Consider the following 144,179-nt stretch of genomic DNA (forward strand, 5'->3'; position numbering starts at 1 on the left):
CATACAGGTTTGGAACAACTTAAGGGTGAGTAAATCTTCCTTTTTGGGTGAACTATCTACCTTTAAAAACAGAGATTTTAGGTATTCTTTTTGTACGGAGCTTCATGTATATCGTGGCCACGAATTACGTATTACTTTGTTTCCTCAGTCTTAGTAAACTATGGCCATACACAGTAACGAATTAATAAGTCAATGGACCTAATTCTTAATTTGTGGTGACGATTTAACTAAAACGAGTGAACAAATTCCTAATTTGTGACCATGATATATATTTTTGTCCGCATGTTATGTGCAAGGCTCCATATTTTTGGGACTTTTTTTCAGAAAGTAAAATGGGTTGCAGATGGCGTTTCATGTCGACTTAAAACTGTTTGTGTTTACTGTGAAGTAATCAACTTCCAAAGAACAATTTTAGCTAATGACACTGAGCAGAGACATGTTTAATTCTTAATACAGATAGCAGTAATTACTAAGCCATCTAAACACAGCCTTTCATGGTCATCAATAATTCAGCCAATCAATTCCAACAGCACTTGCATAGCAGCATCTCGGCAAAAGATTTATACTGGTCTATGAAGCGTGGCTCCCTCTCGCAGTGTCAAATAACCGCTGGATTCTGGCTTAACAACTCTGAGGCGACGCGATAACACTCTCCACGGCACGGCACGTTAGATCTTTTTGTGCAATTCTTTAATGCGAGTCTTAACTTCAACAGTCAGACAGTCTAAAACTAGCCACCGATTCATCTTTAGACCGTTGATATGGGTTTAATGTAACTTTAATGTTATGTATTGACTGCTGGCCGAGGGCCAGACGTCAATTCTTCCTCTGTTGGCTCCAACCCAACCAGGAATATGGGGGTTATTTTCTCCCAAATAGGATCTAAACCATAATAAGGTTTCTGGAACATCTGAAAAATCGAAGTTCTGGGTGAGTGTAATTTTGTAAAGACTGACGCTGTATCAAATAGAAGTCAGCCTTAAGAGGACATCCTTGAAACATCCATAAAACATCCTTTCACAGAATATTCTATGATGAGAGCCACTTTGCATTCAGAATCCTCCTACATGGGCTCTCAGTTCCCCATCTTTTGATTCGTCCTTTGATCAGAGTTGTCAGGTGATACGGCTCGCTGGGCGAACACAATCTGCTCACCTGTCCTTTGCGTGCCCAGCACTCGACCGTCCCGCTGGTGCCGCTGACCATCTTCTAAAAGCCACTAGGATTCGAGGAGCCTTGGGGTTTGAGTGGAATTGGCCTCGACACTCTGCTGCATCACGTTACAGTCCGTGGCAGCAGGACCTGATTGAACTTATTCAAATGCTGGGGTGTCTTTGAAGAGGGTGGACGGGAGGCTTTGTAGGGCGGCCCAGTGGGGCTCCGTGTTGACAGTCTCTCAGGTCTCTAAGAGAGGGAGACCTTGCGGAGCGCCTCGGGCCCTGTTCAGCATCGCTTTTCTTCTTTCTCTGATCACCTCTCCTCTTGTCTCAGCTCTTCCCTTGAAGTCCGTGCGCGCTATGAAAGGGATGAAGGCTCACTTTCTGCCAGATTCACGTCAGTACCAGCATCTTCCTTGCTCTTCAAACTTGGTATCCTTGAGTACTCATGGTAGTTGAGTTGAGAGTGCAGACACCACTTTGCAGAGATGTCAAATTTAGAAAAGACGACTTTAGAAGAAGGGAAGATGTGAGGCAATTTGCAGCGGTTCGGCACAGCGCCACCTAGTGGTCTGGAGAATTGAAAAATTAGTATTTTTACTTGTAACTTACGAAAGGTTTGCTTAAAAACCTTACAACTGGTCTCTTTTGATTCAGTTCAGCATACCAAGTCGAATGATACACAGTTTTTCCATATCGGCCATTTTGAATTTTGTCATAAAACACTGTATTTTACAAACGCATTAGCACATTGTTACTCAGTATGTGTCAGCAGTACCATGCCCTGAACACACTCAAAAAGTCACACTGACCACACAACATCAGTCTGGTAACAGTGTCACCTATTGGTCAAAAGTGCTAAATAATTAAATAATATTAACTCTGTCCCTGCCATTGACAACATTTTCCGTAATTTATGAGACAACGTTTTCCCACCATTGACAGAATTGTCCGGCTTTCCGTGTTTTCATTGTTATATGGTAGGGGGTGCTTTTACGCAACATCTGAAAGAGTACAGAATCTCTGGATCAAAACACAAACAAAAAAAAAGGAGCAGAAACAAGCGATAAAAGAATTGCTTATGCACGTTGTAGTGATTTTCTGTAGCTTTTTGTTCAAAATGTTGAAAACTTTCCCACATTCGAGTGTTGATAAAAAAACAGAGGCTTAGTCTATTTCTTTTTATATATTGCATGTTCAGATATTCATAAAACAAAATATCCTGGGGGCCATGACATTTATCAAAAACGCTGGCTGTGGCTGGTAACTTTTTTTTTTAAATGCTGGCGGAGAAAAGAGTTGTTGTTGTATTTATGATTTTCAGACGTTTTGCTGAAAAATAATCTAAAACCGTCTTTAATGACTCATTATTGCAGTCTGATAACTCATCATTAAGCTTCATTTGTGCTTGGCCCCTTAACAGTTATATTTATGTGTGTTTTTGTTGATTATTTGAGGTAAAAAAAATGGTGCTGGTATAAACTGACTAATATGTAATTTTATGTATTTATGTCATTTTCATTTATATTTTATTATTGTATTTATCAATTATTTAATCCATCCATGATTTTGTTTTAACTCACTTCAGTTGATCCACAATTTCTTTTTATTAGTTCATAAAAAAAAAAAAATACAGTGCAATTTTTTTTTTTAGAGAGCAATTAACAGCATTGACATATTACTGGTGTACATTTTACATTAAGTTCCTTTTTACATTTTAGTACAGCTGCAATTTTGCTTTATTTATTTGTTGTTTGTTAAAAACATAACTATGTAAAAATTGACAAAGAGCACCAAGTGTGCCAGCCAGTTCTGTTATTGATGTGATTGCATCCAAAAAGAACAGGTGTAAGACACCACTGGACGCAGCCATGCACAAACACGGACACTATTGCTATCACACACTCTCACATGTACACAAAAGCTGTGATTACAGTGGAGTTCAAAGATCAGATGCTCTTGGATCGTAATGACACTTGTGAGCTGTAACGGCTCATTAGTCGATGCCTCTGCTATAATGAATGCTTTTCCATCCATTAAACTCATTCGTTGTCCACATGAGAACACAGGGCAGGTGAAAAAGATTAGCAAGTCTTCCCCACTAGATGAAAGCCATTGGCTGGTCCTCCCACTCACACTCGCGGTCTCTTAGCTTTGCTGCCTTGACCCTTAACAGGCTCAAATCACACGATCAATAAATAGCAGACCAGTTGTGCTTGTATCTGGATGTTACAGCAGACTCATCAGAATGTGGCTGTTTTTTTTTTCTTTGTACCATTGATGTTCAGATCGATCCTTTACATTTACACTGAAAAGTAGGCCGCCTATATGATAAAGCTTTTAGCATATCATGTATTTCAATTAAAAAAGATTAGATAGTTGAGTGTTTACACAAGAAATATTTATAATATTAAACATTTGAAAATACAAAATAGTTGTCATGGAAACTGCACACATATTTGTATTTACTCCACGAGTATATAACATGCAACCTACTTTTTTTCAAATTCTGATTTTTTTACATTTAAATAGCAATATTAAAAACATAAGTATATTTTAACAGTAAAACCATTTCAGTTTCACTTGTGAAGGATTTTTTCAGTGATTTTTTCAGCAAGTTACATTGTTGCGCCAGTAGGTGGCGACAAGTAACCATCGCAATGAGGATTCATTTGAATCAATCACTCAACTGATTCGTTCAAAAACATTTTTTTTTTTTAAAAAGTGACTTTTATGAATGAGCCGATGATTCATTTACTCAACTGAATGATTCAAAACACTGTTTAATCCACTGCTGCAATGGTTCGGCTGTGGCTTTGGTTTGAAACTATTTTCATTGACAGAACAAAACAAAATAACTCAACATTCTGTCTAAAAAGTAAGTCTACTTAATCAGCAGTGTAAGAAAGTAGATCATGTTAGTGTTCACTTTTTTACCAAACATCAATTGCAAAAATGTTGTATTGGAATTTGAACTAGACAAGCTTGTATTAGACGTTATACTCAAAACCTCATGGTTAATGAGTTGTGTGACAACTAGCCCCAGTCTCTTTTACAATAGTAATAGCATCGGTTTCATCCTATTGTCCTTTTATACACAGTCTGCTTGGACTCGTTGTGAAATAGCGTTTGAATTCTGATAGCCTTACCCTCAAGTATAAAAGGATTTTATATTATATTATATTTCCAGTGTCAGGCCTCCATAATAAAGCCCAACCACCATCATATACAGAGATCAGATATCTCTCACAGCGACGAGATGTTAGTGGTCATGAAGTTCTGAAGGTTATGTGTACAATTACATCCGCCCACCAGGCGTTAAATGCTCGTTTCTGTAAATGGCATCAAATCCATACACCACCTGCTGTACTTCCCATCATAATCAGTGTTGCTTTTACAACACCTCTCCACTTGTGCATTTTTCTAATAGCCAGACTTAATTACCTGCATAGAGCTTCATATCCTCATTGCAGTAGTTAAACATCCCAGTTATGCTGAATTTCTCGTTAAGTTCGCTTTAGAGTCTTTTAATGCACGGCTAGCAATTCAGAATATCTGGTGCTTTTCTTTCAGCTTTTCTCTTTGAGGATTGCCTTGACTGACAGCAACGGAAACCCTCCTGCTTTTTATTTCTCAAAAAGGGTGGCTGTTTTATGATTTGAGGCTTAGCGTTCCTTTTGAGGGAATTAAGGGCTGGCAGTTACGTGGCATCTCTCTGTACCCATGCAGCTTGAATATTCAAAGTTAATGCCATTGGCCAGCCCGTTTGATCTTTGTTCATCTGCCTTTGAGAAGACGGAGAAGAGACAGGCAGGTCCCATACGGCCCCTGAAGAGAGATGTGTTGGTGTTCTTCCCCTCCCCCCTTCCACAATAATGGCGCAAAAGACAGCACATGTAGAGAATTAATTGAACATTTTCATTATTGGACAGCTCAGGTAATTACAGACAGTGTGAAGAGATGAAACACAGGCAAACACCTCAGTTATGGTTTATCTTTTGGAACAGGTTAGACAAATTACATCCTTCAAGTGTCCATGCACCCAGCAGAGCAATGCAGGTGATGGGGGGTGGGGCTTAGTCACATCATCTCGTTATTGGATGATACACGTGTCCGACAGTGGAGTTCTGTTGGAGAGCGTTTCAAATCGGACATGACCAGAAATATTTTTTTCATTTTATTTAAATTTTATATGTTGTGAAATGTAGTGTCTTTCTATTTTCTTATTGCATGTAATTGTTAGAAATGATTTATCCATGCACATCACATCAAGTGCCCTTGTAATCATTAATCAAAATAACTTCCCCTCTTTGCAACATCTCTTCTCTTCTCTGATGATGTGTTTACCGGTGTAAGGGCGGGACAACCTGTCAATCACATGATATCACAGCAGTATAGCAAACCACAATGATCCAATCAATTCCTGGTTGACTAAATCAAGTCCCGCCATATTAATGTTTTTCTAGTTTGAGAAGCCGTTTCAGTGGATATACATCACAAAAGAGAAGAAAAGACTATCGCAACTTCCGTTTCATGCCGACTTTAAAGGGTTAGTTCACTCAAAAATGAAAATTCCTTCATTAATTACTCACCCTCATGTCGTTCCAAACCCGTAAGACTTTCGTTCATCTTCGGAACACAAATGAAGATCTTTTTGATGAAATCTGAGAGATTTCGGTCCCACCATTGACAGCAACGCAACTACCACTTTGACACTTCTAAAAGTTCATAAAGAGATCCTAAAACTAATCCATATGAATTGAGCGGTTTAGTCCAAATTTTCTGAAGAATCTCAAAAGGACAATGTTATCGAAGCAGGTCTTGATCTTCTCCTCACTTAAAAATAAAATATTTTTTAAGTATTAAAGTAAAAAGTCAAATATTATGCTTTGGAATGAAAATACACTGATGAAGTGCAGATACTTGAAAAATGTATTATCATCTGATACATATGTGAAGCAGTCAATCAGTTCGTTTAGGTTTTCTCCCCAATAGATATAAGTTTTGTGGGAAAACACCTTCCAGTGTTTGTCTTGGCTTTCTGCTTGGGATGCACCAGAAACAATAATATAGAGAAGTTATGCTCCACTATGACCAGAGGTGAACAAAGTACTCAACTTCCCTACTGGAGTGAAAGTACAGAAAGTAGTAAGGACCTATTTTTACTTAAGTAAAAGTACAGAAGTACTCGTTTTTAAAAGTACTTAAAGGAGAACTCCGGCGCAAAATGAACCTTTGGTCTAATTACACATTGTTACCTAGTCAACCGTTATCTGAGATTTGTTTTCATGATTATCGAATGTAAATAGTTTTATCTCTAAAAACAGTTTAGCCTATAAAGCTAGTATAACGCTAGTATATTGGGCATAGTGTAATGACAAATAAAAATCGCTTGTTAATACCACTAACAAGGCTCAAAATAGCCCCACACTAACACGGTAGCATAATGAGGGTCCCTACCTTCAAACCGAAGCATTGAGAACTTTGTCAGTGTCCAGACAGTTTGGGCATAGTGTAATGACAAATAAAAATCGCTTGTTAATACCACTAACAAGGCTCAAAATAGCCCCACACTAACACGGTAGCATAATGAGGGTCCCTACCTTCAAACCGAAGCATTGAGAACTTTGTCAGTGTCCAGACAGTTTAATAAGAAGATATTTTATACATACAGTCAACTAACGTATACAGGCAGAAGCCATCTTTGAAAAACAGTCTCTACCAGTCGATCTACGAACGCCGATCCAAGTGCGCTGGTGAGTTGTGGTGAGCGCGAACAGCAGGCTTGGATCGGCGTTCGTAGATCGTTTAAAATATCTTCTTATTAAACTGTCTGGACACTGACAAAGTTCTCAATGCTTCGGTTTGAAGGTAGGGACCCTCATTATGCTACCGTGCTAGTGTGGGGCTATTTTGAGCCTTGTTAGTGGTATTAACAAGCGATTTTTATTTGTCATTACACTATGCCCAATATACTAGCGTTATACTAGCTTTATAGGCTAAACTGTTTTTAGAGATAAAACTATTTACATTCGATAATCATGAAAACAAATCTCAGATAACGGTTGACTAGGTACCAATGTGTAATTAGACCAAAGGTTCATTTTGCGCCGGAGTTCTCCTTTAAGTATCAAAAGTAAAAAGTAAATGTCAATGCATTGTTTTATTATTGTTGCATTGTTGTATGTAATACTTACAGTAACTTGTGCCTCTGAATCTATGCCTGCCTACCCTCATATCAACATCACATGCATTTATAACACAGTTCCAGTAATGGGATTTAATGTAAAATTGAATAAGTGAACTCAATGATGTCCACAATGGTTCCCTCATATAGTGGCCTATTTAAAGTTTTTTGGCTTTTAATATGAATATGTTAGCCCTACTGTTATCTATAAGCTATTGTGCTCCAAAACAATGACTAAATTCGCATTTAGAAAACAAAACCCAACGTTGAAAATGAAAGGTTTATGTTAGAATCCAATGTCAATCTCCATCGTTGGACAGACGTTGTATTGTTGTTGAAAATGAAAATCGGTTTGACGTCAGAACCCGACGTCCGATTGACGTCTAACCCAACCCGACTTTCTTTTCCAACCAAAATCCAACGTCTGTCCGAAGTCAGATGTTGACGTCAATCCGACATCGGGTTCCCCTGACTGACGTCACTACTTTCTACTCAAGGACCTTGACAGAAATGTAGTGGAGTAAAAAGTACGATATTTGTCTTTCAAATGTAGTGAAGTAAATCTTTTCAAAATGAAAATACACTGAAAAAGTTTCCAGACAAAATAATACTCAAGTAAAGTACAGATACTCAAAAAGTGTACTTAAGTACAGTACTCAAATAAATGTAGTCCTACTTTGTTACTGTCCACCTCTGACTATGACAGCGTGAACTGATTTTTAAGCTTCAAACATGAATATTTGCTTTGGCCCTTGTGCTGTTTTAGGACAAAAACACACACAGGTACATGGTCTTTTATGCATTTTCTGCTTTAGGTTTGTGAAGTTGACTAAGCATGTATTGTAGGCAAACCATTTTTGCTTTTATTTCGACTATAAAGAGGTTACCAGTCTTTGATTGGGCAACAAGCCTCCAAGACTCCCAATTAAAACACCTCTCCCTCCTTAATGTTTGCCTATATTTGCCTGTACCTCATATATATATTAGTAGTTTGAAGTCCTATCATGCAGACGAGTTCTTGAAGAGACTGAGGTCCTGGCTCAAATGGAGTCCATTCGAGAGTCAAATCCTTTGAAAATCTTTTTAAATGCTAAGCAGAGAATCCCTGCCACAAAGGCTCATGGTGAAATGGCAAACTCAAAGTCTTTGCCTAAAGAAAAATATCAAATTGGCATTCCTTTGAAAGCTTGAATAGAGATGTCCAATAATGCAGAGAATTCATTGCTGATCTAACCGGTGAGGATACACACACATCAAAGAGCAGATAGAGCGAGCTTTTATTCGAACTATAGAGGCTGAAATGGAGACAGGCCTTTCATATTAAACACGACGTCTAATGAGACTCCATGTGTAGGTGCCATCAGATTGTGTAGCTTCCAGCGCTCGATTAGGAAAGGAGCCAGAGGGACCTGTATGAAATGAGTATGAAAGTTTTTCTAAAGTAAACACGCTGTTCTCATCCTGTTCAGACATCCCAGATGACCTGCTAATGAGCTGTAATGCATGATAAATGATACAAGGAAGTAATTAATTAAACATCGTGTTATGCATGAGTTTGCTAACATTTATTTTAACTAGTGCATTTTTGGGATAACAGCTCACTTATTGGCATTAAAAAGGACAGTTCACCTAAAAATGAACATTCTGTCATCATTTACTCTCCCTCTGTTCCAAATTGTAAGAGTTTCTTTCTTCTGTTGAACACAAAAGAAGATATTTTGAAGAATGTTAGTAACCAAACGGTTGACGGTAGCCATTGACTTCCATAGTATTTTTTTTCCAACTATGAAAGTCCTATCCAATATTCTTCAAAATATCTTCTAATGTGTTCAGCAGAAGAAAGAAATTCCTATAGGTTTGGAACAACTTGACCGAATTTTAATTTTTGGGTGAACTATCCCTTTATAATGCCATGTTCTGAACTGAAGGTAAAGGTCAGACGCAATGCACAATGTCACGAAAAACGAACAGACAATAAAAGCAAACAAATAATCCACACCTCAGTTTCATGGTTGGTTGGAATCCAGTTTTTAATAATGAAATGAACCATAAAAAGCACATTTAAAACAATTTCTCATTTTAGTTACAAAAATGGGTCACCTAAAAGGCCTTATCATTGAATTCACAGAAGGTTTTGAACAAAAAGAGGCCTAACAGATATGTATTTTTCCCATTAAAAAAAAAAAAAAAATCCCCACCCAAAATATATAAACTTAACTGTATAACCAAGGTATATACAGGGCACACCATACTTGCATCGGTATGGTTTTTTTCAAGAGAGATTGAGGTATACGACCGACCTACAACTGATAAAACAAACAAATAACAAACAAAAATTAAATTAAAGCGAATGGCAAGATTCCTTAAATCGAGCACATGGGTTGCATGTGCTGTTGAATCTTCCTCTTGAGGTGTCCAGTGGGCCGAACTGCGAGCGACTTCGGGATGCTCAATATATACAAAGGACTTACATTACAATTAATAATAGGGAACTGTTTGAATGCTGTCTTTTATTTGCTTAATAATAAGTACACAGTATTCATCCACAAAATATCATTATTTAATTCTTTATTTATTCAGTTCTATAACTTATAAACGTTCGTGAGGGATTTGGAATTTAAGAGCCAGATGTAATTGTGATACACATGCAAGTTTTGAAAGTGGATTCAGAAACATCAACAATGTACAAAATAATAATTACAGTTTTATTAAAATACATCCTCTTTCTCATAGCACCTCTTTTTTTTTCTATTTTGAACAAGCACCATTGTTGTCGTCTTTTTTTTTCTTTTTTAATTTATTTGTTTGCACTGCACCGATAGACTCCGGATGAGAGGTCCTCCCTTTCTCCAACTCGTGGACCTCCCAGGTTCACCGTTTGCCTTGGCTTGACGTTGTCCTTCACCTTTTCGTTCCATAACAGGTTTCATGTCATGTGATCCTTGCCCTACAAGGGCAACAAGTATTTTCCTGGGTAATACATACATAAATGGCAAGACGTGTTCGCTACCCCATTTTTTAAATTCAAAACTAGCATGTGGCAGGAACGGGCTCGATGGTTTGATGACGTCAAGAAAAAAGTCTCGACTCGTGCGCTAACCCGTCCTACCCTGCCAAGTTATTGGTATTTTTTTTTTCTTTGTCTGTGTTTTTTAGCCAAGGAAGCAGACAGGACCAACTTCGAATCCGAATTTCTGGTTGGGATCCCCAAAGTCAGTGAACATCACATCGACGATCGGAACCTGATCGATTTTGGGAGTGTTAATCTCCAGAACTGTCTTTCCGTAGCCCTTCCTCACCTGTGGGACGAGAACAAGGCCATCAGAACTGTGTGTTCGCATGTTTAAACGACTAATTGATTTGTACAGATCTACGACGGAGGTCTTACCGCACAGCCGTCGGACAGGGCCGTGATGAAGGGGTTGTTGTCGTATGACATCTCCTCGTCATTGGAGCCGAGGAAGCGTAGCGCCCTGTCGTAGCTGTCCGTAGTGGCGTCGTGCCAGGCGGCCGACTGGTGGCAGTTGTAGGTCAAGTTTTGCCTGGCGGAGGCTGTCAGTAGTTTGAGGAACGTCATCTGGACCATGTTTATCGGGTTGCCTTCTGCGTCCACGTACGAAAGCTTGAGGGTGAAAGCAAAAATGATAGAAAAGTTTTAAGAATATTTAAGGATTTATTCAGCAGCAACAATTGTATTTTCCCCACCAAATATGTTTTTGTAAAAATGTTTCTATATGTAAGAATTATATTTTTTTTCATTCAGCAATAATCTTTCTTCACAAAAAATAATTAAGTTTCTCTGACCTATTCAAGTACTGTAGGTAGATATTATATTTACTTTATCCCTATTAATGTTTTTACCACAAAATACTTTTTTAAAAAGGTGATTGTATCCATTCCAGTAACATTGTTTCTGTTACTGTAAGCAAACATATAATATAATATAAAATGCAATTTTATTTATAATCAGCTCTCATAAGATTAGGAAAAAATAATGAAATATTATCCATGTGTTTAATGTTACGTTTGGTTTTCAAGCTTAAAATTATGCAAATGAATACCCATGCATCTTCCCCACCATTTTAAATTATATAAAACTAGTAAAAATAGTCACCACATGACATCTTTTTTACGTGTTTAGGTTTGTGATATTACCCTTGTGTTAATGTTTTGATGTATAATAAGTTTTGGTAATAAAATAAATGCAATGCGTACTGGATAGAATATACAATAAACATGGTTCATTGATTAGTGCTTTATATTTTGAATACAAGAATCAAGTACTGTTGTACTTTTACTCCGGTAAAAATACAAGTATTAATTTTCCATTTTACTTGAGTAATATTTTCTTAAGGTTTTTTTTTTATTACTTTTCATCGAGTACTTGATTTGTGTACGTGTTAAGTGATAAAGTGTGTGTAAGTGATAAAGCAAGTCACAGGCACCAATAAATGGATTTAAAACTGGTAAAATTGGAACTCTGAATAATAGAAAAATGATCGCTTCTGACAAAATAGAAAACAGTCGGAACAGACACCAGAAACACAAAGCCGTTTGGTTTCACAGAAGTGCAGCGACTCCTTCATAACTTTCCACTGCATCAAATATGAATGCGTGTATGTATGTGCTCAGTTGTGTTTGTCGTATGAGTGTTTGTGGGTTTGCTCGGCTTGTTGATGGATCCAGGGCTGCGGTGACAGCATCTTTTAAAAGCCGAGCTCTTACTGGGGTCTGCCCAATAGTTGAGTAAAGAAAAAAGATGAGGCAGAGCACTCAGGTTCTCTTAGTTTCGAAGGACAAGATGTTTTTCATAAAGGAGTAGATGAAAGAAGGATGAGAAAGTGCACTTACTATTTTGCCACGCTTAAATTCACTGAACCAGGAGCCGGGAACTTCTTTGGGCCATGAAGATAGTCTCACCTTAAAGACGACACAAAGAAAACGGAAAAAGACTTTTGAATGAAGAGCAAACTTGCTTCAGCAGAAAATAAAATCAAATTAAACCCAGCTATTTTTCATACAGCATCTGTTCCAACAACTGGAATGAAATCTCTCACTGAAATGACTGCTCTGTTTAACACTGCATGAGAAAAGCAGATTATTTTAATATTGAGAATGAGGTTTCCAATCAAATGTGATCTAATATGAATATTGTTCTGATCTTCCGGGTTTAAGTGCACAAATAAACATAGTGATTGTGTTGGAAAGACACTCGAACAGTCTGTTAAAAAAAAAAAAAAGTCCTGAACTCATATTTTACTCCAAAGTCAAAAGACAAAAATTTGTATAAATCCTATTTACACGATCATATAGTCGGTTTACAGTACTTTTGTGCTATTTTTTTGTAAATTATGGACATTTCCCCCCACTGTATTGTCACTGGTGTATATGAAAAAAAAAAATATATATATATATATATTATGATGACGTATATTTAAATTGTAAAGTATTTATATATTGTAGTAGCATCTGTTTTATTGCTTGTTAATATGAATAAAAAAAAAAATATATATATATATATATATAAAATTGTTTCACTATTTTATTTTTTAAATCTAAGGATCATAGATGAAATTGAAAGTGACAAACAAATTTAAAAGTAAAATTTCTGGACTCTTTACAATAAAGAGAATTTGGGGGAAATGTGCTTTATTGTCAATATTGTTGAAATGTGAGAGTAAAAAAAAACTTTAATATAGTCTATTTTGAAGTATAATTAGTCTATTTTTATAGATATTGATATAAAAATAGATAAATAAATAGATTTATAAATATCACACCTCCAATAACCAACAGTCACAATAAGAAAACATCTCTTTGAAGTTACTGCTCGATTCTCACATGGTCTATATGAGAACCCTATTGTATGTGACAGAGGTAAGATGTTGTGATCATATCTGGCTGTTATTGGCTAGCTCTTCCTCAGGGGGTTTCAGAATGCCACTCACTCCATTTGACTTTTTATCAGGGAAGATGCAGGTCTCGCCTCCCGCTGTGAAGTTGCAGTACACTTTAAAGGAGTCCCCGGAGCATCCCTGGTTGGGATCGATGTAGTATTCACCTGAGGGAGGAAAAAAAAACCATCAGACATCATGACAGATACAGTATAAACTTCCAAACTTCCTTTTTTTATTCCTTTCTTCAGCTAAAAAAAAAAAAAAAAAACACTCTTCATGGGCATCAGCAGTGGCGATGCCTTGTGTAAATAAAATAGCAGGCTAACGCGATTGCGGTAAAACCAGCTCTGAAAGGTCAGTGTAAGAGCTGGCATTTTGTAAGCCATGATTTGGGAGGGAGAGGTTAGCTCCCGCTGGAGTCCGCAGAATGCTAAACATCTTCCCAATCAGCCGTCGGCGGCTGCTGTTGTTATTCAAATCCTCCCGAGTGACGGGTTTGGAATTTTAGAAGCACAGCCAATACCTACTGAGTGGCTCGGAAAGCAGCGAACGTTGCGTGTTTTCCAGATTGATCTGTTCAAGACCGTCTCCTCTACCTCCCACCTTGCTCACTTACCATCTGGGAATTCTGGGTGAGCGAGCTGAAGGTCTTTACAGCTTCGTGCGGGGTTGTGTTGCGTGCCCATGGGGTACTTCATGCGCTCGATGTCCTGTTTGAGATTATTCAAAGAGCTGAAGATGTCCTCCATGCCCTCTCCGTAGTCCAGCATGGTGCCGGCTTCGTCCGCTTGCATGTCGATGGAGCGACGGGACTTCTTGGGCATGTGCATAGGCAGAGGCTGGATGATCTCACCAGGAGGACCCTACGGAATGAGGAAAATGAGTGTGTATCCACGAGCCTCTTGCATTTGACAGTATCTAATACAAAATCTCCTTGAAGCATGCAAAAGTTCACTTACAGGAGGACCAGGAGGTCCGGACGTGCCAGTGTCTCCCTTTTGACCAGCGGGACCCTGCAGGAAGATGATTTAAATATCATGAGCGCGTTTTCTGACATTATTAGAACACGCGTATCAAATTGATCGGCGCTAAAGTGGTACTTACAGACGAACCCTTGGATCCCTTTGGCCCTTGTGGACCCTAAAGGAAAATCGAAATGCATTCTGTGAAAACTGACTTATAAAATAGGATTAAAATTGAGCTTGGTAAAAACAGTTTAGAATTAGAATTCTATTTTAGAAAACTGAATACATTATTTTTTTCTAAAATAAAACTAATATCAGTTCAACATACACTACCGTCCAAAAGTTTGGGGTCTGTACGATTTTTTTAGGTTTAAAGAAGTCTCTCCATAGCTGCATTTATTTGATTAAAAACACAGTAAAAACAGTAATATTGTGAAATATGATTACAATTTGAAATAATTGTTTTTTATTGTAATATATTTTAAGATATAATTTATTCCTGTAATGAGAATGCTTAATTGTGTGACCCTGGATCACAAAATCAGTCACAAGTCGCACGGGTATATTTGTGGCAATAGCCAACAATACATTGTATGGGTCAAAATTATCGATTTTTCTTTCATGCCAAAAATCATTAGGATATTAAGTAAAGATCATGTTCCATGAAGATATTTAGTTAATTTCCTACCGTAAATATATAAAACATTTATTTTTGTGAGTGAATGCAGCACAATCACCAACATAAATGGATAACTTTAAAGGCGATTTTCTCAATGTTTCGATTTTTTTGCACCCTCATATTCCAGATTTTCAAATACTTGTATCTCGGCCAAATATTGTCATATCCTAACAAACCATATATTAATGGAAAGCTTATGTATTCAGCTTTCGGATGATTTATACATTTCATATTTCATAAAATTGACCCGTGTGACAGGTTTTGTGGTTCAGGGTCACAATTTTCAGCATCATTACTCCAGTCTTCAGTGTCACATGATCCTTCAGAAATCATTCTAATATGCTGATTTGCTGCTCAAGAAACATTGCTTATTATCAATGTTAAAAACAGTTGTGCTGCGAGATTCTTCAGAGAAACTTCAAAAGAACAGCATTTATTTTTAAAAATAAATCTTTTGTAACATTCTAAATGTCTTTACTGTCACCAATTTAATTTGTCCTTGGTATTATAATTTTATACAAGTTTTTAAAGCGTACTGACGGTAAACTTTTGAACAGTAGCGTATGTCAAAACTATGACACTTAACACTACAGTTAAAATTGGCAAGACCGCTGAGGTGGGGCAGACCAAAATCATAATTTTAAAAGGGGAAAGACATTTGATGTGTTACTTTTAATGCCAAGTTTTTTTTTGTAAGATCTCTCAAAATAGTTCTCTAAAAAAAAACTGTGATGCTTTAAATAGGCAATGTGACACCAATTTTAACCTTGGTGCCATATAGTTTGACCTTGACGATAACACAACACTGAATGCAAGATGCAAGCAATAGAGAAAGACTCACGGGCAATCCAGGAGGACCAGGTGGACCAAGCGGACCAGCAGAACCACTGATACCCTACAGTTTAAAGAGCAGATGGTCAGAAAGCAGAACTTCCTATGATTGATATGTAAAGATGTTGGTCAGCAGATATTCAAACAACTGTGTGAGGTGATGAGTTTGATATTCTCTCGAAGATCTGTCTTTAAAAAATTACAATTCTTTTGTCAGAGAGATGAAAACGACTCTTGCTCATTTATTCCTCTAGTTTGTATTACACACTGATCATTACACTTCATTAGAGTCAAGGACTTTTGAGTTAATTCTGTAGGGAGAAATTCAGCCTCTGTTACTAAACTCAGCAACAGATCGCAAATCTGTCCGGTGGGAAACGTTAGTGAGATGGGGTCGTTTTCGAATTTTTTCCCCCAAACTCACAGAAGGGGAGACTACAATTTCATTAAGCTAAATCGTAATACGTTTAAAGCTGGATTGCTTTAAACCACTGAGCAAGGGCCATAGCAAAGGCCAATGCAAATTCTAATTGATTATTCAATCAACTTTTAAAGGTTTTCTATATATTTGCTGATTGCACTGGATATGTGTTGCATGGTCCTTCAACGAGGCAAAGAAAGACAAACATTTCGCAGTTTAACTGTGAAAAAATGTAATCGCACTGGTGTTTGATGGGAACGTCTGGCGTAATAGAATTACTGCTGGCTCCGAGAACCTTTCATGACAGCTTCATCCATAACACGATTATGATGATGTACACAGATGCAATAAGTGCAGACGTTATTGTTTCAGTCGGTCGGTACTTTAATTTGCAAGCATTACAGGAGGAGAAATCCTAATAGGTGCGCTGCTGGAGGTACCACATTTGTTGTGTGGTGGGGTTAGAAAGGACAAATAAATCATTAGTGACTCACAGAATCACCCTTGCTGCCAGCGGATCCCTGAGGACCAGGCAAACCCCGATCTCCCTTCTCTCCCTGCTCACCGGGGGGTCCGATGAGGCCGATGAGACCGGGGTGACCCTGGAAGAAAAGATGTCACAGGTCAGAACATCAGTTGATATTCGAAATGTACAAAGAATGAATGTTTATATAAGCATAACCAAATCATCAAAGAATATCAATTTACATTATACTAGAGGACCGTTCACACCAAGTACGATAACTATAATGATAATGATAAAAATATAATAATAAAAAATTGTTCTAAATATAAAAGAATAGCAGAGTCCACACCATAACTATAACAGCAGAGAGGAACGATATCGATGGAATCACTTTTAGAACGATTTTTCCCAGCTGATGAACTATAAAAACATTGACAGCCAATCAGAATCCATCCTGCTTTAAAGAACTCGAGCAATTAAAGCAGCAGACGACAAAACTCAATGCGCACTTAAAAATAAACAATGTTATCGTCCGCTGGTGTGGACGCTAATATAATTATTGTTATAGTTATCGTTCTTTGTGTGAATGGGCCTTAAGGTTAATTGAATTAAATAAACTTAAATGTAAAAATAAATCTAAATAAATTACAAAAACTAAAATAACATGAAAAACCTGAAACTAAAGTGCATGAATATTATAGAAATTATTTAAATAAATACATTTTCATATCAAAAATTAAATATATATATATATATATATATATATATATATATAACCCCAAATTGTGACAAAAATAAACTTTTTTATTTTTATTTTTTTTATAAATATGATTAAATGCCCAAGAAAATAATCAGTAAGCACTTCGGAAAGGATTCCTAAATGTCTAAAATCAAAACAAAAACTTCTGTATATTATACTGAAACTTTTCCCCTGGCTTCCTGGAGTGGAGTGACCTAGTCTAGTCTTTATCTTTGACCTTGAGCCTCTTTGAAAGCACATTAATAAAAATGTCAGGAAAAGAAATAGAATGTCACTCACCTTCTCACCCTTAGAGCCGGGGTCTCCTTTCAGGCCAGGGAGACCAGGAGGTCCCTAAATATCAGAGAACCAACAGTGAGAATTCAATTTGCGCACATATACCCACATGTACACGCACACACAGAAAAGAGAGAGAGGATGAATGGTGGACAGAAAGAACGAGCAAAGGGAATGGGGTCTCTCCTCTTACCATTGGTCCTGGAGGGCCGTCTTGTCCAGGAGCACCAGGTAGTCCTTGTTCACCCTGTGAAAATACATCCAATTATAAAAGCCATTATTGCATTGTTTTTTGCTTATGGTCTGCCATTGATTTACTCTGGGCTGGAGAGTGATTAATAGCCCAGATACTAAAAAGTATTAAATAGACGAGAAATATATACAAGAGAAAGATACAGATAGGAGACTTATTATTCTGTGAATTGAGGTGTTTCATATAATTCTATTCCTGTGTGTGTATTTAGGATATTCAGTGGCCATACACAAATAATTGAAATACTTAAAAGTGTATGAATGCCATTGCATTGCTTGGCCGCAGTGCAAAGAAAAGAATCATAGCTACAACACCAACAACTTTAAGTCCACGCAAAAGCACCAAGCATTGGCAGTGGCGAGTAGTAATCTGTTAGAACTACTGGGCAAATGCCAAGTCACATAATTAATATTCATCAGCAAAGCTAGAGAAAGTTTAGAGAAAAGGTCAAGCATCGTTTGTTTGCAGATGCTACCTGGTTTTCAAATTCACAGTACTTTGAGTGTATCCTTAGTGTTCTAAAACGATTTGGGGCCATTGTATTTATGTGTATATATAATGGTGGAATAGGTGATGAGTGACATGGGGACCCACCACAGGACCGGGGATTCCTCGCAGACCTTCAGGACCAGGCTTTCCAGCGGGACCTTGAGGGCCAACTGGTCCAGTTTTACCTGGTGGACCCTCAGATCCTGCCTCACCCTAAAGATAAGGAGGAGAAGAGAGGATTATAGAAATTATAATATAATGCATGAAGTTGGCATGCAATGCTCACTGAAATATCACTGATAAAAAATAAAAAATAAAGTTGTTACTGTATTTTCAATCAAATATAGCCTTGGTAAGCATAAGAGACTTTCAAAAACATATTTTTTTTTAAAAATGTAATAATATAATAGTGCAATGATTAATCACGATTAATCGGCTCCAAAATAAAAGTTTGTGTTTACATAATATATGTGTGTGTGTGTACTGTGTATAAAACAACCTACACACTTCAATCCCACAGTGACAATGTATCCACATGTATTAACAGTGAGTCACTCTGTCAGAGATGTTCTTTCTCCCATGGCTCGCTGTGCTTTAATTATGGCAGTGGAGGCTGCAGTATGTGCCTGGGTTGAATTGATTTGGAATGATACGTTACCTTGGCGCCCTTCTCTCCTTGTCTGCCTTCAGCTCCAGCGGTCCCAGGGGGTCCCTGCGGACAGAGAAGAGGACATTGTATTTGAGCATTTTTCTCTGCTGGGCTATAAAACAAATGGGAAAAAGGTCACAGTGAGACATCATGGTAGCACTTGGGGGAACTTGCTTGATGGCTATTTATAGGCGAATGGATCCACTTGCATTTTTCGAAGGTCTTTTGTGTGAGCATACATTCATTCATATTCGTAAAGGTGACCGGGGCTAGTTGTCAAATTTTTTACTCCAGTGAATATTTCCTTAAAACATTGCCTATTGAATTTTATTTTTATTTTTTGAAAACTGTTATATCAATAATAAAAAAAAAACAATTCATGATGAAACAGCAAAAATGTTCAAGATAATACACACACAAAAAAAAGACATTTCTAATATATAACATATGGCAACTTGCCCCGCCCTGACATTTATGAAAAATATCCTTGCTGTTGCAACAGAGTTCAATGTTTCAGTTAAAATCTACCTTCATTATATTATATTTGAACCTTTGAATGTATGTCAGATTTAGAAAAATATTTGAATGTTAGTTATTTAAGAGGGTTCGAACTAGATGTTTGATACCCACATATAGACAATATAGAGAACCAACTAGAAAATAAATATGCATTTGTGTAATCTAACTTTTGTCTCTAAGATAAAACCTGTGTGACAATCTCCACTGCATAATTTTTCATATGTAAATTTAATGAAGAGCGGGAAGAAATCAACTAATGACAGTTGGAAGCTTCACCAAATTAAATAATTCCCAAGATGCTTAATAGTCTAGGGACAGTCTCACGGGTCCAAGACTGAACAGAGTCCAAGAAATAAACAGAGAGAGAGAATAAGCAAGGGAATCTCCATATTCATTTCCAACTGCGGTCTGCAAACTGCTGAGAAAGCAGAACGTCTCTGTGTTTGATTCAAAATAAGCTCCAGCCAGAATTATTGATGCAGGAGACTTAATTCCACGAGATCAGTCTTCCTGCGACCGTCTTCCTCTCGCAGGATTAAAACACCTTTGCTGATGAAATGGCAGTTTCTCTATCCGCAGTTCGTCAGCCATTGCTATCCGTGTATGCTGATAGGGTGTATAATTTTCCCTGGGAGAGCTCCATCAAGCATATTGGGAAGGCGAGTGGTGTTTTCTCCACATTTTGCATGAATAATGGATGTGTGCGCAGAGATGCCATAAAGCTTTATGGACGAATAATGGGATAGCACAGTGTTGCTTGGGCTGGCTAATAAAATTCAACCAGGACTGCTTCCCTTATAGCAAGACAGTTTGTGGCCTCGAGGGGCTCCAAAAAGGTACTATAGGGGGTCCAGCAGTTGTTTACACCTGGTATCAACATCTGTCCCATGTGATCTGGTCAAAATTGGTACACTAAATAAATACAAGGTCTAAAACATCAGAAACATGTGACCACAGTGAAGAGCCACCTACTAACATGTCAATCAACCATTGCCGATTACACAAAATAGGTTAACTTTAGCTCAAACTAAGGTTAAGCAACTTAAGTTAAGTGTTTCTTTGTCCTTTCCACATTCAAATTTGGTAAGTAAAATGTAAATGTTCAATTATATGACATTTTACATCAATGAAGATCACAAACGATCAACTGGAAGTTCAGTGTGAACGCAACTGATCTAGTGCAAAAGACAAAATTCAATTATATTTCACTTGCTAGTTCAATAGAGTGTCGTGAGAAACCCCTCAATTCCATATAAATTGAAAAAGTGAACTTTTTCCCTCTCTGAAAAATTATGAGTTCTTTTCGTGACCAGAGAAACAACACTATTTTCCGCAAGGCGATGAGGTTTCATTTGGCTGAACAAATTTCTTTTGATGTGGCAGTGGGAGAGGATCTCCAATTCCTGTCCCGAATGTGACAGTTATATTTCCTCTTCCTCTGTAACATCCTTTACACCGCTGTCCCCTCATCACTGTCACTCAAACAGGCCCGGGATCAATATAACGTCTTGACTGATTTTCTTCTTTCATCCTGAGAGAGATGTAGGACTACAGTGGAGGAAATGAGTTCTGGCTCTGCCGCCATTTAAACGCTGTTTTCGATTTCAGACTGATGATTTAGTATGCGCTATTCATCACCCTGTGAAGGACTTTGTTTTTTCTCTTTGCCGTTGAGCGGTATGACCCTGGGTAAAAAACAACTGATCATCCGTGCTGATGAGGACGAGTCTTAAACAAAAATGGTGACTATTTTACACATGTCAGAATCTTCATTTAATTAATAAATAGCAGTTTTAGTATACGTATGTGTTCCATTCTTAGTGAGAAAAATTGTTTGGCCTCCTCCTTGGAACATTTTTTTATAATTAAAAAGGTTTGTTATCCATGCCAGAGATGGTAAAAAAAAAAAAAAAATCAATATGCTAAACTGGCACTGCTTAAAGTATAATAGCGATGAGGACTATACATACTCTTTTGCCAGGAGGTCCTGGTGGGCCAGCTTCTCCAGAAGGACCAGGAGGTCCCTAAAATAGAGTGGAGGAAGAAAATGAATCAAAAACAGAAAACAACTGAACCAGCCTATTTTAGATAATAGACTTTAGGGTTATAACTAAACTTTCTTTCTTTTGCCTTGCCAACCTTAACCAATTTCGTGAAATTAACTGAACACAATTAAGAAACACAAGGGTTTCAAAAGCACACCGACATAGGATGGATACAATTTAGCGAAATTATTCAGCTGTGTGATTATTTGATTTTAAAATGATAAACTTCTAATCAGAAGCTGTGTGTATTTCTGTGAAAGTGTGTTGCTCAAAACAAACCTCCCCTCATTAAACTTTCATAGAACTGTAGCGTATAAATGGGCCTTGCACAAAGACCCTCAAGCCTAGACATTCACATTTGTAAACCTAGAGATTCAGATACATTGAATTTAATGGTAAATTAACCAATTTTCCTGCTCTGGAAAATCCAAATTACTATAATAAATGTTAATAAGGACTCCAGTTTATGGGCTGCCACTGCTCAGACAATTATGTTTGACTTCCGTATACCCAATTACAGTTTATTAATCTATTTGTACTGTATATATACTTATGCAAGAGGAAAACACAGTGCTCTGCAATTTAAATTATTATATTTTGAGTAATTATTGCCTGAATAAAATTACAAAGTATGCATAGAGCAGGAAATTACAAATGCAGTTTATAAAAACTATAGTCAAAGGTATTGCACCTAAATATTATGAATACTCACAGGTTGACCAGACTCTCCATCCTCTCCCTTTTCTCCTGGGCCTCCATCTATTCCCTGATAATGTTATAGACAACATTTTAAAGACAAATAAACTGACAATTGACAAAACATGCAAACACCTTGCAGAATATTTACCCTGCAAATTACAGTTTTAATCCTTTAAATAGATTTTGCTACTTACAGCAACACCTGGCTCACCAGGTGGACCAGGGTCTCCAGGAAAACCAACAGGGCCCTATAGTGAAAACAGGTTTAACACAGTTACATATCAATAACTTAAAACTGAATTCATCCTTAATTTTCTTAACAAGTATTAGGACCTACTAAACTAAATGAATGTCAGTTGTGTCACACTTACAGGGTTACCCTTGGGTCCATCATCTCCAGGGGGTCCTTTGGGACCTGGAGGTCCAGCAGCACCAGAGGGACCAGCTTCACCTTTCTCTCCTCTCTCACCTTTTGGGCCCTGCAGAATAAATAACAAAGATGAAAGGGCTGAATAAAGAGCCCTGAGGCACTCCATGAACAAAAGCACCCTGGGAACAATAAGTGCAGCCACGCTCTACATTCTGATACAGCAATTCAAAAGAGTTAATCAACCATCCATGTCAGTATTGACAGGCTAGAATTTTGACAGGCTGCATTTGTAATACATGTATTCCATTAATAACAAAGTTAACTTTTTAGCTTTATTCAGTTGATCCCCCCCCCACCCCCCTGTGACAAAAAGGTGTCGTTTCTGAACACCAACCAGATTCTGGTGTCAGAAATCCAAGAGGCTGCTTTAACAGTTTAGTTTCAATTGAAGGGATGTTTTGAGTACATTTTCATGATATGACCCCTGTAAAGTTAACTGAGTGATATTTCATTACAAATGTCACTGTATTAAGCTATTCTTTGTATGATGAGAGGAAAGACCTTTATTGGAATCATCCCTGCAATTTAGCGACTCACTTAGTGTGGCCACTTAATTCAAGACAATCAATAAAGCCTGAAAAGCTTACAGGAAGTGATTACCCGCACCATCACACAGATTTCTCCTGAGAACTTAACTTACCCCAGGTCCAGGCTCGCCAGGAGGTCCAGGGTTGCCAGCTTCTCCTTGTTCACCCTGTGAAGGATATCACTAGTTATAAGCTATAGCACCATACCATATGATTGTGCTGTAGAATGTTGAGTTCTATTCAATCAGAATTTCCAGCTGTCAAACTTCCATTCTGGAAACTTCCAAATTCCAATTTCAAAAGTTTCTTTGACAAACACCAGCAAATCGAACTGTACCATTGTCATTTTATCTTCAATGCTTTGAAAAATGGAACACCTTTTGAAGATCAGAGATACCATTTGACTTTTGAATAGAATGAATCAGAAATATTATCTAAATAAAGCTGCATTATGTTTCTTAGCAGTAGCTTACTTAACTAGTCTGGACTGTAGTGGACATAATACTCAACTACTAATGGATGGAACATCATGGTGACCTGTAACATGTTCTAAATTCATCTCCACAGCCAGCCAAAGCATTAAATATTGATGGCCTGTGGGCCTGCCAAATAGCAGTGAAATGGAGGGGTTTTAACAGAACCGCAGTAATGTAGGCATTCATCGTTTTGTTATACTAATGCAGAAAAAAGGATGACACGAATAATAAATTAAGGAAGTCTTCAAAAGAGACTTGAAATAGGTCTTTGGCCCTGATATTTTTGAGAATAAACACTGGAGATAGGAATACTCTTACCTTCTCACCCACGGATCCCATTCCTCCTATTCCACCAGGAGGACCTTGTGGACCCTTCAATAAAAGAAGTCAATTTGTTAAAGAGGCATACGTGAAAACCATTAACACTGAAGCCATTTAGTTAAAGTGGTGTAATTTTATGGATTTGCTGATTGGATAAAATGTTCAATGTTGAGAGATGCTCTTACATCAGCACCAGAAGGGCCTTGAGGACCTCTGGGACCAGGTGGGCCAGGGGGCCCCTGTGGAGAAACAAGAAGAGAGAGACAAATGAGATTTTACTAATAGTTGTCAAAAAAAAAAAAAGGTCAAAGTTGTCAAAAGCAAAATAAAATAAGGCAAAATTAAATTAAAAGCTAAATAACACAAGAATAAACAGAACCCTTAAAGACACTTTTAAAGAAATTGAAAGGCTTTTATGAGCAGAATTTTCTGTCCTGTATTCATATTTAGCTTTTAAACAGAACATTGGGGAGCGACATTTCAAAGGCATTTCGTTCAAAAAAACGACTGTATTTAATAATTGGTTAAAACATCTTACCATAGGACCAACGTCTCCATTTTCTCCTTTTTCACCAGGTGGCCCAGGAAGACCCTTCAAAAATAAATAGATGTTATTGTATTTATGTGCATCTTCAATATATAAATGTATATTATACACTGATGTCAGTGACTTTACAAAAATGTGTAAAGCTGTGAGGCACAAAAAAAAGACCCTCTGAAGAAAAGAGAAAAAGAATCTGGCCCAGACGCAGTTACCAGAGGACAGCAATAATGCTTCATTCAGAATTGGCGGAGAAAGGGAAAAGGGCCATATGGCAAATGGAAGAGGCGGAGTGCGAGAGTGTTTATTGGGTTTCAGTATCTGTCATCTTGAAATCTAAGAGAGCAGCTAATAACCTTTGTCAGATTTTTAGCTCACGTTCAATGCGAACACTATATTATTTGTCACCTTTTCATAGCTGGCAAAATGTCAGGGGTGAAAAACGTAGAGGACTTTCAACACTAAGCACAATATGAAAGCTATTTTACCCAGCACAGAAACTCATCTATGCACATTTGCCAAATATATTTCCCCAGAGCGGCACAGGATTTATTTGAACATTCGGGGGAGAACATGTCCCTCGTCTTACCCATTATTATGCCCTAAAAATGCACCTAGGACTAAGAAACACATTGGAGGAATAAAACAGGGAAACCAAAAAAAAGTTAGATGGCCAACAGCATGCACTTCATTTCATTTGACGCTGCTCTCCGCTTAGGGGCTAAAGCTGAAAAATTCATGCCGTTTTTCAGCTTAATTAATGGCCAATTAAATGTTTTTCCCAGCAGGAAAGGTAAAACATCCATCAGTGAGAGTAACCAGGGAAGCATTTGTGTTTTAAAGAAGTCCAAAATGCTACAACATCAGAGACCTCGGATAAAACACACACGCATTGGCGAATAAACACGCTAGGCATGTGACCCCAGTATCATGCGTGTTTGATCCTTGACATTTACTCCCTAATTGCCTCACCGAGTGGCATCTTCAGGGGCTGCTCATTCAAAGGACTTTTCTTCGTCATCCGTTACATGTCAGGAGCGACGACATCTAAAGTCTAATTTTGTCTGATATTTACTCGCCCAATACCCACGTGACCTGCAGACTTGGCAGACCGACACGCTGATTCTCGTGCTGGTAAGAGATCTCATCAGGGCAGAAGCCCTTAGTCAGAGACCATTAACATAAACACTCATTACAGACTGAAGGGTGTGTGTGCACTGTCCTAATGTCTATTGGACCGGGTCACTAAATGCAATTAATAAAATCTAAATGGAAGTGCATTACGCCCAATTAAAACTCAATTGAATCAAATGGCTCAGAGATTTGGTGGCGTAAGAGGACTACAGGAGCAGTCGATGTTACTCCATTACCGCGATGACTCGCCTTCAGAGGAGTCAGCTAATTGATGGATAGAGGAATGGCAGATCCTTGAGGCTTCAGATCATAATATGATCAAATAGAAAGAGAGAGATGAGATGATTAAAATAAATCTTCTATAAATACAGTGTGTTTACTACACAGACATGACTGCTGAGTTTTATGGTTCACAACAGGGCAACCAAATATATTCATATATGACAGAGATTTTTTTTTTAATTAAAACATTTATATATATATATATATATATAGACAGAATGATTTCGTTGGGACTGATGTTGTGCAAAAAAACCTTTCATAAATATAATTTTTTTTTTAATTCTCTTAATTTCTCCTTTTGTCTTCTCTCTTTAATTATTCCGCTAATTAGCAGAATAAATAAATCAGTTGTAATTATACCACCAGCAAACCAAAATTTGAACTGTTCATGTAATGGAGCCCGCATGTCTGTAGAGAGTGTCTACTTATTCACAAGATCAATTTCTGCAGAAGTGGAATCAAAAAGAAAATCAATTCACATCTCAAACACCTCCCAGTGCATCTACTGCCCAGGGCCACCAGCTAATGTTGTTTGTGCTGCGTTAGTCTGGGTTACCATGGGACTGGCGATTCAGTGCTAAACAAAATAAAAATGTTAGCTTGTAAATGACACTGTGGGACTCACCTGGAGACCGATGGGACCAGGAGGTCCAGGGAAGCCCCGGGATCCTTCATCTCCCTTCTGTCCAAACATACCCTGCTGTCCGCGAGGACCTGGCTCACCATCAGCTCCCTGAAATAAGCATTAGTCAGAATCTCAATGTATTCCTTATTAAAAATGACTGAAATAATAGATAAGGTAATTCTGAATGTGCAGTGAAGACGTACAGCAGGTCCAGGAGCTCCAGTAGTTCCCTGAAGACCAGGTGGACCTGGAGGACCCTAGTGGACAACACAATAAAGAAGGTGATCAGAATAACAGAACTGTACTATGAGATGGGAATCATAAGGAATTGAATGATTCTGGTTCCTCAAAGATTGAATGAATGGCTCTTTTAATCCTTTTGAGGAAATCACTTGTTGGAGTTGGACATGATAGTAAGGACTTGTGGTTCAGTAAATAAGTCAAGAACCGCTTAAACTGATTCAGTGATTGACAATTCAAATGTGTAATTCATGTGTTCAAGACTGATTTATTAAAGGAACTAGTTAATAAGACTTATAAATTTGTAAATCGGACTATACTGTTTGTTTTTTGTTGCATGCAACAACTAGCAACACAAAAGAAGGCCAATTTAATGTTTTTTTTTGTGTGTGTGTGTCGAATCAGTGAAAGAGCACAGATGCTAAAATAATGTCCTTAAAATCATCAGGTAATGGTTTGTAAGTAGAATCATTTCTTCATACAAATCCTACTGTTTGTATAAATAAGGATTTTACGACAGCATTTACTCACATGTTCACCTTTGTCGCCTTTACTTCCCTTCTGTCCTGGTTCACCAACTTCTCCCTGGAAAGTAGTTTAAAATCAGTCACGCAATATCCATTTTGTCTTTTAAAAAACGATATTATGCATAAATCACACTGGTGATTCTAAATGAAAGAAACTCTGTTGAAGTAATGTTGAAGTAAACCGTTTAATGTGTAGTAAAAAATATGACATTGGCTGTGACCTGCATAGAGTTTTAATGTAAATGAAATGACAAATATTGTCTCTGAACTAACAGACATGGCCAGATAAAGCTTTGCTACAACATATTCTTGGCACGTAAGCCATGAAGTTGGTTAGAGGATACTGATGGAGAGACAACGTTTATGGTACCCTGCGCTAATTTGATTATAGGCTGCCTTTGCTGATGATGATGGATTGGCGGCAGGGGAGAGCGACTGAGAGATAGGCATGCGTTTCAGATGCCCGTGCAGTGTGTGTTTGTGATGATGAAGAATGATCGCTGTCCAAAAAGTGAGGGCGAGGAATTCTGGGAAGAGTGGTGAGATACACTAGGGTGATAGGAGAGAAATTATTTTCTGGTTTTCTAGTACAAATATTTAAAAAATATTTAAAACAAGAAAAATTTTACTTGAGAAGAAACTTCTTGATTTAAGTACAAAGCGAGGGCAATTTAGTGAGATTTATGGGATAGTTGGGATAAGAAAAGATATATTGATCTACTGACATACTGAGTTTTTCTGCGGTGTAAGCCTGTTAAAGTAACTTTAGATGCATTGGAACACAACTTTCTTCCATTAAATCTGTGCGCGAGTTAAGATGAAGTGAAATCCGTTACTGTCCTTTTGTGGCGACTGTGAATTGGCTGCAGGAACGGACACATCAATAGAAGCATTGTATTAATGTAATGTGGTAAAGTAATGTTTGGTAATGTAATGCACCTTCTCTCTACTGTCTAAGCGTATTAATGTCAATTAAAACTGCAATTAACCTTGTCACCATCTTCTCCAGGTGGACCCTGAGGTCCTGCTGGACCCGGCAGACCAACTGGACCTTGAACTCCATCCCGACCGGCTGGACCTGAAGGACCTCTCTCTCCCTGAACAAAGACAGATTTTTCAGTTTGTGGCAAATTACATTCTGAATTGAAATCTATTTTTTTTTTCATTTGCTGAAAAGATACATGTGCTACAGTAAGTTAGACGGTATGCGGTCACTGTGCTGTAAGCAACCGTAAACTTTTACTAATAAATGCAATATAAGAAACACATATTGATCATCTTCATATCTAATAAGTGAGATTACCGGTGCACCCTTCTCTCCAGCAGGTCCCGGGGGTCCCTGAGGTCCAGTACGTCCAGACAAGCCAATGGGGCCAGCAGGTCCTGCTGCTCCTCTCTCACCAGGGGAACCCTATAACCATCACGGACAAAACGACTGAACATATTTCACACTGAGATACACCATAGACATATACACACTATTTACAAGTCTGATTTACTGAAGCATATACTACATCAGGGGTTTTTAAAGTGTAGGGCGCACCTCCCCAGGGGGCGAGAGCATGTCCTGGGAGGCTAGGGCTGGGCGATACGACGATGTGAATCGATTGCGGTTTTTCTATATAGCTTTTCTGTATGTAAATTTATCAGCAGCGCAGGACTACCTAAACACGTTAGAGCAGTAAAGAAACATGGATGAATGAGAAGAAAGAGTGGGACGTGCTTGATGATGAGTCATTAAAAGCACAATAAACTGCAAAAAAGCGACTTTCTGTGGCACACTCGACATGCGCGAGTGCTGGATTTAGTTTACTTTTTCGGCTTATTGCGCAGTTTGCCTAAATGATCATTAGATCCATGCATAAGGTCTTAAAGTGACAGCAGCCTCACATAGGCATACCTGCTGCTGTCTATATCGTTAATGTTAATCAAATCATTCATAGCGCTTATATTGTTCACAAAAAAACATAATTCACCCCTCTTATATCTTTCAAAGCTGTGTATACAGTATGTAATTCATACAATGCAGACTATATAGTTAAAATGGGGGTTGGGGGGGTGTGCATTGTCTATGTTGTGTTAGAAGCGAGGCCCACTGTCTTTGACTTTGAAAACCCCTGTACTGAATTAATAGGCTTGTAAAGATCTGCCGTACCTCACTCATTAGTCATGTATAAAGGATTAAAACAGATTCTCCCAAGCGACAACTTCCTTTCAAGGATGTACTTTTAGTGCAGGAAATCCAAATGAGGAGCTTTAGCTTTTGAATGATTATGCTCTAGCCACAAAAACCAAACCATTTCAGACGTTTCAGTGTTATGGTGTTGCTATGCAGTTGCTAAGGCATTATGAGTGTTGTAACATTGCTATGCTGGTGTTAGGGTGTTGCAATGCAATTACTAATGTGTAATGTTGTTATGCTAATGTTGGGGTGTTGCTATGTGGTTGCTAAGGCATTCTGAGTGTTTTAACATTGCTATGCTGGTGTTAGGGTGTTGCTATGCAGTTATTAATGTGCAATGTTCTTATGCTGATGTTAGGGTGTTGCTAATCTGGTTGCTAAGGCATTCTGAGTGTTTTGAACATTGCTATGCTGGTGTTAGGGTGTTGCTATGCAGTTGCTAAGGCATTCTGAGTGTTTTGAACATTGCTATGCAGATGTTAGGCCATTGCTATGCAGTTCTCAGTGTTTTTAACATGTTACCATGTGGATGGAAGGCCATTTTTTTTATGTGGTTGGTAAGGTGTTCTGAGTGTTCTTAATCAAAGTCTATGGGATTTAGCACCCATTTAAAATCTTTAGTCCCACACCATTTCCCAACGATAAATTTGTGGTATCACGTCATGTTCATGGTACAAACCATGTGGGACATTTTATGCACCAAATTGCACCTGATGGTGATCTTTGCCTTTGCCAGCAATGCAAAATAAATCATTGCACAGGGACAGTACAGAGGGTCTTCAAATGGCCTAAACATACTAGAGGATGCGTGAGCGGTCCCGTGCAACGCTTTGCGACTAGCGAGTGCAATAAACTACAGCGTGGAGCGGACGGAATCAAACGATCAGAACAACACAGACAGCTTTGAGGGGAGCTGTTCAAGGACTGTAAAACTTTTGGTTAGGCGCCAAATGTACTCTTACTAGTGGGCGAACATGCCCTTAGACTCCTTATCTCTCTTTCTAAATGTGGTTTAATTTGTAGACCTCTGCATCTTCATACAAATGCAAATGTATCCTTTATCGGACTGACACAGTTGAATTTAAAACTCCTCAATGACTTTTCATCCATCTATTCTAATCTTGCAGTGCACTGTCAAGGCCTGAAAAAGAGCAATTATAGGGTGACAATACTTGTCTATTTTTTTTCCTTAAGAGAAATGAATCGGTGAAGAAAAGAATGTGATTTTAATTCAAAAAGCTTGAGGACATTCAACGTCATGCCCGTCACATAAATTCTAATAAAACAGCTATGGTATAAAATGTCAAGAGGAGGTAATTATGAACTGGTGCTGTGAATTTTATCTCTCAAGACACTGTGGTGGTCACCATCACACCCTCTAGTGTTAACTAATGCCACTGTGTCCGCTTCGGTATCTCTCATTTAGAAAGAGTATGAATCAGCTGCGCACTCTTCTTTGTTTGCGCATGTGTTCGGTAGCGAAGAACACTTTTTAAATCCTTAATGGTGTTTTTGAGCCTTAGATCTTCCTGACCAGTCCCTCAACCCTCTCAGACTCCTAAATATTGAATGCCGCTATTGGGAGAATGAGCTTTTCACGTTGAATGATGGGAAACCATGGAAACAGAGTACTTACAACAGGGCCAGGGGGGCCCTGAGGGCCCTCAGCTCCTTTCAAACCAGGTGGACCCTGCAGAGGGCAAAAGAGAAAGAAGAACAAAATATGGATGAGTAAATAGGCCTAACAAACAGCTTCATATCAAAGTGTCAGCATTGGCTATTTTCCCTTGACAATTATCCAACACATCATCCATTGATGCTCAAAGCCATATATAAACATGTACTGTCTGTTTTAGTGCATCATATCTGAGCAAACAAATCTACCTATAGCTCATAACTGAGATAACACATCTTATACACAATATGATCAACACAAAAAATAACTCATAATGGAGATTTCACGTTGAAAGCTTTTGAGAATCCACACTGAAAGTGCTCATGGTGGTTCTTTTTCAAACTTTGGTTCTTGCAAATGTGTCGTGACCAAAAACGATGTACAAAAACCAGTGGCGTTTGCCTTCTTTATTGACATTAAACCTAGTTCTACACATCTTTCGCGCTAAGTTTGAATCTATGAAAGTGTGAAAGAGATTTGAGAACTATGGCTTAAATGTCGGATTGTTATAACACAAAGCTATCATATGGCTTCAGATAACTTGGAATATAGTGCACAAGTCATATTGAGTTTTCTCTTTTTTTGGAGCTTTATCACTGTATGCTTTTGTTTAGAAAGGAGCAGCGTAAACGGTGACACTTTATTTCGATGGTCCACTATAACTATAATTAGAGTATTAGTAGACTGTCTGCTTAATATCTGCAAACACTTTATTTTGATGGTCTCCCAACTGACATTCACTGACTATAAGTAAGCAACTACATTCAACTTATTCTACTAACCCGAACCCTAACACCTAACCTAACAGTCTACTAATACTCTAATGAGACATTGTAACATGTATGCTCTGTTTTGGTTTAGTTTCATTGTGTTTTAGTTCAGCCTGTGTGACCTAGCTCTCCATCTTTGTGCGTTACTTATACAGCCACCCGCGACAGACATGTAGTTGCAAAGCTACTTTTAGTTTGTAAAATTATTGAAGTGGACAATCGAATTGAGGTGTAACCACATAAACATTTTGAAAACTTCTTATATATCAAACAAAACAAAGAAACACATACAAGATTGGAACAACATGACGGTAAATGATGTTTAAGATAACAAACTTTCTATCTATCATTTTTAGACTAATTATTACTTTCAGCACAGGATCAAAATTAATATTTTTCTGTGATTTTTTGCTCATCGACTTAACTGCTTCAAAAATTACCTGGGACACAGTGGGAGATAAAAAATCCTGAGAGGATACTACTCTAATGAATTCTTATGAAATATTCTGCAATTCCATAAATAAATTCAGAGATATGGTGGTCTCATGAAACTCTCAGATTTCACCAACATAATTTTGAGCTTTTTATTAAAAGGAATAGCTAACCCAAAACTATATACTTACCCTCATGTTTCTACAAACCTATATTTTTTCAAAGAATCTTTACATAGATAGAAAAAGGTACACAAACACACCATAAAAGCACCATAATCATAGTCCATATGACACGTGTCCATACGAATGCTTTATTTCAAGTCTTCTAAAGACCAATGACCTTTGATGTTACTGACATCCAACCTGTGCAATGGACAGTGGACACCATATTTGTTTCAAGAGTCAGCAGTAGATAATGATATAAATTTTAGTTTGTTCCTAAAAAGAGCTAGCATATGATTTCATATAGTGCACATGTTATATGGACCACTTATATGGCATCTTTATGGTCCTTTTTGGAGCTTTTGTAGTTGTATTTTCTGTTCCACAGAAAAACTAACATCACACAGGTTTGGTATGACATGAGCGTGAGTAAATGACGGCAAAATTGTATTTTTGAATGAATTATTTTTTAACAATGAGCGAAAGTAAATGAGGAAGTGAGAAGCACACACATACCCATGTCATTACAGACCAGTGAGTTCTACTGCTTCTAAACTCGTTTTTGTACTTGCACAAACTACAGCGCAAAGTGACAGTGGGTTTTGGTCTCTTCTGAATGTGGGTTTCATTAATCTCAGTTTGAGAGAGAAATCCACAGAACTCGACTGCCTGCTGGTTCTGCTTCCACACGATTGATATTTACTGGCCTCTTTTTCTCTCACAGGACAGTTGTCATCAGGGACACTGAGAAGAGCTCTTGTGTGCGTGTGTGTGTGTGTGTGTGTGTGTGTGTGTCTATGCATATGTAATTGAACTTTTGTTTCTATAAATTACATTTATATAACATTTATTTAAAATACCCTGTATATGTGTATGTTTGAATCACTTGTAGGTGCATCTGTGTGTGTGTGTGTCAGGGTTCATGGAGGTCCCGTCGTGTTTCGTGTGCTTATGTGTTTGAGGGCTTGAGATTGCCTCTCTAAAGGGCAGACACACACAGTGGTCTCAGTAATGACTGTTGCTGTCCTAAGAGGGGGGAAAAAAATCACCACAGTAGAAAATAATCAGGCATCGCATGGAGAACCAGCCTCTGCCACTGACCTTGAGATCAGACATCAACAATGAACAAACAACCTCATCTCCAAAAATCTAATTGGCAACATTTCCAATTAAATCATTCTCTGGCCAGATAATACATATAAACGACAACAACCCAGCCGTTTCAAAAGGTGGTAAATGTGAGCCGCAGCCAAATTAGCATAATGTACCTTTGCATTAAACAATGCAAAGTTAGCCCTTTTAGAGGTTATATGCCCTATTAAAGTCTTGGTGGAGTGTATTGAAGTCCAATTCTGTGGCTGTAATGAGCCAAGGCTGCTGTCTAACTCTCTGTCTACCTCTAAGATTAGGAGGATTTATTGCAGAGATTTATTCGCGACAGGAGCACGATCTTACCGTCACTCCGGGAAGACCTCTTTCTCCCGGGAACCCTCTCAGTCCTGGAGGACCGTCTTTTCCTGGACTGCCCTGAGGACCTGGATCTCCCTGCGGACAGACAGTTGGCAATTGAATATTTTATTGAACTTCAAATATAATGAACAGGAAATTTAAACCAAATGAATTTTCAGCTGATGCTAATGAGCTTTGAACTGATGAAATGATTCTGAATTATTGCTAGCTTCAAATCCACCGTCGCTAGCACTGGCAGGTCGATTCAATTAATATTTCTGACTTCACAGCATGATTAAAACTGAAGTGTGTAAATGTTATATAATGAAACACCGGCCTGTTGAAACAAAGTTTTTACACCACATTTTTTGAGGAAACAGGCTGGAATAGGAATGAGTATTTAAACACCAGAAAACACTTTAACAATTTGAACTTTAAAATATAATGAAAAGAACATTTAAACATGTTGATATGTCTAACTGATGCTGATACAATTTCAACTAAAAGACAATTTCATACACTACTTTTCAAAAGTTTGGGGACGATGGGATATTTCATGTTTTTGAAAGAAGTCTCTTTTGCTCACCATAGGCTGAACTTATTTGACCATAAATACAGAAAAAACTGTAATATTGTGAAATGTTATTACAATTTAAAATAACTGTTGTCTATTTTAATATACAGTAAATTTTACAGTGTAATTTATTCCTATGATGGCAATGCTGAATTCTCTGAATTTCTCAGCATCATAACTCTAAGTCTTCAGTGTCAAATTATACTTCCGAAATCATTAATATGCTGATTTTATGCTAAAAAAAACATTTCTTAATATTATCATTTTTTTAAAACAGTTAAATATTTTTTTGTTTATTTTTGTTTAATCTTTGATGAATAGAAAGTTCAAAAGAACAGCATTTATTTGAAACAGAAATCCTTTGGAACATAAATGTCTTCACTGTCACTGTTGATTAATTAAATGTATAATTGCATAATAAAGTATTAACTTATTTCATCCCAAAACTTTTGTACAGTAGTGTACATTATTAATAGCTCCAAATAAACTTCTGTTAATAAAGCCCTAACGCTGGTAGGTAATATTTCAGCACAATTAATGCAAGCCTGCCTAAAAAAGTAATAACAATAATAAATGTGTCTTAAGGGGCCAACAAATGCAGTAAACTGCAATCATACGTGCCTGCCTGAGGGGATCAAGAGTGAATTTTTTTGAAATTGTAAGAAAGCTTAACAGTTTTAGCCCTTTGAAAGACAATCTGCACTTGACCTCAGTGTCTCTGCATTTTGATTGGACCACTGAAAGTGCCATATGTCTAATAAGAAGAGGAAACAAAAGAGCAAAATCAGGAAAATGACCGAAGGACAGTGAGTCTGACCACTCAGACTTCAGCAGCATACTCTGCCTCTGGGCAGTTCACTCACGTCTGACAGACTGTCTAAAGTGAGCCGATCAAGCTGATTAAAGTGTCTCCGTTCAGGAGTGACAGGAATTGAAACCGAGACAGGAAGGTTGGACACTCAGAGAAGTTCAGTTCAGCTTTGAAAAGCCACATCTACTAACAATTTAGACTCTATTTAGAAAGGGAATTCAACAATTCTCCACAGTACTGATGTTATAGAGCTGGAAAACTTGGATGCACTTGGACAGATTGGGTTTTTGGTCAACAAATTGATGTTCACTGGCTCTTTTTTTTGTCAAAGAAAAAATAATTGTGGGTCATAATCAATCATTTTTAGTTCTGTTTGGCTTTACTTGTTTGCTAGGCACTTTGCTTTTGTTATTAGTTTATGTAGTTTTCCAATAAGAAGGGGCTGAATAATAGCTGAGCTATTGATATTCCAAAACAATCAATTATTTTCTGATGGTCTATATTCTGTTGGCCAGTTCGGCTAAAAGTCATGTAAACATGAAAGTCATTTACCTTTGCACCTTCTTTCCCACCAGCACCTGGGAGACCTTGCTCTCCGGGGGGACCAGGGGGTCCAGGATGTCCTCTCTCACCAATAGGGCCGGTTTCTCCTGTTGGACCCTTTCAGGCCATTACAGATATATTTGAGTGATATTGAAAGGCAAGGTCTTCCTGCTTAGCTCAAATGAAAATACAGTAATTCATGCTGTGAAAACATGAACGCCTACCTGTGGTCCAACAACACCTCCAGGTCCTGGTGGCCCAGTTTTGCCTTGGAAACCCTAGGGGGAAATAATCACAGCAATTACCACCTGAAAAATCAATCAATAAATCAATCAATAAATCAATCTATAGATCTATCTATCAATCAATCTATCTATTTATCCATCCATCGTCGATGGACCATCAAGTACAACTATAATTTATGACAGAATTTGTATCTATCTATCTATCTATCTATCTATCTATCTATCTATCTATCTATCTATCTATCTATCTATCTATCTAGTACAACTATAATTTATGACAGAATTTGTATCTATCTATCTATCTATCTATCTATCTATCTATCTATCTATCTATCTATCTATCTATCTATCTATCCATCCATCCATCCATCCATCCATCCATCCATCCATCCATCCATCCATCCATGGTCGATGGACCATCAAGTACAACTATAATTTATATGACAGAATTTCCTGGGCAAAATATGTAGCTGCAGTACTTCACAAGTTTATTGCTCTGAAATGTCATAAACATCTCCCATTGGGTCATGTAGTCATTAACAAAGCCTCTGGCTGGATCAGAATCTCCATAACTCCTTCAGGTTTACACATAACTCTCATTCAGGAAGAACACTCATTCAGTTCCTAGTTGCGTCTTTGAACATGCTTAGTCGCTTCTCTTCCCAGATGCTCGAGCTCCTGATCAGTGATGTCTGCTATAGGTTATCATTTAGATACTGCTATTTGGGCAGCATATCTATAAACGTGATTGATTGGAAACACTTACAGTTTCTCCCCGCTGACCAGGGTGACCGGGCAGCCCATCCTTTCCAGGTGGCCCCTAAAACACAAAATGTGGTGGTATATACTGTAAATGACACTTTTAAAATTATTAGCATCTAAAACAGCATGGATAATACTGTAACAAAAATAGGTACTTACAGGGGGGCCCTTTGGTCCTGAGAAACCAACGGGACCCTGGGGCCCTTGAGGTCCCTGGAACAGACCATACAAAATAAGTATATTTGATGAAAAGTCTACTCCTTTACTTGGTCTTACTTAATAAAGTAGGACAGATCGTCACATTACAATATCGGCAGCAGAACATGTATCAGAATATCTATATACTGTATAAAAGAGGGTTGTAAGAATCTGATATATAATTGATATAATCTGATAATTTGTTTTATAAACTCAGCAACATTTATAAAAACTCAAATAACAAAGCATCAATCAAATATTATAAGTTGAAACTATGTTGAAAGTACAATAGGTACAGTCAACAGGCTTTTGACATCCTACAGATTCAGACTGAAAACCGGAATAAATAAAGAGGAAAACACTGAAAAAAATAGAGGGAAAAAACGAGAACAGGATTACACAGCAGATATAAACAGTACAACAACATCAGATTTCGAGTGATGTGAGCCTTGGACAACAGCCTTCCAGTGGTCTAATGCTCAAGAGCTCTTCATAAATCTATAATAGCTTCCAGACGAAAACATAGGTCTGGTGGTAAGTCCTCTTATCTGGAGTACACCCACATGCTGAGCTAATCCTCACTGCGCTTCCTGCAAAAGCACCCTCTCGGAGCGCTTCAAGCCGTACACCATCTCACTGTAGATAGATAGAATGATGGGATGACAATGTTTTCTGCTGCAATGCATTCTTGGTGGCACTTACTCTCTCTCCGGGTGGACCAGGTGGACCGTCATTGCCTGCTGTGCCCTGTGGGATAGTGAGAGAGGTAAAGCATAAGGACTGTGCGACGGAAGTGATTGACACAAGCACAGTCTAAAGGAAGTAGTACCTTAGGTCCTGGTTTTCCTGTTGGGCCTCTGGCACCGCGTGAGCCACGGGGACCCTAAAAATTCAGAATAATTAAGACTTGGTGACTTGCATAATTAAATTCAGCATAAATGCTTATTATTGTAATGCAAATTTAAGTGGAAATGGAAGGTGATTGGGTAAGTGCTGAAGCAGTACATACCGTCGGACCTCTTTGCCCTCTTGGACCAGATTTCCCTGCCACCCCCTTTGAAAAGAAAGAAAAATGAGTGTGGTAAAAATTGAGGGTGAATTCAATAGCTACACAAAGCAAATCCAATCGCTGCAGCTGTTGCCGTTCTTTTTTGCCAAGATGAGATGGCAGTGTGTACAGGGGAAAGCAAGCATGGGAAACCTTCCCCTAGGATTTCTGGGAGCCACAGCAATATTTGTTTCAGATGAGGTGTAGTAAAAGCACACAAACATACACAAATACACTGGCATTTTGCTCCCTGCCAACGATCTAAACACTCGGAAAAATAGCAGCTAACTTGACATTTAATTATGAATAATCATAAATGCTTAAAGCACAGTTGTTTTTTCACTGAGAGGTTTCCCATGAACAATATTGGACAAGCCCAAGGTTTGTTTCCAAGTGAGAGCTTTTCCCACTACAACAATAGATGAGAATCTCTCAAAGGAAATTCTTGATTAGTTTTCCCCGGTGGTCACCACCATTTACCCTTTCTATGCCATATATGGGCTTGCAGAGCGTGATGTACTGTACACAGAGTCAGTGTTTTTTTGTCTGTATATGCAATTTCAGTCAGCATGTGTTGATATTTTGTCATAGTTTCCATCTATTTAACTAGTATCAAGCAATGCCACTGAATTGGTACAGGTATTTAGCTCTTGTTAGTGCTTCGGGTTAACATTAAATACTTTAGTATACTGCTTAAGAAATGGTCACAAACATATACAGCATACACTTATCTATTGCTTTGATAAACAAAATGCATCTTAATGTAAGTGGAATTTTACACAGTAAACCACAGGCTCTCTTTAGCACAACAGTGCTACTGAGGTAGCTCAATGCTAACGAGGTAGCTCAATGCTAACACTTTTACTTGCTTTTGTGTTGCTTTTGTGTTGAAAGTGATAGCCAATAAAACAAAACAAAATAAAATGTCATTTAAAAACTTAATTTGCATAGGGGATAAGCTAAGCTAGTAGGCTAGTCGGCCTGTTGTAGCCTATGCTAAGCTGGTAAACTGAGCAGTAGCTTTAAATAAGAAGTGCTAACTAAAAAACCAAAACAACATTTAATTTCATCTACAGCTCTGGTTATCTGGTTATAAGCAAAATATAATTTAAAAGTAATCAATGGTCATATTAATAAAGTTTAGACAACATACCTGTACATCATAAAGTGACTATGTAAGATTTCTAATCAGGCACTGAATAGTTTCAGTCAGTGGAACTTCTCTGGACTCAATTTAATGGGGTGGAAACTAATTTTAATGAAACTACTATGATTTTACTGCATAAAACGTCCGTAAAGGTAAATTTATGGTAAGTGTGAAGGTAAATGCAAAGGCAAATGTAAAGGTAAACATGAACAGAAAAAGTAACTATAGCCTACATGTAAAAGTAAATGTAAAGGAGAAAAAGAGATGACCTTTGACTTAATGGATTCATGTACTTTTGCATACTTTCTGAAAGTGAATAGTTTTCCAGATGCGTGATCATCGTTGAATCAGGTGAACACAATCGTTCCAGCATCTTTTGTTGTCAGGTATTGATTCGTGTCCATGTTTTTGTACAAAGTCATCATACAAATCCTTTCATAAAAGGAATCAATCAGCCTTTTTCATGTTTGTTATAATGCAGTGTGCACTTCACACAAAGCAGGTTGGAAGAATCCATCTCACCCTGGCTCCTTTCTCTCCGTTGGCTCCTGGGAATCCGGGGAAACCGGTCGAACCCTGCAAATCAAAGAAAAAGACTTAAGGGAGGAAGGGAAGGCAGCAAGACCTGCATATTAAATAGGGATGAACTCCAAGAGTCCCGACTCTCCTACTGATTCCGACAGTTAAATGCCATTACAATCTGTTAGCATTAGCATCTTTGGTTTTGCTACTTCCACTGTAGAGTTTTAAATAGCTGTGAGACTGTTTTGTCCCAATTGTTGGCAGGCTTTTTTCTAAGAATAATAATTCAGCGAGCGGTAGACTTGAATGCGTATGATACAGTATGTCCCAAGATAAACAAGGTCGATCTCGATTATCAGTTTCCTTGTTTTGTTTGCACAAGACTTAAGCGCAAGAGAGCTCGGGAAGGGATCGCTTGTCAGTGTGGAAATACAACAGGGTCCACCAAGGATGGAGGATGATATAATCAACCAAAACAACAGATGTTGGACGAAAACAAATGGCCACTCAGTCAGATAAACAACCAAACATAGTTAAGATTAACAGTCACTACTGATGAGTCTTAATCGCTCTCATTCTCACTACCTGTCAGTTTCTTTCTCTCATTCTCAGTGCAGTAAATTAAAAACAGCTTACCCACGTTCCTCAATCCTGGCAGCAGTGTAAGCATTCAAGAAAGAAAATCAATACACTGTTTTACACATTCATTTTAAGGCCAGGCCTCAGATTCATGCCCTGCAGAAATCAGGTTTGATTTACCATAAAAGATATTATGAAACTGTAAAGGTGAGACACTGACGAATAAGCAATGACACTCTATAAAACAATGCCACAACTCTGAAGCGAGTAAGCACTCAGACAGTGATGGCTGGTCTTCAAAAGTGCACTTCATGATAATTTGAGAGTTGGCAGGCTGTTTGAATCCATTCCAGAGATGATGGCATGTCAAAGTGCTTGTAATCACATCACTTGTCTGTCGTTCGTTAATGCTGCTAAATAGAAGCGGATTTACGAGACTGTAAATCCACCGCGTAGTCAGCACCTCTGCTAGGACGGGTTTTTTTCTCCATATTATTCCAGTCAATTCAAGGTAAGCATTAGAGGTGAAATATGTCATTTCTACTCTACTATCGGCACCAAAAGGAACTGCAACAATAATGAATTAGGTTTCCCGAACACTCTGCCATTAGACTGAGAAACAGAACCTCACGACCACTGGTTGAGCCTGTCGAGTAAATCTGACATTCAAACTAACAGAGTGAGGTTTTGATAGAGTAACATAGTTACATTTTATAATATAGTATGTTAAATGGAGTGGCCTGCTGAAAAGTTCAGAAAAAAAACCTGGGAAATTTTTTTACAACAACAAAAAAAAACACTCATTCATGTTAATAAATATTACATAAATGTTAATATTTACAAATTTTTATACTGTTATCTTTTTAAGATGGCAGACGCAGCATTTACTCACCCTCATTTCTTGCCTAGCCCGTATAGGCTTTTGTTCATCTTCGAAACACAAATTAAGGATTTTAATAAAATCTGAGAGATTTCTGTCCCTCCATTGACAGCTAAGCAACTACCACTTCAAAAAGTTCATAAAGAGATCGTAAAACTAATCCGTATGATTTGAGCGATTAAGTCAAAATTTTCTGAAGAGACACGATCGCTTTATATAATGAACGAATTTAATTTAAGCTTTTATTCAGATATAAACATTCATTTACGCACACATCAGGTGTGGTAAACCAAAGCTCAAGCATGTTCGCTTGACGTGAAAGAACCAATGAGATTCATTCTCGTTAGGCAGCACATTTGAGCTTCTACAACAACCAATGAGGTTTGTTCTCACACATCAAGCTAGTACGATTGAGCTTGTTTATGTTTGCTGATCAATGTTTATATATGAATAAAAGCCTAAATTGAATCTGTTCATCATATTAAACAATCTCTTCATGAACTTTTTGAAGCGACAAATTACAGAAATCACTCAGATTTCATTTACAATATCTTTATGTGTGTTTTGAAGAAAAGTTTTGAAGGTTTGGAACGACATGAGGCTTGAGTAATTGACATGAAGTAATATTCCAATGGCATAAGAACATATTTAAAAAAAATTATATTCTCAGAAAACAAGTCATTACCTTAAAGCAGCTTTTGTGCAGTTTTGCTACTCATGTATATTTCGTTTTAGGATGTTTAGATATTTTTGATTGACAAAAATAACTTATTTATAAATGATAAATGACCATTCAATGCACTTACATATTTACCAAGCAATGCAAAATATTGTGAACTGAAGACTCAGTCTTTCCAATTTTACCAACTAGCTGCCTGTAATGACATCAAAGTTATAGAAGGTTTCCAGACCTCCAAGACCACTTAAGGTCTAATTTGAGGCTGGCTTGAACCAGATTGGGTACTGCTGTTACAGCTGATGCTGTTGTTGATGAAAGGCGCTGAGGTCTGACACATGCATCTGTGCTCAGAGTTCTCCTCACTGCCTGCGTGACCAGCATCCCCAACAGCACAGGGAACAATCCTGGCATGAGCTCCTCATTTTAAAAGAGCCTTACTCGGTGCAGCATGCATAATGCATTCACAGGAGGGCATTAGTTCATGCTAATGAGCCAAGTTGTTGTTTAGCTCATAAGTGAAACAATCGTGATGCACGAACAGGTGTCATGTTCAATATGAGTGCATACCTTTGGCCCTTGACGTCCTGGATAGCCAGGCAATCCCGGAACACCAAGTTTTCCCTGGACGAAAACAAGCCAAAGATCATTAGTGCAGGAACATCTTCGGACAAACAAAAATCTAATTTAATATTAATATTCAAAACACAAACTCCGCATCACTTCCTGATTCTCCACGCCTCGCTAATCAACTAATCACAGTAAACCGAAAACAACAAGCAGCGTACCTTTTCTCCAGCAGGTCCCAGGGGTCCAGATTCACCGTTGGGGCCCGAACGACCCTTCGGGCCCTCCGGTCCATCCTCCCCTCTGGGTCCAGCCAATCCAAGTTCACCCTGAAGACACACAGAAAATAACCCAATCAGTGCAGCCCCTTCATAGGGTAAAATTAGCTTGGGCTGGAAGCCAGCAAGGCTAGAGGCTGTTTATTTACCCTGTCGCCTTTGAGACCCATGTCTCCCTTGAAACCCGGGAAACCATCCTCACCCTGAAAAGTAGGATGAGAAGAAAATACATTATGGAAAACATATAGTGATGAAGCAATAGCTTCTGCATATAAATACAACAATCAATTATTTGGAGTTTGACCTCCATCTGCTGACAATAAAGCAGTACTGCAACACTATCAATTACTTTAATTCAGTCTGGAAGGAACAATATTGTGAATATGGAGAAAAGTATGCTAATTGTTATGATTTATGGTGGTGATTTATGATTGACTTCTCATTTTCTGTCACTAAGCTTCATTCTGAATCTTTCACATTCATTTGCACATTACCTGCATTGTCAACTCAACTAATGCTTTATTTATGTGGATATGGACACACTCAGTTTTGTCATGATGGCACTGCAACCCAACCGTCAATTGTGTATCATTGTCAAACATTTGAGACTCCAACCTGATTAGCATTCATTTCAAAATGTGTTGGTGGTTTTTGAAAAGGGGAAAGAAGAGGTTTCTGGATGTACTTAATGGTGATGGAGTGATTTTGTGTCTTGAATAAGTGTTATGACACTCTTTCTGCATGATTAAACAGCACTTATGATGTGATGTTTAAGTGGACAGAATGTGTAGTAGCTATTGAACTCTTTTTATGCAGATTTACTGACCAATATGTCATTGCAGTGATTCTTTATACAAGCTACTGTATAACGTCAAGCTGAGGGCACAGCATGACGCAGACACTTTTCTCCCTATCTTCTTTTAGAGAAGATGTGGATTTATGCATACCTTCTCTCCTTTGCCTCCCTTCAGACCACGAACGCCGTCAGCACCCTATAAGACCGATAGCATGTGATCAAGCAAAGCTCACAAACTCATCGCACACCAATAAATCTCTATCAAACGCAAAAACTGCTTTACCTTCACACCGCGAGGGCCAGGATAGCCGATGGGGCCCTGGGGACCAGGCTGGCCCTGAAAATGACAACATTGAAAAATTATGAAATGTGTGTGGCGAGGAATGAAAATCCGTGGCTGAAGTAACCTTGCAAGAGGTTTATAGCTAAACACACAGATCAAAAACTTTTTAATCTGAAATGGAATTAAACTTTCAAACTTCCTCATTGAGACTGAATGTATTATGTATAAAAAAGGCAGTTAACAAAAAAACATAATCAAAATTTTTTTTTTTGTTCACTTTGCTGTTTTTGCAGTTTTACTGGTCTGATGGCTCTGATCATTAAAAAAAAGATCAATTGTGTTATAAAATTGTGTTAGCTTACCAAAGCTCCTTTCTCTCCAGGTGGACCCTCTTTACCAGGATGTCCCTGTAGAATAAAGACAGATATTTATTATAAAGTGACAGATGAGAGACATAACTGACTGTTTAGTGTCTGACAACAGCTATAGTTCTCAAAGTTTGCTATAAAGATCTAAAGATACATTTTTGAGTCACAAAACACATTTTTCCTGCTATGATGCTCAGTGTTGGGGGTAACGCATTACAAGTAACGCCAGTTAAGTAATCAGATTACTTTTTCAAAAGTAACTAATGCATTACTTTTAAAATTTACAACAAAATATCTGAGTTACTACTGAGTTCTGAATACTTTGTTTTCCCATTTATTGACTGACACCTCTCCTGTCACAATGTTAAGAGAAATTGGAAGTAAGTGCAGAGGTGTTGTGTGCGCTGTGTGAACATGTGAACATTATTGTAATCTAAATGTAATCATGCATTTACTCATCTCGCTTGCACAAAAACAGATTCAGTATTCCTCAAAATGAAACAAAAGTGTTGAACTTTCTTCTTCAGCAATCTAGAATGGCAGCACAGCTGAAAGGTTTGTTTGTGTCTACTGTACAGTACAGACGTGAATGTGCATTTCCTTCAGCCGCAGTCTTATTCATTTCACTTTGTGTGTAAAAGGGTCTTTACATTTGCCAAAAATACAACTTTTTATGTGTTTTATTAAAAAAAAAACAAGCAAGCCTAGCCCAGGTGAGAAATAGTAACACAAATGTAACATAACACATTACTTTCCATAACAAGTAACATAATTTGTTACTTTTTAAGAAAGTAATGCAATATTGTAGCACATCACTTTTAAAGTAACTTTCCCCAACACTGACGATGCTTCTATACTATCAATAATATAGAGCATGTTTAGTATGCGAATTGCGAAATGTGTATAAAGATAAAGAATCAGTTGAGGTCTTTGTTCAATTTTTAAACAACAGTCTAAATCATTATAATGATACCGTGAAATGTATTTCAATCATCACCTCTCAGTAGTTTAGTAGGCATGAATCACTTGGTATATTAGTATCACTGATACTTACAGGAGGTCCGTCTGCGCCAGGCAATCCAGGCAAGCCAGACCTTCCGTGAGGACCCTGCATGACGAGACAGAGAAAAAGACCTTCGATTGGATTAAGAAGGATTTCTAAGACCACAGATGCCCTACAGGAAAAAACATGCACTGAATCGTGATCTTATGAAAAAGGAGGTACGCTCGAAAATGAATGCTACTAAATGCATGTTCCAATGATGTATGATCGACCCTGCACTGAAGCTCCATTTAACATTTGCATTTATTCATTTATCCAAAGCAAAGGAGCACACAAATATAAGGGATAACTAATAAAGAACCAACAATATTATCTAAAGCTTTATATCACCGTGATATGTTGGATAATGTTTCTTTTTGGTCTCATTCTTTTCTCTTGAGAATTATATGCATGAAAACTACAGAACACTTACTTTTTCTCCAGGCGGTCCGATAGGGCCTTGCGGACCTGGAAGACCCTGTACAACAGAAAACAGACAGCAAACGTTAAGCTTTGTTGCCATGACAGCGGGGCGGGAGGAGATAGAGGGATAGGTGTGTGGTAAAGAGGAGTCTTTTCTGATGACTTACACCCAATAATAGACGTATTGTATTGTCCCTGTGTGTGTGTTGGTAGGGTCATTCGTGTTTGCACAGTTGTGCTTGAAGAGTGTGTTTACTATGTGTGTGTTTACAGTGTCTGATTCTGTGTATTTGTGAATGTAAGAGTGTGTGTGTGTGCTGTCCAGGAGTTCACTCCAGGGAAATTTGATCTCCCTGCTCTGATTGGACCGCTGCAGGTGGGGCGTTATGAATGAGACGCTTTCAGCTGCCCACTTCCTCTGGGCCCGGCAGAGGCTTACAGAAATATTTCAGATCATTTCATCGTGCCCTCTGAGATTCAGTGCTTCCGTTCGGAAGTAAGATTGAAAAATTATGGTGGGGATGAGAAATTACCAAAAAAAAAAAAAAAAAGTTTCATGAATTGGGCTGAATAATAATTCAGAACTCAGACCATAATTGAGCAAAATCAAAGCCATGGTACACAGCAAAAAAATATTTTTTTGAAGTTATAAATAAAACAGATTGCTAGAGTGCATTTTCCACTTCCAAATTTCAGGTTTAATTCAGTGTTACTTACCGTTTCTTTGTAATTGGTTAGACACAATATATTTATTTTAATATATAATAATATATATTTTCTGTATACTAATATATATTATTGTTTCACTTTTTTTACTTTACCGTTTTTTTTCTTTTCTTTTAATTTAACACAAAAGACCATACTTTCTTTCCAAAATATTAGAGGGATTGCACCTAAAATATAATTTAGACAAAAAATAAATAAAAAATGTAATCCCCATGACTTTTTCATGACCTTTAAGGTTTTATTAATTTCGGTGACATTTCCAGGACCTTGGGAACAAAATAAAAAAATAAATGGCAATGATCCAAAGTCAACCAAACTGGATCTTGGTCAATTCTCAATACTCAATACTAGTAAAACCTGTGAGGTTGTGTGTCTGAAGTGTGTGTTTGTACTCGCCTGTGTTCCTGGGATTCCCTGCTGTCCAGGAGGGCCCGGCTCTCCCTGGGGTCCCTGTTCAACAGAAAAAGATGCTTTGCATCAACTGCACTGAATATGTCAAATATCCAGCAATGTTTTATATATTTTTATGTGTGTTGTTGACATGTGAGCGTTATTTGCTAATGCAAATATGATGCTAAAACATTAATATGGTGAACACGATGCTGACAAAATGATTATTATTATTATTATTAAAGGTGGCAGGCCATTATACCATGTAAGCTTCAGGCCAGCTAACAAATAGGATGTGTTTTAAGAACATTTTGCTACCATTCCCATTAAGTTATGAAAACATTATTTCTGAAAGTCCTCTGAATGTTACGTTCAAGACCAAATAACTCTGACAAACATTCTATTAATGTTACTGGAAGAATGTTTGCTTATAACTCCCTGTTAGCTGGGAGAATGCTAGTAGGTCTATTACATTATGATTAAACTATTCTCAAATTTGACAGTACGTTCACACAAAGTTTTAAAGTGTGTTTAGTTACTGTACAAGATTAACTGCCATCAGAGTAGCTTCTTTTTCATGGCATATCAGTTTAGTTCTGAAAAAAAGCTCCTGATGGGTCATGACTAGCATTTATCCTGAATTAGCTGTTTTCATTAGTCATAATTTGGTTTCTGAAAAACAGAAGATGTTTCGGATTTGATACGCTAAACGTAGAGCTATTTTGTAACAAAAGGTTTATTCATCCACCAGTGTTGTTACTGTGGCAGAAAGTAATGCGATTTAAACTTCACAGTCTGTTTTAGTCTGTTTCAACAAGGCCACAACACATTCAAAACCCACAGAGATTTACTCAATATTATCAGCATGCTACTCTGATTTTATCTACAAAATGCCAGGTTTACAAGAAGCATGTCTCTTACCATGTTTCCTTTGGGACCGTGTGGACCATCAACACCAGCAATGCCCTGCAGAAATCAATTGTGAAAGATTAGAAGCAAGCAATCCACAAGATTATACATTTAAAAGTTCAATCACTTACAGGCTGTCCAGGAGGTCCAGGGGGGCCTCGAGGGCCGAGCAGACCTCGCGGCCCCTGAGATAAAAAGAGATAAAAAGGTCCTGATTTAAAAGGGCAAGTATTCTGATCTGAATTTTAATAGGAATCATAATAGGCTGTTGGGTGTCTCTGCCCCCTGGTGGCAAACTAGAAATAATACATTTCTTCTTCTTCTTCTAAAAAAAAGGACACACTTACGCTCTCACCAGCAAGTCCTCTTGGTCCAATCTCTCCATCTTCTCCCTGAAAAGGAGGAAGAAGTAAATATGGATGAAAATGAAATGAAAATGGTCGTTTTTGTTCTTCAGGTGATTCAGAAAAGCACTTACTCTTGGTCCGTCTTCTCCGGTAGGTCCATGGGGACCAGGAGGACCATTCTCACCCTGTCATAAAGAGACATCAAACTTTATTACATCTAACTTAATATATAATCTTTTCACCTTTGCTTGCAAGTGATCTAGGGAGCCATTTTGAATCCCTATAATTATTACCTTTGTTGAGATGGGAACAGGATGGAAATCCCCTATAGGGTTTCCTAAGTATAAGGCTCTTTCTACTTCGTCTCAGTACCATATATTTATTATAAAGGTGAAAATAAGCATTTAACACATTTTTGTTTGTTGGTGCTTATTCCTGAATCAGTTTTTATGCACCAAAATAATGATGGATTTTTGAATTATGTATAACATTTTGCTAATATAAATTTAGCGAAATCTAAAAATGCTAATCAATTGCATTATGGTAATAATCCGCAAAATACTTTTGATAAAAAGAAGCTTTATTATATGCCTGTTTAGAAGCAAGTTAGAAAAATTATAGTGGGGATGGATGGGAAATTACCAAAAATGGGAGTTAAACGAATTGGGCAATATAATCATTCAGAATTCAGCGTATGAATTAATGTCTTTAAGCCCATAATTTAGCTCAATCAAAGCCTAAGTAGAGATAATGCAATATGAAGAAACTAACTTGTTTGTGGCATATTGTATAATTTTTTTTGCCTGATTTTATTTTAACACAATATACAAAGTTACCACACTTTCTTTCTAAAATCTTAAAGGAGTTGCACCAAAGAGATAATACAGAAATTAGCAAAAGCTGGGCAATTGTTGTGAACCTCTTCGTCTACTTTTTACAACCTCCTCTACACAACCCTGATCATTAACTCTGATTTTACTGTATTTGTCTATTGTTCTGTGTGTGTTCATACTCACCCTGTGTCCCTTTTCACCAGGTAGACCTGGAAGCCCATCAAAACCTCTGTCACCCTGTGAAGAAGACCAGGTACAACAGTCAAGCAATTTATTTATAAATATATTGTATAACGGCACAATGCTGTCTGTATTAGCATAGTATGGCATATATGTGGGTGAGAATATTTCTTGTACCTTAGATCCGGATTCTCCAGGCATTCCACGGGCCCCATCGGCTCCAGCACGCCCCTGTCACAGAGATCAGAGATGATATACTACTGGGAACCATAATGGATCCCGACCAAAACATTGCTTGTTTAGGAAATGTATATGTGTGTGAAAGAGAAATCTCTCACTCTCTTGCCAGATTTTCCCATTTGCCCTGGTGGGCCTTGGATACCCCTTGGACCCTATGGTGGAAAGATACATGATTATTTAGGTAAGTATTTCTGTAGTTACTGCAGGATGATGGGTGGTGAGCAACGCTGTGTCTTACCTGAGGACCAGGGTCTCCACTCTCTCCCTTCAGTCCAGGAGGACCTGGAAGACCCTGAATGTGTTTGGCATTAGAGAAATGCATTAGACCAAGACTAGAGCAAACCAACACATTTTTAACACAGGTACAGAAAGATTGAAATGCCTGCACTACACACAACCAAACAGCAGGTGGCAGTCTTTCACAGCATAAACAATTCCACATCATTCTGCACTCTCCTAGAGCATAGAAATGAGCCAAGAATAAAAGTACAGAAGTTAAAATAGTAGTTCTGCTGTGTGTTTTTTTTAGCACCGCACCACATGCATCTGAGAAACGGATGATTTTAAAATTGCTGCTATCCCAGACAGACAGTCCAAGTTTTTTTTTCATAGCTAATTTAAAAGATAATTTAAGAGTTTATTCCTAAAATTGTACCCAACCATATAGAATCATTTGGAAACTCAAAGATTCACATTTGTCTGCTTTTCAATTGACACATCTGAGCAACTAGCCATTAAACAGTTCTTTTGATTTTCAAAGTCTCAGTCAATTATGCAGGATAAGTATGACATGACATGACTGTGGTTTTCATGCTTATTTGAGTTTTTTTTGTCATTAGTTTTGTTCTGTCTGAGCAGGATCATTTCTCGCCTGAAGTGGTTAGGCTTGAGTTCTCTGGCCCACCGTGTTTCAACAGGTCAGACAGTTCATTAATCTGGTTACCTGGCCTCTCTACTCATTGAATAAGCAGTAAAAGAAAAGATATTGTAATATTGTGCTAAAATTTTGGAGCCCAAGGACATTGTCCCCCTTGGTGGGATGATCTGAGTTGTAAAAATGATAGGCCTATATCATATTTGCTGAATGAAATCCAATATTTGTATCGCTGTAGCACATCACACTTTCTCAAAAAATGAATTTCATTGCATTTTTGCTTTTGACAACCATTTGTACAGTGAATAATCTTTTATTATACATTGAAAGACATGATTCCTATTTTTCTCCGAGCCAGGATAGAACTATTTGTTCAATTCAAGCCCATTTTCACATACTGTATATGACATTATTTTATGCCTAATCCTGATTTCAAGGTTAGAAATGATGGCCAGTGACTGAAGAAAATGCAAACAGCGACAGAAAATTACATATTTCATGAAAAAAGCTTATTTATAACCTTATGTTTATGTAAAGTTCTTTGCAATTAAGTATTTGAACATATTGTTCCACTTTTTTCAGTATTGTAAGATAAATGATACATTTTGATTAAAATATTGACATTTGACTTCCTTTTTAAAAATCTTTCAATGTTAATAAGTGCATTATAGCTGATACATACATTATATATAAACGGAAAAAATCTTCATTCTTAATTTGTGAAAAACTGAGCATGATGGACAACTTTTATTGATATTTTTCAATTCAGCATACTGATAGTATTTTGGGGAAGATGAATGGGACAGTGATGGTGTCCTGCATATAATTAGTGGTGATGAACTTTGAATCATTACATGAAATTGCATTGCTTCGATTTTCAGTCAGTCAGATGGTCATTCGCAGGCTGATTGGGTGAGACTTTTGCAGAGGTCATGAGGTCATTGAAACTCACCACTGGGCCAGATCTTCCAGTGAGACCCATTGGACCTGATGTACCTCTCATGGCGAGCTGCGGACACAAACCAAAAAATCAAAATCATCAATCACGCGCTGTACGACTGGTGAACATCGACTCTCTGTACCCAGAGTAGGTGGAGCCGTGTGTGCATTTGTCAAGGACAGATCTGAGCGCTCACACTAATCTGCAACACCTGTCAGGGTCGGCCTCCTGCGGGTCGTGAACCTTGCTAGTATTTTTAACTAGTGTCTCGGCATGAGTCAAAGCACCCTGTGCTGCTCCGTTTCACTCTTGTTTTAGCGCAAACAAGGCCGGAGCAAATCCCCTCTCCAGCCTTTGACCTATCGCTCCACCTCTTCCCAACAAACAGTCAAGAGCCCCCCACCTCCCCCCTTAGCAAACAGCTGGCTGAAGCTCCGGGGCCATTTGGCCCTTTAATTCTGCTCGCCTGGCCCTGGTCTCGTACTCACCCTGGCCTGGGACAGAATGGCCTGAGCCTGGGCCTCCTGAGCCGACACCACCGGACCCTTTTCCCCATCTCCGCCAAAACGGAACTGTCAAACACCAGCAGAGTATTAATGATCATTTTCATTTAGAAAAAACATTTCACACCATCATATACTATACTATAAATACTAAGTCAATCAAACACTAAAAGGCAACATAATTAATTTAGGATTAGGTGGTATTTTCAATACTTTTTCAATAAGTATGCTGTCATTATTATCTATAAGATTTTATACTGTAATATATTGTAAATTCTATGTTAATCACATACGAGAAGCTAAATTATGAATATTTAATTAGGATTTAGATGGTTTTAAATATTTTAAAATCTACTACTAACACATAGAAATATAAAATTATGACTAAAATCACAAAAATATTTTCTAAAGTAAAGTATGCAGTCATTATTTTCATATATTGCAATTGCATTTATCATAATAACATTTCATACTATATTATATTATACTGTGCAAACCAACTTAATCAAATATGAAAATAAATATGAATATTTAATAAGGATTTAGATGGAATTTAGCATATCATCATTACATATAACACTTAATTCAATTGTATTCAATTGTCAGTTAAACACGAAAAGCAACATTATGAATTTTTTATTAGGATTAAGATGATTTTCAATACATTTTGAAAACAACAATATGTACTAATGCAGTCATTATTTGCATTTATGTATCATTACGTAACCTACAACTCTCCATACTATACTATAATGTAAGTCATTCAAATATAAAAATCATTATCCATTTCAATTATTTTCAACTTATATATGAAAAAGCAGCTAAATTAATATTTAATTAATATTTAGAGGGGTTTTAATTCCTTTTAAAAACTACTACAAAATCATATATTCTAAATAAGTATGCTATTATTATTTTAATGTATGAATTATTGCTGAATCCATGCATGAAACTTGTGCAGCAGAAGGTGGACAAATTTGCAAAGTTTTTTTTTGTTGGTGGATTTAGGGGTCTTACTGGCAACATCAGCATAGTACCAGGGGGTCCTGGCAAGCCATCCGCTCCAGGAAGACCAGCGCGGCCAGGAGGACCCTGAGGAAGCAGGAAGAGAAGGAGAGAGAGAGAGAGAAGGGATAGATCAGTAACTTGACACTTCTTGACTTGACAACACCCAGGTAAGAGAATGCCAAGAGAGGAATGAGAAAGGGAGGAAGATCAAAGAGCGATAGAGAGAGAGAGACCTCTCACTTCCATTACCCTTAAGTGAAGTTGCCCATTTTAAAGATACTGATTGGTTTCATTTCCAAGCTCATGAGCACAGGGAGAGGCACACTGTGTAACAATTACTTTTGCCTAAACGACACTTCATATTCCCCGTCCAGATGGTTCCATGTTGTCTCCACCACGTCCAATTACATCAAACTAAGAAAGGCTTTTACTTTTGCAACAGGTTTAGCTTGGGCAGATGTTAAATAACACTAATAAAGGATATTAAAAGTCATTTCCACTGCATGGGCTTTAATTTTCCATTGTTTTTCAATGTAAATAGCACTAGACGAACGTCTTTAACCGTTGCGCTCGCAGTGTTTTGCAGAATTTCGCGCATGACACAGCATTCTAAAAACGCGGTGCTCAAGTTAAAAGAAGTTAAACTTTTTTAAAAAACGATTCTCTAGACCTTGCACTTTTTTCCGTTCCACTGACCAGTGTCGGTAAAAGTGATTTCACCGAGTACAATATGTTTCTGGATCAACATCTTTGTTGATCCTGGAACAACATCCCAATCAACCACTCAAATTTGAAGGACAAGTTTATGTAAATTTTAGCCTTAAAACCAGGGTTAAATGCTTCTACATCAGTGTTGTGTCTGTGTCTGATTTTAGGGATAAGTTATGGGTAGGGACAGGGTTAGGACTAAAACTTAGGACTAAAAACAGACAGGAATGTTGTTCCACTATCAACAAAGTATGTTGATCAAGGAACATGTCTTACTTGGCAAAATTCACAGGGTGACCAACCTGCATCTCACGTTTTTAACAGCAAAAACACATTCTGTGTGAACCGGCCCATAGTTTGTTTTTGCATGATGGACAAAATCTGAACAGGAAGTACTCAAGACCTACATAATGTTCATTTCAGTCCCACATTTTATTGATATGCATTTTTGCATTTAGTTGTTTAGAAATATTCTATTTTAATGCTCTTTTCTTTATTTAGGCTACTTGTAAACTACTAACTGTATCTGTCTACAACTGAAGTATACTCTGATGCACGTGAGTCTCATCATTAGCATTCTTGTGTGTGTGTGTGCTGTTCAATAGAGTGTGTTTTTACGTAGATGTGTAATACCCAAAACACAAACCTAACATCTGACTGCCAGACTTTGGAGTTGGTTGGACATTTCTAATGATGATTACCCTCAAACAGTTTAAGACAGAAGATTGTGAGCAAAGGATACCGATTTACCCACTGAGCTACTCGCTCTGATGTACTCACTGTATTCACTATTACTGTCTCGCTCTAATTTGTGTGTCTAAAAAAGAAGCTCAGAGTTTCACATCTGAAACCTAATATGTCAGAGTACCTAATATGGTAAATGTGCCCTTAGGGTCAGGAATCTGCCATGACCCCGTTCAGAATAAATTAGCATTATGTACTGTTTACTGACACAAGGGGTCTTTGCAGTTTACTACAGAAAGACTGTTTTTCTAAGCCTTTCTTACTTAGTCTCCAGTCTAAACCCCTATCAGGATTAAGCTTTTCTCTCTGCGAAGCTGTTCATCACACATTTCATTTAAAATGCTTCTTTGGTCACTTAATCAGTGCCTCAATTCTTGTCAAAGACTAATTCAATTTCTGTAAAACAAAAGCCAAAATACGATAGAAAAGGTTAGAGACCTAAACCTTAACTAAGTCTTGTTAAAATCCTGAAAATAACTGTGATCATAAACATAGCCTGGATTCGGAGACTGGAACAAATTCTTACCCTGTCACCAGAATCTCCGGCCGAACCAGGGGGGCCGTGTAAACCTGGAGGGCCCGGAAGACCCTAAACACAAAAAGAAAAAAGAAATAAACACAGACAGATCTGATCACAATGATAACTCAATTACCAAAGATTTTAGACCATTTGTTGTTCATAAAGCTCGCTAGAACACATCGGTTGAATATTTCATATTGTAACTGATGCAGGTAAAAAAATAAAATAATGCAACTTACAGCAGGTCCAGGTGGTCCAGGAGGTCCCTCAATCAGCATGCCCTATAAATCAGACAACAAAATCAGAATAACAATCAAAAACTGATTGCAACATCAAATTCATAAATTAATATTCATTCACTTTGGCTAATTTCTCGAATTCGATTTTCGTCTCTCAAAACAGTAAGTTCAGATCTCTGAACAATTAGTTTCTTGTTCACATCAGATTTGAATTTCTTATTGATTGAAGTAAATTGCATGTGTTTTGGAAGATGTGAGCAAAAGAGTAAGTACAATTGTCTACAATTTGAAAAATAACTAAATGCACATGGCTTGTTGTTCAAAACTGCTGAGTTGATTCTCATGGATTTTTTTCATTGTGTGAGCCATCACATGCAAAATGATCCATTCAGTTATCAAAATCTGTCAGACATGCATGTATATTCCATAAATATCTGACAAGGAATGCTTGTAATGTCTGCTAAATTGGCAAATGGCCTGCCATTGTAATAGGTATGTAACAGGAATTCCAATCTTGCCAATCAACCAATCAAGTTTGGGATCATATCTATATATGGAGTTTGCCCAGCACAATCACTACCATTTTTGAACATGGAGGAACATCATAACCATAAACAGCAGCAGCTACATCAATACTGTATAAATGCATTTGTATTTTTTTTTTTTTTTTTTTAATATGCCAAAGCGATTGAAAAATGTCCAGAATTGCCCTTTCACTCACTGGCTCAATCACTGCAGGCTCTCCCTTCTCTCCTTTCTGCCCCAGATCAGCACCTCTACCCACCTGCAAACATACAAGAGAGGTTAAATATGGCAGATAGAACCATATAATGATAGAACGATAGAACGATAGAACGATAGATAGATAGATAGATAGATAGATAGATAGATAGATAGATAGATAGATAGATAGATAGATAGATAGATAGATAGATAGATAGATAGATAGATGCAACAAGTAAAGTATTATGGTTAGTGCTAGTGCAGTGTATAAGATAGACTTACTAAAGGAAAGATGCTATATTCATATTTAACAATATTCTCTCTGAGATTAACCAGAAGGGAAGTGTGTAACCAGCAATGTTAAGGGCAGGATCTGATGCCATGAAACCTTTGCTCATGTGGCCTGTAAGATACAGGTACTGGAGTGTTTGACGGAGGGGAAGTATGAGCTTCTTTAGGAGAAGGGTGTGTCTGAGCAGACAGCTGGGTCTGTGGTATGGGGTAATTGTTGTGTCCTGGGGCAATATGGGAGATGAGGTGCTGACAGTCAGGGAGTTTAATCTACAGCAGCTCCATGGGTCTCAGGTATGAGAGTGTGAATGTAAAGTGATCTGTGAATCAATGTGATCTATAATACGAAACTACTACAGACAAGAGGAAAAAGTGCTTCAAAACATGCTAATAACATCCAGTGGACAGAAATTAGTATAACAAACGCACTGGACAGAAAAATGAATGGACCCCATGCAAAATGGTGCAGAACAAAGCCAACAATGCATGCTAGATTCCCACATCCAACACTCCCGATTGCAGGACGACACCCTCATTTTGGGGGAGGGGAATACTTACGTCCGACGTCACTTCTGTTTCATCGATGTCGGTTTCGGCGGCGACCCCTGGCCCAAAACTGTCCTCATAAGTGGACGTAGGGTTCGGAGCCGCATTGCCAAACTCATCATACGCCCCGTACTCATACTGATTTTTGTCAAGCCCAGTCACATCATATTCCTTAAGATCATACTCCTTAAAGTCATACTCGTCCACTCCGACGGGTTCGACGGTGCCGCTGGGCAGCACGGCCTCCGGGACAGCGGTCGCATCCAGACCAGCCTGGGACGTCTCAGTGACATAGTCACCGAAAACTTCCTCTTCCACAGCCTTATTATACCCAAGCAATGCGGCCGGGGCGAGGGGTAGGGAGTTCGAGGGAAGATGGATGTTAGTTTAAGCAGTTAAAGCAAATACTGTATCTAATCTACTACTGTATGCAAAGCAAAAGCAAAATTAATTGCATGAGAGATATTTACTAAGAATATCACATCAATTTTTGGCAGCAACAAGGTCCCAGCTAAAGGAAATATGTTTTAAGAACGTTTTGCTAACTTTAAGTTATACAAACTTTATTTCTGAATGTTCTCTGAACGTTCAAAATGTTTTTAAAATATTTTTTCTTGGTTATGCAAATGTTAATGGAACATTCCATTAAGATCATTTCCAAACATTATGGGATTGTTACTTTTGAATGTTCTCTGAACATTCTTTAACAAGTAGTAACATTTAAAAAATGTTAGACGAACGTCCAACTAAAAGAAGTTCCATGAACGACGAATAAATAATGTTTTTGTGTTACATTATTAATGACCAGATAACTTTAAATGAACATTCTATTAACATCACTGGAAGAACGTTTGCTAAACGTAGCTAAAGTTTGGAGAATATTCCCTGTTAGCTGGGGTTAATTCTTTGTCCCGTTCAATGGAAATATATGGGATTATTTAGATTGCATAAAATGATTTGGATTAATTGATGAGAATTTATGGCATAAAATAATTGTGGATGTGTAAATGACAAATTGCATATAGGTTACAGTAATGGACAGGGATAATCAGTAACGTGCATGTTTAAATTTTGGGAGCATTTTTGTGTGTTATTAGCCGAGAGACAGATGAAGTGTTAATTATATATATAAAAAAACATTATTATATTTACTAATTTAATCACACATACAAGTCTATGACAGACTTTAGGATATTCCTGTCTTTTGTCCACAATAAACATATTGGTAAAATAGAATTATGTTTAAAGGTGAAAAAAGAAGACAGAAATAAATCACGCTGCAGTGTTTATGAATGTTAATTGTGTGATCAAATGCAGGAAAAGATCATATTTAAATGATCTTATCATATCAACTAAAAGTGTCTCTGAAATCTACATTTGATTACAACAGCCAAGAAACACCTGTTTTTATTTGTCCTAAAAATGTACTTGTAAGCACATGGGATAATTTCTTACTGCTTTTTATTTGAGAAAAACACACTCACGTTTATTATAAGATATGCAATATCAAAGATAAACATCTGTATATACGTACATCTAAATGGCTGTGAAAGAGCTCGATTCTGTTAAATATAGTTCTGCTAACTAGTGCCAGAACTATTCAACCACACTACAACAGGGACTAATGCTATGATGTTTTACTTCATCAGAGGTCCACATATTAGCATGTGGACGCTTCAACATCAGCCCTCTTTGGGTCACTTACTGAGGGAACTGTTTTGAATGGGATGTGCCATCTTCTCAATGATATTCAGGGCTAGAAAATCGGCAATCTGTCATTATTTTAGCAATCAGTTCTAAGACAAAAATAGATATCAATGCATTAGATTTAGATTGGATGGTTGATCATTCATACATTGCTGTTTTGTCTTGAATCCAGCCTTAAACATCATTGACATCCACAACAGAAAGCTGAAAACCAACTAAAAGTCAATCCACTGAGAAACATACTTGATATTCTAGACATGTCCAAAGTTTCAGACATGACAGGAAGTGGATTGGCTAAATTTAGAACTTGGCGGTTTTATGGTGAATATCAGCTTTTATGTTATTGGATAAAACAGTTCCCTTGGAGTGACAGTTCCAGAGTCAAAAAACACAAAACAATTGCCATGAATTGTTTTGTCTTTGTCACGTCAATCAAATACTTCCTTATGTGTGTCTGGAATTTTCCTCTCTCTGTCCCACATTTTAGAGACCCTCACCCCTACTGTCAAAGTATATAATCGAATGATTACCTGGTTTGGTCCAGTGGTTGCGACAGGAGACCGAGTTTTGGAAGCATCTACTGTTCCGTAGTCAAGTTCACTGTCTGTATAGTACTCCCCATCTACATTGTTAAGCTATAGCAGTTTCAAAGTGAGAAAAAAAAAGAGGAAGAAGATAAGAAAGGAGGAATTAACACAGTTCAAGCAGTTCCACGAGCGTTACAGGCTGGATCCGCACGGACAGCACCTAAGGAAAAGTAGCGGACGTGCCGGCACGCTCAGACTATCATCAGAGATTTCCCTCACTGAAAGAGAGATCTTGATGGGTTCTGACACGAACTACACTTGTACGGTTACCCCTAGAATGGCTTTTCTTGGTGGCGGTGGGAGGTATCCATCTCTCTTCTTCTTAGGGACTAACTTTTTAGCCTGTTTTTGCTCCTGGTACTTATAGGGTTTGGAAAAAGACTTAGGGGACTTTCTCGTCCTCTTCGTTTTCATGGAGACACTACGTTTCACTCTCTGGAAAAAGGTTATGGTGAAGGGAAGAAGACACAACAGATCAAGGCATCCATATTAGAAGATACATAAGATCCAGTTATTATTCTTCAAATGCGGCTTACTTGGATAGCTTCAAGATAACTTGGTACACTACCATTCAAAAGTTCGGGGTCAGTAAGATTATTATTGTTTTCGAAAGAAAATAATACTTTTATTCAGCAAGGGTGTATTAAATTGACCAAAAGTGGCTTTTACATGCTTTAAAAAATCTATTTCAAATAAATACTGTTTTATTGAACTTTAAATTCATCAAAGAATCCTGAAAAATACAAATGTATCAAAAATGTTTAAAAATGCAAGTGTTTTTAAAATATTTTAAATATTTTTTAATGTAGCTAATGTTACACGTTAAATTGATCAAAAGTGACAGTAGAGTGATATTGTTACAAAACCAATTCTGTGATTTTCATCTTTCTATTTATCACAGAATCCTGAAGAAAATCTATCAGGATTTCCACAAAAATATTGTTTATAAATATTTGTTGAAAATAACTGTTTTCGACATTGATAATAATAAAAAATGTTTCTTGAGCACAAAAAAAAGCATATTTGAATTATTTCTGATGGATCATGTGACACTGAAGACTTCTTTTCCAGCTTTTCCATCACATAAATACATTACAATTTAAAATATATTAAAATAGAAAGGGATTATTTTAAATTATATCAATATTTCACAATATTACTGTTTTTACTGTATGCAGCCTTGGTGAGCATAAGAGACTTCTTTCAAAAACATTAAAGCATCTTACCGACCACAAACTTTTGAACTGTAGTGTAAATCAGGGATATATCAGAAAATTATATATTCATCAGGTTTGAGTAGTCAAAAATGTTGTTTTGATACCATAACTGAGCAGATTTCAGGCTTGCTTCAAAAAACGGTTATTTTTTAAAGCATCCATTTGACTCTTTAAGTTCACAGATCGCTTTATTTTTTTCATTTTATTTGTATGAAACCCAGTAAAGACACACTAGGCATTGAGTTTACAGGTTCCAGTAAAAACATGGACAGACACACATGGGCAAACGTATGTGAACTGCTACAGTAATTTATGGGTCTGGCTATTTAAGCTAACTAACAGGTGCTTAAACTCTTGCATACAGCCATATAATCTCCTTAAACAAACATTTCCAGTAGTACAGGGTGTACCAAAGTGCTCGATGACTTGTCAGCATCACAGGACGCCACCAAGAAACCGCTGTGGAACAACTTGCCTGACCCACACACCGGTCAGCCCACACTTTTGCCCATGTAATGTACTGTACATAGGACAAGGAAAGGGGGTGTGGCCACCTCATGATTGACATAAACACATTTCCTGCATTATTTACCTGCGGCTCAGAATATTCATCTGTCGCTGTGGGGGTCGCTCCCTCATAATAATCATATAAATCACCGTATTCAACAGCAGTTGGGTACTGCACACAGGGAGAGGATGAGAGAGAGGTTAGCAAAGCATACAAAATTCATGTAGAATGTAATCTACCCTTGGGTGCATTACATACTTGATGGTTAGGTATACTGTCTGTATAGCTGGTTTTATACAGTACAGGTGAATTAGAAACAGCAATCCTGATCACAAGTTTATCATGTTACAGCATATTTTCATGTTTGCTAATGCGTCCAATGAAAATAAGCCACGTTAGAGTGCTAAGCCATGATTCAAAACAATCTCAGAATCCTAAAAAGAAAGCAAAACTACTGAGTTTGTGTTACTGGATTGATTAACTGTGTGAGAGTTCAGTATATATGAACATACTGCATTAATTACTTTAATGTATAACATGTGATGTACTTATTCTGATTTACAGGTGGGTGTTTAAAAGCCTATAAAAAGGCCCTGCATGTCCAAAGCAGAGATAACAGCCATATGTTGGTTGTTTTCTTCCGTGAACCCCCTTTTTTTATTCTTTCTCATCTTTATATGAGTGTAAAATCCCATCTGCCTTCTAAAGCAAAGGCAGATTAAAGGCTCAGACCTGTAGAAAGAGTCAACTCTGATTTCCTATTTCTAACACATTTCAAAGTCCTATTAGCTATAAACCTTCCTGTGTCTGGTACAAAGTTTTAAATGTATATCTAGACTTTATAATTGTCATTAAATAAATGTTAAGTGTTACGTTTAGAATATTAAGTTTAATGTTAAAAAAAAAAGTGTTAGATTTGGCTATAATAAAAGGGAATTTCTATATGCATTCATCAATTATGACACATTTTTAATTAATGAATGGATGGTTTAATAAATCTTTTGCTTATGTTTGTGTAGCAGTTTCTCTGTTTCTGCTTCTTCAACACAAATAACGGCTGTTAGAGGAGCAGAAAGGCCAATAAAACCACTCAGTCGGGCTCTCCAGGGCTTCATCCATCAAACATAAGTATATGTTAATTCTCATACAGCATAAGAGCTCATAAAACACTGCGCTGATGATCAGGCCCTCTTCCACGGCTGGTGATCACTCAGCATTGATTGGACCCCATTCAGCCTGGCCCAGTATGATTTATGAGCAGAGCATCTCAGGGTTATTGATTTCTCACATACAGGAAACGACCCTCTCCCTGTTTCAGCAGGATAGGATGGGTTAAAATGACATATGGTGTCTGTGCTTACAGGTGTCATCACAGAGGTCAGACGTGTCAAGGTGAGGCTGACCTTTGACCTGTGATATGTTTTTATAATATATACACTAATGTCCAAAATTTAGTCGGTAATACATTTTAAGAAATTAATACCTTATTTTAGTGAAGACATGTCAAATTGATCAAAAGTGACAGTAAAGTGACAATGTTACAAAAAATGCAATTTAAAAAAAATTCAGAATATTACTGTTTTTACTGGATTTTTTATCAATTTAGGTAGGATTAATATTTTTTGAACGGTAGTGTAAAATATATATCTAAAATGTATTTGATCTATTATCTTTGTGACATGAGAGAAAAATTCCTTCCATAATGATCATTCCTCACTATGCGTTTAAAAAAAGTTTAAATCTAAAAATGATTGTATCTATTTAATAATAATAATAATAATAATAATGTGTCGAAGTATGATTTCAAATAACATTTTTGGTCACTTCCTGTTCTTCAATGTTATTTCATAATTTTGATGACTTCCCTCTAATTCTAACATGTGGAAAACAACGACAAAGTCTAAGTCTGTGCGTCCAATCGTTTGACCGGTAGTGTCAAAAGTATCAACGACGTGTCAGACTTCCAGAAACGTTTGGCCTTCTGGAAGGCTTATGGTCTATACTAACCTCCTCCCCGGGCTCTTGTGCTTGCAGTGTGTCCTTGTGGGGGACGTCACAGTCTGGGCTGTAGTGTTCACAGTAGTCGTAAGCTGCTTTAGGGTCGGACACAATCAGCAGTTGTTGGATATCACCCTGAGGGGACATTTGACAGAAAGATACATGAGATACATGTGCTCATTTACCAAAAATACCTCTATTGTTATACTAAGACATACTTATATATGTAATACTGATGAGGCTCTTGAAATGGTTGGCATTGGCTTCTATGGTTCCTTGAAGAACCTTTAACATTGGTGAAACCTTTCCATTCCATGATACAAGGTTCTTTATAGTGGGAAGCTATAAATGTTCTTTATAAAAGGTATGTTATTCACACTAAGAAAAAATGGTTCTTTTAAAGGGTTAGTTCACCCAAAAATGAAAATTCTGTCAGTAATTACTCACCCTCATGTTGTTCCAACCCCGTAAGACCTTCGTTCATCTTCGGAATACGAATTAAGATATTTTTGATGAAATCTGAGAGCTGGATCACTCCTCCATACTAGTTCATAGGCTTCTTCAGGGATTGAACTTGCCGGCCTCGAAAAGTTATTAAAGACATCGTTAAAATAGTCCAAGTGACTACAGTGGCTCAATCTTAAGTTTATCAAGCGACAAGAATACTTTTTGTGCGCAAAAAAAACACAAAAATAACGACTTTATTTCAACTATTCATTTCCTTCTCTGTGGGCCTCGAGTCAGTTCACTAGTGTAATAGCGTAAGCTTCTGTTGTTGTACGTCACACACATCACGCACATGACCAGCGTCAGCCAATAGTGAGCCTACGTGTGACGTAGCTCTATGGAATCACACTACGTTAACTGACTAGAGGCCCAAAGAGAAGGAAATGAATAGTTGAAATAAAGTCGTTATTTTTGTTTGTTTTTGTGCACAAAAAGTATTCTTGTCGCTTGATAAACTTAAGATTGAGCCACTGTAGTCACTTGGACTATTTTAACGATGTCTTTAATAACTTTTTGAGGCCGGCAAGTTCAATCCCTGAAGAAGCCTATGAACTAGTATGGAGAAGTGATCCAGCTCTCAGATTTCATCAAAAATATCTTAATTCGTGTTCCGAAGATGAACGAAGGTCTCACGGGGTTGGAACAACATGAGGGTGAGTAATTACTGACAGAATTTTCATTTTTGGGTGAACTAACCCTTTAAGAACTGTTCTCTGAAAGGTTCTTTGGGGAACCAAAAATGGTTCTTCTGTGGCATCATTGTAAAAAATCCCACCTTTATTTTTGAAGGTTGTGGTTGGTCAAAACAGAACAAAAATACCACTTTCGGATAGCAGGAAATGCATGGAATGATGGAATGTCAAGGCAACAAAACAAAAAAAATCATCAACCACTTTCACAATGAGGAACGTGGGTCAGATGGTTCAGGAAATTGCTGTTTTATAAGCAGGTAAATAAAACGTGTTTCATCTCGAAACACCTGGTAACAGACACCCAGACAGGAAGTTTCCTCTCATATAAAATGCGGCCTCTAACAATGGTTAGACAACAGTTCATAAAACCTTCTGGTCAATAGCACAGTCTTTCTTCCAAATGAGTGAAATCGGTTTCTTGCCACATTCTGGTCAGAAACAATAGCACACATTCATCCTGCATTATGATTAACAACCTATTGATCAAAAACATCATTTACTGTATGAGGTTTTGATTTAAGTGATTATTTTTTCCATTTTAAGGCCACATGTCTCTTATAGGCTGTAACTGATTTAGATCATTCTGTTCAGCTGCTGGCTTTAGATTGGTTCAGTATGACCTGGGTCTGTTACGAGGAACGTGCATGACTTCTACAGTGAAGTCCACAAGTAGATCTGGGGGATGTGTTCGAACGTGAGGTCTCTTCTTGGCACTGTCACAAAGAGAGAGAGAGAGAGAGAGAGAGAGAGAGAGAGAGACTGTGCGATTTAGCAGCAAGGCAACCACTGGAAAAAAAACCCCAGCAGGCTCGGACTTGTTAGGGGCATGTGTGTCTGTATTTTTATACCGCTCTCTGTAAACTCAACTGTATAAACAGCAAAATGCTCAGGTGTGTCCACAGTAAAAAAAAGAGAGGTGTGCTTGACCTCCTTATTTGAACAAAATACCAGCTCTTAATATTATTATTTAATTAACGACATTTAAGGGAATAGTTTATCCGCACTTATAAATCCACCATCACATGACTTACTTTCTTCAGTAGGATACAAAATGTGAATTTTTGAATAATATCCAATACAATCATTTAAAATAATGAAAGTGAATGAGAAAATGGGCTTTAAAGCTTCAAAATAACAAGTGGTTGAAATGAACAACTTATGAAGTCATCTGGTGGCTTTGTGTGAAGAACAGATTGAAATTTAAAGGCAGGGTAGGTTATTTGTTCCAGATTTTTTTTTTTTTTTTGAGCTGGTTGAAAGTCTCTTGACATCGTAGACAATCACTACGTTAAGTGGTCTAAACGTATTTATATCGTATGTGGAAGGCGTAGGACCATAAAATTTCCGTCCAATCATTGCATTCGGTCCGAATGTCCTACATGCCTGTCAACGTGTGTATTTCCATACCTCCGCGCACCTGCTTGCGCAGACATCACACGTCATCAGTGCGTTTCATGCTAAGCAGAGTTAGACAAACGTCAGTCATTGAACACCGTAACCGAAAGAGCAGCCACCTTTTACAGTTCCTCTGAACCAAAACAACAAGCTTATGCTGCGTTTACACCATAACTATTGTAATTTGGAAGAGATGGAAACCCATGATGTTCTATTCTCGGAGCGGTTCGTGACTCGAATTTAAGCGTTTTAGCAACACTATCAATGCTGAAATGAATCTGCAGCAGTCAGTTGGTACAGGTCAGTGCTATTTAAGTTGTTTACGTTCATTATTATTGTGATGTTATGTGCTTTGAGACATGAGGTATTTTAACGCAGTCTCTCGTGATGCTATTGTTTGCTCCCTGCTGCACAAGTTCATGTTTTGAAGGAGGCGTGGGTTTGGAGAAGCTCTGAAGGGAGAGTAGGATATTACTCTTTCAAAGCTAGCTCGCTATTGCTAGCCTCTCTGAAAATTGCCTATCCTACCTTTAGTTTTACAAGTATTTTTTCAGTGAAAATCTTGAAAACCACCCTAGATCCGAACTCATGATATTTCACGAGAGAAGTAGAAAGTGGACGAATCGTTGTTTTAGTCTATGAATCTTTAATCAATGATTCAGTCAGCAGTCAACATTGCAAAATTATCAGTGGAAAACTAACCTCAGATTGCAATCTGTTCCTCACACAAATCTTCTTGAAATACCACATATGAGTCATTCAGGTTATTTAAGCAGACTTGTATGTCATAAATATCATAATTCATTAAAAAAAACAATCAATATCATTAGTCAAATCACACTACTAAGCTGTAGTCATGTAAATCCAAGCCGTATTTGCATTAATCACCTGTTGGCCCAGTAGCATACAGTACATTTACCAGACCATGAAAGCCAGGATTGGCCCCAAAAGCCAGGCTTGGCATTAGAGCCTGGTGCCAAGATGGAGGGGAAAACACACTGTAAAAAGTGCTACACCCACAAAGTAGGTTTAATATATTTTAAATATTTCTAATCTAGTTTATTTTATTGGTTTTATACAAAAAAAGTATCAAAATACTTCCTCTTTACTTAAAATATATCAGTTTTTATATAACAATATATTTTAAATAAAACCCATGCAATTTATTTGGGTAGTTATTTGTATGTGGTTGTTGTGTACAATAAATGTTATAAAAGTGAGTTGACAATGCACAATTTATTTGAGCAGCTGTCGATGTGACAGGTGTGTTCATCAAACGTAAATATTTTAAATTTTATAAGTTGGCATTATCCCTTTTCCACTGGCGGGGACTCCAGGCAGATGCAATATCTTCCTCGGCACTTCAACTGTTTGGTCGCTGCAGCGGATCTGAATTTCAGGGTCTGATTAACACGGTAAGTTGAGCAAATTTAGCCGAATGACTGGTGATGTAAACTAAAGTCACGCAAAATCGCTTACTCCACTAGGGAGCTGAGGTTAGGTTTGCTAATTGTATAGCTAGCTATCCTGCACAAGCTAAGATGGCTGCACAGTGTGGTCGATCGGCAGACAACAGCAAGTTACGTATGTAATAATTAGTTGCACAAATGCCTCAGTTATATTTTTAGATTGCACAGATTCAATTGCGGGATCATATGCGATCGAAACGGTCGCAATTTCTCGAGCCTTCAGGCAATAGTTGTGCGGGAAAATAAGGGAAAACAGGACTCAGAGAATATGTTATTATACTTTTGCATTACTAAAGCAGATGCACAGATTAGACTGTAGAGATGTATGTTTAGTAGTCTGTCTGATTTTAGAGATTTGATCCACGTTATTTTAATGCTGCATAGTCAATTAATGACAGATTTTTGGTCTAGATTTTTAAACTATTTCTAACCTATTACTTAAAGAAGTTACATTTACAACTGATTTTTTAACCTTATTTCTAACATCTAACATTTTCCTGGTCTTTAGATACCCAAGCACTTTTGTTACCTGGGGTCTTCAAGCTTCACATCCAGGTAAGACAAACTTCAGAATAGATTCAATTACAATTTGATCAGATTATACGTGTTCTGAACGCCTGAACGCCAATAGACGTTCAGGGAACCTCCATACAAGGTTAAAAACTAGTTCAGATGTGGACATATTTTATGTAATTTAATGTCTCATTTAGACAATTTAAACTGTTTCTGGACCAAATAAACACTTTCAGGATGCATTAAATTAAAACTCATGTTTATTTCAACGTAATTTCTAATCGCAAAGCAACTCACAGACAGTGTGTGTTTGTCCAAAAATCATGAAATCATTACTGTCTACTTAGGGCAGGCAGCTTAAGGTCCCTGGTTCGAATCTGATTTCTCTCACGATCCAAATATGTATAAATTATAGATGCTAAGCTGTCTAAAGGTGTCAGTGCGTGTTTGTCCAAAAATCATGAAAAGAAACTTCACTGTCTGTGAATTGCTTTGCAGAATTGCTTTGGAAATTACATTGAAATAAATGTGAGTTTTAATTTAATATATCCTGAGAGTGTTTATTTGGTCTAGAATAAGTATAAATTGTCCAAATGAGAGCTTAAATGATGATGAAAATTGTCCACATTGTCCACATCTGAACTAGTTTTCAACCTTGAATGGAGCTTCCGTGAACGTTCATTACAGAACACCTCAAAAAAAGTCTTAAAAACTTTCATTCTGGCTCCTCAGTGGACGTCTTTTCAATGTACGTCTTTGTGACAAAGACGTTGAAAAGATGTCTTTTGGACATAATTTTGCTTTGTGGGTTTATTAATATTGTGCTGATATGGGGTGATTACGTTTGCTCTCGAAAGATATTTAAACTCTGTAGCTTAATTAACAGTAATGTGATGACCAATCAGGTACAGGCAAGGACAATTGCATTTGTTTTATTGTAATGCATCCTTTGAACCAGAAAAATACAACACTCATGCTATCATGATATTTTAGTACCCACACTCTATGGCATTGTCATGGTAGACTTCACTCTGGCCACATGTTCTAGTCACAGTATCCATCTTGTATTCAACACCTTTAGCAACAAAAGTACAATTTGGACTTTGTGTCTTATCTCTTCTACCTGTCTGCTATATTCATCTCATTTCCTATTTGTCTGACCAAACTCTTGTTTCTTTTTTGTCTCCACCAATAGAGTCGGGCTGAAACAGAGGTGCACGCTGAGCTTGGGAGTTGCCCACTGAAAATGTACATGTGCCATCACCCCGACACGATTGGGATTATCATATAAGGACAGCCCGTGGTCAGAGGTGTGCCAAACCTGTCGAAAGCATGCTGCCTCCTGTTTGAACTTAACCTGTTTGCCTCTCGACCTCTAGTTTCCCTCAAAACTGGTGTATACTTGAGATATATCAGAGGCTTTTTGTAGGATTGGACCCTGTGCGTCCTAAACAATCATCATGTCATTTTTGACATTGCAGTTCCAGTGTGATACAATGTGATGTTATGGCTCACATTTACCTTGATCCAAACATTTCAGATTGGGCAGTTTGGATATTTCACTGTACTGTTCAGAACAGGTTGAAAATACACTTCTACAGTGTTTGTTTTATATTAGAGTGTACATGTGCGGCCACATTTATTTGCTGTTTTGTAGTCACTGTTAAAAGTGACACTGGTTGACATTGAATAAATTGAATATTGTCTTCAATCTATCTTCTCATCTTTTTCTTCTTCAATTGAATTTGTAATTGTTATTGACAATTAAAAAAATTATATTAAAATGTTTATTCACATATGATTAAGTCAATTTTACTAAGAAAATAAAGTTCATAAAACCTAATTAAAATGAGTACAGGTTACTTGTAGCAACCCATAAATAAGTTACCTGTACCAAGAAAAGTAGGTTTATCTAACTGAGTAATACTAGTACTATTAGTTAACTCAACTTGATTTTGTTGCGTTTGTATAAAGTAATTTTAAAGTGTTCAATATACTTAAAAAAGGCTGCAAGTTGAATCAACACAAAACATCCAATGCAGCCACTTGCCTCACTTTTTATAAGTTAGATCTAGGTATTACTTTTTACAGTGCAGGGAGATCAAGCCAACGGCTGAATAAAAGTGACACGCATTACCTCATTTGTCACCCATGCACCTTAACAACTCCCTGGACCCTGCAGAGCTTATTCTGAATAAGATACGCATGAAAGCCTGGTCTAAGACTAGCACTAAATCAGTTCAAACAAACTTAAGCAAACTATAGAAACATCAAGCCCACCCAGTGGTTTCTGTTAAAGTCACCATGAAATCAAAATGGACAATTCTTGTTGTTTTATGAAATATTGCAGTATTTATTATACCACAACCATCCAATCAATTCCCAACTGACACAATCCAGCCCTATATTTTTTCTTGTTCGAGAAACAGTTTCACTAGAATATAGTTCCCAATAGGGAAGAAAAGACAATCGCAACTTCCATTTCATGCCGACTTCAATGCCGGCTTGCAATGTATATGGTAAAAGATGTTTATTAGGTAACTTAAATTTTTGGGGAATTTACAGCAGCTTTCTCTCTATTGTCACAGATACAAAAGTGCAATTCATAGAACGGTGTAACCTAGGGAAAATGTTAAACGAAAATCTATGCAGTAATGTACAACGTCTTTAAAAAACATGAACCAATAGCATCACTCAACAGCTTTTCACTAATGACCCATGAGTCATTCGTAAACATCTCAGCTTTGTACCAAAAAGCTTGGTTGTCTGTAAGGCCCAGTGTGTGAAAAACTATTTAAGATGCAGACCCCCAGCATGAGTATACAGTAAACTGTTCAAATAGCAACGTAGCACAGTAGGAAACCTTTCATTAAGTGCCATAATGCCTCAGCTTTACAACATGAGAGAATTTGGTCAATTTTCCTCAGTCATTTAATTGTGCTTAACTGCTCTAATTACAGAACTAGAGGGAGCCAATGGTGGCGAACACCAAATCGGAAACAAAAGGAGCAGTGAACTTTGATGTATCCAAGCCTAGAGCCGTGAACTCAGCGGCCTGTCAACACACCCAACGCTATTAGCTGCGGTCAACGCTATTTCCTCACCTCACAGACAATAGTAATTAAGAGACCAACCTGGCCGTTTAGGAAAAAGTGTGGATGGGTTTCTGAACTGTCATTCAAAGTGTGTCAATGACCAATGCAACAATTTACTCAGGAAACATCCTTTACTAATAATTTTCATTTTTATATTTTCACTTTGTTTTGTCATATTTAGGCATACACTGTAAAATATATATATATTTTATCATGATTTATCAAATTTTTATTTTGTCAAATCAACTTGGACATCAATTTATGTGGTTCAGATGACATAATATTTTTTTAGTTTCTGTTGATAAAACTAATCTCTATTTTATATAAAAAAATTCAATTAACTTAATTTCAATGACCATATTTTACTTACTTTTTTTACATTCCAAATCCATAAGATTTTCCATTCATCTTAATTTTAGTTTTTTTAGCTTTTTTAATATTTATTTATTTATTTATTATTAAAGGAATAGTTTTCTTTCTTCAATTACTCACTCTCATGCCGTTCCAAATCCATATGATTTTCATTAATCTTCAGAACACAAAAAGATATTTTTTATGAAACCTGAGAGATTTCTGTCCCTCCATTGAAAGTCTATTCAACCAAAAATCTGACACTTTAAAACGTTCATAAAGAGATTGCAATATGAAATTGAGCATTTTAATCCAAGTCTTCTGAAAAGACAAGATCACTTTATATGAAGAACAGATTTAATTTAGGCTTTTGTTCATATATAAACATTGATCAGCTAACTGGAAACTAATAGAAAATGAGAAATTTTACCTTGGCAACTAGCTGAAATGAAGTACGTTTTTTAGCATTTTATTTTATTTCAGTTAACGTTTACTTTATTTAAAGTAACAAAGGTGTTTTTTAATGGTTTTAGTTTTAGTTAACATTAATAACCCTGGTTGTTTAAAGAAAAGTTCTTATTCATTACAAGACAGAAATTAGACATGTGGAACTAAGTGCAGTAAAAAAATGAACTCTATATGTCAACATATATCCGTTTTTGGACCACTATCCTGCAAATATAGTACATTGTACACTCACGTAGAATCAAAAATCAAAGGCTTCTCTACAGGCCCTACAAAGTGTCGATTCATCCAGGGCTAGTAAGGGATGTCGTTCCTACGGGTCTGACCAGGTATTTCCGCCATATTTCCCAAAATACACTTCAGAAGTAGCCATACAGTGGGAACAGTCATGGTGTTCATGCTCTCACACAGAGAACTCTGTGTTTCCAACTATACAAATCCCAGATGACACGCCAAACCTAAATACTGGGCATACCTCTCATAGCTTTTCTATAGCTTTTCTATGCTGCAAGAGGTAAAAAAATTATATATCTGAATATATCTGGAATGAAACTCTCTAAACTCTCATGTGTGGGACTCCATAAACATCAAATACTGAGTATTAAAGGTTGACATATACAAATAATCACACCCATCATATATTTGTGGAACACCCGACAAGCTCTGTCAGCATCACCTTAAAATAGGTTTTTGAAAACAATGCATGAGGAATTAAGGTAACATAAACACGATTCACAAAAGGGCAAAACCTGTAAGGGTCAAGCAACTATATAATGTCACTTCACTAATAAGAAGTCCCAGTTAAAAATACTTCCATTAAAACAATTTTAACAACAATATGGGCTATAAGAAATAATTCCCATCCCCCAGTAAGCAAGTTCTCAGTTACACAGGCAAACACACATCCAAGGCCTAAGCTAGCCCTCCTTCTTAACAAGAAGCAATGGATTTTAATATCACCTGTCAATCGGCCCATTGTACATCATTATTTACAGCTTTAACTCATTCTGACCCTGCATTCCACACTGCCTCAATTGTGACTTTTAAGAGAGCCTAAGAGAACAAACGCACACATAACACTGTGAAACAAGATAGCCTACCTAAAAGACACAAGTTTGCACCATAAACAGTCAAACTTTATATGTGAGGTATCACATGCAGTCATGACTGTGAAAATATTTTAATAACTAGCACTAATTAGCGTTTTACGCTCTAATCGAGGTGATGGCAGGGCTACTGACTTTCCTTTAAACCTGTAACTTGTCATGTCTGCTAATTAATACATAAATATGCCACCCCTACAGAAATCTCTATGGTTTGAATCACACAACAATTGTTTTTTTGTACAGTGTGAAGTAATTTGGCAAAAAAACACTTTTTAATATCGTAAACCATTACACGAATATAATCGGGTTCATCTTTAAAATGCATTGTGCGTTGGTCCAGATACTATAATTTTCCTTAAGGAAATTCACAACATTAGCCATGTTGAATGAAGGCCTCAGCTGAGGTAGTGAGCAGTCCGTGCATGAAGAGGCTCCTCTGGCTTTGAGTAGCTTTAATTACAAGGTGAAAGAAGCCTTCATAACAGGAAGCGAGGGGAAAACCCGACCGCATAAAGGTAAACAGCGACACAAGGCTTGTCTGTGTTATCCTGAGTAAGCCAGTGTCCAGAGGGACAAATATTCACCTTTGCCATTATGGAACTGATCTCTACTGGTCAAATCTGAGTATTGCGTCTTTAATATGTGGAGAAAAAAGGGCTACATTTACTTCCATGGTCTTTAAAACAACTTATTGGACTTTAAAACTGCTTAAGGTGCAATTAAGACTGCATTAGGCTAAAGAGGACAATGCCACAAAGTTACATAAAAATATGCTGACAGGTTGCCATAGAGATGTAAACAAACACTGATCTTTCTCATGGAACTATAACAAGACAAAACAATGAATGGGATGCTAATGCAAATAGCTGTTAGCTTGTGGAAAACACAAAGCATAGGCCTACATAAAATGCCACAAACTTCACTTTTGTGACATTTGCAAAGAAACTCTCCTTTTAACTATACAAGTAGGCAGTTTAACCCTCAGAAACCCCAAAATTGCAAAGCGTTGCCATTCATCTAAAACGAAACACGTTGAGGAAAAATGTTACAGGCCAAATAGTTATTTGCAAATTTCATAACTGAACATTTAGCATGAATGAATTTAGCAAAATGTAAATTTCGTGCTTAACTGGTTGGTGTGATAGAGTTTAAAACCTGAGCTGTTGTTGTATGCAGATGTAACATATTCAGTGAAAAACAGGTATTATTTAATTGATTGTGATGAAATTAAGCTGCAGTGGGTTTTTGCAGGTTAAATATTTTAGATGTGATGTATACATGCATGACGGATACAAGGCTTTGCATTCCACAAGATGGACAAAGGGAAAGGCCAGATTTTACTCTCAATCCAAAACTTTTCAGAAGAACCTTTTTTTATTTACAGGCCAGTTTATTTCTACCCCATGCTAGTTTTATTTGTCATTAAATGGGCTGAACAGAGCATGCAAAACCCCCCGGAGCTAGACTACAAATCCAACTCTGGTTTACTCTCCTTTTCTCAAATGAACAGATGTACATGTAAATTTATACTTGATCAAGCAGCTCACACAGTCAGGCCTTCATATCCGTTCATTATTGCACTGAAAACAGCTTTACCTCAAAAGATTCCTCATCCAGGATCCTGGTGCCAAAAACAGTTATACCATTGGTGTCAATACTGGCACGGTCACTCCTGCCCAAGGGCTTGGTTAGCGTCTTCTTACAGTCGACAACGATGGTCACAGTCTTCTTCTCAACACTGATGCCTACACGATGCCACCTGTGAGGAACAAGAAGAGTAGCAAATGGTTAAAGGCCGCCACACGTGAGACGTGTCTTACTTTAAAACCTTAGACAATTCGCCTCCATTCTTGAGATATAACATTCCTGAGTGGACCACATTCCAGCCTTCAAACTTTGGCCTTGTTTAACACTGGATTACACTCATTAAACCCTAGACCAAATCCCCTCCTGTGAGTTATCCAGCATGACAGACACTGTGAACATTGTAGAAAGTGTTTGTCAGGAAGGTACGGCAGAGAAACTGAACTGTAGAGTCAAAACATTGAGCTGGGGAGGGAAACTGTTGGACGGGCTTGAGGTAAGAAGCCACAGCGAGATTTCAAAGGCGTATCAATAGCACCCTCGAGGGTGATCAATTTCCCATAATCCACTTCATTAGAAAGAAAAACCTTTATTCTGGCTCGTGTCTTTAAAGTACTTGGCAAACTTGAACTAGGACATGCTTTACTGTGGCTAGAAACCAATGCTTTGGATTAAGTACCTGTTAACGGAATAAAAAGAGGCAATTTACATGGTTAAGACTTAGCGATTTATCGAATGATTGATAGATGTGTGACGGTGTAAAACCACAGTATCGTACTTCATGCCTTCAGGTATTAAAAACATCCTGGGAATATTCTAAAACTTTAGTTAATTCCTGGACTTGCCAAATGCAATGATTTAAAGTCACACATTTTTTTACATCAAAAATAACCCATTTTCCCTAAGGACGTACAGAGGTGTAATTAATCTTTCCATGTTCCATATGCATAAATTATGTAAGCAACACATTGTTGCATTATCCGATTATAGTACTGTATGGTAGAGCAACACATTTGACACATTTCTCATAAATGCATTTCAGATTCTTTACTCAAGGTAAAATTTCCATCTTTATGACGTTCTAAAAAGCTATTCTTTTGATGTTTCTAAGAAAGATAAACCACAAAAGCAGATGAAATTTATATTAAAATAGCTAATCTGTTTAGCTGTACAAATTTATTTTGATAAAGTCACTTGCAACTATAATTCTTCCAGCACAAGGGAATTGGAATGACAGAATTAGCCCAATCAAGGTGCATTTAACCCAAAATCCCCATCAGAAACATAAGCGCATTAATCCTTCACAGAAATATTGTTGTTTTTACAGCAAAACACCCCATTGAACTGATACCTACAAGAAAGCCTCTTAAGCTTAATAAGACAAAGCACTTTGTCCATTGAGTTACATTGTTCTGTCAATTAATTTTAGCACTTGGTGTCAAAATAAGACTCAAAGGGTATTTGGACAATAATGAGCATTGCAAAACATTAATAATAATAATAATATCCCAGGATGCATGTTTTCACCTCAAAATTGCGACTTTATTTCTTGTAAATGTGACTTTATATCTTGTAATTGTGACTTTAGTTCTCATAAATGTGAATTTATATCACAATGTGACTTTTTATCGTAATTATGACAGTTCACATGTGACTATACAGTATCTCATAATGTGACTCGTAATTGTGATTATTTGTCACAGCTATGAATATATATCTCACAATGTGAATTTTTCTCTTAATTGTGTTTATTTATTGTGAACTTTAAGGCCAGTTCACACCGCACAAACAGCGTAACCCCTGTCGGCGATGGTCGCTCGGAGTTTCTTTTCACCCGACTGAACATGTTCAATCAGCGTTTGTTGGTGTCTGTTGGGGCAGTGTGAACATGACAGTTATTTTCCACAAAATACTAAATCCTACGGCCAACTTGCGTGATGGTGTTTGTCTGTGCGGTGTGAATTGGCCTTTATATCTCATAACAGTGACTATTTCTCAAAACTGAATTTATCTCAAAATGTGACTTTTTTAATCTTGAAATGATGTCTATTTCTTGCACATTTTATACAGAATCTCACAATGTGACTTTATCTCGTAAATGTGATTATTTGTCCCAACTATGAATTTATATCTCACAGTGTGACTTTTTATCTCAGAACTGTGACTATTTCTCGCAACTGTGACTATATCTCACAATGTAACCTTTTATCTCTTAATTGTGACTTTGTTTCTTGCAACTGCAACTGTGCTTTTTGTCTTAATTTAAACTTCTTACAATTATCTTATCGTTTTACTTTGAGGCAGGAACAAGCTTCCAAAAATGTCTGTTCATGTTGGTAAGAGCTTCCTGATGATGTAACCAAGGAGGTTAATTTCTGAGGTCAAGCTTCAGCCCCAACGGATCCGACTTTCCATCTTTCTAAAATAACAGAACCCTGGAGGTCAGATCACCTGCGGCCCTGTCCGCTTCACTCCATCAATCCAGACTCACAGCGAGATCTCCTCTGGCTTGCCTCGCAGAAGAAATCACACATAACTAACGCCTCAATAGTCACCTGTAATTCTGATTTGTCTGCCTGTCAACCGAAAAGACTCTAAAACGGTCCCAGAAATGTCTTCATATACATATGTAATGGATCAGGACTACAGTGTAAAAGTCTAGGCTGGTAACAAATGACTTCATGCTGGTACAGGCTGATGACTGACCTCTGTCTGACCCTGTCTGGAGTCAGTCTCGGTCTTTCTCTTTGAGGATGGATCTAAACGGGTCTAAAAAAAGCCCCTGTACATTCGGCTTTGTGGTCTGTGACTTACTTTCCATCGGCCAGGTTGAGAGAGCGGAACAGGGGGTAATCCTCCGGGGCAGGCTTGCCTGTCTGATCCTCGTACAGGAAGACAGGTGAGCGGCCCACCTCGACGCCTAGTTGTTGGACGCCTTTCTCGTTGTAGATGGACAAAAGGAAGGACTGGATCCCAGCTTTGGGCTTGATGGTGGTTAGGATGGAAAAGTCTTCAGGGAACACTCCATCTAGAAAACAGCACAAACAGGAAACAAGTTCACTGAAGAGTTCATTGAGTTTTTAAGGTCCATCCAAACAGCTAATTGCTTCATTGAATCTGCAAGCATTATGGAGGAGTGCCAATTAAAAATAAAATAAATGAATCAATTGATTAAATAATTTCAAATGAATTTGGCTAAATTATACTGAAGACAGATTGGCTAGCGATTAAAAGTTGCATGTGTTTTTATTTTATTTTATTGTGACATTTAATTAACATTTTAAATATAAAAAAAGACATTTACTAAAATGTCTATATATTTTAAAGGGATTTATTATTTAACTGTTTTGAATTAAATCTGTCTATTTATTTGTCGACTTGACAGGTGATTTATTTATTTACACATATATATATATATATATATTAGTTACATTTAAATTGATTAATTAGATTTTTATCCTCCATAAAGCATGTTCTGCTTTCATGGTGCAGTTTTATTCATGCTTTAATTATTTTATAATGTTATATTAGTGGATTTTAATTGTTTAACGAAAAAGCCCATAAATGAGAAAAGCATTGGAATCAGATTTGACATTTTAAACACTTTATATCAGTTGTAATCCTTTATATCTAGCTTAAAAGGGGAAATGCAAGAGACTTGATAATAAACATATGGCATTAGGATGAAGAAATAATAACAAGTAATAAACATGCATCTGTTTTCCACCATATAAAGAAACATCTGCAAAATGATGATCACATTCCAATTACATAATGCATCTCAAACTTATCGTATAAATTCAGAGGATTTGGAATGTATTACTGAATGCAAGTTGTGTGGGGTACTTTCATGGGACTTTTTTGGGTGGGATTGCCTGGTTAAAAGAGCAGCTTGGACATTCTGCAAATAATCTTCTTTTTTGTTTTGTTTCATGGAAGAAAGAAAGACGTGTAAAGACAATGTCATTTTTGGGAGAACTATCTCTTTAAACGTTTATGTTCATTTCTTATGCAACTAAGCAGACGAGACGAGCCATGCTGTGGTCAAGAGATTTTAGCCAAGTTCTCCTGCCGCTTAACAATACAAGTGTCTGAGTGAAACATGGCCCTGCACAATCAGAGATGGCATCTCATGTCAAAAGCCTTGGCAACCGCAACAAAGGGCACATTTAAACGCAGCTAAACGTAGGCAGGATATGGAGACATGTTCATGGGGTTCGGCTTACCTGGGAAAAGCTGCTTGGTTGGGGCACTGATCTGGGCATTCTTGCCTATTTTGTAGGCCGTGTCTGGCTGTGATGCTCTTCTGTTTGTGCAAAATCCTAAAGTTTTCTGTACTCCTTCTGGGACAGTGGGAAATTCTAATACTTTAAGGACATCCACAGGTTCTGCTGCATGGGGTTGAGAAGATACACAAAAAAAAGATTAATAAATAAATGAATAAAGAAGGAGAATGCATTAGAAATATTCATAGTTAAGCAGATAAACGTTTTTATAATACTTTTTTGTGCCCCTATTATGCTTTTTAAAATATTACCTTTCATGCTTGTGAATGTAAAAGGTCTGCAAATTTTAAAGATCAAAGTCCACGACAAATAATGTTATTGTCTCCTAAAAGAAAGAATAGATTCTGAACTGCCGAAACGAGTCGTTCGAATTTCCAGACTCACTTTCTGTTATATACATAACAATGTAACAAATTTGCATAATGCCACATAATGGTCTTCATTGGCTGCCAGCGAACGACGTCTTTGACCCGCCCTCAAACACTGTGGTTGTAGCTGAGGCCTGGAATATGTCGGTTCGTGTTGTCGACATGTCAAAAAGATGGAAAAATACAGAAAAACCAACACCATCGTTACTGTTTGTATCACTGTGTATAAAAGCGCTGAGGAAGCCTCTGGATCGGAAATTCAAATATGCTAATGGCCGTTTTGTTTCCAACACACACTGTAAGCGGTAGACCAATCACAACAGACTGGGCCAGAGGGGTTTAGAGAGACTGAATCTTCGAACGAACTGTTTTTCAGACTCTTTGAAAAATGAAGTGCAGTGCAGTGATGTGCAATGTATATTAGGAGAACATTTTTAGGCCTTTGATACATGCAAATCTATTGTAGGAAACCTCCAAAATAAAATTAGCAACTAAAAATTAGAAATGTGTTTTTAACTTAAACTTCAACAGACTTTAGGATAATCTACATATATATTTATTTATACAATTTTATTCCATTTTTAAAATATGTATACTGTTATTATTATAAATATCAAGTGCAAATCTAGGATCAAATCATATAAAACAGCTACTGTATTTTAATACTTTTGTATCTATAATATTTACTGTATAATTGGTTAGTCATATTACAGATTATATACAGCACGTGTGTGGTTTAATGAAAGCTGTCAAATTAACTAAACTAACCTAATGGTGACCAGAGTGACTGCATCAAAATGATTTTTACAAAATCCTCTACAAAATAGAGGACAATGTCTGAAATTCGGTCTTTTTTACGATATATGTAAATCTATATGATCAAAACTCAAATCATTAGTTTTCATTCCTATGAGATTTGACCCTTGTGAAATTCCCGATACCACCTTCAACTCTTTGGGGGACACTTCAGCAACAGCTGGGTTAAGTAAACTTGAACCAACGGTTTCATTATGGTTAACGAAGCAAGATGAAAGATAAACACTGTTCACCCTGGATCACCCTGAGACTTCACTGAGAGGAAGACCTTAAAGCACCATTGAGAGGGATGTCTTCATGATTAATTGTGAATGTAGGGGCACATGTTTGGCATCTGGGTGTTTTTTAAGAATCTACCATAGTGTCTTCTGGGACTTGAGTGAATCTTTGGCATCTACCACATAAAACTGAACGCTCAAACCGCCAACAATAAAGGCATGCTACATCACAAAAGGATGGACTGGGAGGTCTAAACCGCTATAATAAAGACGCGGAGGCATTCCCAGTGCTGAGAAAACATTTACCACCCCATTTAAAAGTCTGAAAAGCAAAAGGTGACACACCATTCTTCTGCCAGTTCTTTGTGTGTAGAGGAATGATCCCTCACGATCTGAGAGACTTAGACCGAGCTTTATGCTGAACATACAAGCTAGACAAAAGGAAAACCTCAAATTCATCTAATACAATGAGGGATCTTCTTGAGACGTTCTCCATAACCTCAGGCCTCGTATAATCCAGATGTGGTGCTGTCGCTCGAGTCTGACCTTTTGTCGTTCGAGTGCCAAAGAAAAATGTCAATACTCCTAAATACTTCAGAATACCAACTGAGAATGTGCTGCCATTAGGAGAGCGCAGCTGATGACCTGGTGCGATTTTAACCAGGCTGCTGTGCAAACACACACGCCGATCTGTTTCACTTTCATTCATTCTTTGCATTAGGCAGGCTTGTGTGTGTGGGAGAGAAGGTTGATTAGACATCGAGTGTGAATGTGGAGGGAGGTACTAACTGACAGAGAGTTGCACATTAAGATCATAAACCTGCCATCATTACTATTCCAAGGGACACCACAAAGTGGGAGGGACTTCTTCTAAAGGAAGTTCTGTCATTTGCATAAATCATTTAATAAGGAAATTCACTTTTATGGTAACAGGAAGACACAAATGTAGTGCTAAAATAACTTGTGTTTCAATGGATGAGCTCTCATTTGGTCAAGGGAATGCAATGTAATAGTTTTTAGAATTTCGTTTTTTGGGGCGATATTAACAGAAGACCTTTTTACCTGCTGCTCCTTGAGACTCTAATAATGAATTCAGTCAGAATCTCTCTCTCTCTCCCTTTTTCATCCTCTATCTCCCCCTTCTCCCCTCGCTCTCCCTCTTTGACACATGCGTGCCGCTTGAACAAGAAAGCATTATGCCACAGGCTCTCCGTGAGGCAACCTCATTGACGGAATTTTTTGCGAAAAAATGTTTCCCTCACGACTGTAGAGAAACATCAAAGAACAATAAAGCCTTTCAGCCATCTGCTTCTCAAGAACACTGTTCAGTTCACCTAATATTCCAGGGACAGTTCAGCTAAAAATTCAAAATGTGTCATCATTTACTCTCTCTCATGTCATTCCAAACATTCTAGTGTGAAACAGATGGGGAACAGGTACAGTATGTGTTTCGTCTACAACATAAATATCTCCTTTGTGAAACGAAGAAAGTCATACAGGTTTGGAACGACCTGAGGGTGAGCAAATGATGACGGATTGTTTATTTTGTCTGAACATTAAACGCTTAAAAATAAAGGTTCTTTATTGGCATCTGTGGTTTCATGTAGATCCTTTAACTTCCATGGAACCTTTCCATAGCACTTTATAGTGGAAGAATGTTATAAAGTTCATTACATAAAAATGAAGAAATGTGCACTGAAACGTTCTTTGGGAAACCCCAAAAGTTTCTTCTATGGCATCGTTGTGAAAACCCCCTATAGGAACATTTATTTTTGAGAGTGTACATTTAAGATGCAACAGAGAGAACCGCATGCAATTATGTAACATCAAAACGTTACATTTACTTCAAAAATGGACTGAACCACAACAAACATGCATAGAGTTAACTCGCAAATGCATGACTCGTGAATAGCCCAAATGGTCTTGATACCTAGTCAGCACCATCTACCATAAGAGTAAGGAAAGATTTCTGAAATGTGTGCATTGTTTGAAGGAATGCACATCTGAGGTTCCTCAGCCCCAGGGGCTGAGAAAACATGTCAGTACACTGCCAGCTCAAGAGGGCACCCGGTAGAAATGCCTTCACAAGCCACAAACCGCAAAGGATATAATGCATTGCTTCAGAAGTCCAATTGGATTAATACATTATAAGATCCATTATCAGTTATGATAGGCAAAAAAAGGAGAAGGAGGAGAGGGGGGGTATTGTTAAGCATGCCGTATCGCTGACACTTCAGATAAAATAAATCTGGTTATTTTCAAGCAGCCTTGAGAAATGTGGCAAATAAGAAAACAACAACAATCCATTGTCTTTGCCATTTTCAAACAAAATAAATGCCTAATTTAATTTTGCAAGGAACTTTGTTCCTGTAAGGGTGAGTGCGACCTATCATAAGGCCAGACTGGGGCCCCTGGATGGCTCTGGGCCCTTTGAAGCCTCCAAAATAATAGGGATGGACAGAGAGGACAGTCATCAAATAACGGGAAGGCACTTAGTAGAGAAACATTCCCACTGGGAAACTCATCATGTGGACCTAGAATGACATGGGAGTCACAATGTTGCGAAAGCCACCACTTGGGCTTCGGTGGAGCTAGGGGTGAATGGGGAAAGGGTGATTTTGGCTATAGCCCACTGTGGGCTCAACACTAGTTCATTACCCTGCAGCAATCTCTAATGAACAGTATGAAGCGGACAAGACTAATTTTTTTATTTTTTTTTACAAATTTCAAAAGGGAAAGATTTTATCTGTTACATTTACACCATATATATATATATATATATATATATATATATATATACGGTATACACACACACACACACACTTATATATTTATATTACAAACAAGTGCATTATTCACATTTCCATATTTCTGTAACCGAAAAGAGACAAATCCCTCTTATTATCAGTCACGCCCATTGTAAATTGGACCTCCCAGGTCTCAGTTACTAAATCAAATTCTTATCATAGTTAAAGATGGTAAGATAGTTCATAACACACACACAAAAAAAACATGTCAATGCGGCCAGAACACTTGTTCAATGAAGTCTTATGAGCATAAATTAGTAGCCTATATCAATTACAGATAATCTCCTATTAATTCGCCGCTCTTTGAATGCACTTAATTTGGCACACAACTTCATCCCCACAATCACACCATTCAAGAAGATACCTTTTCCATTTTCTTTTCTTAAATGTAAGGCATGGATGTAAAACTCTGAGGAATTCCACCCTGCTAACCATGTCCACACACACCTAACGGACCACAGGTTCAAACAAAGAGCTTTTTTGCCCCAAAGTAAATCCTAAACTGTCTCTCCGTGACACTTTCTTGACACATTCCTCCTCTTCACCCTCTCATTAAGTGTAATATAACATAAAATATATAGACATAAAATAAAATCGCAAAAGTTTGGGTATATGCAAATTGAAAGGGCAGAACAAGTCATGCGTAAAAGTCTACTTGTAGGTTACATACTTTCACTACTAACTATTTGAAATTACAGACTCAGACCCTTTCTGTGTTTAAAATTATTATCACTATCCAATCATGCTATGCACATATTGTAGATAAGTAAAGCATTATGAACCTTATGTGTTATATGCCCATGAAATTGCATTATTAATTGTATTAAACGCTTGTGAAATCATTTGGGGAACTGGTGGCTTTATTTGAACGAATTCCAAAGAATACAGTCTTCTTCATTTCATGATTACAATGTCTTTTGATTTCATGTGCACTGGTAGCCTATTATATTTTGTAGCACACACACACACACACACATATGGGATGCAGATCTACGATCACCTGTCTAAATCAAACGCGTTAAAATCCGCGGGCGCAAATGCGCATCTCCTATCTGACAGTCCCTACAACTTTATCAAAAGTTTGGAAGTCTATCTTTCCTTACCTGCTCTGACATTTGGAGCCTGCAGAACCAGGACGAGTGAAACTGTGATGAATTTGAAAACAGTGGAATCCAAAAGCCACCTTTTCGTTTTCCACATTGGGGACCACCTTGGCCTCTCCATGGTTGGGGCGCCCACAAATGTGTACAAAACCCGGGGCGACCTCTGCTTATTTGAAAATGATCTCCCTTCTACAATCCCAAAATGTGCCCGATCTGCTCTAAACAGCCATAGGTGAGGGGTATTTTGTTTCGCCGGGCCCCCTTAGATCCTCCTTTCCATGCGCCCAGCCTTCAGACTGAAGGGAATCGGGCTTTAATCAAAATGAGACGCTGAGCGCTCGATCGCCTCACCGTCAAGAGGGCTGGACCCAGACCCTGGATTACAGGAAAATGACAAGGGAAAAATACCCCGATTAGCAAATCACGGGGCTTGAAAGTTGGCTAGGGATCCACCCATCAGTTTTCCAAAGCCTCCCCTGGTCGCCCTCTTGCGCGTCCCCCGCGAAAGCCGGTAAAAAAAAAAAAAACCATGGGGTAGCCTGGGAATGAGAGAGAGAGAGAGAGAGAGAGAGAGAGAGAGAGAGAGAGAGAGAGAGAGAGAGAGAGAGAGAGAGAGAGAGAGAGAGAGAGAACATGCAAGCAATTCCATATTTCTTCAATGTTTGTACGATTAGGCATATTTGCATCACCAACAGAATGGTGAAAACATTTATTATAACTTTTCTGATAACATAAACAAGCATGCTTACCAGATAATTAATGTAGCCTATATCAAACAAGTATAATGTTTATACCAGATAATGAATGTAGCCAATATTGTTTTATGTAGCCTGTATTTTACACATACTAAGAATATTATATTACTTTAGAAATACAGCGTCGCCTAGGACAATATTTTCAGAAATATTTGCCTGCAATAGTGCAGGGATTGACCAATCAGAATCAAGGGTTACACTTTATTCGGTTACACTTTTTTAAGGTGTCTTTGTTACACTGTAATTATACATTTAAGTACTGAGTAATATTAATTAACTACATGTACTTACTATAGGGTTAGGATTAGTAGTTGCATGTAATTATGCATACTTTGTAATTATTACTATAGTAACTACATGTAACAATGACAGTGTTACCCTATATTTTAAGGTGATGTAGTTACATTGTACTTACTCAAAAAAGTCCCGAGTAAAGAAAAAAGTACTGAGTAAAATTAACTAACTACACTATAGAGTTACGGTTGGGGTTAGGGTCTGGTTTAGGGTATTTACTTTCAATAATGCATTATTTACTATTATTACTATAGTAAGTACATGTAGTAAAATGTAACTACGTCACCTTAAAATAAAGTTACCGAATCAAGTATTCCAGAGAGCTGTGTTTGTAATGTTTTCTGATGAGTCCATTAAGTTAGCATTAATTTTGAATAGAACTAACATACTGGATTTAACATACCTTCGTCAACTGTTATTTAGAACATTATTATTGTTAATATTTCATCAAGGTTATTTAGAGCCTTTGATGAAATCCATGAGAAATTCGTCAACTCTTGCACTGTAAAAAGTGTTCAGTTGACTTAACTTAAAAAAAAAGTAAGAAAACCTGTTGCCTTAAAAATTTTAAGTAAATAAACTTCAAGTGTAGCCTATTGAAAAAATTAAGTTAAGTGAACTTGACAATTCCACATAACTTACTTTTTTTAAATTACGCATGAAGTTCATTAACTCAATTTTAAGTCAACTGATCACTTTTTACGTGGTTTTGAATGTCAATAAGCAGGAAAAAAGTATAAAAGACAAGAAAGTAATCAAATGAATCCACCTTATGTTTTGCAGACCTTTATTCTTCGAGAGTGCATGTGGAGGTTGTGTGGGAGGGGCTAAGTTTGACTTACAGCCCATCACTTTTCCCAGTTTCATTCCTCCACACTCTGCAACGTTAAGGTGAAGAAATTAGTTAACCACATAATGACTGAAAATCAGAGTCGAACACAAACAAATCAAAGTATGAATAAAATGATGGTGTGCTTCTTTTAGTAGGCTATGATTCATTCAGTAAAAAAAAAAAAAAAAAAAAAAAAAAATACCATCTCTTTGGTTTGCAAGAAATTCCTGTGTTAAATGTGACCAATAGTCACATTTAACATTTCAAAAAATGTCTCTATAGTTCCGATTCAAATTGCCATGTAAAGGCTAAGTACCATAGTTTGAAATGGAATTGTTCAACATTATACAATTTATGAACCAGTGAATGAAACATATAATGATAATTTAGTTTAGCTCCACTTCTAAAATGAATAAAATGAACAACTGGCTCAAACAAATGGCACGCAGCCAGCTCGTGATCCATGCCAGAAATAACTTTTTGTTAGCATGCCAAATCTATTCTGTGAATTGATTAAATAATGAATAAAAGAAAAAGAACAAATGACTGTGGCATTTTGCATTAATTCAAAATCAATAAAATCAGTGAGATCATACAACAAAGCATTATGTCATCACCTCAGGGCAAGTTGGAACTGCACTCGGTGAACTGTCTGCAGAAACATGCACAGTAGATCTTCAGATTCTAAGATTATTTGCATGCAGTAACGCCTGTGATCATGATTACATTGTCGGATTTGGTGACAAAACGATTTACCTACCAATACAAAATATTACAATATGTAGCCTTTACAAATGTCTGCAGCTTATGACTAGTGTTGCATGCCATAGGGCTGAATATTTTGATTAATTGATTATGATGAAGTGCATTTCAAAAAAGTTTTGAAGTAATTTTCACTTACCTTTCACTGTGTTGATGGACTCTGCCAGAGATCAAAGGTCTAAACACATTTTGACAGTTACATGGCTCTGATATAACAAATGTGGCATTCGTAGGCTACTTATTATATTGTGTGCAGTGAGTGTGAACACGGTGGATAATCACAAAGTTATCACATAAATGAATAAATAAAACATAAAAAGTGCTCCTCATTGCCAAGAACATGTGTTAAGAATGTGCAGAACAGATTCTCATATTACTGTCGTATAAAATTATGTAGTTATGCTTGCTTTGAGCAAGATCCTTAAGAGGCAACTTTTTAGTGTGTTTGCATTTTTTATCTGAATGTCAGTCTACATCTCTTCACAATAGTAATTTCAGTTCAGTTCCAGGACTGTCCATGGGTGTAAATGATGGGTATAAAGGGCTGTCCATAATATGGACGAGTGCGAGCGGGACATTTTTAAAAAAATTCTCTTTCTGTGTTTCATAAAAGAAGGGCATATGGCATTAGAACAACACCAGGGTGAGTAAATGATGACTCAATTTTCATTTTAGGGTGATCTATCCCTTTAATGTGAAGAACATTAAGATTTTTTTTAGATATGACTAGTCCCTTCAGCATTATTATTTGACCTTAAGTGAAATCGTAAGGGGAGACTTTTCACAGGCACACACTATCCAGCCACTAGCTTCTGTCCATCAGAGTCTAAACACACAGAACCTGAGGGAGTATAAAGGGCTCTTTCTGTCTAAGCTCAGGGCCAGAGCGGACCGAGAGTTCAGTCACTCAACATACAACCTGTGCTCTGTGTTCAACAAAGAACTCCCACAGAACACATTCCCTCAACCTGGGGAGTGAACTTAAACATGAGAAACAATCGAAAATGCTCAAATTGTACGTTTGAGACTCTGAGGTAAAAAAAAATTCTAGACAGCGGTAGGACTGTCATTCTGAAATTGTGAGCCGGTTATTTTCACTGTGGTCTACCATGGTGGGTACTAGAATGAATACTGGTTAAATATCGCTTCCATTTTAAGAGTGTCTACATTACCACATTGTGCATAGTGGAAGCCAAAGGGGGGGGACTGCTGCTAACTTTATTTGAGTAAATATACATAATTAGCCCACACAAGCTCAAAATAGCTTTGGTTAGAGGTTCATACATGTGCAGAACTTTGTTGTGCTGTCATTAAGCATTTAAAAAGCCCATGCTGAACGTTTAAGAAATCATATACATTGATTGTTGACTGGCTGATTTATACTCCTTTTTATAGTGTTTAAAGCCTCTTATTTACAGATACAACTACAATGTAAGTCTCAGGTCCGGATATAAGTGCAAACTAAACCTATGAATCACCTCCACATTCAAAAGCTTTAGTTTATTGTTGATGGAGGTCAAATTTCAGTCACCTAACACCTAACAAAGTGGATCACAAACTGGGTAGCAAATCTCCATTAATATACCACACTTTTCAAGTCGTTCTTAGACCCTTGATCACAAACATACTACATTACAGGCGGTAATGGCTCTCTTCTCATGTTTAGCAGTGGTCGGAAACTCACCCCAGGGCCCTCACAGTTATTCAAAGCTTGGTTGTAGATGTCAAATCTCACAGTAGTTCATTCACTCTTCCTCACGAATGCCATTTTGTCTGGGCAAGCATTCGACACCTAAGGAAGCGTGAAGCCCATTACTTCAGATGTATAGAATATTACTCAACGGTGTTTCAAATAAAACATGTTATACAACAGCAATCTTCTAAAACCATATGAAGAACATATGCTGTGATACATAAACCTACTATATTTAAAAAGCAGTTTGGTTTCAGCGAAGACAAACCGCACCAGGTTTTACATAGCTGTGCAACACTCCTGGGTTGTTGAGTAGCACCAAGGACGTATGGTGAGTGGAAATAAACTGTAAAAAGGTCAGTGAGTCAGTCATTGGAGGTCAAACCAAATGATCCCAGATGGACCGCAGGAAGGGTGAGGTGAGCAGGACGCACCCAGTGTCCGACATGAGGTCCCAGGGAAAGTAGATGGGTGGTCTGGCACTGCAGGAGGGCATTCACAACCCCCGAAAGTAGCCGAAATGGACAAGCCCATGAAAGATCCATTCGTCAGGCCTTTTGGAACATCGATATAATCTGCCAGCGTCAGGGCCTTGGCATCACTCTCTAGAATTAGTCAAAAAAGACATCGTATGAAGATCAGATCATTTACTCTTCCATTACTGACTTCAGTAAGGCCCATCGACCTCATCTTTTCTCTGCTGTCACTCTCTCCACTGCTTACTCATACACTTTAGAAATATATCCCATAAAGTTTAACAAGTGTATAATTCAAACATACAAAGGAAGAAGCCTATTTAGTGCTCCTGCAAACTTTATGTTTTATTTATCCAAACAGATACAAGTGTGCCTGTCTCCAGCGCTTATTTAAAGAACTTCCTCAGTAAACATTAAGGGGGACCACACATTGTCTATACCCATCTGGCTCAGGGTAGTGGAAATGCATTTACATTTCTTGGGCAGTCTTCACAAGTAGCCTAACCTAACCTAAAACCCCAACATTAATTGAAGTTGTTTCTTTATAACCAACACTCATAATCAATTGTCAGCATGCTTAAAAGTATATTTTAAAGTATAGTCAACATACAGAAAGAACCAGGCCTGAAAACTTGTCAACATCATTTTGTAATCACAAAAAATAAAGATCAAGGATGAAAATTACTACATGGGAGTCTTATATCTTCAGTATGTTTCAACACTCTCACAGCTCAGTGTAAACAACACATTCCTCTCCAGCCCTTACAAATGAAGAAGTACCTCATATGCACTCCCATGAGCCAAGACATACAGAACCTCTCCCTCTTTATGTTTAACACATTACCAGATAGATAGATAGATAGATAGATAGATAGATAGATAGATAGATAGATAGATAGATAGATAGATAGATAGATAGATAGATAGATAGATAGAACGATAGATAGATAGAACGATAGATAGATAGAACAATAGATAGATAGATAGACAGACAGACAGACAGACAGACAGACAGATAGATAGATAGATAGACAGACAGACAGACAGACAGACAGACAGACAGACAGATAGATAGATAGATAGATAGATAGATAGATAGATAGATAGATAGATAGATAGATAGATAGATAGATAGATAGATAGATAGATAGATAGATAGATAGATAGATAGATAGATAGATAGATAGATAGAGAGATAAAACTGGAACAACAGACAGACAGACAGACAGACAGGTCAAACTCTAAAACGACAAACAGACAGATAGACAGACTGGTCGAACACAGGAATGACTAACCGACAGACAGACAGACAGACAGACAGACAGACCGACAGACAGACAGATAGATGGAGAGACAGACAGATAGATATACAGACAGACAGACAGACAGACAGACAGATTGATCAAACACTGAAACAACAGACAGACCGACAGACTGCTCGAACACTGGAATGGCAGACAGACAGACAGATTGGTCAAACACGAACGACAGACAGACAAATAGATTATCGAACACTGGAACGAAAGACAGACTGGTCAAACACTGATATGACCGACAGACAGACTGGTCGAAAACTGGAAAAATAGACAAACAGAAAGACAGATAAAACCGACCGACCGACAGACAGACAGACAGATGAACAGACATAATTCCATACTATCTTTAATGTTCTTTTTGAAACCCAGTTTCTGGAGATTGCATCTAACCCAGTCCTTTCTCAGCAGCCACATACCAAACAAGCTCCGCCTCTGGGCATGATGTTTAGTTGCCGTGGCTGTGCCAGTTATTTCATGCTCTCTGATGCTGTCAAATGCAATAACCTAATCATCTGAAGAGAACGCTGCATGAAGTCGGTTAAAAGTTTGCTTAATATAATTACAGCTCATCGATTAAGAAGTCAAATGATGTGGGAGACTGACTCATAAAGCTCATAGCCAGAAGACAATCATAAATGAATCAAAGCTCTTAAGCCTTTAAGTCTTTTTAATTCACATTTATTTATACAGTGGCATTACATCAACTTCAGTGAACATCTTCTCTATATCTGCAGCATTGCTGTTAAACTCCATTCTTTAACACTGTCACCCTTCTCCCTATGCATAACACAACAACTCTGAATTGATCTGACCACTCCAACAGCTAATTATATTTCCATGCTTGATAAACTCAGCCTGACTGAACATTTTGGCAGCATCTGGAGGGTAAAACAACAGCTCACTGATACAGGAAACATCTGATCAAACACATCAGGAGCTCCAGACTGATTCAACAAAGCACTCCGACACACCAGGAGATATTTGCCCAGCCTTGGAGTGATGCACATGGCTCCGACTTCCTGATGTGAGTGATTCCAAGAAAACCCTATAAGAAACATGACAAAAGCGAACTCTTTAATGTCTCAGTTGTTTCAGCATCAAGCAAATCTCCTGCTTCTCAGATGTTTTTTTTTTCTGAGGAAAAAAAGAGTTATCTCACATGTATCTTTTGTGAAGAAGTGTTTCTAGTTTCAGAAGAGACCTCAACAATATCTCAAACTGTGCTCAGATTTACCAAGACAACAAAGTCTGTAATCAAAAGTCGAAGATCTCACTATGAACGTAACTATTTCTCATCAGATTCGTCCAAAACCAAATTATCTGGGTTATTCACCCTGAATTCATCTTATAGCCCTCCGCTTTTGTGTGTCAACAATCTTTTCACTTGGTTTACGTTTATTCACTTAGTTTAATACCGTTTAAGAAACTTTTGAAGAAACATCTGAGAGTTGATAGGCTACTTAACAACCGAAAACTCTTGCCTATGCCCTCAACAGCTTAAAGGGATACTCCACTTTTTTTGTAAATAGGCTCATTTTACAACTCCCCCAGAGTTAAACTGTTGAGTTTTACCGTTTTTGAATCCATTCAGCCGATCTCCGGTTCTGGCGGTACCACTTTTAGCATAGCTTAGCATACATCATTGAAGTGGACAAGACCATTAGCATTTCTCAAAAAAAAAATGACCCAAAGAGTTTCGATATTTTTCCTATTTAAAACTTGACTCTTCTGTAGTTACATCGTGCACTAAGACCGACGGAAAATGTAAAGTTGCGATTTTCTAGGCTAATATGGGTAGGAACTATACTCTCATTCCTGCGTAATAATCAAGAAACTTCACTGCCGTACCATGAGTGCAGCAGGCGTAATGATATGACGCAGCGCCTGAAAATAGTCCCCAGCTCGGTAACGTGACCGGGACTAAGTGCCTGCGCCTGCTGCACTCATGGTACGGCAGTAAAGTTTCTTGATTATTACGCAGGAATGAGAGTATAGTTCCTAGCCATATCAGCCTAGAAAATCGCAACTTTACATTTTCCGTCGGTCTTAGTGCACGATGTAACTACAGAAGAGTCAAGTTTTAAATAGGAAAAATATCGAAACACTTTGGTCATTTTTTTTGAGAAATGCTAATGGTCTTGTCCAGTTTAATGATGTATGCTAAGCTATGCTAAAAGTGGTACCGCCAGAACCGGAGATCGGCTGAATGGATTCAAAAACGGTAAAACTCAACAGTTTAACTCTGGGGGAGTTGTAAAATAAGCCTATTTCCAAAAAAAGTGGAGTATCCCTTTAAGGGGCTGTTTACACATCACCGTTTTCAACTAAAAACTTAAAACTTTTTATGCATTTTGGCCGTTCCTTTACACAACAGCGGTCTTTTGGGTGCCTTAAAAAGCAAAATTTTGAAAAAGGGTTACCTTTTTCTTTTCAAAACATTTTAGATATATTTATGTATATATAAAATGTTGCGCATTCAGGATGACGGAAGTGAAGACAACAGAGTAATGACATCTTTCCTCTCAGAGCCACTAAAATAAAACCAAATCTCACATGCTGATCACTGGGTGGCTGTAATCACGGTCTCTTAAATTACTATCCCTCTCTAGAACATTTTCCACGATTGCACGCTAAGAGTTCCTTAATTACAAATGCTTATGCAAAGAAAAATCTATTGCAAAGATAGAATTAAAACAAACATGGTTCATTATTGAACTGCCACAGAGATGTTATAGTAGGAGGAAGGGGACCACGCAGATAAAATTAGGCAAAAAAATCATAACATTCAATATGCTGGCTGTAGGAATGGAAGACCCGCCTGTCAGTTTAAAAAAGCCGACTTGCCATAAAGTGACTTTGACGTAAGTGACCTAAACGCTGTGACCCATGGCAATCCAAGTCCCGCGCTCTTAGTCTAACTGCATAGCCTGTCTCGGCTCTGTTCAGACCTGCACTGCCTTCCTCAGTTCCTCTCCCAGCAGCCTGATCTCTGCCCTATCCCAGTCATGCCCCACCCACTGCAGGCCACATCCAGCCCCAGCCGACACTGCCAAACACAGTCATTTAACCACTGAGATTACAGTTCCTGCAGGTGCAGTGTAAAATAAGCAGGCTTTGGTTTGCATCAATTTCAAAACCTAATTATATTCGTATATAATTAGTCTATAATTAGTGATAAACCCCAGGTAATCCAAGCCATATCAAGAGACAAGTGGACAATTGCAACAAACCCCATAAGTTAGGAACCTAATTGTAAGGTAATTATTAAAAGCATATCTCACCACAAAAAAAAAGAGAGGAAATTTTGACATCTGTAAAATGTCGGTGTAGCAGGCAACACACACACAAGATAGAAATAATCAAAATTGACTTTAAGAATTAACGTAGGTGAATAGACTGGAGATAAACACATTGTGAAAGACAATAACGGACAGAGGACAGAACAAAACAGAGAGTATATATATATATATATATATATATATATATATATATATATGAAGGAGATAACAATTAAATAAATAAGACACAGCTGATAATTATAACTCACCATGATCAGAAACCGAAACTAAACAGCAGGGAAACAGGAACTACAAACAGGGAATACAACAGAATATAAAAAAATAAAAGTAAGAGACCGTGACATCATCAGATATACTCAACAAACCTGTAGGACTTTATTTCTTCTGTGGAACACAATAATAAAAAAATAATAATAATTTTCGCTACATCAGAACGTAGGCTCACTATTGGCCAGCATCACACTCATGACCAGCATTGGCCAATAGTGAGCCTACGTTCTGACGTAGCGCTGCGCTGTTACACTATGTGAACTCACTCTGAGGCCCACATAAGAAAACCATAGACTGTAAAAAAGAAAACGAAGATGTTCCGAAGATGAACGAAAGTCTTACGGGGTTGGAACAACATGAGGGTGAGTAATTACTGACAGAATTTTCATTTTTGGGTGAACTAACTCTTTAAGAAAAACTAGTACATAATCAGTTAATAACATGCATTATATAATATATATTTATGCAATATTATATTTACGATATTAAAAAATTTTCTTAGTATTATTTTTTTGTCTATATATAGAAAACTGTAAATGTACTGTATAAAATTAAGCACACAATTACATTGAACCCTTATATCTGACAGAAAACATGAATAATAAATAGTTTATGAAAAAATTGTCTTAGGCTACTCACCACCATCAAATAACTACGAAACCTATAACAGATTAAACATAATATCTGATACACAGGGACTAAAGCTTCTACCCAAAACCTTTTTATAAGGCAGACTATAAATGAACACATCTGTAGGTAGCCACATATTTATGTTGGATGTTGTAATCAGTAATTGGTGTTCGGATGTCAGATCGAGTTCTAAAAATTATATTTTTTTAATGAATAATCATAGAGGAACTATACTGGTATAACCAATATGCAGTTTGACCATTACATATTGACAGACATTTTCTCAACAAAATGATGTGAAAGGCTATTGTATGCTGACAGGTGATTATGCCCAGATTTGAGTGCTTCAGAGAAGATATGGAAGGCTCAGCTTTAAATGAAAAAAAAAAGCATGATTTTATATTGAAGAATGGAGCCTCATATGCATGCAGACAGTCATGAGTCTCATGACCCTTAACATTTCCACTTTTCTGAAAAGGTAATGAGTGGTTTGGAGAGTAAAAAAAAGCTAAAAAGGGAAAGATAGTATTCACATCCCTCATTCAAACATACCCCTCGTGGAAGAAAATGTCTCTATTGAAGTAATCACCACGTTCCAGCTTCAAATACAGGGGGAGTAGCCCTTTGAAACATAACTTTCAGACATTTTCATCACTAAAGGCTTTAGCAACAAGTATGGTTTAAAAGGTGAGGAGGCAGACCCTCATCTTGCAAAAAACTTGAACCACTAGCATGTCTATTCTTGTCAGTTTCAAGTGTAAAAGCTTACACTGTGCAGATGCTTTAAAACCCCTTAGGGCTGTTCCTCAGTGCAGTATACATTTATGATAGTTATATGTTTTAACTGCAGCAAAATAAAACCTATAAGTCACTAAATAAGTATGCATGTACAGTAGTGTGAAACACAAACTAGAGATAGCAACACAGCTACAGTTTAGCTAAATGCTAATGGACACGTTTTCCTGAAATCTCTGTTCACTGGCCATCATATTGACCTTTTTCAGGCCTGCAGACTATACATCGGTAAATGCATTTGACCAAATTCAGAGCATCTTATGGATTGGTTGATTATTTTTCCCACTGTTGCTAGAACATGACGGCTGTGCAAATATCACACAAAACATGGGACAGCTGGTCTACACATCAAGAATTTTAAGATTGCCTGCCCACTCAGCAATGAAGACATTTTCAGGAATGAAAAAAAGAGAAAGAAATCACGTGTGCAACATCAAAGTGATCATTAATGGTATAACCAGGGTGAAGGAGGAGACCGCTATAGTGGTTATGGTGAACGTGTTCATGGCCATGTGGTCCATGTGGGGTGGGGCGCAGCATCACCGAGATAATTGCTAGCTGGGATAATGCTGCCTGGTAGGGCCTATGCATTGGGCGAGGTGCATGAAACATAGATCAAAAGAAAATATACAGCTAGACTGCTCAGCAAATCTCTTATTAGTGGGGCTCAAGAGCCGAAATAGCAGTCCTCCGCATCCACGAACATTGTGGTCACCTTGAAGCTTTATGCACTGCTAGGTTGAGTAATAACTGACGTCGCTATAGCAATTAGCTGCAGTTAGGGTTTGGCATCGAAGGGTATTCCTTACTTGTTAATAATTCAGCCTTGTCCAATTCTAAATCTAACAAGGCCCTTCTTTGTTGTGTAAATTGAACCTCGTTCGAACTTTCCATCTAAATGGTTAATTCAAATTATGTACATCACATAGTCTATGAGCATTCTGAGTATAACCACAAAATCACTTCACAAAACGAAAACTGCAAAGTCCTTTGGGCTAGAGTAAAACACTGGGTTCCTCCCAGCCCAAAGGACATGGTTTGATTTGTGAATCTCCCATTTTTCTAAAGTGTGGAGCGCCCTGCCTCAAATTCCTTGTTAACAATCTCGACTCAAATCCTCCACAAGGGGACGTTGAAACATGAGAATAAGGCCAGGCATTTAACATATCGAGTAATGTGAGCATGAGGCAAGACTTTTCTGAAAACATCCCAAATGATTCTAATCTGATATTACATGTCAATGCAGGACTCATTTTGAGCCTGGCTGATCTGTCAAAACAGCTTTATGATAGCTTCAGTCAAAGCCACACAGTTCAAAGCTCTTGTGATCAAGGGAATGATGCCACAGGACTTATAACTCCCATAACTGATGGTACGTGAAGAGAGAGAGGGAGGAAAAAAACCTTGAAATGTTTCTTCAGATCACACGTTTTTACTTGGAATTTTATAATTCCTATTCACACTGGCAAAATAGTCACTGAAAAGAACAGTCACTGTTTGAATTCACTGGAAAATAAACACTTGGATAATGGTAGCTTATCCTGTCTGAAATAACTGGCGCACAGGTGCCATCTGAAACCACAGGATAGCCAGCAGTGACTGTCTGGAAACATTAGAAAACAATCACTTTGAACATTGGAGCAAAGTCACTGTCCGAAAACACTGGAGCACTGGTATTATGTACATCTGCTGTATATCAACCCACCAACTGCAAAAAAAAAAAAAAAAAAAAAAAAAAAAGGATCACAGCTATACAAAAGATTTTTTTTAATACCATTCGCAATTTTGTCTTGCAATTCTGTCTGCTTCACATTCTGTCACAAGCTTCAGTGTCTCTTGTCATATCAAAACCAGAGCAAGGCATCACAAAGCTAGGTTGTTCCCATTGTATTGGACTCACATCTGTATGGCACATTGCTCAGGAATCTGCTTGTGCTGATATCACCATCATATGGACTTGATTTTCTGTTGTCCTGGGACTAATTTAAGAAATGATAACTCGAACCCACTCCACTGGCACATGTTTCATCTGTCGTAATTACAACCTGACTGAGACCCAAAACAACCCCCAAGTAGAAGCATGTCTCAAAAGCATGTTGTTTAGACATTGCAGGTGCTGAAGGCCTTTTGGAGAGAAAGTCAAAGAAACGGACAGAGAGAGGAGGTTAGAAAAAGATGGAGAATAAGGAGAGATCTGAAAGTGGTGGTGCAGATGGATGCTTGCACCCAATGACATAAGGAATTGCTTAGACAGAATGTAGCATCCTTCTTCTGTGAAATTACTTCTGATTAAATATTTCCTTTTACTTTTAAAGACAGGAAGACAGCAAATGGAAGTAACTGCATCAGCCTCATTGTCAATGTGATTTAAAGGTGCTATAAGCAATTAAAGTCATTTTGCTTTAACTTGCGCCGTTTTACTAAATTAAACCGTACACTTTCAACAAAGACATGTTAATAACTTTAATTTACATCACACTTGAACACTATTTGCAATTTGGTATTCCTAAATCAGAAGTAGTTCTTTTTAGAGGCATTGTCATTTCAGGGAGAATTGTATTGGACAAAAACACCTCTGAGTGCGTGATGAGTCATCAATATTATTATTCAGTTTTCATAAAATAGACTGTAAATTTTAAACGCACATACTGTATCTGCTACAAAACAATTTTGAATACGTTTAGGAGTATGCTAAAAACTATGGACTAAAAGCCACAAAATTCCATATTTGATGCAAGTTTGGTTGAAGGCAAGAAACAGCAAGCATATGCACTTCTTTAAAGGGATTGTTCACCAAAAATGTTTAATTGTGTCATAATTTACTCACCCTAAATTTGTTCCAAACCTGTATGAGTTTCTTTGTTCTGCTGGAACAAATTGAGGGTGAGTAAATGATGATTTTTGGGTGAACTATCCCTTTAAGAATGTTCTAAGCGGCAGGATAAAAGTTTATAAGCGTCTTAAAATAACTGTATAAAAACAGCCTGTGATGCTTCTGCTTCCCTTTATGCTGTATCAGATCAAATGTCTTAACCAGGAATCCATTAAAAATGGGGAAAGCACACATACATTCCCAAAGAGAATAAACAGGAAATTTGTAATTGTTTATCTGTTTATTTACTTTCCTTTTAGACATAGGACTCCGGCTGTTTCGGAACATTTGGGATTCTCTTTGCCTACAGCAAGGACAGCGGGCTTGTTTCAGAGCTGTCATATAAATTACAGCTCGAGGAATGCAGTGTCTCTGCTTGTGTTGATCCAGAAAGCACTTTTACTGCAGACAGGCCTGTTACACTGATCTCTAGCCCCCCACACCCACCCTCACCCAAATGAATGTTTGTTACTAGCAAACAACTCAGACTTGCTGTGCTGCCCACGGCACATTGCAGTGCGTCTATGGTCACAGTGGTGCAGTTCAATCTTGGCTTTTAAACTCTTATATGGATTCCGTTCTGAATCAGTTTGTTTTAATAGTCATCTCTAATTTAGCTCGTTAGAAAAATGTATATTCAATAAAAGTCAACTGTTTATTAACCACTGCTAATCTATTAATTTTGATTTATAGATTTTGTCCCTTCATTTTAAAATAGTGTGAGACTACATGGTTTACCTGCAAAAAATATATATTTTTTAACGCTGCAGGACCATATACAATATAACATAATTTTTTTTAAAGACTGTAAAGATTAATTTGTAACCACACAGGACCAATTAAATGAGCTGCAGAAAATACAATATTGAATTTTATTTTTAAACCACATGGATTATCTGCAAAAATCTATTTGTATCACCACATGATTTATAAATAAATAAATAAATAGAGAGAGACAAGGTTAACTGCAAAAAAAAAAAACTTGTAACACCACAGGATAATTTAAATGAGCAGCAAAAAAAAAAAAACTAAATAAATAAATATAGAGACTGAGAGAGATGGTTAACTACAAAAAATAATTTGTAACATCACATGATCATTTAAATGAGCTGCAGAAAATACAACACTGAAAATAATAGAAAGAAAGACTATGGTTTACCTGCAAAAATGTATTAGTAACATTACATTACCATTTAAACGAGCTGAACAAAAATTCTAAATAAATAAACAGAGAGAGAAAGACTACATGGTTTACTTGCAAAAATTAATTTGTAATGCTGCAGGACCATTTAAATAAGCTGCAAAATATACAATATTAATAAATAAATAAAAATAGAGAGAGACTGCATGCTTTATCTAAAAAAAATGATTTATAACATCACAGGACCATTTAAACATACTGCAAAAAACACAATATAATAAAAATGTACCATGTTATTAGGTATAAAATACATTTTATTGCAAACTACTTTACATTAACATCCGTCACCATCAAACAATGATCGCCAGGCTTCTAGAGTTCACAGTACTGTCCGACCACGAGTAGTCAGCATGGTAGATGATTTATGCTTCACAAGGCAATGCTGATGGGGCACAAACCTTTCCTTCTTGACACGTTTCTGTCACTAGCCGGGCCAGCTGACAGGGTGGTCAGAGACGGGCCGTCCCGTTCCCTGCTCTCTCCAGGCTCTGGCTGTTCAGGCCAGGGATTAGATACCTTCCGCTCCTCCCTTCACCTGTGAAATTTCAGAGCCGGCCAGACTGAAAGGGGGCATTGTTCCCCCCTGTAAGGAATGCCCATGTTGTCCGCAGAGGAGAAAAAAGAAAAAGAAAACTTCATTTGCACTGGAATTTGGAGGCTGTCTGACAATGGTGAGGACGATCTCCAAGTTAAGTTGGCCCTTAAACCAGGGTCACTTCTCTGTGACTGTTACCAGAGTATAACACAAACTCATAAAAGCTGTCATCGAGTTTGAAATTGTATACTAATGAGGTTGCAACTACCTTTCATAACTCAAAAATGAAAAACTAACAGACAATATGTCATGGGACTGAAATTTGGCAACAAAAAAAAAGTTATTTATAAGGCACAATGGCGACAATCAATCCAGATCTGCAACCGCTAGGCCACCCTAGGCAAATATAAACTGTTGCCAACTTACCACGCGATACATTTATCTTTTAAGCTCATTGAATATGGATTCTTGAAAATGTGAAAAAGGGGTGTAATGGAAAAAAAAAAAAAATCTGAATAAGTAGGACTCAGAAGACAGAGGGGCAGTATGACTAGGAAGGAAGAAGGGGGGCAAAGATTTGGCTTGGTTATATGCCAGCCATACACACATTTGTCTGATCTCCACATAGTATGAGCATTACAGAGAAAAACCAGTAGAGTGAAGAGAAGCCATTAGCATGTATAAAAGTCAGCTTGTGTTTGGCACACTGACACGAATACACCGCATTCAAAGCTCAACCATTCAATCCAGTTGCCAACATTATTAGAAAAATATATATTGCAACTTTACAAACAATACAATTTTTTTTACTAATTAAATGAATACATAAATTAAACAGCTAATTTAATATAGACTTAGAATTTCAACACTTTCTGTCTACTGAATACATGCTGATTAAAATGATTAATTCTGTTACCCGCAGTGCCATCTCCTGGCCAAAAAAAAAATGTTTTCTGGAAGTTGACCGTTTGTGACTGATGTCCATTGCGCACCAATCAGTGAAGGAAATGACCCGCAAACAACCAATCAGGTATCAGATTTCCCTGACCTCATTAGACACGCCCACAAACTTAGTGCGGAAGAGGGTGAATTTGAACCGGGTATGTGTGTCTCATATCTCTCGCTCTTAACCCATCACTGTGTCATTTATTATCTTTATGCTGCTCTATATTACTTTAGTAGCGCAATGCTTTATTTATTGCTTTTTATTTTAACCATAAACGGTCGTTCATCTGTAACGTTACTCGAGTCTTCTGTTGCTGCTAATGTTTGTCAGGCTCGCTTCACAACAAAACCTCTCAACTTGCTTTTGCTAATTTTTAAACTGTTTACTTACGAATAAAATCTTAAGCCTGTTACTCCTTAAATGCAAATTCAACGTATCCTTCAGTCTTTGATAAGGATCAGATATAAGAATAGTCCTCTTTACCCTGTGCAGATACTGTGTTTCCAGGATTTCATTCCCCCTGAAGAACAACAATAGATGCGTAACTTCAGTTCCGGACAGACACGCTGCAGTAAAGAATGCTCTGTCGTAGTATTGAATTTCTTGAATTGTCGTAGCATTGTATTTAATTTATATATGTACTTAATATAATTTTAATATAGAATTATGAAGGTCATCATAACTGTCTAGATGAATCTTATGAAACCAGTTTGAAGCCAATTATTTTATGGACAGTATTTTATGTCCATCGCAAGTTCTCGTTAATGTGAAAACATGTTGTTGTTGTTATTATTATTATTCCAAAGCAAAAATAATGATACTTATTTTTTTATTATTATAATGTTGAGATTTTAAACAGTTCAGCTGTTTTTAATGAGTCTGGGCAGGATTGATATAGAGCTGGTAAGTCCCGCCCCTTCCGCCTACCCCGCTGGACCTCTAGGTTGAAAAATCGTCAATGCAAGTGAATGAGAGAAAATAATTATTTTCTACTCCCGTTTGCATTTTGCAATGAATGTGAACATATGTTGTCTGTGAATTTTTTATATAATATTTCGTGTAAAGAATGCTACAATTTAGCGGGTAGAATTTTCATACGGTTAGACTTTGTGTGAGAGCACTTTGTGGACTACAACTCTTCGCTGCTTTCGACGCGTTTGATATACGTCACCACCACTAGCACACGGATCCCGCTAAACATGCCTTTGTTTGAATGGTGACATTTGGGTACAAAACACACAGGCATCTCGATCTAATTCCTTAGATTATCGCACCGTGATTTGTGGAGGGAAAATGTGTTATGCTGCGACGTCACATATGCGACGTGTAGTCTTTCTCGTTATGTCTATTCCACAACTGCTAGCCAAAGAATTATACAATATACTGTCAAACTCGTTACATGAGAAATTATATAAAAAATTCACAGACAACATATGTTCACATTCATGACACAATTCAAACGGGATCAGAAAATAATTATTTTCTCTCATTCACTTGCATTGACGCTTTTTCAACCTAGAAGTCCACTTGGAGTTTTACGGATGGGCGGGACTTACCAGCTCTATATGTATTGCTGTTGCAGTATTGGGATGTGGTGAGGGAAATTAGCATAATTGCCAAATAATGGCTTTTCAAGAAAAAATATATTTATTGGTCAAATTTGTAGCAGACATTTATTATTATTTATTTTAGATTGGGAACATTCATTTGGTTAAATGTATTATGCACATTGCATTTATATTGGTGTTAAAAACATTAATTTGGTGTGCAAGGGAAAGCTGTGGACATGAAATCAAAATTAAGGTGACTAGTAACTTTTATAATGCAGCAAGTCTTTGTTTTGGCTCACTAAACAATGAAAACATGCTCACTTTAAAGATGCACATGCCATTTGCATCATGAACTAACAAACTTACTTATGGACTTAATTGTTTGTCTTTGAATGCAGAATCATGGCAGAGACGGACGAGGCCGACGTTCAAACAAAGAAAAGCAAAACCCTCATCGTACGGCATCTGCCCAGAGAACTCAACAGAGATGAGAAAGAGGATCTTCTGAAATATTTTGGTGCCTCTTCCGTCAGAGCGCTGTCAGACAAGGGACCACTAGTAAGTCGTAAGATTTGGAAGTACAAAAGTCGCAAATTGCTGTGGGTAAATGATGCAATGAATAAATACAGCTGTCCTGATTGTGTTGTCGTCTGCAGAAGCATATGGCATTTGCAACTTTCAGCAGTCAGACCTCAGCCTCTAAGGTAAAATTAAAATACACATGCTCCTCTTGTGGTTTAAGAGATGGCTTCGACATGTTAGTAATCCAAATGGCTTCTCTCCACCCACAGGCGCTAAACAGACTTCATCAGCTGAGAATCCTTGGTCACACACTAGTGGTTGAGTTTGCTAAAGATCAGGACAATGCCAGTGTTTTGAAAGACCCACCTGTGTCTAACAGGTAAATGGCAAAATCAATCATAACAATAGACTTTCAGCTATTCCTATTCCTCCCCTCCTCTAATACACACTGTCTAAACATGTCTCTGATTGGCTAACCGTCCATTTCTATATTTTATCAGTACTGTTTATGGATGTTTCTTCAAATATGGGCACTTTTACGTGACGGGGTGATTTAAACAAGCATATTTAATTTAGTTATATATAGTTCACATTAAAACTTTCTTGAAATTTATTTGTTCATCTTTTAAATAATTTATTTTGGCTACTTTTCAAATGCCTTTTTTGAATAGATTTGCATGATCCTTGTGTCAGGAAAAACTCAATTGACTTATTTTAAAAACACTGATAATATTCACAAAGATTATATACATTGTTTACAAAACTACACATCATTTTATTTCTGACCAACAATTTTGCCAATAAAGTTTTATTAAAAGTTACGACAATTTGATGTAAAATGAGACTTGTAATGTGTGAAGAAAAAATTTTGGTAAATATAGGTTAAAAACAAATATTTTTGTTGTGTGTCATTTCTAATCAATCTGTATTTTTCTTTTTAATTTATGCCAAAAAATAGTGAAAATATTTATAGGATCTAAGAATACACAAAATTATAGCTATGAAATTAGCCTTAGCAAGACATACTAGTCTGCTATTTTATTTTAAAAATGTTAAAAATATAATTTCCAACACATAATCATATTAAACACAATTAATAATTAGAAATGATGTGAAAATTTTCATGATGTTTCAGGTAAAATAAAATTTTTCCCATAATGCATGTATATACACTGCTGAACATTGTTAGTAGACAAGTTAAACTAGTTTTTATGACAAATATGTTTTAAGATAGTTAACATGACCAAACATTTTCCATATTTGAAGAAACACCCTTATATTCAGTGTTGGGAAAATGTCCAATACATCACAATATTTCATTACTCCCTAAAAAAGTAAGTAATTATGTTACTTTTTATACTTTAGCATGACTTTTTCCTCACCCGGGCTGGGCTTGCTTGTTTGTTTTGTAATAATAATATTAATAAAAACTAAAAGCTCTATTTTCAGCAAATGTAAAGGCCTTTTCACACCAAAAGTGAAATTAATAAGCCTCAGACTGAAGGAAATGCAAATGCACACCTGACAAACCTTTCAGCTGTGCTACCATTCTGGGTTGCAGAAAAATAGGACAAACAAATAAAACACAAATGTGATGTTTATCTAAAGCCATTTTTGCTGATTGGTATGGTTGAATTGGATCATTGATTGTCAGAAACAAAAACATTGATTAATTAAGTGAGATTAAATGCATAAAGTATGTTTGTGTTATTTACATTTAATTATGGCAGGTTTGCGTATTGTGATTTTGCATTTCACTGTTTTTATTCATTTTGAGGAATACTGAATCTGTTTTTATGCAAATGAGATGCATAGAGATAAATACATGCTCACATTTAGTAGATCTATTCTATAATAACCATCATGATCACACAGCGCACACAACACCTCTGCACGCACTTCTAATTTCTCTTAACATGGGGGACAGGAGAGGTGTCAGTCAATAAATGGGAAAACAAAGTAACTCGTGTTACTTTATTTGAAAAAGTGATTCAGATATTTTGTTGTAAATGTAAAAGTAGTGTTACTTCACTAGTTACTTAAAATAATCTGATTTTGTAACTTGCGTTACTTGTAATGCCTTACCCCCAACACTGCTTATATTTATAATAAAACGCCCCCCATAATAGTGTTCCTTCTGTTTCAGTGGTGCTGGTGCTAAAGCTGAAAAGGGGAAGAAAGAAAAACAACATCAACACAATGTTCCTATGATGGACAACAGCATTGCTCCCAGTCTGGGGTAGGTGTACACATGCATCTGTGTTTGTTTGATCAGCACATTGACTTCCTCTCGCATTCACGATCTCACTGTGTCACTGTGTTTATGATGTCACTGGAGATTTGAGACAGCCTAACGCTCTCGGTTGACATCCCGTACCTGGTGTCAGTAGTTCAGGCCCTGGTAGTCCTGTAGGAAGTGCCCATAGCGAATAGAGAAAGAGGGAGAGAGGAAGTTGGCGAGTGGCTGTCACCATCCGTCTCATGTCCAATTACAGGCCCATGTCTCAGAGTGTCTGTTCTGCAGTGACAGCCCGTCTGCTCCTGCCATGTGGTGGCACCAGGTGGCCTTTGATAAAGAGACCGTGGGCTAAGATATAATTTTGCACAAGGAGCCCGCACTTCACCCTCACTTAACGAGCGGAGCTGTGACAGATTTTTATTTATTTAATTCCACCAGAGCAGCTCGTGCACAGACCAGGGTCGCTTGAAAAGTGTGTTTTTCAGTGGTGTGATGCTCTGAATGAGGTGCAGACCGTTTCTATGATAGAACATGCAATCAAATTCAACTTGAAAGAGTCTTGACATTCAAAGCATTTGGCTTGCGAGGGAAAGTCCGTTGCAAAGTTGGATCTTGGAGTTGGAGTTGTGGGTAACACTTGTTTTTCACTGTATCCATGTTACTTTTTACATTTTAAACAGCTAAATATGCTTTTTTTAAATTATGATGTATATGTGTTTGTAATATATATACAGTATTTATGTGTGTATGTGTGTTTGTTATGTGTGTATGTATGTATATATCTGTGATATATATATATATACACTCACCGGCCACTTTATTAGGTACCCCATGCTAGTAACGGGTTGGACCCCCTTTTGCCTTCAGAACTGCCTCAATTCTTCGTGGCATAGATTCAACAAGGTGCTGGAAGCATTCCTCAGGGAGTTTGGTCCATATTGACATGATGGCATCACACAGTTGCCGCAGATTTGTCGGCTGCACATCCATGATGCGAATCTCCCGTTCCACCACATCCCAAAGATGCTCTATTGGGTTGAGATCTGGTGACTGTGGAGGCCATTTTAGTACAGTGAACTCATTGTCATGTTCAAGAAACCAATTTGAAATGATTAGAGCTTTGTGACATGGTGGAAGTAGCCATCAGAGGATGGGTACATGGTGGCCATAAAGGGATGGACATGGTCAGAAACAATGCTCAGGTAGGCCGTGGCATTTAAACGATGCCCAATTGGCACTAAGGGGCCTAAAGTGTGCCAGGAAAACATCCCCCACACCATTACACCACCACCACCAGCCTGCACAGTGGTAACAAGGCATGATGGTTCCATGTTCTCATTCTGTTTACGCCAAATTCTGACTCTAACATCTGAATGTCTCAACAGAAATCGAGACTCATCAGACCAGGCAACATTTTTCCAGTCTTCAACTGTTCAATTTTGGTGAGCTCTTGCAAATTGTAGCCTCTTTTTCCTATTTGTAGTGGAGATGAGTGGTACCCGGTGGAGTCTTCTGCTGTTGTAGCCCATCCGCCTCAAGGTTGTGCGTGTTGTGGCTTCACACATGCTTTGCTGCATACCTCGGTTGTAACGAGTGGTTATTTCAGTCACTGTTGCCCTTCTATCAGCTCGAACCAGTCTGGCCATTCTCCTCTGACCTCTGGCATCAACAAGGCATTTCCGCCCACAGAACTGCCGCTCACTGGATGTTTTTTCTTTTTCGGACCATTCTCTGTAAACCCTAGAGATGGTTGTGCGTGAAAATCCCAGTAGATTAGCAGTTTCTGAAATACTCAGACCAGCCCTTCTGGCACCAACAATCATGCCACGTTCAAAGTCACTCAAATCAACTTTCTTCCCCATACTGATGCTCGGTTTGAACTGCAGGAGATTGTCTTGACCATGTCTACATGCCTAAATGCACTGAGTTGCCGCCATGTGATTGGCTGCTTAGAAATTAAGTGTTAACGAGCAGTTGGACAGGTGTACCTAATAAAGTGGCCGGTGAGTGTATATACAGATGAGCCAAAACATTATGACCACCTGGCTAATATGCTGTTGGTCCTCTACGTGCTGCAAAAACAGCGCTGACCCGCTGAGCCATGGACTCTACAAGACCCAAGAAGGTGTTCTGTGGTGTCTGGCACCAAGACGTTAGCAGCAGATTCTTCAAGTCCAGTAGGTTGCAAGCTGAAGCTGCTGTGGATTGAACTTGTTGGTCCAGCACATCCCACAGATGCTCAAGTGGATTGAGATCTGGGGAATTTGGGGGCCAGGGCTCTTCATCATGTTCCTCAAATTCCTGGACAATGTGTGCGGTGTGGCAGGGTGCATTATCCTGCTGAAAGAGGCCACTTCCACCAGGGAACACCATTGTCATGAAGGCGTGTACCTGGTCTACAACAATGTTTTGGTAGGTGACACGTGTCAATTTTTACATCCATATGAATGGCCGGACCCAGAGTTTCCCAGCAGAACAGATCATCAGATCATCACACTCCCTCCACCGGCTTGTCGTCGTCCCACAGTGCATCCTGGTGCCATCCCTTCCACAGGTAAACCGTGCTCATGTTCATGGCCGTCCACTTTATGTAAAAGAAAACGGACCAGGCGACCTTCTTCCACTGCTCTAAGGTCCAGTTCAGACCCTTACGTGTCCATTGTAGGCACTTTCGAAGTTGGACAGGGGTCATCATAGGCACATAGGATTGGTCTATGGCTACGCAGCAGAGTGTGATGCTCTGTGTGTTGTGACACATTCCTCCCATAACCATCACAAAAATATTGTGTGACTTCTGCCACAGTTGACCTTCTGTTGACTCGGACCAGACATGACAGCCTTCGTTGCCCTCGTGCATCGATGAGCCATGGACGTCCAACACACTGTTGCCGGTTTGTGGTTTGTCCCTCCTCAGACCACTGTTGGTAAATTCTCACCACTGCTGACCAGGAGCAACCCACAAGCCTTGCTGTTTCACAGATACTCTGACCCAATTGCCTTGCCATAACAATTTGGCCCTTGTCAAGAGATGATCAACGATATTTGCTTCACCTGTGACTGGTCATAATGTTTTTGCTCATCAGTGTATATATATATATATATATATAATTTTCTATCTAATAGCAGACACTTAAATTCTCATTGTTATTATTATTATTATCAAACTTATTAATAAATAATAATAATCATTATGGAATTAGGTATTTTTTTAATTGTAATTATTTCAAATATTATAATGAAAAATCTTGCTAAAATCTTACTGCTCTCATACTGGCAAGGGTCATTAAACTAGTTTAATGGAGACTTTATAAGACTTGAATACATTAAAAGCTTAATTTTATATTACTAGCAAAATCATTATGAATATTTTAAATATTGCCTGCCTATAATAAGTTCTATAGTAATAATATTCAGTATTGGTGACTGTGAGTAGTAGTAGTATAATAAAAGTGATGATGGTACAAAGTTACATAGAGTGTGTAAATTCTTACAGAATTGACATAATCTGATTGTAATCATAACAAATAATAAAAAATATAATATGTAGTTATAAAATGTTGGCCACAAAAAAAAAAAAAATTAGTTACTTTTGGTTTGTAACTTGTAGCTTTAACTGTAGCTAACTAAGGGTAGCTGCTCACCCGTTCCTGAATACAGGCGTGGGCATTTACCAAACAGAGCCAAATATTTGTACCTCGCTCTTATATTTATGCTTCACCATTATGTTCATGGATTTTGTCATGGGTAGCATTTCTGGAACGACTGGCAATTTTTCATGTATGCTTTTTTTCTTTCCTCCCGCAGGTTGAAATTTCAAACAAATCCAACGCTGAAATATTTATACCCTCCTCCTTCAAGTGGAATTTTGACAAACATTTCACACACACTTTTGAGCGTACCCAAGTTCTATGTTCAAGTGAGTAGAGACAACAAAGTATTTTTTTTTCCCCTATCTTTTTCTGTTGTTTTATTTATCAGTTCATGTTGGGAATGTGTAAACAAGCACATCTATATGATTGCCTCTTGTGTACCAGCATCTCTCTCCCTCTTTCAGGTTTTTAGTTCATATCAGGTAAAAAAAGACAGGAAAACGTTCTCTCACAGCTCTCAGAGTGGCACTAATGTGATTTCTTTGAATCAAGTCCAGTCCCTAAAACATCAAACCACAATATTTGGAGGGAATTATTCTGATGGTATTAATATCGCGCTCATGTGGGAGGGATGAGTGATGTATTTAAAATGTTCCCTTAAGCTACACCGCACCGCTTTGTGAAACAGCATGATATAATTTAATTTCCTGGCCTGCCTTTTGGTGGCGCTAGCTTTCTGCGAAACAGGCTGGTTGTTTAAACACATTAAATCTGTTGCTCAGAGCTCCGTTTTAGAGCCATCACTGAGCCTAAATATATTCCAACGCAGCAATCTGGGTTACATATGGAGCCAGGGTCACAATTAATGTTCGTGCCCAAGAAATATGCAGCACCAGGTGTGTGAAAACAACACACACACACACACACACTCCTTTCTTCATCAGATGAACATGTTCCTCCACAGGTTCTTCACTTGATGAATAAGATGAACCTCCCCAGCCCATTTGGGCCGGTGACCGCTCGTCCACCAATGGTGAGTTGGTATATGCGCTTTTGTGAATGTTTATCTTATCTTAAATTAAATTCAAGCTTCATGATGACGAATGTGTAATGTCAGGCATCGCCTGAATTCAGTCAACCTCATCCCTGATGCTTTGCATTTCACTGAATCCCATCAATATAAGTGCTATGCTAATATTGATGAGCAACACGAAGGTGTAACCCACTCATCTGCACCGTTTCAGTTTGAGATGCCCCCAGGCCCACTGCCGCCCATGCCCCCACCCTTCCCCCCACAGAACCCTCCACTGCCGGAGCATGAGGAGGGGGCGTCGGGCAGTGAAGAAGAATCCGAGTATGAGAGTGGAGATGAAGATAAAGAGAGGTAGCTGGCTTTCCATCTTTCTATTTTATTTACAAGTTGTTTAAGTGGTTTGACATTATTAGTAGATGCGTGCAATCAAAATAATGTCTGAAGCGCAGTGTATGCAAGCAAGTTGTGTTCTGAAATGTATCCAAACTGAATTCGAAAATCAGTAGTAAAGTATGTTGAATGTGTCAAAGTATGTGTTGCCGCCTTCAGTGTTTTCAAATGGGGCTCTATAGCTATAGAGTTAGTTTAAGTTAAAGGTGCAGTAAGCGATTTCTGAGAAACGCTGTTGAAAGTGGATTGAACCGAGCACCGCACCACATCACACAGCCAATCAGCAGTAGTGGGCCTATACACTCATGATGGGTGAGGAGAGAGAGAGCAAGAGGGAGATTTAAAGAAGGAATGGGTGTGTTTGTTTGGGTTCATTTCAAATATTAACAGTGTTTCTCAGAAACTGAACATGTTAATAGCAAACCTGTATGATTTTCTTTCTTCTGCTGAACACAAAAAAAAAGATATTTTGAAGAACTTCGGTAACCAAACAGTTGATGTGCCGCATTGACTTCCATAGGGCCCATTAACTGTTTGGTTACCCATATTCTTCAAAATATCATCTTCTGTGTTCAGCAGAAGAAAGAAATTCATACAGGTTTGGAACAACTTGAGGGTGAGTATATGATGACATAATCTATTCCTTTAAATGTCACAGATATTTGAACAAACTCTATCACCCCCTACTGAGTACTTGGGTCAGTTACTGCCAAAATACAGTAGCTAAATTAAAAGGGCCAGTATCTTTTACCCTACCTTTCAAATGTTTGGAGTCAGTAAGTTTTTTTTTGTCTTAAATAAATTAATACTTTTTTTCAGCAAGGATGCATTTAATTGATCAAAACATTGATCAAGATAATAAAGACATTTATGTCACGGAATTTTAAGCAGCACAACTGTTTTTAACACTGATAATAATAACAAATGTTTCCTGAGCAGAAAATCATGATTTCTGAATGATTTCATGAATGATTTCTGAAGGATCATGTGACACTTAAGACTAGTAGTGACAAGTACATCAGACAAGTAATGATGCTGAAAATTAAGCTTTATCACATGAATAAATTACATTTTAAAACATATTAAAAAAGAAAATAGTTATTTTAAATTGTAGCATTTCCACAATATTACTCGTTTTACTATGAGTCTTCTTTAAAAAACATTTAAAAATCATACTGACCCTAAACCTTTGAACGGTATTATTCCATGATCAAATTTATAATTTAACCAGAGTCCTAAATGTAAAAATATGAGAAATGAGCATGTACAATTAAATGTTCAATATCAAAATATCAACAAATAATAATAAACAAACCAGATTTTTCTGGCCTTTCTGGGCATTTTCCCTGCAGACAGACAGATTACTAACAAATATTGTGCTTGCTACATGTCTAAAATCTAAATTCCTAAAAATAAATGTGATAGTATCACCAGCATTGGCACGTTTTCTCATGACAGATTGTCAGCCTCCAGAATGGCAGCAGCTAAAAGCTGCAAAGTGTTAAGTTTGTTTGTTTCATTGCCGTATTTTGCCTTGCTTTCAAAAGCCATACATGTTTAATAGCTTCACACTTCTTCTCCCTGCGTTCCACAAAGGATGATCAGACTGATGGGCCTTGTTAACCAGGCATGCAAAAGACCGCTGAGAGCAAAAACGTCTTCCAAGAGAAAGAAACCCAAACTAAAAGATTTCCTGTTTATTCCCAAACCGGATTCCCACGGGTAAACTCTCAGCTGCATTTCACACAGCCATAAGCTTCTTTATAATTAAGTAAAATTAAACAACGCCTTATAGTTTCAAAAGACCACCTTCAATAATACAAAGAGATTTGCTGATAGGTCAATGTTGTATCTCTCAGACCCTCAGGCCCAGCCCTGCGGCCAGCAGACGTGTTCGAGCAACCTCAGATGCTAGGACAGAAAAAAATTGAGTTCCATATATCGGCTGAGGTGTCCACCATCCTCGAGGGGCCCGTACCGAATCAAGAGCGGCAAATCGCAGATGCGACTGAAGGTAAGGCTGCTGGTCCCCCGCCACTCCTTCTATCCCATCATTCATTTATCTATCCGCCTGCATCACCAAATGCGCCCCAGGTTCACCCATCCATCCTGAGCGGACCTGCTCAATTAACACAGCAATTAGCCCTGAGAATAGTGACTCAGCTGGAGAGAAGATTTAATGTATCGGGCTGTCAGCAGACCGAGCTGCTCTCACCATGAGGCGCCGAGACCCTCCCCTGTGTCAGGATAACCCTGAAACTTTATTCGGGATAAGGCTTTCCGCGATACTGGAAAGAAAACTCAATAAATCGTCAAAATAGGAATATTTAGTTTTTCTGCAATATGAACAAGTATAGGAAGTATAGGTTTCACCAGATGACTTGAAAAGCTCTATTTGGAAAGAATTATTAATTCTAGAATAATTGGGTGATTTTGTTGGGGAGTGCATCTGCATAGAAAACAAATTAAATAAATAAATAAATAAATAATTCTTCCGAGTAAACAATTTATTTTTACTCGGCAGACTTTTTTTGAAGTGCGAAATCTTTTTAGGGCTGAACTATTTGAACAAAACTTAAAAAATGTATGTACTTGCGTTAATACAGCCCCGTGGACGAATGATGCCATTCGCAGCTTAAAGTGTGTTTGTCGGAGAACTGAGCGCTTATGGAAAGTGACTCAGCTACAAGTCCACCGCCTGTATCTTAGAGCTTTTAATGGACTTAAACAAAATGATTAAGGTTGCTAGAGCCTCTTACTTTACTAATCTGATATCTGCCAATAAAAAAAATCCTAAAGCTCTCTTTGAAACTATTAACAACATTGTTTCTCCTGCTACATGTATTGTCCCTGTGTTTTCAAATGTTGACTGCAAGCACTTTCTGCTTTATTTTGTGGACAAGGTTAGAGCTGTCAGGGCAGGCATTGTTCCATCAGCAAACCCCCATATAGTCAAACAGCACAGAACTTCAATATTGGACTCCTTCTGCCCCATTATTCTGAATGACATCATTAAATTAGTGGGGACGATGAAACCTTTTCAAAGCCCTGTTGATATTTTACCTACATCTTTGCTTTTAAAATCCATACATCATCTTGGCCCATGTTTGGTTTCAATTTTAAACTTATCTCTTCAGCTGGGCCAGGTTCCTAGCTGTTTTAAGCATGCTGTTGTTCAGCCTATCTTGAAAAAGAACAATCTTGATGCAGCTTCATTCAGAAATTATAGGCCTATTTCTAAATTGCCATTTATTTATAAAATTCTAGAAAAGGTTGTTGCGAACCAGCTAAATAATGTTTTGGATTTACATGATATCTTTGATAAGTTTCAGTCTGGTTTTCGTAAAAAACATTCAACTGAGACTGCCCTCCTTAGGGTCTCAAATGATATTTTGATGGCTGCTGATGGGGGTAAATGTTCTGTGCTGGTTCTATTAGATCTCAGTGCAGCGTTTGATACTGTGGATCACTGCACTCTGATTGATAGAAAACAACTGTGGGCATTACTGGATCAGCTCTGGATTGGTTTTCCTCCTATCTTTCAGACCGGAGTTTCTCTGTGTCCATAGGACCATATATGTCAGACTCTGCTCCTTTGTCCTGTGGTGTGCCCCAAGGTTCTGTGCTCGGCCCCCTGCTGTTCAGTCTGTATATGCTTCCTCTCGGAAAGATTATTGCTAGTTTTGGAGAAATATCTTATCATTGTAATGCTGATGATATTCAACTATATTTATCTTTTAGCCCTGATAGGCTGGATAAACTGTCCTTGTTGCACAATTGCTTAGCCTCCATTAATAATTGGATGGCAGACAACTTTTTGCAACTAAATTCAGACAAAACTGAGGTGCTGATTTTTGCTCCAGATAACATTACTCCAAAGATTAGGCAGGCCATTGGGGCTCTACCATCCTCGGACGGCAATGTGGTGCGAAATTTGGGTGTCATTTTTGATAAATCTATGAGTTTAAGCAGTCATGTTAAATCTGTGGTTCGTTCCTGTTTTTTTTTTTCACCAAGATTAGATCGGTGGTTTCTAAAGAAGAGCTGGAGATGCTTGTTCATGCTTCTATTTCCTCTCGTCTGGATTATTGCAATGTACTGTACACTTGCTTAAACAAATCCTCCATGGACAAACTGCAAGTTGTACAGAATGCTGCTGCAAGACTTTTGTCAAAGACCAACAGGAGATCACATATCACACCTGTGCTTAAGGCTCTTCATTGGCTCCCAATTAGTTTTAGAGTGCAGTTTAAAATTTTAACCATTACTTACAGAGCCTTCCATGGTCAAGCTCCCTCTTACATCCAGGACCTATTGCACACACACACACTCCTGGTCGCTCTTTGAGGTCTTCAGGCCCATTCAAAGCATTGTACCATTGTACTTTAAATTAAAGAAAAAATTATAAAATTAACTTTATTTTACCAAAGCCAATTACAGTAGTAGTATTTACATCTTAATTTGTTCATTTTCAAACTGCATACCATAAAGCTTTTAATTTGACGGGTTGCCAACAAATAAACAAATGTGCTGGCAGATTTTGAGTGAAGCGCAGTATTCTCATTTACACGCATGCAGCTCACAGAACAGCTGTATTCACAGTAAATTAACCAAGCTGTTCTGTGACACTGTATCATGAACTACACGTGTGTAAATGACGTGGTTCTCTCTGAACCGGTAGCACATATATATTTAAATAGCAGCCTGTGCAATTTGACAATCGCACTAAGCCTTATTATGATGTCAGTTTTATTTCAATATATTGTTGTGCAAACCTAATTCAGGAATCAGGAATGACGGTACTGTCAAATAAAAATAAAACGCACACTAAACTTTTCGGTGCGAATAGATCTTAGCAATTATTTAATGTCGGCACTCTATGCAGACACAGCAAATAAAAGTGAGATTCCCGGTGTTTTGTTTACTTTATCTTCCCGTTTGTTTTCCATTTATTAACTATGACCAAAAACAGAGATGAAAACCTTTCAAAATCAAAGAGCTTTCCTAACCCTCTTTATAAAAGAAACTAGCACAGGGCCGGTAGTTATTTTCATTATAATCGCGTTCAACTGATGTTTAAATGACGAGAAACGTCAAAGAAATCCACCTCTCTGAGGGAACTTATCAGCACTTCCTGCTCTAGTACACATTAGGCACTATAGATCTGTCAGACAAGTTTCCAGAGGATTTGTGTAGCCTCGCTGCTTCCCATAATTCCTCATACGCGTTTGCTTACGGCTTACTGCCAACTGCCAGGTGACATCTCCAACTGCGCTATGAACGAACCTGAAAGGGAACCCCATGGAGCGTGACCCCCCGCAAACACACCAGTGTCACCCTCCGAGATTAATACACTCGCCTGTTTTTCCTCTGGCTTGGATTTTCCACTTTATCTGAATTTACGTGCCTTTTGTTATTGATTACAGGAATTGATTCTGCTTTTCTGCATGACAAGAAAACAGTCCTGTGCTTTCTAGTTTGTTTTGAAGAGTCAAAGGCTTGTCGTTTTGATGCGTGTTCACACAAGACTTCGATGCCGCCTTTCACTTGTCATCATTGAAATCTGCAACAGGCAGCCTTTCACAAACAGATTGGAATTGAGCACCGTGACAGTTCAAAACACGCTCTAATTATGTTTATGCAACTTTTTCCTAGACACGGCAGAGAAGGAGGTTTCCGCTCAGGAAGCCTCAGAAGGGTTCGGGAAGATCTACCCAAGCGCTCAGGTCCCCAGACAGGAGGAAGAGAAGGAGGAAGATGAGGACATCCCCTCGGAGTTCATCTCTAGGAGAGAGCTAGAGAGAGCAAGACTCTCCAGAGACGGTGAAAGACTCTTTTAAATTGTGCACGCAACTCTCTTTTTTGTAGTACACCGAACATCAAATAGAATTGAGAAGCTCTACTAAAGAATTTGGCTTCGAGTGTTCACAAGAAAGATGCAGTCGGTCTTTAAAGAGGAAATTAATATTTGATAGCACACCAGGCTGTCATCATATGACTGTTTGTATGTTTCAGATGTTTGCTAGTGATTACTAGCAGGTATTTATTTCAAGTCAGCCAGTCATTCTTTTAACAACTTTGTTTCAGATTTACTTTTCACATGACTGTGTATGTCTGTTGTATTGATTTATTTTGTTATTGATTCTTTTACATTTACAGAGATAAAGAAAATGTCTGTGTTTAAAAATTACGAACCCGGAGAACCAACCTGCAGACTTTACGTTAAGAATATTGCAAAGCAAGTTGAAAAAAAAGTAAGTATCTGGATAATAGTCTTGGAAATATATATATATATATATATATATATATATATATATATATATATATATATATATATATATATATATATATATACTGTATATATACACATATGTATCTTACCTAAGAAAGTACTGGGTAGGTAATATGATGTAACTACATGGGTTAAGGTTAGGTTTAGGGTAGGTTCAGGGTCAGTACCTAGTTATTACCCAGTTATTGTAATTACTATAATAAGTACATAGTATGTACATGCGGAACAGGACTGTAAAATAAAGTGCTACCGATGTCACTACTCCCTTCATCAGCATGTGTCTAGAACAGCCTGACAGCTCATAATTCTCACTTTAGTACCAGATGTATAACCCAGCTCAATCTTTTCCGCAGGATTTGAAGTTCATCTATGGCCGGTATATCGACATCTCCTCAGAGGAGGAGAGAAACATGTAAGCACCACTGTCTGATGCCTCAGGCCCTTGTCTGAGGCCTCAACTCCTCGAATCACAATCAAAGCCAATGAAAAGCAAACATTGTTCTCAGGAGCGATGAATAAAGGGGAGTTCTTCATGAACATGTGCTGATGTATTAGTGTGCTTGTTCCCGTCAGGTTTGATATTGTTTTGTTGAGAGAGGGGAGGATGAAAGGTCAGGCCTTCATCGAACTCCCCAGTGAGAGAAGCGCGGAGAAGGCCTTAAAGGAGACCAATGGATATATACTCAACGACAGACCTCTTGTGGTGGTATCCTTTGTTTTCAGCCATTCTCTGCATTAACACTCTGCCAGACATGTATAGATGAAGAGGCATGTAGAAATCCACTTGAGACAAATCAAAGCTGTTTTTAGACAGGTTTTTGTCTAGGTTCACCTAGGATTTATTATTACAAATGTTTTTCTGTCAAATAACATTGCGCCTTAACTTAACCTTTAGCAATTCGCCAGATCTGCAAAACCTAAACCGGAATCTGCTGACTCAAAGAAAGGAGGGAAAAAGCACTAAACTGGTGGGTTAAGGATCACTTTGAGATCAACACTATATGTATTGATTTTTCAAGCTGTCCGTATGTTGGAGTGGGTTGGTGAAAATGTACTGAATATTTATTATTCTAGCTTCTAGATTTTTAAGCTTGATTTTGTTTCTATTTGTTTAAGATGATGTTGCATCAAATTACCTCAATCATGAGCCTACAGGAGCTCCATCTTTACTTCATATCCTTTAAAATATCCTTTAAAAGAGTTATTTAAATTGTTTGCTTTTATCAAAAATATATAGGTAATAATAATAACTGAATTCTTCCAAATGTCAAGCAATGTTTTTCTGCTTCAGCACTGTCCTTCAGCTTAAAATCAAATAAATCCATTGTCGCACATAAATCTTATTAATATTCACATATTTTCCCTTCTATTTTATTGCAGACTGCCGCTGCTGAGTCCTGTTGGGCTGAAGTTCATCATCATCTATTGTAATATATATTTTTTTTAGGAACTGATTTTGTTGATAGGTCTTGCAATACAGTCAAATAAAAGGAATTAATACTGCCATCTGGCATCTTCATTGAAACTGCTGCCCAATTTCAAGACCCCTTTCATAGCAATGTTGTTTATATACTGTATACTTTTATGTCTAATATTGTTATTAATCTGGGTTGTTTGTGCGCTCAAGGTTGCAAAAGGTCGGATCCTGATGTTTAATGGTACCAGTATTGTTCTGCACGCACAACATGTGCCTTTGAAGTGAAGGGGAATAAATTTAAAAGTCGCTATCAGTCAGCCGGCTCATCTTCCAGCAGCACAGCAACAGATGGTGCTGTCAATACAGCAGAGCTCAGACAAACACAAACAATACACAAGAAAGACTGTGACCAGGGCTGGCTCGACTCAGAAGATTAGCTGTTATTTGTTTATTGTACTTTAGTCTGTAGTTCTGAGATTTAAGTTTCTCAAGATGCATTGCACCAGGTTTGATTTTTGGGACTCCAAATGTTATTAGTTTTCATGATCAATCATGATGCTCTTGACATTGCATGAGATTTGAGATTTTCTCCTTTTAAAACATTTTTGGTCACACAAAGCAACCACTGTCCCATGGTATTTAAAAAAAAAAAAAAAAGTAAGTTTAAGATCAATTGAACAGGCATGTTCACTTCACACCAAGAACTATATGGATGATGCACTACATTTAAAAAAAAAAAATTAAGCGTGAAATATTAGACACTTCTTGGGCTGCGTCTGAAATCGCATACTCTCTTGAGTAGGTACATATTTTGAGCACTTACTTTGCGAGTGCTAAGTATGTTCTATATAGTATGAATGTGTGTAGTATGAAAGTAATCTGGACGTACTACATTTGCCATGTTGTTTTGATACCAGCATCAGTTGCGTCGCTTCACTGCCATTCACAAATCTTCTCCCATGGCCTCATGGGACAGTAAAGTGTCCATTATATGCACACTTCAGAATCTCACCAGAAGTAGTAGTTCATCTAGGTCATTTTTGCCTACTCTTATGTCTCGTACAGTTTTTTTTGCCTACAAAATAGTAAGTATGCGATTTCAGAGTCAACCTTCGCACCTTTAATTGAGTACATTAGTGGCAACCCCCTTTTTCAGCTGCGTTGGTTCCTGAAGTATTTTTCCATTTATTTCTCCCATAGGGATATATAAAAAATGTTTTCGGATAAAACGGATAAAAGCCATGACTGTGTACTTTAGAGAAATCATTTGGCCATTTTGCCAAATACCATTAATGAACAAGCTCATAGCACACAGTAGGTCTGTCTTTAACAGTTTTTAAGTTATCGTTAAAAATCAATTTCCCTATCGAGAATGGCATTTTTAGTTCCGGAACCCGACTGTTGCACTCTATACTATATATACTATACTATATGCACTTACATACTAGAGGGGGAGGGGCTAACTACTTGTTTCCTCCACAAAATTAAATCGGTATTGTGACTTTTTATTTCGCAATTCTGACTTTTTTTTCTCAGAATTGCGAGACATAAACTTGCAATCGTGAGAAAGGTCTGTTGCAGAAACAAATACTGACAATACTAACAGACTCTGATGCTGGATGACAAAATCACCATACATCTACACCATACACTAGATGGTTGACTACAAAGAGCATAAGTAGTGTATAGTACGTCATTTAGAACACAGCTTATATCTTTATCGCTATAGTTATCGTCCTTGATGTAAACATATGGAAAATTATTGTGGTGGATCATATGAAGCCCAACTAATATTCAAATACTCTTGATTGCTTCGCCTAGATGAGAATAAAAAAATCCAGTTTCTGTCTATGTCCAATGGCATTCCCTACAAGGGCCCTTTTATCACTTTTGAAATTATACCTGATAAATGTCTTGGTAATTCTCAATATTTCCATGGCGGCTGGTGCATTTGTCATCATTGAAGTCAGTGGCAGAGTATCTCACAGATGGGAACTCCTCACGGGTGGCATTGAAGTACGAGCCGCAGGTCGAGTGCCTGTTCTCCCCACCGCCCGATGCACATGTGTGATTGATGACAACGTCTGTGTAGATCTTCACCTGCAGGAGTCGGTTCATTACTATGAGCCCACAGCACAACACTGCCTAGCAGGACACATCAAAGGAAATGGCTGTGCTTTTCTACCTACAGCGGGAACGCAATGAGGGTATCAAAGGGCTTCAGAGCTCTAATACAAGGAGAATATTTTTAATGAGGTGATCTGCATTTAAATTAATATCATTTCTGTCAGGGACATGACCTAGGCAGGACAACTGTCCCATGCTCAAAAGGAAGAGGTGGCCCACCCACATAAAATATGTGGAGACAAGTCCCGATTTATATATGGATTTTTCTTGGTTTTTAATCATCTTCTAAGGTAATTAGCTACAGGGATTCCCTAAGATAGATTTTAGGCCAGGGGTTTTCAAACTAGGGTCCGAGGACCTCCAGGGTGCCTTAGGGGGTTTGTGAAAAAGTTCAGAGAATAATGTAAAAAATAATTATATATCATTATGGAGCATCATATTTAGGGGTCCGTGGAAATAAAAAGTAATAAAAACCCTGGTCTAGGCCATATATCATTTGGTTGGTAAATATTATGGAAAAGGACTGACACTCGCAGATATCTTCATTAGCAAGCTAATGGGTTTAAGTCACATTTTTACGCTATCCCCCGGTTTCACAGACATGCATGGCTTAAGCCTAGCCAGACTAAAATTCATGTTTTAACAGAAAGCAACTTGCACTGACAGATCGCTAGTTACGCATGTAACTGTGGTTCTGTGAATTCTGGATGACCGCCAGAGGCAGTGTAAACACTATGGATTATCGCAGCGCCAGCTAGATAGGTCGAGAGAATATACCAACAAAGTCACGTGGCGTGACGTATGCTGAGCCCTGGAGGGTAAAGCTACAGTAGCTCAGCACTCTACCTCGGTACGCCTTTCTCGCGCATTCCGAGTGACAGAGAACTCTGGCGGTCATCCAGAATTCACAGAACCACAGTTACATGCGTAACTAGCGTTCTGTTTCATTCTTACTGACCGCCAGAGGCAGTGTAAACACTATGGATGACACATACCAACATAGTCATGAGGAATGCCACCCACCTGATGAAATTAAGGCTGTTCCAGAAGAACCGCAGAACTAACGGCATGATGAGCAGCAACGTTGACCTTATAAAACCGGGCAAACGTGCATGGAGAAGCCCAGGTAGCAGCAGTGCAGATATCCACCAGGGAAACTCCTCTAAAAACAGCCCATGAAGATGAAATGGCCCTAGTGGAATGGCAAGTTAGTCTCCAGGGCAGTGGTCTCCCTGCCGCCTTGTAAGCCAGCGTAATGGTCTCCACTATCCAGTTCGACAACCTCTGTTTCGACACTGGAGCACCTTTCTTCACACCACCATGGCAGACAAATAACTGGTCTGACCGTCTAAATTGAACAGTAGAGTTCACATAACACTTCAAGGCCCGAACAGGACACAAGAGTTGGGCACTTGAATCGGACCCTGAAGAAGTCTGAAAGGAGGCCAGTTCAATATGCTGATTTATGAACTGAGGAAGAAGGACCTTCGGAAGAAAAGAAGGATTGGGTCGTAGAACCACCCCGGAGCCATCCGGTAACCAACGCAAGCACAGTTCACTAACAGACAACGCGTGCAACTCACTGACTCGTTTCGCAGTAGCAATAGCTAACAAAAAAGAAGTCTTCAAGGACAACCATTTAATGTCAACATTTTGCAAGGGCTCAAACTGGGGTGAGCACAGGAATGCAAGTACGAGTGACAAATCCCACACAGGAAAATGAGGATTCCGAGCAGGGTTCAGACGGCGAGAGCCAAGAGAAGAGCCACCAACTGGAACATGATATGCAGAAATTGCAGCAACGTACACTTTCAACGTGGAAGCTGCTTTTCCTTCCTCCAGTAAACGTTGAAGAAAACTTAAGACACGCGGAATGTCGCATGTTGCAGGATCGAGCCCCCGTTCCTTACACCATGCAGAAAAAAGCTTCCAACGGGAAGCATAAATCTGTCGTGTGGAAGAAGCCCTAGCATTAGAGATTGTGTGAATAACAGCAGGGTCACAATGCTCCAGGGAAGGATTTAACCCAATGGCCAGACCCAAAGCTGCAGACGAGCCGGGTCCGGGTGCCAGACACTGGCCTCCAACTGGGAGAGGAGGTCCTTCCTGGGGGGAAGCTTCCATGGATTGCCTGTCAGAAGTCTCAGCAACAAAGGAAACCACGGTCTGGCTGGCCATCGTGGTGCCACGAGTAACACTCTGTGCTTGCACAGGGAGATCCTGTGCAACGTCTCCCATAACAGAGGGGTAGGTGGAAACGCATAAAGCAGGCAGTTCGGCCATTCGTGAGACAGCGCATCCTGGCCCAGGGGGCTCGACACTTCTGTCCTTGCGAACCATAAGCGACAGTGGGTGGTCATCTCTGAAGCAAAAAGATCCACCTCTGCTCTTCCAAATCGTAGCCAGATCTCCTGCACTACATCTGGATGAAGCCTCCATTCTCCTGGATGTACTTGATCCCTGGAAAGAGCATCTGCTGTCTGGTTGCACACTCCTGGAATATGAGCTGCCCTCAGTGAAGCGAGTCGTGGCTGACACCATGTCAGGATCTCGTGAGTCAACCATAGAGACCTGCGGGATCTCGTGCCGCCCTGGTGGTTCAGATGGAACACTGTTGAGGTATTGTCTGACCGAACAAGAACATGGCGGCCTGCCAGAACCGGCATGAAGTACTTTAGAGCCAAGAACACTGCCCTGAGTTCTAGCAGGTTGATATGTTCCGCGGCCTGGATCGGAGTCCAGCGCCCGGAAATACCCCTCCGATTCCACGTTGCCCCCCATCCTGTGAGGGAAGCGTCTGTCGTGACCAACTCCCGACGAGAGGGAACAACACCCAGGGGCACTCCTGCCTTCAGAAACTCTAACTGTCTCCACCGCCTCAACGCACATATGCAACGGTGAGAAATTATAACCAGTTGATGACGATGTCTGGTGGGATCTAGCCGCAAACTGTTGTTCCATAACTGGAGTGGTCTGAGATGGAGTAAACCCAGGGGGATCACAACTGTAGCCGCTGTTAACATCCCTATCAGTCGTAGGACCACCTCGTACTGCAAAGACACACCCGGACGAAAGCGAGCCAAAAGTTGTAGAATGTTTGTCACACGTTCCTGAGATAGGGAGGCAGACATTAGGCAGGAATTCAGGGTCATTCCTATGAACGTAGTGGTCTGTGATGGAATCAAACGGCTCTTTTTCTTGTTCACAGAAAACCCCAGCTTCTGCACATGTCTCAAGAGCAGTCTGGAGTCTTGTACGGCCTGCTGCTCTGTGGGGGCACAGAGAAGCCAGTCGTCCAAATAAGGAAGAATACGGATACCTCTCATCCAAAGAGGAGACAGAGCTGCGCTCACACACCTTGTGAAGACGCGAGGAGCAAGGGAAAGGCCGAAGGGTAGCACTTTGAACTGGTATGCTTGATTCAGGAAACTGAAACGTAGAAACTTTCTGTGATGTACAGCAATTGGGACGTGAAAGTATGCATCTTTCAGATCGACACTTACAAACCAATCGTCTGCTGTCACAGACCGGAGAACATCGGCTGTGCGCAGCATTCGGAAGGGAAGGACCTTCAGGAACAAATTCAGAAGCCTTAAATCGAGAATTGGGCGGAAACCACCGTCCTTCTTTGGAACAAGAAAATAAGTTGAATAGAACCCGTCTCTCTGAACGAGGGGATGGACCTTTTCTATGGCTCCCTTCTCTAACAGTGAACAGATTTCCAGAGAGAGAGCCACTGCGCGAACCGCGTCTCTGACAATCGTAGGAACAATTCTTGAAAATCTGGGAGGCCGGCGCCGAAACTGTAGAGTATATCCCCTGCTCAGAGTCGCCAACACCCAGGGGTCTGCTGTGTTGGATCTCCAGTACTCCAGTTGCTCTACAGAAAAATGATCGACCGCCGGCCTGACTGTCTCAGGCTTTACGTGTGCGATTTTTAGTGGTCGCGGGGGGACGCTGACGGGGCCCTCCCGGAAACTGTCGATGAGGTGGGCGAAAAACTCTCGCATCTTCAGGAACACGAGGTCTTTGAGGGGGCTGTGACTGAGGTGTAGCGTGCCGGCGGAAACGCTGCTCCGATGCGGCATAGTGATGTCGGGTCTGAACCGCTGGCATCCTAAAGGTAGGGTTGCGCTGCACCTGTGTCAGCTGACGAGTGGCTTCAGACAGCTTTACCCGCTTTTCCAACAGTTCCGGAACATTTGGACCAAAGATATGCCCGGGAACAAAAGGAAGATCTCTCAAGGTTTTCTTACAGTCCTCCGGCAGTCGTGCTTGGGCAAGCCACACTTGGCGGCGGGCTGCCAGAAGCGTGGCTGTAAGACTACCCAGCTCGCGGGTCACATGGCCTGTCGCCAACAGAGCAGTTTGCAGAAATTGTGAAATAGAGGGATCTGCATTTGCAGGTTCCAGCGTACTGGTGGCAGCAAGAAGTAACTGGCAGATCGTGTTTTCTGCTCGAGTAATGTAGGCAACAGACTCGTATGCCTTTTTTAGCAAGGAATCCGTACGACCGCATTGAGCACTGGGGCATCGCACATTCCCTCGTAGAGCCTCATCAGGAGAGACCACCAAAGCTGCCACAGGCTGCTCTATTTCCGGAGCACGACCCACCCCGATAGAATCTGCTTCAGCCATAGATGCTAGCGTTCGAGCAATCTTTGAGCGCCGCTTAGGTGGACCAGAACCAGTGAGAGCATTTGAGAATTCAGCCACAAAATCCTTACATGGTGGCATGGCAAAAGAAGTTGCAGCTGTGGTCTGTCTGAAAAACACATTAGTTTGTGCAGATTGGACAGGTGACTCATCAAGTCCTAGACGAGCAGCTGCCATTCGAAGCACAGCCAAAGTGTCATCGGAGGAGGACTGGGCTTGTCCAGACGACTGAACTGACCCCCCACTAGAGCCCTCTGCTGCTGGGTAACCAGTGAAAACAGCCTGAGGTGATGGTTGTGTAGCAACATCCATAGGATCCCCATGATCGTGAAAAAAGGAATCTGAAGCACTTGTAGAAAGCACATCAAACTCTGAACGATGAGAAAAACAAGGGGAATCAAGAGACTCTTCCCCAGCTCCCTGGTTTTGAACATTCTCATCCTCCTGTGTCATCCTCACAGGTGTAGCAGATGTGACCGGCTGAAGTGAGTGAAGCAGGCGTTTCAGCTCTGCCATCTCTGAAGAAAGCACCGACACCGTCATAGAAAGTGAACCTTTCTCAACATGTGAATGTTCATCATCTCGCGATTTGGCCTTCTTAGCTGGGAGGGGAGCACCAGCTGCCGCCGACGCCCTGCGCTTCCGAGTGCGCGAAGGGGCTACATCTAACTGCCCTAGTTTCACTGTAGAATTAGGGTCTAACTCGGCAAGACGGAGCCGTCGTTCCGACATAGGCAAAAGGCTGCAGTGCATGCACGGGTCCGTGAGAGCCTCTCGCAGATGTTGAACACCCAAACACGACGGGCAGATGTCATGACCGTCGTCAGGGAGAAGATTATTAGGGCACAGCTTACAAGTCAGTGGAAAACCAGTGGCTATCGAGCTGTGAGCCATAGTTACTCGCTAATAACACCCTCGGATAGTACCGTAAGGTTAAGTTAAGCGGGATGAAAAAATAATAAAAATAAAATAAAACGATTACCTCGGGTGAACCGACAGGTAATACCAACAAAAATTTTATGAAAAAAGATAAGAAGTGTCTAAAATGGCCGGCGTATTGAACCGAGGGACAAAAAGTGTTACATGGATACGAGGAAAAAACACTCTAAGTAACGTTAGATAACTTATGTCAACGGGAGACCGTTAACTCATAGCGCGGCAAACACAAGCCACCGGATTGCACCGAGAGGCACAGAGTGTTACCGACGAAGCAATATGAAAAAACAAAACTCACCAAGTGCCGTTAATTTAAATCCAAATCCTTGAAAAAATCCAAATCCTTGAAAGAGCGTAGACACGCGCTGTCACAGCTTGTGAGGACGAATCTCGCTGCTCTTGTAAGCTGCACTTGACAGCGCGTCACTCAACCAATACAACCTATCTCAACTAGGCGAGAAAGCGAAAGAGGTAGAGTGCTGAGCTACTGTAGCTTTACCCTCCAGGGCTCAGCATACGTCACGCCACGTGACTTTGTTGGTATATTCTCTCGACCTATCTAGCTGGCGCTGCGATAATCCATAGTGTTTACACTGCCTCTGGCGGTCAGTAAGAATGAAACAGAACTTAAAATATGTCAGTGCTATTGTTTTGTCTCAAGAACACCAGTAGCCTAATCATTTTTTTTATAAGGCACGTTTATTAAAGCTTCTTAAATGTCCTAATTGAACTAAGGCATACTCCTAGTTTAATCTAAACCCTGTCTGAGAAACCAGGCCTATGTGTATTTTAAATTAATTTTAAATTTCACAAACACTCATGGCCAAACTGAGCGCTACGATGGGCTCATTAATCTGTCACTGCCATAATGCCCGCCTGTCATGTTTACAACTTCGTATTAATTGGCTGATTACCCAATTAAAGTAATATTGCCCGCCTAGCCTATCATGTTCTCTTATTCACCCTGATTGGCTAGTTAGCACGTCAACACGAAAATGCCCGCGTCTCGTGCTCAGTTGAACTCAACTCAATGCCCATTGCCCACAATCGGTTCGGAATCGGACGGAAACTGGATGGGAGGAACTGGACTGGTGGAAATTGATAGACTATGTTCAAAGTAAATAACTCACTCACTCAGAAACCACAACTTTCGGTTCGAATCAAAATGTGCTTGTGACGAATTTGAAATGGTCTGTGAGTGAGCCATTTTTAGCTCAACTTCATCAGGAATTGTAAAAATACAGCAGCCGCACACTCAAAACACTGTGCAAAATCAACTTCATTACCTGTTGTATGCAACCAGGATTTGTTGACTTTTAGACTAGTATGTGATTATTAGTAACAACAACAACAACAACAACAACAACAACAACAACAACAACAACAACAACAACAACAACAACAACAACAACAACAACAACAACAACAACAACAGTAAGTACTAGGTCCGTGTATCATCCGATCATTTGATTCCCAATTTGAAATGAAATAAGCATGAGAAAACGAATCAGGGTATCTTCCATCCATTTCATTTCCAATTTGAAATGAAATAAGCAAAAACGTGATAAACGCGCCTTTATTCGTTTTTTCCCCCGTTTTTTATAAAAAACGAAAAAAAGAGATTTCGGCTTGATTTTTCTTTTTTTTGAGTTCACAGGCAAAAAACGAATACATGACTTCAAAATTCGTTTTTCACATGTGGGCGGTCGAGACGCCCCCTTCCGCTGATTGGTCAAGTAAATCTGAGCATGTGACGTCAGCAGTCGTCGCTCTGTTCAACAAAATAATAGTCCTCAACGGTAATCTACCCATTAAGGATGTAATTTGTCTTTTTGAAAACCCAAACAAATCTTTAGAATCTACTGGTAACTTCCTTATCCTTGTGGCAAAATTTTACTTTCACAAACTTCTTAAGGAAATTCCTACTTTTAAAGATGTGAAGTAAAATATTTAATCAAATCACTAAGAATAATTGATAATAGAAAATGTACTTCTTTTTTGAAGAAATATAGAGATAGTTTATGTACCATGATTACCGGTAATATCTGTTTGCTGTTTCTTTTTTTCCCCCTTTTTTCTTCTTTGTTTAGCTCTTTCCATTTTTGTGCTATGATTGTGCACGAATGAGTTTACTTGTTATATACATTGTTGGAAATGTTTTAGATTTCTAAAAGATGTGTGTTTGCACTATTGTATTTTTTTTATACAAATAAATAAATAAATAAATAAATAAATAATAACACAATAGTCCTCTACTACTGCTTCTTAAACTGTACAGGGCAGGTCCTAGATTGGGCTTTCTTCTGTGCAACTTAACGCGTTTCACAGAAATATTTACATCAGAAATATTAAATATTAGTCTGCCACCAGCCTGTTTTATTTAGCTGTGCGGAGTTAAATCTGTGGTGCTGCGCTAGACAGCGCCGAGCGGGTGAGGCACAGACCAGTATTCAGTCAGTAGTCACAACTTTTCTTTTAGACAGTATAAGCTCCGTTTTGGACACGGGATGGTCATTGCAAATACTGTAATTATGCCAATCGGCTGAGGGTGGGTACCGATGATGGTGAAATAAAATTTTACTGAAACTGTAATCATAGCCGCGACCCGCGAGAATGAGACATGATTGACAGGATGATAGCGGGGGGCAATTAAAGGGGCAAGATAACTTCTGTTAACATTTTTTTTTTAAGTGTTTAATGTAAGTGACTTTGTCTTTGTTTTATTGTTTTCAATAAAATAATAGTGAACGGTTGACCACAAACTGAGCCTTCGTTTTAAAGGGCAATTTCCAAATATCTTTTATTTATTTGTTATAATATGGGTATTTTTGGGTCACCCGTCTTATTAATAGTATATTTGGTAATAAAAAGTTGTTGTTTTCATTAAAAATATAGGCCTATCATAACAACTTATAAAGATCAAAATCTACAGAAGACATTAACAAATAACACAGGTGTTGTCATAAGTTAATCAGTGGGAAGGGCCAGTTTCAGTTAATCATTTCCTCACTGGCATAACCATATAGGCCTACTTAATGTTGGCTACATGTTAAAATAAATTAAATTAAGTTGGCCCAACTCTATATTTAATATTTAGAATTTAAAATTACCAAAATTGAGTTAGCCAAACTCAATTTAAATCGTTCAAAATTCAGTTGGCCCAACTCAATATTCATTTTAATACTCAACTCAATTTTCAATACTCAACTCAATATTCATTTTAAATTTTCTAAAATTAAGTTGGCCCAACTCAATTTAAATCATTCAAAATTCAGTTGGCCCAACTCAATGTTTAATATTTAGAATTACATTTTTCCAAAATTGAGTTGGCTCAACACAATTTAAATTGTCCAAAATTAAGTTGACCAAACTCAATATTTACTATTTAGAAGTAAAATTTTCCAAAATTGAGTCAGCCCAACTCAATTTAAATAGTTCCACATTAAGTTGGATCAACTCAATATTGAATATTTAGAATTAAAATTTTCTAAAATTAAGTTGGCCCAACTCAATTTAAATTTTCCAAAATTAAGTTGACCCAACTCAATAATTAATATTTAGAATTAAATTTTTCTAAAATTAATTTGGCCCAACTCAATTAAATGAAGTTGACCCAACTCAATAATTAATATTTAGAATTAAAATTTTCTAAAATTAAGTTGGCCCAACTCAATTTAAATTTTCCAAAGTTAAGTTGACCCAACTCAATAATTAGTATTTAGAATTAAATTTTTCTAAAATGAAGTTGGCCCAACTCAATTAAATGAAGTTGACCCAACTCAATAATTAATATTTAGAATAAAATTTTCTAAAATTAAGTTGGCCCAACTCAATTAAATGAAGTTGACCCAACTCAATAATTAATATTTAGAATAATTTTTTTCCAAAATTGAGTTGGCCCAACACAATTTAAATTGTCCAAAATTAAGTTGACCCAACTTAATAATTAAGATTTAGAATTAAAAATGACCAAAATTGAGTTAGCCCAACTCAATTTAAATCGTTCAAAATTCAGTTGGCCCAACTCAATATTGAATATTTAGAAACATTTTTTTCCCAAAATTGAGTTAGCCCAACTTAATTTAAATTGTTCAAAATTAAGTTGGCTCAACTCAATAATTAATATTTAGAATTAAAATTTTCCAAAATTGAGTTCGCCCAACTCAATTTAAATTGTTCAAAATTAAGTTGGGCCAACTCAATAATTAATATTTAGAATTAAATTTTTCTAAAAATTAAGTTGGCCCAACTTAATTAAATGAAGTTGACCCAACTCAATGATTAATATTTAAAATTAAAATTTTCTAAAATTAAGTTGGCCCAACTCAATTTAAATTTTCCAAAATTAAGTTGGCCCAACTCAATAATTAATATTTAGAATGAAATTTTTCTAAAATTAAGTTGGCCCAACTCAATTAAATGAAGTTGACCCAACTCAATAATTCATATTTAGAATTAAAATTCTCCAAAATTGACTTGGCCAAACTCAATTGAAATTTTCCAAAATTAAGTTGGCCCAACTCAATTGTATTAAGTTGGCACAACTCAATTTAAATTTTCCAAAATTAAGTTGGCCCAACTCAATAATTAATATTTAGAATTAAAAAATCAATAGTTTCCAGCTGCAGACCCGCAGCACCACCAGTTTCAGAACCCCAGCGCCAGAACCGGAAGTACGGTGCGGAGCTTACGTTCTAACACCAGCGCCAGGACCGGAAGCGAGGGGCGGAGCTTACGTTCTAAACCGAGTAACGCCACCTAACGTTTTGGAGCGTAATTTGCTTAGACACGAAACGGCATTATTACACACGAAACTCCATACTTTATACGTATTATAATGATACATTAACCCTCTAGGCGAGTTTACTCGACAAGATGCGGCACTGAAAAAAACGGCCGATTTTGTCAAATTGGGTGTCAAATTTCGTTCAACCTCAATCCAAGATTGCCGCCACCATATGACGTCATAATATGCAAATTAGATGGGAAAATGTAAACCCTACATAAACTTTGGGTCATCCTTAATATTTCTCTAATTTACAGAAAGTCTCTATCTTTTATCACTTTTAAGATATAGCCTTTTGAAATTAAGATGTCAAAATCGAACGTTTTAGGAAAAAACCTCTGGCGCCTAAAGGGTTAAGGTATAGTACAATAAGCATTTTAAAACATTGATTTTGTGTAATATAATTGTACATAGTTATCCGTTTCATTGTATTATGAGAGTTACTTCCTGATCATGATGGTGAAAAATAATGCTTATGGGCATTTTATATAAAATATAATTTATTTCACAAGAACATGTGCAGCATGCATTTTTCTTTATGTAAAATAATGTCCAAAATCTTTGAAAATTCGGCATTGTTTTAAAAGAAACAATAAAAATGTACCGTAAAACTTCAAATAATAGCCGAGTCCCAAATAGACGATTGTCTCTTTTACACGCCTGGTGTGGCTGCAGGTTTGGGTAAATAAAGGCCGGTCTCAAATAGAGGTCGGGTCTGTTTTTTAGTTTCAGGTTGTATTTAATCTTCTAAAACCCGTCAGATCGTCTGCTTTTTGGCGGCCGCCAAAGCAAATTTTTGTCCCGCCAAAGCCTATTTTGATCGGTGAGTGATGTAGAATAGAATGACTGCTGCGCATGACAGGGCGCTTAACCAGCAGAGAGAGGGAGAGCCCCGGCCGCGTGCGCGCGCACTCTCACGTCTTCAAACAATACGAGCGCTGTCTTGCTCTTTATTTATCACATACCAGTTATAGTTCATACAACGAGCAGTGAAATGTAAGTCTGGTATTCCTATAGACTCACTGTGTAATATAAACATACCCTAAATATTATTTAAAAGATGCAACAATTTTAAATATTTTTAAATACTTGCAAAAATAACCATGCTTGTGTCATTGTCAATAATTCCGCCCCTCCCTCACTTCCGGTTCTGGCGCTGGGGTTCTGAAACTGGTGGTGCTGCGGGTCTGCAGCTGGATATATCTCTAAAAAATACCAAAATTGAGTTAGCCCAACTCAATTTAAATTGTTCAAAATTAAGTTGGCTCAACTCAATAATTAATATTTAAAATTGACCCTTCGCTAAGCCACGTCCGAAAACCGCCACTGGCCAATCGTGTCTTAGCAACCGTAACTAGGTGCGGGAGGTCTGGCAAGCTTTCGAGCGAGGGAAACATGCCGAAGCGTTGTGCGTATGGATTGTGCTAATCTGATACCCGGTATCCTAAAAGTTTGGACGGGGGAGTGGAATTTTTTTCCTTCCCGAAAATCTAAAAGCCAAGGTGAGAAATGATGTGCGTGGATCAAGCAGTGTGGGAGACCCCATTCACAACTAAGAGTCGACAGGATTAACAAAAACACATATTGCTTGGAAGTTGGAAATAATAACGGTTCTTTGTTCATATGCACATGTTTTAACGTAAAATAAGACGCTGTTCCTCGATTTGTGTGTTTCCCATGTGAATGGTCAGCGTATGAGGCGCTGCTGCTGCGACCATAACATTAGGCTTTAGCTTCAATTTTTATTGAATTATTCTCTAATCGGTTGCATATTATGTCGTGGATATATCCCTCGAATGCACACTGCAGTCCCTTTTGTCTTGCTCTCTCAGATATTTCACATGTTCGCCAAAAATTACTAATTATCTCATTGGGAAGGTCTGACACCAGTGCATACACACTGTAATAGATGTGCTAGACGCGAAAGCTTGACAGGCGTAGCAACAGTAACTAAGGAGGGCGGGGCTTAGCGAAGGGTCAATTAAAATTTTCCAAAATTGAGTTCGCCCAACTCAATTTAAATTGTTCAAAATGTCAAACATCTATGTCTACATAGTCTAACATCAAAATGTTAATGTCTTCTGTAGATTTTGAAGTTGTTATGATAGGCCTATATTTTTAATGAAAACACAATTTAAAAAAACAACAACTTTTTATTACTAAATATACTATTAATAAGACTGGTGACCCAAAATACCCCTATTACAACAAATAAATAAAAGATATTTGGAAATTGCCCTTTAAAACGAAGGCTCAGTTTGTGGTCAACCGTTCACTATTATTTTATTGAAAACAATAAAACAAAGACACTTATATTAAACACTTTTTTTTTGTTAACAGAAGTAATCTTGCCCCTTTAATTGCCTCCGCTATCATCCTGTCAATCATCTGTCTCATTCTCGCGGGTTGCGGCTATGATTACAGTTTCAGTAAAATATTATTTCACCATCATCGGTACCCACCCTCAGCTGATTGGCATAATTACAGTATTTGCAATGACCATCCCGTGTCCAAAACGGAGCTTATACTGTCTAAAAGAAAAGTTGTGACTGCTGACTGAATACTGGTCTGTGCCTCACCCGCTCGGCGCTGTCTAGCGCAGCACCACAGATTTAACTCCGCACAGCTAAATAAAACAGGCTGGTGGCAGACTAATATTTAATATTTCTGATGTAAATATTTCTGTGAAATGCGTTAAATTGCACAGAAGAAAGGCCAATCTAGGACCTGCCCTGTACAGTTTAAGAAGCTGTAGTAGAGGACTATTATTATTATTTATTTATATATTTATTTTTATTCAAAACAAAATTACAATAGTGCAAACACACATCTTTTAGAAAAATGGATGGATGGATATAAATGTTTATATGTAAATGTGTGTTTGTATTTGTGATTGCCAATATCATAAAATCTCATTATAATATATTATGTAATAATAAAAGAGAAATTATAGATTGATACAAAATGCTAGAGGCTCTAACCCAGGCCATAATCTAACCCTACAATCTGATTGGCTGTAAGGAATGTTATTTTAAGACCAACAATCCAAAGACCAGCTTGACCAGCAAATTAACCTATTGGACCAGCTAGAAACCAGCTGTCATGTTCCATATTATACATATAGATTCTCTTCACATCACTACATAACTTTATTCTTGCCCTTTATGCTTTTGTGAGTTTTCTTCTATCTGTTGAAATGTAAGTTCTTTTTGTTTCAGTGAGTGCTGGAAATTTATGCCTTGTGACACAGCCCTGGTGTTTGTGAATAACCATGACAACCAGAGAGGTCATGGGGCGTTTGGGGCATCCGTCCACCCAGTCTAGGAGTCCAGGTAGGAGCTGTCCTATCCGAGACTAAAGCACACTGACTGTTTCAGCAGGAGCCAAACAAACATCATGAATGCTGACTCTTGTCTGCTCTCATGGTCTTCAAAATGTACAAAATGACTGTGGCCCATCCCTACGGAAAGGGTCACGTCAAGCTGCTGCTGGGACCGGTATGTTGTGAAAGGAAAGGTGGATTGCAGTGACGTAAGGCACTAGAGAGTCAACAGGGTAAATGTGACAGCTGTGGATCTAAAAATAGACAAAAAGTCTGGCATCAACATCTATCTATCTATCTATCTATCTATCTATCTATCTATCTATCTATCTATCTATCTATCTATCTATCTATCTATCTATCTATCTATCTATCTATCTATCTATCTATCTATCTATCTATCTATCTATCTATCTATCTATCTATCTATCTATCTATCTATCTATCTATCTATCTATCTATCTATCTCGTGTAGTTGCACAGTTGTGCTATTGTTTTTGTATGCTTGAAACTGTCATTGAAGGAAACAGAATGCATGATATCACTTTCTCTGATGTCACACTCTCAGTGTGTGTCCCAACAACATTTAGCTTACTGTGGTGAACAAAGCAGTGGTTGAGCATTAAGATGCCCGGTGAAGGACACAACTTACTTTCTCTCTTCGTGCTCCAAGAGTAAATGTGTCAATGGCAAGGTGTGCTTATTCATTATGGAATGAGTGATGGATTCACTGTAAATATTTCATGCATGCAACTGCTAAAAGTTTCATGACGTTGTCCGAATGAGTAAGATTTGGAGAGAAGGTGAAGTAATTCATTTGAATAATAGATGTTTAATGTCTTTGATGAGAGTCATCACAAAGGTCACCATTTCAATCTAACCTGAGACTACAGTAATGAGCTCTTGTCCCTGTCAAAAAAAAAAAAAGCTTACTAAATTACACTTGACTATCTCCGCAGTCTTCTCTGTTTGAAAAAAAAAAAGCTATACGATTGGGCATCTTAGTTAACCGGTGAGCCTCTTATGACCCTAAATTATGCTGAGGTGTATAATCTCATTGCACTAAAGCGATTTTTTCGTACAATTTTGTATACTGAATGTACAGTAGAATGATTTTTTACACTTAACTTAAATAAAAATGTATGAATTTCATTGCATTAGATAAAGTATCAAACTAAGTAACAGTATCCTTACAACTAGAAAGTGTATTTTATAAAGTTCTTTCATGAAACTCTAGATGGCGCAGGCTAATAAGTCCTTAACTCAGCTGCTAGCAATCACATTGTTATCTATAGGGGACAGCTGATTGGTTCCTGCTGTATCAGTAGCCAATGAGCTTGCGTGCTCAACCTTCAAATACTCAGCATTTGGCTTTGCAGTGCAGCGTGCTTTCAGAAACCCCCCACCTTCCCCAGCTTCACTTTTTAAGTGTCCAGATACTATATGAAGCCACTGTAACTACCCAGGGTCATCCTTTCAGTGGCCCTGCACAGTAATCACGAGAAAATATTATATTGGACGATTCAGTGCTCAAAATTCTATTTTGGACTCCAAGTCTATTCGAAGTCCCTTCTATCTAGGCTGATATGTAACTCTAGTACTTCTGTTGCAATAAAAACCAAATAAACTCAAAAATACGATATCAGTTTGAGTTTAATTTAGCATTTCTGTGCTACTTTTTTTGTGCATTTTAATTAATGTTAATATAAAACAATTAAATAATTGTATGACTTGTTGGACTCGCATGGAAGTTTGCTAAGGTGGTGAATCAATCAAAGTTAACTTTAGCTGGAAGTAACATTATTCAAGAACCGCTATAACGCCAAAACAATCTGTTACCTTAAATTATATGTTTATCTCTGTAAAGCTGCTTTGAAACAATTCATTGTTAAAAGCGCTATATAAATGAAGATGACTTGACTAAGGGCCCTTAATGGGCCCCGGCCGCCTGGCTTGGAAGTGGCTGCATATCGAGCAAATTGTTACAAATAAATAAAATGACCTTATGTACTGTATGTGTAGTGTGTTCTGAGTTTTTGTGCTTTGAAATCATAAAGACACTGCTTTACCTCCTCCAAACATCACATCTTAAAGTATAGCTCAGGTTAACTTAGCTCTGACTAAATGAAGGCCAGAGCTGGTCTTCATCTCATTAGTTTTTTGTGCTGTCTGAAAGCCCAGCTGAATCTTCGACTTATTTCATCTGCAGTAACCTTGCTTATTCCCGACGGACATATTTGTGTTGGTGTAAAGAATTTATGGCGATCTAAGAGAAATGTATAAATCCTGGCTTTGGCTTTTTCAGGGCCATTGGGGTGGACAGTGATCAGAATGTGTAAGAACGGTTCCCTCTGAGACTCTTTGTGACTAATACGTCTCCCTTCCTTCGCTGAATGCCAAACAGGGCTGACATGACTGCAGTGGGATTCTTACCCAGCTGTATGTTGGCCTTCAGTACTGAATCTTAGTCAGCTTGTGTGCGCTGTAAGACATCCTGCGCAGGTTTTTGTTGTTAGAATAGATAGAATGAAGGAAGGACATGGAAGGGGGGCACAAGGATCTATATTTGCTGCTGAAAAGGGATCTTGGGCCGTTTGCCCAGAGCCAATTTGTAAAATGCTTGTTCGTCATTGGCTTAACACTGCACACAAAATACCAGCGCAAAAGCCATTGTACTTTTAATTGGCAGCGATGATGGTGAACTTTGACAATGAGGTTTTGTCAGTGAAGCATTGCATGATAACTTTAACTCATGCTCACGACCTGTTTCTAAGTTCAAAAATATACTTAAGCAAGTGTTTGTCAACTAATGTTGTGCACAATTCAAAACTGAATTGAGAATGTCCTGAATTTGAATAATGGTTACAAACAGTAACATTTAAATTCCAATTCTGTATACTAAATAGAGTTATAATGAATTGATTTCAAAGTTTGATTTGAATTGATGAATTGATTTCCTTAATTCTGAATTTTCACAATCCTAGTAGGCACTTCTGTTGCTATACCACTCACGTATTCTTGTTTTAAATGCTGTGAACAACACAGACATGCTGAGTGATACAGAGAGTGAAACGTCCCTGCTGTTACACTAAATATTATCAGTATTGAAACTATGCTTGGCCATTTGAATTAGAGGACCGTAACTGTTGTGCAGATTAATCTATTTTGGTTGGACAGGGTTTAGATTATCAATGCATCTCATGCCCAGCTAGTTTCATGTCAAAAACTAGAAAATGTGGCAAGGCAGCAATATGGCACAGTTGGCAATATGTTACAGCCTCATAAAATTACTGAGCAGAAACCATATTTCTCATCCACTGATATGTCTGTAGCTTTCATTATTAATAACATGAATTATTGAACTGAACACGTCTCCTAATGTCTCATCATTCTCCTTAAGCAGGTGGGAGGTTTTCTCAAAAGGATGCTGGTAAGATCACATCTAGCATACCAATGAATGTGAATATGTGTGAGCGTGTCAGTGTGTGTGAGACTTAATAGGGCTGGGTATTGACACAAATTTCACAATTCGATTCGATTTCAATTCACAAGCTTGCAATTCGATTCGATTTCGATTCAATATTGATTATTTTAGATATCAGGTACAATACTTGGCAAATTTTCTCAAGGAAAACAAATCTCTTAACTAATGCTGTAAACTATGGGAGTCAGTTGTAGCCTCCTAGGCTTCACTAGCCTACTATAATACTGAAGGTAAAAATTTACTGATTTGTAGCTATACAAACACTTAAATTACACTTTTATTTATTTTTACAATTAGAAAGTTGTATGAAATTGTAACAGTGGCTTTACCAAACCAGTATGGGTTTTCAATAAGGCTAGGTTTGGTTTAAAATCATTCGGGCGCCAGACAAGTTCAACTTGTCAAGAAAACAAAATATATATGCTGGATAGCTCCAACCACTGTTACATACAAAAAAAATAATAATAAACTGATACCCACAATTCAATTTCACAGAGTTTGTATTATTTTTTTGTTCACATGTCAAAACAAAAGAAACAATTTCAAGTTCATATTCAAATATTCCCACAAAGAGAAATCATGAGAGTTATTGGATCACAAGTGTCCATAAGTTCGCTATTTGTTTGAACTCAGTCTTTCATGTTCCACTTCATCAACAAAGAAAATGCAATAAGCAAAACAAAGAAAATAAATAATAAACAAATACATATACGTATTTGGTGTATGCGCGTGCGTGTACGGAGCGTGTATGTGTGTGTGTGGGTGTATAATGACCAGGTGAAGCAGTCTGTGCAATGGCCGAGAATCCCTTTGTCGGGAGAAGAGCTTTGAGTTTGTTTGGTGAGGTTAAAAAGTTCGGAGGAGAGTTCAAAGGCTTTGACGTGAGGGTTCAAAGTGATGGCAACAAGATCAGTACCTGAAGCAGGCGAATCAAACTGGATAGTGTTGCTCCAGTCCAGGCAACGCAACGAACCAGGAAGATCGGTTTTTCTCCGTCACTTTGGCTGTCACACCCAGCAGCGCATACACAGGATTTCCAGCGGATAACAGCAGCAACGTCTTTCAGGTAGCGTGAGCGTCCCACTTCAATAACCCGAGGCAGGTGAACCAATCTGGATAGTGGATAGTGTGGCTCCAGGCAACGCAATGAACCAGGAAGAGCGGTTTTTCTCCGTCACTTTAGCAATCGCACCCAGCAGCGCACACACAGAACCTCCAGCAGACAATAGCAGCAACTTTCTTCAAGTAACTTGGGTCCCACTTCAATCTCCTACACGTGTGTTTCCTCTTTTTCGTTCTCTCACTTCCGTTCTCTTTTTTTTTCTCCTCACTTCCGTTTCTAGCTCTCTTTTATCCTCCATTTCCCTATTGGTTTCCGCCCATAATGAAATGTGAAAAAGCTGATATGGATCGTTTTCCTCCATATCGCCACACTCTCCCTCCCTGGAAAAAACAACCCAGGGTTGTGGCAATGTGTATCATTTAAAATCCAACGAACTCCTCCTCATCAGAAGATTCATTGAAAAGTTGACTGAGTTTTTTCGTCTCTTGGTAGTCTAGCTCTTCAGCTGTGGGAAAACATGGCTTTAGGTTGCACACATTGACGATGCGAACATCTTCGCCAGTGGACTCTAGTGCTACTCGGAAGTTCAAAGGACCGACCTGTTTGATGATACGGTAAGGCCCTTTCCGCTTCTGAGCCAGTTTCGCCGTAAAGTGACGTTGAGCACTAGATTGGGGAAATGTTCTCATCCACACACGATCCTTTTCCTTGTGTGTGACATCTCGCCTGTTTTTATTGTAGTTACGCAACTGTCTCTTTTGTGCTTTTTTACAGCATTCCATGGCTTTGGACTGAAGCTCAGCTAGGTGGTGGATTGTGTCGTAAGATGTGCAGTCTGGAGTTAGATTCCTACCATGTAATAACTTGTCCATGGGACTTTGCAGTTTTCTCCCCAAATGAAGTTCCGCAGGGGTCATCCCAATCGTTTCCTGGACAGCTGAATTAATAGCGAAACGGAGTTCCGGTAAGTATTGGTCCCATTTTCTGTGATTGTGATCCACATAGGCAGAAATCATACATTTGAGCGTACGATTAACCCTTTCTGTCATATTTGTTTGTGGATGGTATGATGTTGTCAGCTTAGGTTTGATACTCCACTTTTGACAGAGTTCTCTGAACAGTGATGACACAAATTGTGTACCTCTATCCGACAGAATGAAGTCCGGCACCCCCCAACGGATTAGAATTTCCTTCCGAAGGAGTAAGGCAACAGTCTGAGCGTTAGCGTTGCGCATGGGGAAACATTCCACCCAGCGGGAGTAATAGTCTACAAAGACCAAGAGGTACTCATTTTGCTGAGTGCTACGTGGCATTGGCCCCATAATGTCCACTCCAAGCATCTCGTTGGGACGGGTGGTGGTGATTTGTTGAAGTTTTCCAACAGGTTTCTGATTTTCTCCCTTAAGGGTCTGACATTTAACACACTTCTTAACATGGTGTTTTATGTCAGTCCACATTCCAGGCCAGAATGCAACATCATGGATACGCTTGTAGGTCTTATAAATACCTACATGACCGCTCCAGGGATTAGAGTGGTAGTGGTGTAGAATAGACGACACAAGGCTGTGAGGAATGTACACTCTGTAATGAACTCGATTGTTTGGCAGGTGAGTTTTGTGATAGAGTTTATCCTCCACTATCTCATATTGATCCTTTAGAGGAGAATCATTTTCTGCAAGTGCTTGAAGTGTGTTGGTGATGACAGGGTCTTTGTGCTGTTCCTCCCAGATTGTGGCTGGAGACATCGGAAGCTCAGCATCCTCCTGTTGGCTAGTGTACAGGTTACAACTGGTGTGAATCCGAGACAGAGCATCAGGTGCCATATTCAGTTTTCCTTTGCGATATTCAATGATAAAATCGAATCTCTGAAGTCGTAAGGCCCATCGGATGAGGCGACTTGTGGTTTTTGTCGAAGACATTACCCATTGTAGTGCAGAGTGGTCCGTGATGACAGTGAACAGTTTGTACTCTAGATAGTGCTGCCATTTCTCTAAGGCCCAAATTACAGCCAAACACTCTTTTTCGGTGGTTGAGTAATTGGTCTCTGCTTTGTTCAGGGTCCTGCTAGCATAGGCAATAACTTCTTCCAAACCTTTTTCCTTGCGCTGGGTCAGCACAGCTCCCAAACCAGTGTCACTGGCGTCTGTATACACAGTAAAAGGAAGTTGAAGGTCCGGATGGCCAAGAATTGGAGGAGAGGTAAGACAGCATTTTAAATATTCAAAGGCTTGCTGACATTGTGGTGACCAGATAAAAGAATGTCCTTTCTTTTTCAGTGCATTTATGGGTTCAGCGATACTGGAGAAGTTTGGTACAAACCGGTGGTACCACCCGGCTAACCCCAGGAAACGCTGGACTTCCTTGATGTTGGTGGGCACAGGGTATTCCCGTATAGCCTCCACTTTACTTGGGTCTGCAGCTATGCCTTGAACGTTGACGACATGTCCTAGAAAGGTTATTTCCTGAAGGCAGAACGTGCTTTTCTTTAAATTAATGGTTAGGCCCGCTGTTTGCAACTTGTAAAGGACAACCTGGAGGTCGATGAAGTGCTGCTCTACAGATGGTGAGTAAATAATTATGTCATCGATGTAAACGAAACAAATGTCTCCACGCAATTCTCCTAGAACACTCTCCATCAGCCTTTGGAAGGTTGCTGGGGCATTTTTTAATCCGAACGGCATAACATTAAACTGGAACAGTCCTGATTGAGTTGTGAAAGCAGTCTTTGGTTTACTGTCCTGATCCATGTTTACCTGCCAGTAGCCACTGTTAAGGTCGATGGTAGAAAAGATGGCCGCTCCAGATAATGACTCCAAGATCTCAGTGATGTTGGGTAAAGGGTAGGCATCATTCTCTGTAATGGCATTAACTTTTCTGTAGTCTACACAAAACCTAAGACTTCCATATTTTTTAGGGACCAAGACGAGAGGTGAGGCCCATCCCGAGTGTGACGGTTCTACGATGCCGGCAGTCAACATCTCTTCCAGCTGCTCTTTTATGACAGTTTGTTTGGCAGGTGTTGTGCGGTACGGTCTTTGTTTTATAGGTACTTGGTGAGTAGTGTATATGTGATGCTGCATAACTTCAGTACGTCCTGGACGCATGGTACAAACTTGAGGGTTTGACTCGAGGATCTGCCGTAGCTGTTGCTTGCCTTCCGGAGGTAAGTGGGCGTCATGTACAGCAGTGTCAATCAATGTATCTTCATCTTGGTAGGCTGGTGGTTAAACGGTGTTAAGTTGAGGAGGAGGAACAGAAGTTAATAGTGAGAGGCTGTTAGGATTTACCATCTTTCCCCTTAGATGTTGGGAGCTGATAACTGGTACACTGGCATTTGTTGGCTGGAAAGGATAATCCTCTTTAGGATTGGACTGAAATGAATACTTTTGATCTGCCACATTGATCTGCAGCCCACTGAAGAAGATAAAGTCCAGTCCTAATACGACTGCATAGGCCAGGGCTTTGGCTGATAGAACCACAGCAGGTGTGGTAAATACTTTTTGATGTAGGGTGATTGGCACGTCTATCCAACCTAAAGGAATTTCTGCTTCCCCATTGGCTAGGTAGAGCGGACCCTGGGTCCATGGATGGAGTCTTTGTGAAGTGAGCTCCTCCTTCCAGAGATTCTCATGTAGAAGTGTGTAGCTAGCCCCAGTATCAACAATAGCCTTTCCTTTCCAGGTACCAATACAGAGTGGTATCACTAATTGTTGTGGAACAACAGTAAGAGGTGGTCTCTTACCAGTTGTTGGCGTCTTGCGAGAAGTAGTAGCAGACACAGAGCGATTTCCAGGTGGACAAGTACCTTTTTAGAGGCTGGAAATGTTGTCCGCTTGCTACTGGAAGAAGGGTGTTGGTTGGTGGACTGAGGTGATTGGGACTGAGAGATGACAAAGTGAGGACAACTGCCGGGTGAGTGATGTCCTTTACATCGCCAACATTGCACTACAGGCTTCTCTGTCGGGCGGTTGGAAATAGGTCTTTGATGCATAGATAGGGGTTGTTTAGAACTCACATGTTTTTCATATTGCAGTTGTTGTTCGTAGTCTTTTTCAAGCTGTTGGCCTAATTTCACGAGTTCATCGACTGTGTTAACCCGACTCCGTATCTGGCTTGCAAGGTAGGGATTCATATTTTTTAAAATCATTTTCACCAATTCACTGTCCATCAAAGTGGGTTTCCACCTCTTGCAGAGAGCTCTGTATGTAAATGCAAAGTCTCTAATGCTCTCTCTTTCTCCCTGTGTTCTTGTCCTGAAACTGGACTGGTCAGAGGTAAGGGTGAGTAATCTCTTGTCTGCAAATCAGTTATTTGTTTCTCTTGCCTTTCAAACCCTTTCTCAAGTTCAGTTTGTAAGCTATTTACAGCTGCACACAATGTGTTAGTGGTTTGGGTGCACTGGGTGAGCTCTGTAGACAACTGGTCATAATTTCTTTGATGGGTTACCAGATAGGATTTGATGTCTTGCTGAAGCTCCACTTGAAGTTGGTCAATCATGAACCTCACTTCAGACACATAAGTGTTCTTAGCTTGGTTAAGTTCATCAGACAACACATCCTTAAATGACTTAGTGATTTGATCAGCCTCTTTCTTCACATGTTGCTTGCAGTCAGAAATGTGAGTGAGCACTTCCTGTTCGTTGTGCTTGAGTTTATCAGCAAGGTTAGAAATCAGAGTATCGTGATGTCCAGACAGGGTTTTCAGTTCTTTAGCGAGTTCACCTATGGATCGCTCATGGGTTTGTATATGCTGTGTCAACGTGTCCCAATTTCCTTTCACTTGAGTGAGTTGATGCATTCCTCTTCCAGGAGTTGATAAGATGCCAGGCAAGTCCTGCTGTGCCACTGAAGAGAGAGTTGAAGGCGCAGGTGACGTACATATCTGCATGAAGTCGCCATTCGGTTCCTGTTGCCATGTGAAGGGTTGAACAGGAGTACTGCCAGCAAGTGATGAAGTTACAAACCGCACTTGGGTTCCTGGGAAGTCAGTGGTGCTGGCTTGCGTGGGAGTGAAGTGGAGAGGAGCATGAAGGAGTCCATGTGAAGAAAGTGGAGGACGGAATGCTGGAGGCCAGACTGGGGTAGCAACGTCTGGTGCCGGTGGTTCCATCTCCACAAAAGTGGATGGGGAGAGAGGGGGAGTGGCAGCCATCTTTGTTTGTCAGTGTGTCAGTATATGTATAGTCAGTGAAAAAAATAAAAATAAATGCAAGTTAAATAAAAAAACAATGTACAAATGTTTGAAAAAAAAAAAAAAAACCTACAACAGAATACACTTACAGCTTAGTGTGAATAAAGAATACGCTGTCTGTCTGTCACACCAATTCACACTAGTGTTCACTTATCTCACCAAATCAATTAGGTTTCAAAACAAAAAATGATTTCCCACAGTTTAGAAAAGTATTTTCTCACAAAACCCTCTTTTTTTCTTTCTTTTTTTCTTTTTTAAACAGTTCCCGTTATATGTATATAGTATATGGGGAAAAAAAATATTCACAAACAAAAGTGACAATAACCAACCTTTAAGTATTCCTCTAGGGAAACGCAAATTCAAAGTTAAAGTTTTTTTTTTTTTTTTTTTATATATAAATATATCTGAGGTTCAGTCTCACAGTTTCAAGTGTCCCTGTTCGGGCGCCACTTATGTAACGGTGGCTTTACCAAACCAGTATGGGTTTTCAATAAGGCTAGGTTTGGTTTAAAATCATTCGGGCGCCAGACAAGTTCAACTTGTCAAGAAAACAAAATATATATGCTGGATAGCTCCAACCACTGTTACATACAAAAAAAATAATAATAAACTGATACCCACAATTCAATTTCACAGAGTTTGTATTATTTTTTTGTTCACATGTCAAAACAAAAGAAACAATTTCAAGTTCATATTCAAATATTCCCACAAAGAGAAATCATGAGAGTTATTGGATCACAAGTGTCCATAAGTTCGCTATTTGTTTGAACTCAGTCTTTCATGTTCCACTTCATCAACAAAGAAAATGCAATAAGCAAAACAAAGAAAATAAATAATAAACAAATACATATACGTATTTGGTGTATGCGCGTGCGTGTACGGAGCGTGTATGTGTGCGTGTGGGTGTATAATGACCACGTGAAGCAGTCTGTGCAATGGCCGAGAATCCCTTTGTCGGGAGAAGAGCTTTGAGTTTGTTTGGTGAGGTTAAAAAGTTCGGAGGAGAGTTCAAAGGCTTTGACGTGAGGGTTCAAAGTGATGGCAACAAGATCAGTACCTGAAGCAGGCGAATCAAACTGGATAGTGTTGCTCCAGTCACTTTGGCTGTCACACCTAGCAGCGCATACACAGGATTTCCAGCGGATAACAGCAGCAACGTCTTTCAGGTAGCGTGAGCGTCCCACTTCAATAACCCGAGGCAGGTGAACCAATCTGGATAGTGGATAGTGTGGCTCCAGGCAACGCAATGAACCAGGAAGAGCGGTTTTTCTCCGTCACTTTAGCAATCGCACCCAGCAGCGCACACACAGAACCTCCAGCCAGTGGCGGCCTTAAGCATCTGGGGGCCCGTTTCAATAACTAATATGGGGCCCTACATAAAACATAAACATAATAGAGCAGAAAAAGCAAGGATTCCTGTTGGTTTGCATCAATGGTATACGTGCACTTTCAGCTTCATGAACAGGCAGCTCAACATAGAAATAATCCAACCTTATTTGATTAAAACTATATACAATTATATATCATGGAATAAGCCTCGCCCTTTCACGCAGGGTAACTTCACTTTTGGTAGACTGAATAAA

The 144,179-nt window shown here is 38.3% G+C and overlaps 2 protein-coding genes across 3 annotated transcripts; one reads left to right on the plus strand and one right to left on the minus strand.

Annotated features, from left to right (window-relative positions):
• Positions 1-10,122: 10,122 nt before the first annotated feature.
• col11a1a (collagen, type XI, alpha 1a) lies at positions 10,123-83,704 on the minus strand. Its single transcript, XM_056249188.1, has 67 exons — positions 83,324-83,704; positions 77,952-78,116; positions 76,540-76,753; positions 73,738-73,900; positions 62,558-62,683; positions 60,635-60,721; positions 58,769-58,873; positions 56,544-56,852; positions 55,693-55,755; positions 54,972-55,013; positions 54,739-54,801; positions 52,770-52,844; positions 51,738-51,821; positions 51,262-51,318; positions 49,674-49,727; positions 49,534-49,587; positions 49,373-49,426; positions 49,199-49,252; positions 48,314-48,367; positions 48,183-48,227; positions 47,967-48,020; positions 47,848-47,892; positions 46,933-46,986; positions 45,821-45,865; positions 45,400-45,453; positions 44,340-44,384; positions 43,978-44,031; positions 43,846-43,890; positions 43,048-43,101; positions 42,842-42,949; positions 42,624-42,677; positions 39,919-39,972; positions 38,211-38,255; positions 38,031-38,084; positions 37,904-37,948; positions 37,163-37,216; positions 37,008-37,061; positions 36,221-36,274; positions 36,006-36,113; positions 34,075-34,164; positions 31,215-31,268; positions 28,700-28,807; positions 28,386-28,493; positions 27,401-27,454; positions 26,833-26,886; positions 26,630-26,737; positions 24,586-24,639; positions 24,233-24,286; positions 24,045-24,098; positions 23,364-23,417; positions 22,665-22,772; positions 22,488-22,541; positions 22,307-22,360; positions 21,520-21,573; positions 19,040-19,093; positions 18,487-18,594; positions 17,833-17,886; positions 17,643-17,696; positions 16,632-16,739; positions 15,727-15,780; positions 14,346-14,381; positions 14,201-14,254; positions 13,858-14,104; positions 13,293-13,405; positions 12,196-12,264; positions 10,733-10,966; positions 10,123-10,643 (listed from the first exon to the last, which is right to left on the minus strand). Exons 1-67 carry the CDS (start codon positions 83,442-83,444, stop codon positions 10,497-10,499), a joined length of 5,463 nt encoding a protein of 1,820 aa, XP_056105163.1. The 5' UTR covers positions 83,445-83,704; the 3' UTR covers positions 10,123-10,496.
• A 16,374-nt stretch (positions 83,705-100,078) lies between these two features.
• On the plus strand, positions 100,079-117,121 carry rnpc3 (RNA-binding region (RNP1, RRM) containing 3). Of its 2 annotated transcripts, XM_056249187.1 has the most exons (16): positions 100,079-100,153; positions 101,948-102,107; positions 102,206-102,253; positions 102,341-102,450; positions 104,218-104,310; positions 108,115-108,226; positions 108,865-108,933; positions 109,145-109,284; positions 110,920-111,045; positions 111,183-111,337; positions 114,979-115,146; positions 115,483-115,577; positions 115,969-116,027; positions 116,189-116,321; positions 116,511-116,583; positions 116,996-117,121. In XM_056249187.1, exons 2-15 carry the CDS (start codon positions 101,952-101,954, stop codon positions 116,577-116,579), a joined length of 1,533 nt encoding a protein of 510 aa, XP_056105162.1. In that variant the 5' UTR covers positions 100,079-100,153; positions 101,948-101,951; the 3' UTR covers positions 116,580-116,583; positions 116,996-117,121. The 2 variants fall into 2 exon arrangements, with proteins under 2 accessions (XP_056105162.1, XP_056105161.1); XM_056249186.1 differs by having other exon boundaries at positions 116,511-117,121.
• The last annotated feature ends 27,058 nt before the right edge of the window (positions 117,122-144,179 follow it).

This window comes from Rhinichthys klamathensis, unplaced genomic scaffold, assembly GCF_029890125.1.
Source record: "Rhinichthys klamathensis goyatoka isolate OS25496 unplaced genomic scaffold, OSU_Roscu_1.1 h1tg000059l_1, whole genome shotgun sequence".
NCBI classification, from domain to species: Eukaryota; Metazoa; Chordata; class Actinopteri; order Cypriniformes; family Leuciscidae; genus Rhinichthys; species Rhinichthys klamathensis.

Excerpts from the sequence above, each read along its gene's own strand:
- col11a1a (XM_056249188.1), bottom strand. The coding sequence starts at position 83,444 with ATGGAGAGGCCAAGGTGGTCCCCAATGTGGAAAACGAAAAGGTGGCTT. Across the intron at positions 28,494-28,699 it reads CTGGAGAGAAGGGTGCACCG|GGAGAGAGAGGTCCTTCAGG; the intron begins GTAATCTCACTT and ends GTCTTTGTTCAG. Across the intron at positions 26,738-26,832 it reads CTGGAGCTCCTGGACCTGCT|GGAGCTGATGGTGAGCCAGG; the intron begins GTACGTCTTCAC and ends TGCTTATTTCAG.
- rnpc3 (XM_056249186.1), top strand. The coding sequence starts at position 101,952 with ATGGCAGAGACGGACGAGGCCGACGTTCAAACAAAGAAAAGCAAAACC. Across the intron at positions 109,285-110,919 it reads GGAGATGAAGATAAAGAGAG|GATGATCAGACTGATGGGCC; the intron begins GTAGCTGGCTTT and ends CGTTCCACAAAG. Across the intron at positions 115,578-115,968 it reads CAAAGCAAGTTGAAAAAAAA|GATTTGAAGTTCATCTATGG; the intron begins GTAAGTATCTGG and ends TCTTTTCCGCAG.